Raw genomic sequence first — 144,179 nt, forward strand, 5'->3', positions numbered from 1 at the left:
AGCAGGGGCTTATGGTTTGTCATTTTTGATAAAGAATTTTCTGTCTGATATTCAAAATAATATTGAGAATGTTAGGCAATAAAACAGAAGCATTATCAAAGGAGAACTTAGGAGTCTGTCAAGTAGGTCTCAAGTCCCTTAAGAGAAATATCAAGAGTAATAGTCGATGTAGAATGAACTTTTGATCAGCAACAAAGCACAGCAGTAGTTATGGTTGACTTGCCTTTTCTAAGAACATACCTTGACAAATTTTATCATGCCTTTTTCTACCCACCTGCTCCATTTTCTTCATTCCAACCATTAATTAAATATTAGCTTAATATTGCCTCTGATATGTTTCAGTAACTGGAAGTGTCAAAGGAAGGTTTTAACACAGGTTTGTTACTTACCCCGTCCAGAAGCTGACAAAATCCTTCTCACTTCCATATGAAATCTAAGTAAATATACTATTTTCTAAATATATATTTTAATCTCTGTTATTTAGATCAAGTGCCTGTTTTAAAGTCTTAAATATCTAATATGAAGAAACATTATTTTTTCCTATTAATTGGGCAGTCTAAAACTCAGGTTCAAATTTTACTATGCCAAGCACCATAAGGATTCCAGAAATTCTAGAGAGGGGGGGAATTGAGAAATGATGATTTTGAGGGAGTATAAAGAAGAGGGAAATAAGGAAAAATTATATATAGGCTATTTTTTCCCATGTGTCCTTACCAAAAATTGAGAAATGAGGAATAAATTAGAATTAGAATTCTAAAAAATAAGAATGAGGAAGATTCAGGCAAATCACTAATTGAAGAAAAAGAGACTGCCCTTGTCATGTTTGTGTCAGTCTATGGTAAACACCCTCATAACCTCAGAATTTGCTCAGAAGATTCACTTTCCCTTCTAGCCTTCTCTACAAATGGCTCAAATCCAATGATACTATCTTCCAACATTTTTCTTAAAATGAGTTCTATTCATTTTTAAACATTCTGTATGAACTGTTGATTTCTTTTACAAGTTTTATAGTTGAGTTATACTCAGATTTATGATTTATTTTAAAGGAAGTTTTGTATATGGAGTGAGGTATTGATCAAAAGCCATATATTTCTTTTTGCAAATAAATGTCCAATTGTTCCAGAAAATTTGTTGAAACAATATTCCTGCTTCTCCCCATGGTCTGCATATTTGTAATAAATCCTCTTCCAATGTGTGTATCCTATTTTTGAACTCACACTCTTCAGCTTATGTGTTTGTCTATTTTCCAGCCAATCACATTATCATGATTACTGTAGCTATATATTGAATCTTAAAATATGGAAGAGACTATTTCTATCACTTTGTTGTCTTCAAAGTTTATTGGACTATTCTAGGTCTATTTTGCATTTTCAAATGAGTTTTGGAATCAGATTGTTAATTCAAACAAATACTCCTGGGATTCCACCAGGCACAGTGCCAATCTACAGGTGATTTGATTTTGAGGGAAACTAACAACTTACTTGAAAGTGTTCATGGGTTCATGAATACATTATACATATTTTGAATATTGATCTTATATCAGAACCCTTACTGATGTCACTTAGTAGTTCTATTGGTTTCTTTGTAGATTCATAAGATATTCTGTGAAGACCATGATGCAGGTTTTGAATGAACATATTCTTATTTCTTCCTTCCCCTTTTGGATTGCTCTTCTTTTTCTAGTCTTATTGTACTGACCAGAACTTCCATTATAAAATGGAATAGAGGTAGTGAGAGAGGCCATCCTTGTATTTTCTTAATATTCATTAAAATATATGTCTAAATAAACAAATAAATAAATAAATAGAGGCTGTCTTTATGGTGTAGCTACATACTCTAGTAACATATCACAATGATTGCTCCTCTGTCTTCGGATTCCCTTTTTTTAATTTGTGGCATTAGTTTTGATATTTTGAAGCAAATATACCTTTCCTTTCTCAGTATTTTTAGTATTTCCCCCATGTATGGTTTAAGCAATTTTATTACAAAAGGAGTCATTTCCATCATATTTGTTACATTTATGGAGTTCTTGAATGTGGAAATTAATGTCTTCTTGTGATTTAAAAACTTCCTAGCCACATATACTTCAAATCTCTATTTTCTCTCTCCTAGTCTTAATTAAGTATTCTGACTTTTTAAAATACCCATCTTTTCTTTAATGTATGTTTTGATCTTCCTTTGTTAAATCTGTTATTCCTTGTTTTTTTTTCTTCCATTTTAAAAAATTCTTGTTTGATACATACCCCAACTTTACTTTGGTGCTATGTTTTGAATGGAAATAAGTATAATGTCCCCTTTCTATATTACCATCTTAATGTGTTATTAGATGTTTACTCTAATTTTAAAGGGATTTTTATATTACCTTTGATTCTCTTCAAGTCTTTTTTTAAAGTAAATTTAATTAATAAGCAACTCAATGTTTCTGGTTTAATGTCATCCAGATGAGTTGAAAATTAGAGGGAAAATTTGCTTCAATACTTAAATAATCATAATGCTGAATATTTTCTTTCTCTAGTGAGCTTTTTCAAGTATAGTAGTAAAAAGAAAAAAATTGTTTTAGTCTTAGTAAGTCCTCTTTCATTATATTCATTTATTTAATCAATAATGATTCTGCAATCTGTATACGGGGTAAAAATGGGAGTTCATAACCCACTTGAATCAAATGTATGAAATATGATATTTCAAGAGCTTTGTAATGTTTTGAACAACCAATAATAAAATAAATAAATAAATAAATAAATAGATAAACAAACAATGATCTAATACCTAAAGTATATCAGTAACTATAATATAAATTCTCACTTCAAGGAGTACAAAGTCTATGAGATGATAGAGCTCTATTAATATAAAATTGTGAGATCTAAGGAAACATACCTACAGACTGAAATACGATTTAACTCATTAATTCTTACAAAAAGTTTGCTATAAGGATTATTGTTATCAATTTTTAAAAATTTTGAAGAAGAAAGTTTATGTAGGTTGATTTACCTATGAATATTTACTAGAGAAAAAAAAACTAACTCAGAAATTCTGATATCAGATCCAATTTTCTTTATCGCACTTGGAATGAAATAAAATAATTCATATTTATGGTATGCTACCTTCAAAAATTACCTACTTATTTTAATTTTTAGTAATTTTTAATAAATTAATTTTAATAATTATTTTTTAATAAAACATGGAAATTCAGTATTGGTACTAAAGCAATAGAGGCTTTACTCTCATAAAACTTGGAATGGTATTCACTTTTTCATTCATAGCCATATAAAATTTATTTAAGTATTGTTACTATGTGATAATGATTATAATCCAATTCTGCAAGATATTTGGCTATTTTAGTAGCTAAATTAGAAATTTAAAATTAATTTTAAATTTCAGATTACTAAGTGCATATGCTTTAATATACAGTTTACTTGAAAAATTTAAATACTTAAAATTCATCAGACTTTGAGGGGTATTAATTCATATTATATCTTAAAATTAAATTTGAAAATCTTAAATAAAAATTAAAATGGACTCTACCATCTAAGATAATGCAACTTTATGAATTTAAAATTAAGTTTGATAATTTGAGATTTTTATTCTGATGTAAAGTGATGGCAATGAAAAATTGAGAGGCTTATCCATATTTTCTCAAAAAATTTTTCTTCACCTAATACTAACCCAAATCCTAGATCTTTCTAAAGTGTTTCCAGAAGCTCACTCTCATCCCCCATGTTGTGCAGTCTGCTATGAAATAGGCTCATAAGCCCAATTTATAAAACTATTATTGTATCTTGGGTGTTCTTTGGTTTTACTAGTAAGGTCACAAATGGCTGAATGTGATTCAATATAGACCCCAGCATATATTTATTTGATGCTATCCTCTTCATGTCATTTCTCTTTCCTTCCCTCCCTGTTTTTCTCCCCTTTTCTCAATCTTCTTTACCACATACTCAAACAATACAACCAGCATAAAAATTCACATAAAACTAAACACTTTAAAATGCCCCAAACTCTTCCTCCCTCTGACACAGAGTTACTGCTTTTAAATATAATGGTATTTTCTAAGAGAACAGTGATAACTGTTCAAAAAAATAAATGTCTACTGTTTTATTGGCTATTGCCAACTGTCACACATTGTAATATATATATATATATATATATATATATATATATATATATATATATAACTTATGAATATATATATAACTTATGAATATATATATAACTTATGAATATATATATAACTTATGAATATATATATATATATATTATGAGTCATTTGGCTCCAAAGATAAATCACAGAGAGAGTTTACAAACAAGTACATTAAGTCAATCAGGAAGTATGCTTCACAGTATAAAATAAGCATGAAATTATTTGTTTAAAAGCCATAAATCCTAACAACAAGACAAAAAAAGAAGCTATATCACAATATATACTTCTTGAGGGAGAAAATGAGATCTATCAAGAAGAGGTGACACTTCCAAAAACATCTGACGTGAGGTAATGTCCCTAGGAATTATCATCATTTGCAAACAAGATTTGAAGAGCACCTCCCAAATTTCCTGAATAGCCCACTGTCATACAACATTTTTTGTTGTATGTTGTAAAATATGAGAGCAAAAGACTGTAGTATTTTCCCAAGGATGCTGATGATTTTGGGAAAACATGAATTATATCTCCAACTAAATTACTTCACAGTATAACCAACAATGATTAAATTTGTCACCCAAAAGCAATTCACAAAGAAGAAAACTATCTTAAATAGCACAATGAAAAAACTTCTCACTTCCAATGATAACACAATTTGATTAATGCTAATTTGAAAATGATAAACAGTATTTGGTGATAAATCACTTATTACATATGATGAATGTTGTAGTATGTGAAATCTTCCTTCTTATTCAGTTTAAATAATGAAAAGTCGTGTTAGTGTACATTTTTACCTAATGGATTGCTAATTCATTTATTTGCACAGGGGAGAAAATGACTTTGCATAAAGATCCAGGGTGAAATACAACACAATGGAAAATAATCTATTTTATATATGTATTTTTCTTAAAGGCCCATGTCTGTCTGGAAATTCTCTGTAAAAGAATGTGCTATTTCTTCCAGTGATTTCTATTTATCATTGCGCCGCGGGACACCATTGGCAATTTAGAGAAGACTAATGCCCTACAGGTTAGAGACCAACAGCGGGAGTTGTGCCCATAAAGACAAATGTTCTAAAGATTTATCTGTTTACCTACATAATTTTTTTCTCTTTAAGATACCTAGGGATTTCTGTGCATCATTTGGCACTGATTTGTAAGATACTGCTGTCAGAAGAGATAAAAAAGAATGTGAGATTTCACTCTTTGAAAATACCTCATTTTCTAGATATTTAGGGACTAGCAGAACCTATTTATTTCAGTTTGGAAATTCCAAAATAATATCACTAAAAGCTAATTACCTTTGAGAATCTAAGTACATTAATGACTTCATGCTGAATTTCCCATTGAGTTAACATCATACTTGATATTAAAATTTTTTAAGTGTTCTATTTTTAATATTTACAAAAATTCCAACAAATTTTCAGATACATTTTACGTAAAATTAATAATTTTTGAAAATCAGTTGCATAAATTGAGGTTTCAAATGCTAAATCTTTTAAGGAAGACCATATTATAAGTGATTGGCATTAAGTCATTAAATATTTCACACAATTGTTTTCCAAGAAACTACATAATTATCAAGAAAGTTTATTTTCTCCAAGATACATGCAATATGTTTCATATGGCAATTTTCATACTCAAGTTTTAATAAAGTCAGAAATAGTAATACTGGAATTAATATTAGTTGAGTTTAATACTGGTATATAACTATATGCCAGGAATAATGATTAGTAGCTTATTTATTACTGATAGAAGTGATGTAAAAAGGAGTCTTTTCTTACCTTAATGTTGCAGATGAGAAACTAAGACACAGAAAATTTGTGATTCTAGTGGATGCGTTCTTTAAAAATATTATAAAAACTCTATAATTCCTCCCTTCTTAAAAATATGAGGGAGAGTAAACCTTTATGTGGATTTAGAACAAAGACTTCCCTAGTTTATATGTTCTATTTTTAAGCCAATTAGCTATTATCTTCATAACCAAAAGCGATCTATTTGATAGTCTTTAGATAAAAGATTACAACAGAGAATAAAGAGAAAAATCCTCATAAAGAGATGAATTTTCTTTTTTCTCTCTACTCTCTTTAGTCTCATCCTTCAAGGATTTGACTATCGAAGAGATGCTCTTTCCACAGTAGAGTAGCATCCTTACTGAGTGGAAAGTTGTTTACACGTCCACATTCCTGGCTTTGATGGCATATGGAAGGCATTTTATGCTCCATGGAAGAAAGATCTGCAGTGCACTGAAGGTAACATTATTGTTATTATACCCAGGGCACTAGTTTAAAGATCTATCTTTAAACAACAGTTACAAGGCCCATTTAAAACTCACTTTAGCTATGAACATACTTGCAATTTAATTTGAGGCTACCAAAATCACCAGTGTACTATTTGTAGGATGTAGTACTGATTCAACCTACCCAGATCATTATTGACATAATAGTTCAAAGAGATGTAAAAATGGGTTGGTAGAAAATAAAATGAAACAAGAGAGACGATCTTCAAATAAGGAATTAAACACTGATTCAGTAGTCCTTAATAGGGATTTATTGCAGCCACAACAATTTACAAATTTATATGAAAATATTTCTATTTACTTTTAAGTAAGAGCATTAATTGGGAATCTAATACAAGACTCAGGAAGTTCATGAAGAAAAATATAAGAAATGTGCATTCATGCTTTTTTTGTATTTGCTTTGTTTTCTGTTGAGGAGGATCTATACAACATGAATCAAAAGGAACTATAAGCTCTGAGATGGTTATGTTCATAGGTATAAATGTAAAATTTCCTCATGATGATCATTACTATTGATAGAATAAGAGTGGAGAGTCAATGTACCTAGAAATATTTAATACAAAATATTTGGTGCAATATTTTTGCACCTTTAGATTATTAAAAAATTTCCACATTTCCCTAATCCAATCTTACATATGTTAAATCACAATTGGAAAGAGGAGCACAAATGAGTATTTAATAATTTCTTCAAGTGTTCTTTTACGACTTGGCTCACAAGATACTTGATTTTATCTTTTAATTTTTTTTTTTTTTGGTTACTTGAAACTCTATATATCTTTTGCTTGCTTAGAAAATTCTGACCAATAAATATGTATTACCTATTTTGTATCAGGTATGAGGGATGTAATTATGAACTTGAAACATACCTGGTTCATTTTGCACATGTTTGCTAGCAGGAAAAACAAATATTAAACACATGATTTCCACTTAATTCTAATTCAGTTGTAAATGTGATATAAAGAGAAACATGGGATATTTTTTTTTTTTTTGGTGAGTACATAGTATATTCTAACTACAGTAAGAGTGGAATGATTTTACCATACAGAAATCAGTTATGATGTGAAAAAATCTTGGCTTAACTTAGTCATGGTGTTCAACCTAAAGTAGCTTTCAAGTTATTACTCAAATTATTACTTCCTGATATAGCATGTATATTTTATTCAAATTGTCACTCAATTCAACCTTCCTGTTTGTTGGCCTTTCCATGATGTCTTCTGTAGAGAGGGCACTTTTTGTTTTTGATTTCTAGTAAATTAGAACCTATGATAACAATTTCTTCAAATGTTAGTCTGTGTTGATACTTATTCCTTTCATTTTTTCCTTTTCAATAAAATCAACACATTATGCTATTGCTAAGAGATGCTAATCTGAGCATATATAATACTTTTAATGTGATTTAAGTCTCAAACTCTTTGACCTTCTGTCCCAGAGTACAGTTAAGTAGTAATATTTAAAAATTTAATGTTTGTGATTCCATATTTTAAAATATCTAGAGTTATTATTTCTGTTACTTTTTAGTGTTGAGAATTGGGTGGAGGCTGCATTTTTTTTAATGGCATTTACCCCCAAAGCACCTTTGCCCTGGTCAGGTTTGAAGAAATATTTTGACACCAACAACTTCTCTAAAAAGTGTGGTTTGTGCATTTGTTGGCTTTGGTATTTCTGAATGATGTGGGTGCTGAGGGAGTTCATTTTCCAATACCCAATTTACTGACTAAGGAATTTAGTTTGAGAATTTACAAGGGACTATTTCATGCAAAAGAGCTAAAAAAGATCAAAAGTGTAATCTGGCAACATGTACCATTTGAAAAACTATTTTCAAATAATTAACAAAAAGTAATCCTGTTACAAAAGAGATATCATGTAACTTTTCTGAAGAGACAACCAACAAATACTGGAGGCTAAGCTGTGTGATCAAACAGTGCTTCATTAAATATTTCTAAGTATTTTATCTCATAGTTACTCAGAGTCCCACAAACATTTTCTGTAACAATAATTATGTTTATTTCATAGAAGAGACATCAGGATAAAATAACGTAATTATGTACAATGGTTAGCATAATGATCAACATACAAGTCTAATAAGTCAGCTTTTCTTTTACTTGTTATTATTGGCCACACTCCTGTTCTTTTGACATCTATCCTACCTTAAGATTTAACTTTGTATAAAACCAGCTAAATCTAATTTTCAGCTCTTAAACCACATATCTTAGGCATATTATGTAGCCATCAAAGAAATTGCATAAAATTGTAGAAAACTCATTTTGAACAAAAAAATAGTCTTGATTTACCAAATAATAAACTAAGCACCTGGTATGAAAACATACTAAGATTAGTGTTAAGAAAAACGGAGTGAAAAATTAGAGACTTTTTCAGACATAAATCCTCACACATTACATCACATTACCTTCTTTTTCAGAGGCTTAGAAATGTTGTTGGCTGATATTTTCAATTTATTTTCCTATAAATTTCCGGACCTTGTCTTATTTCAGTTTCTTGTTTAGATATAATGTAATAATTTGAAACACCTGAAATTAATTTCTCATTTATGTAAAGTATCAATCATAACAGAGTGATATTTTACTAGTAATGTAAATACCAATCTATATAAATATGTATGCATATATTTTATTATTAAAATCGTCACTTGTCAATTTTGCAGAATAATTGATAAATTTTATCATTAAAATCTGTTGATAAAATACTAGAAGATCAAACATAAACATGATAATCTTATATTTAAGATTTTTTGAAACAATTAACTTTTTTTTTTAGTCAAAGAACCATATTTCAGTCATCTTCTTTGGTCTCACAGAGTAAAGCCAGGGTATCATGTGTAAGTACTTGGCAAAAATTACTTGAATGAATCCTCACACCACACAAGTGCCTGCCTCCACCATAGTGTAAGTTCTAATAATCTTTCTGCCAACATAATACTTATGTTACTATTTAGATAACATTCTAAAACACTGCTCTAGTTATAGCACTCCAGTAATTAAAAGTTCTCCATGTTTACCAAATTTCTCAATATATTTTGATACATTATAAAATAGTTCTAATTCATATTTTTCTTTTTGTTACTGCCTCTTCATAATTTTGACTTTCTCTTTTTTCAGTGCAGCTTTGATTCAGTTACTCTCCAGGAAGTCCCCATTAGAGAAATGAAAAATATAAATTCCCGTTGCTTGCATCAAAAAAAGAATCAATTTTGATTTTTCCCCTTCCTTCATGCTTGAAAAATCAATTCTTTAATAATATGATATGGGCTTGATTTTCAATATGTATTCTGAATTTAAACACTCTGCCATCTTTACTGCCACCATTTATTTCCAAATCACATCACTATCACCTACAGTATGAACTGCTATGGTAGGCCCCTAAGCAATGACCATATTTTTATTCTTACTCTCTCAATGCAATTTTTTCAGAAAGAGTAATCCTTGCTAAGCACACATGTTAGATTTATGTCATTCCAGTATGCTTGCTCTTGTATTCAAGGCCTTAGTTTGGCTTCTGTATTATATCTATCTGACATTGGTTCTCCAATTTCATGACAGTCGAACAACATTGCTTTCTTTGCCTAAATACAGCAAGGATGATCTTGTCTCAAAACTACTACTCTTGTCTCTTTATATTATGGGAGAATAATCTCTCAGATGTAGGGTTTTTTCCCCTTGCTTTATGTTTCTGCTTAACAAATTCCTCTATAATGCTACATGTATGCAAAATACATACAGGTACATAAAATACACACACATATATATGTGCTGTACATAAATATGTAGTATATGCATGCTAGTATGTATACATGTTATCATGTATAATGCTTGAAAGCAGGGGTTTAGTTTTTGTCCAATGCTATTCCTCTAAACCTCAGGAAAATATATGTCAGATTAGACATGCCGTAACAAAAGGAGTGATGTAAATAAAAACAAAGAAGAATGTAGAAAAAATATATTTATATTACATATGTAGATGTATATTCACTCTCCTTTTTACAATTTTTATTCTAGTTTCAACCAGAAATTCCTTTGCTTACTTTTTCTCCCTCCTTAAGGGTTAACTCCCATGTACCTGTTTTGCCCCAAATTTAATGTTAGTTCCTTTGAGAAATTTTATATAATAATATATAATTTTCAAATTTCCCTGCAAAGCTCTAAAATAATAGTCAATCTAACTAACTCTCCCTGGATCTGTTTTTCCAGAGCCCCTGTGTATCTGTATATTGCCTTATCCTACATACATGTGTGGATTAGAGATTTTCCCCACTAGAATGCAAGCTTTTGAAGAATTAGGACCCTTCCTTCTCCTCATGTCTTTTCTACCTCATAGGAGTGTCTCTCACATTGATAACCATTGGTCAATTTTTGGTTGGGGAGAATGTGAGAAGTTAGGCTTTTGCTTATCTTTTTAAAAATAGAGATAAAATAAAAAGTTACTTACTAAGAGCATCCCTAGTGACCTTTTATTATTTAACTACTTGAGGATAGAGGAGAGTAGAAGAGCAAATTAAAAGGAAAATCAAATCAATTCATTATGTTTGTTGGAAGCTCAGTTGATCTGAAGAGAGCTGAGCTGCCAGGTGCTGGAGTAGTCCATTAAGATAACAAGCCAAAAGGAAACCGCAAGCACGGCTTTAATCACTTACTGTGATGGAGGCTAACCTGGGGAAATCATCAACCTCTGAAGCTCACTTTGTTTCTTTTTTTACTCCGGTGGACCAGTTAAGTCTTTTCTTTCTGGTGAATTTTCTGAAGCCACTTCATTTTAAAATATGGACATTTGTTTATTTACTTTTGGGTTTGTTTTTCATTGTATATATTCAAGACAAATGACATAATATATATGTATATATTGTGAAATAATTACTATCATCAAGCAAATTAATGTATCTGTCATCTCATATACTTTAGAGTAGAAGAACATTTCTTTTACTTTTTTTTTTCTTTTTTTGTGGGGAATTATTTTTTTGACAAATTAGATATATACAATAAATTACTTTGTAAGTCCTCATACTTTACATTATATATTCAGACCTACTCATCCTATATAACTTGAAGTTTTTAACCTTTGACTTACATCTTTCCAAACAACTCCATCCCTATTGCCACTATCATTTATTTTGTGTTTCTATGTAATTGATTTTTTTCTTGGACTCCACATGGAAATGAAATCATGAAGTATCGTTCTTTTTTTTATTTATTTTTTTATTGGTTGTTCAAAACATTACAAAGCTCATAATATATCATCTTTCATACATTTGACTCAATTGGGTTATGAACTCCCATTTTTACCCCAAATACAATTTGCAAAATCACATCGGTTACACACTCACATTTTTACATAATGGCATATTAGTGACTGTTGTATTCTGCTACTTTTCCTATCCCCTACTGAAGCCAGATTTAAAGTTAGGTAGTCAGTGTAGTTAGGTAAATCGGGTCTAATATCGAGTGAAATCTAAAATGGAGACCATGCAGAGCATGACTCAGGGAAAACACAGGACAACTCATGGAATGTTAATGAAGTCCCTAAAAGGCCCTAGGCCAAAGTCCACCTCAAAGAAATGTTAATGAACAGCCCCCAGCAAAAAGGTGCTGACTCAGAAGTCCTTCCTGACCAGATTACTTCTTTAGCCCACCTGTGTCCCACCCCTCGGGCCTTCCAACCTACATTCCATCACCAAAACTATAAAAAGGGGAAACAACCGCACTTCCACGGATTCCACCTTTTGGGTCCCCTTCTTCCTCCGGGAGAAGTCTTTTCTGCTGTCCTTTAATAAACTTCTAATTTCTACTCTGACCTTGCCTCAGCGTGTTTCTTTGGTGTTATTCTTCAACATTGGGGAAGCAAAGACTCGTCACCGGTCAACAGCGGTAACACTACTATCCACCCTTCCCTCCCCTCCCATTTTCGCTCTCTACCTCGTCTGCTGTTGTTCAATTCTCTCCCTTGTTCCCCCCCCCTTTCCCCTCACGACCTCTTATATGTAATTCTGTGTAACATTGAGGGTCTCCTACCATTTCCATATGCTTTCCTTTCTCTCTCCCCCCACTCGTCTTTGTTTAATGTTAATCTTTTCCTCATGCTCTTCCTCCCTGTTCTGTTCTTAGTTGCTCTCTTTATATCAAAGAAGACATTTGGCATTTGTTTTTTAAGGATTGGCTAGCTTTGCTTAGCATAATCTGCTCTAATGCCATCCATTTCCCCGCAAATTCTATGATTTTGTCATTTTTTAGTGCTGCGTAATACTCCCTTGTGTATAGATGCCACATTTTTTTTATCCATTCATCTATTGAAGGGCATCTAGGTTGGTTCCACAGTCTAGCTATTGTGAATTGTGCCGCTATGATCATTGATATGACAGTATCCCTATAGTGAGCTCTTTTAAGATCCTCTGGGAATAGTCCGAGAAGGGCGATAGCTGGGTCAAATGGTGGATCCATTCCCAGCTTTCCCAGGAATCTCCATACTGCTTTCCAAATTGGCCTCACCAATTTGCAGTCCCACCAGCAGTGTACAAGTGTACCCTTTTCCCCACATCCTCGCCAACACTTATTGTTGTTTGACTTCATAATGGCTGCCAATCTTACTGGAGTGAGATGGTATCTTAGGGTGGTTTTGATTTGCATTTCTCTGACTGCTAGAGATGGTGAGCATTTTTTCATGTATTTGTTGTTTGATTGTATGTCCTCCTCTGTGAAGTGTCTGTTCAGGTCCTTGGCCCATTTGTTGATTGGGTTATTTGTTATCTTATTGTTTAATTTTTTGAGTTCTTTGTATATTCTGGATATTAGGGCTCTATCTGAAGTGTGAGGGGTAAAAATTTGTTCCCAGGATGTAGGCTCTCTATTTACCTCTCTTATTGTTTCTCTTGCTGAGAAAAAACTTTTTAGTTTAAGTAAGTCCCATTTGTTTATTCTTGTTTTGACCTCTTGGGCTATGGGCGTCCTATTAAGGAATTTGGAGCCCGACCCCACAGTATGTAGATCGTAGCCAACTTTTTCTTCTATCAGACGCAGTGTCTCTGATTTGATATCTAGCTCCTTGATCCATTTTGAGTTAATTTTTGTGTATGGTGAGAGAAAGGGATTCAGTTTCATTTTGTTGCATATGGATTTCCAGTTTTCCCAGCCCCATTTGTTGAAGATGCTATCCTTCCTCCATTGCATGTTTTTGGCCCCTTTATCAAATATAAGAAAGTTGTAATTTTGTGGATTGGTTTCTGTGTCCTCTATTCTGTACCATTGGTCCACCCGCCTGTTTTGGTACCAGTACCATGCTGTTTTTGTTACTATTGCTTTGTAGTACAGTTTGAACTCTGGTATCGCTATACTTCCAGATTCACACTCCCTGCTTAGAATTGCTTTTGCTATTCTGGGTCTTTTGTTTTTCCAGATGAATTTCATAATTGCTTTATCTATTTCTACAAGAAATGCCGTTGGGATTTTGATTGGTGTCGCATTAAACCTGTAGAGAACTTTGGGTAATATCGCCATTTTGATGATGTTAGTTCTGCCTATCCATGAACAGGGTACATTTTTCCATCTTCTAAGATCTTCTTCTATTTCTCTCTTTAGGGTTCTATAGTTTTCATTATATAAATCTTTCACCTCTTTTGTTAGGTTGATTCCGAAGTATCTTATTTTCTTTGAGGATATTGTGAATGGAGTGGTTTTCCTCATTTCCATTTCAGAAGTTTTGTTGCTGATATACAGGAATGCCTTTGATTTATGCGTGTTGATTTTATATCCTGCCACTTTGCTGAATTCATTTATTAACTCTAGCAGTTTATTTGTAGACCCTTTTGGGTCTGTTAAATATATTATCATTTCTTCCGCAAATAGCGATAATTTAAGTTCTTCTTTTCCTATTTTTATGCCTTTAATTTCTTTTGTCTGTCTAATTGCTCTGGCTAGTATTTCAAGAACTTAATTGAATAGAAGTGGTGAGAGAGGGCATCCCTGTCTTGTTCCAGAATTTAGAGGGAATGCCTTCAGTTTTTCTCCATTTAGGATGATGCTAGCCTGAGGTTTAGCGTATATAGCTTTTACAATGTTGAGGTTAGTTCCTGTTATCCCTAATTTTTCTAGTGTTTTGAACATAAAGGGATGCTGTACTTTGTCGAATGCTTTTTTCTGCATCTATCAAGATGATCATATGGTTCTTGTCTTTAAGTCTATTGATGTGGTGAATAGCATTTATTGATTTCCGTATATTGAACCAGCCTTGCATCCCAGGGATGAATCCTACTTGATCATGGTGCACAATTTTTTTGATATGTTTTTGTATTTGATTCGCCAGGATTTTATTGAGAATTTTTGCATACAAGTTCATTAGAGATATTGGTCTGTAGTTTTCTTTCTTTGAAGTGTCTTTGTCTGGTTTTGGGTTCAGGGTGATGTTGGCCTCATAGAATGAATTTGGAAGAGCTCCTTCTTTTTCTATTTCTTGAAATAGCTTAAAAAGTATTGGTATTAATTCTTCTTTGAAGGTTTTGTAGAACTCCGCTGTATACCCATCCGGTCCAGAGCTTTTATTGGTTGGTAGTCTTTTGATGGCTTCTTCTATTTCTTCCTTTGTTATTGGTCTGTTTAAATTGTGTGTGTCTTCCTGACTCAATCTGGGCAGATCGTATGACTTAAGAAATTTATCAATTTTTTTGACTATCTTCTATTTTATTGGAATATAGGGTTTCAAAATACTTTCTAATTATCTTCTGTATTTCTGTAGTGTCTGTTGTGATATTTCCTTTTTCATCCCGTATGTTAGTAATTTGAGTTCTCTCTCTTCTTCTCTTCGTTAGCATGGCTAAGGGCCTGTCGATCTTATTTATTTTTTCAAAGAACCAACTTTTAGTTTTTTCAATGTTTTTTTTGTTTCAATTTCATTGATTTCTGCTCTAATTTTAATTATTTCTTGTCTTCTACTACATTTGCTGTTGTTTTGCTCTTCCTTTTCTAGGTTTTTGAGGTGTAGTGTGAGTTCATTTATTTGTTGTTTTTTTCTTTTTTTGAGGAAAGAACTCCAAGAAATGAATTTCCCTCTTAAAACTGCTTTCATTGTGTCCCATAGATTCCGGTATGTTGTGTCTGTATTGTCATTTGTCTCTAAGAATTTTTTTATCTCCTCCTTTATGTCTTCTGTAACCCATTGATCATTCAGTAGCATATTCATTTTCCATGTGATGTAGGATTTTTCCTTCCTTCTTTTATCATTGATTTCCAGTTTCATTCCATTATGATCAGATATGGTGCATGGTATTATCTCCACGCCTTTATATTTACTAAGAGTTGCCCTATGGCATAATATATGGTCTATCTTTGAGTAGGATCCATGTGCTGCTGAGAAGAACGTGTATCCACTTGATGATGGTTGATATATTCTATATATGTTGGTTAAGTCTAGGATATTGATTGTGCTGTTGAGTTCTATAATTTCTTTATTCAGTTTTTGTCTAGAGGATCTGTCTAATGGCGAGAGTGGTGTGTTGAAGTCACCCATAATTATTGTGTTGTGGTCTATTTGACTCTTGAACTTGAGGAGAGTTTGTTTTATGAACGTTGCAGCTCCATTGTTTGGTGCATATAAATTGATAATTGTTATGTCTTGTTGGTGGATGGTTCCTTTTAACAGTATATAGTGTCCTTCTTTATCCCTTTTGATTAACTTAGGTTTGAAGTTGATTTTATTCAATGTGAGTATGGCCACTCCTGCTTGCTTCCGAGGGCCATGAGAGTGGTATGATTTTTCCCAACCTTTTACCTTCAGCCTGTGTATGTCTTTTCCTATCATATGAGTCTCCTGAAGGCAGCATATTGTTGGATTTGTTTTTTTGATCCAGGTTACCAGCCTGTGTCTCTTGATTGGTGAGTTTAGGCCATTAACATTTAAGGTTACAATTGAAATATGATTTGTACTTCCAGTCATGTTTATTTATTCATTTATTTTAGTTTGGCTAGTTTTTACTTTTTGGTTATTATCCTCCCCCTTTACTGAGATACCTCCCGCTGTTAGTTTTGGGCACTATTTTTCAATTCCTCTTCTTGTAGTATTTTGCTCAAAATGCTTTGCAGTGCTGGTTTTCTGGCTGTGAATTCTTTTAGCTTTTGTTTATCGTGAAAGATTTTAACTTCATTGTCAAATCTGAAGCTTAATTTTGCTGGATACAGTATTCTTGGTTGGAATCCATTGTTTTTCAGCGTTTGAAATACATTGTTCCAGGATCTTCTAGCTTTCAAAGTCTGTGATGTAAAATCAGTCGTTAACCTAATTGGTTTACCCCTGAATGTAATCTGCCTCCTTTCTCTCGTAGCTTTTAATATTCTCTCCTTGTTCTGTATGTTAGCTATCTTCATAATTATATGTCTTGGAGTTGGTCTATTACGGTTTTGAATGTTTGGGGTCCTGTAGGCTTCCAGGATTTGGCAATCCATTCCATCTTTCATCTCTGGGAAGTTTTCTAGAATTATTTCATTTAATATGTTGTCCATTCCTTTGGTTTGAATCTCTATGCCTTCTTCTATCCCGATGACTCTCAGATTTGGTGTTTTTATGACATCCCATATCTCTTGAATAGATTGCTCTTGGGATTTAAGCATCTTTTCTGTGTTGACTATATTATTTTCAAGTTGATAAACTTTGTCTTCATTATCTGATGTTCTGACTTCTACTTGATCTAGTCTATTTGTAATATTCTCGTTTGAGTTTTTAATTTGGTTTATAGTTTCCTGCATTTCTAGGATTACTGTTTGATTTTTTTTTAAGATCTCTATCTCCTGGTAAAGCTCGTTCTTTGCCATTTGAATTTGTTTGTTTAATTCATTTTCAAAATATACTTTTATTGCTTGGACTTGCTGCCTCATGTCTTCTCTAATATTCCTTTCCATCTGAGTTAGGTATGCCTTGAGTTCTTTCCCTATCCCTGTTTCTGATGCTTCTAGGTCCTCCTGTAGAATTAAGTTGTCCTGCATTGTTTGTACTCCTTTTTTCCCTTGTTTTTTCATGATGTTCACGTTACTTTCCAGCTCTATTTGATTGCTGTGTTTCTGCTCTCTTCTATAGATTTGTTTTGGTTTTGTATATCTCTGTTGTCTCTCCTTTGTGTTGGTAGACTATGCCTGCTAAAGTGGAATCCGCTGGGAAGGAATTCCGACTGCCGAGCTCCAGTGACGTCACCTCTCTGCTATGGCTGGCCCCAGGCTCCTTGCCGGGGTGTCCGAATGGGGGGGTGGGACCGGACTGTCTCTGGTTGGTTTCAGCTCCCGGTCGCTGGCGGGCAGGCGGTCTCCAGCTGCCCAGTCGCGCGGGCAGCTGGTGGGCTGTCGCCCAGTCGCGATGGTCTGGCCTCTAGTCCCCTGGTTTCTCCTGCTAGTCCTGGTTTCTCCTCTTAGACCAGATTTCCCCTGAGTGATGCCTCTTGGCAGTTCAAACTGTACTCTGGGTCTGCTGTTTGTTGGGTGTGGAGGGTGTCTATTGGGAACCCCAGCACTCTATTGTTTTGATTTTTTCTGCTTGCCCCTCCCCCAGCGCTGGCTAGACAGGTTTTGTTTTCGCCGCTAATGGGAGGGGGAGTTGAAGGTCAGGTGTCTCTAGTTTTCCCCGGGTCTTTATGCAGGCTTGCTCTGATAATCCCACCCCCGGAAAGCCTAGGAAAGATTTTATGCAAATTCCCTGCTGTAGGGGAGCTGAGCTGAGTAACACACACCTGTTTTATTGTTGCAATCTGTCGGAGAGTGGTGGTGGTTACTTCAGCTCTCCAAGATGGTGGCCGCTGGTTTCTTTGGTGGAGTTTCCGTTTTGCGGGATAGAACTGTACCGCTTCCTTCCCCGTCTGAAATCCCAAACTCAGCCCGGGGCTCAGTGGGTGCTCAGCCGGCAGGATTCCACAGAATCTGCGGCAATGTTTCTTCCTGCTTGCTGGTTGCTTCTCGGTGGTGCCCCGCCGTCTGTAGCCGCCTGGCGGGCCGCGCGGATCAGTCAGCCCCATGAAGTATCGTTCTTTCTGGCTTATTTCCTTTAGTGTATTCTAGTTTTAATTATTTTTTCATAAATAGCAAGATTTCTTTCTCTTTTAAGACTAAGTGTATATATTACACAATTTCTTATCCATTCATCCACAGATAGAAACTGGTAGTTTACATATCTTGGCTCTTCTGAGTAATCTATCTGTGAACATGGAACTGAAAATATATCTTTATAAGGTGGCTATTTTATTTTTGGAAAGTATGTAGTTAGAAGAAGGATTGCTGAATCATATTATAGTTCCATTTTTAATTTCACTAGGATTCTTCATACTGTTACCTACAGAGGCTGCACCTATCTTCATTCCCACCGACAGTATACAGGGTTCCATTTCTCACACCCTCTCCAACACTTTAATGTTCGTAATTGTAGAAAGTATTTTTCCTGATAATCAATAAAATATGACAATATAAAATCTTGAGAAAACTCAGATGACTAACAAACATCTTTTCAATTCAATGACAAAGTGTTAAATCTTCTTTCCCAACTGCACGTATGTTGTGTGTGTTTGTATTTTGGAATCTATTTCTCTCAATTATTCCATAAAAAGGCTGTGTCAAAATACAGAACTAGATTCACCTTTTTTGATATTTGATTATTGATTTATGGACATGAGCAATTATTTCATATGTGATCAGCATTCATTTAGTTTACCTATAATCTTCTTGTTCTATAAATATATCTAGTTAAAATAGAATATTGGTTCCTATCAGTCATCATAATATCTATCATTTATGAGGTTTTATTATTTTTGAACCAAATGTTTGGCATTTTTACAAACATTAATGCACTGAATACTCTTTATAACTGTATCAGATAAGTGCTATGATTAATGACAGTTTTAGACAAGGAACAAAAGTTAATAGGTAAATGTTTTACACAAGGTTGTTGGCTAGTGTTAGTTTTAGTAAGTGCAAAAGCTAAGGTTTGTTTACCAAACTGCTGTGAACTAATAATTAAGGGCCTTATTTAGTAATGATAGGGATCACCTGAAAGGAGGAAAAAAAGGCTTAATAATATATAATTTTCAAATTTCATTGCAAAACTCTAAAATAACAGCATATTTGTTTCCTTACTCCATTTATCACGGTATGTGAGATGAACATAATTTAGAATTAAAAATTATATATATCCTTTATTCTCTGCAGTATTGAATTTTGCTGCTGCCATAGGAAAAAAAAAAGTACTTAAAGAGTGTGACATAAGTGACCTAGAGTTTTTACATTAAACATATCCAAGGAGGATGGGACACAAAAGCATTCTGTGCTGTAGTGGGGATCGTATCTGCCACAGTGTTTACAAAGACTAAGTTAGAAGTATACGTTTCCTATCAACATTAAAATGTAATGTCTACCACGCGTTTTTGAAGCTTGGAGGTTTATAAGGTAATTTTTTTTTGTATAATTTTGACACATGGTAACATTTCTAAATCTACTTAAAATCCTAGTACTGTGTTTTAGAAGCAATTGATAAGAATACATTTGCTTTTCAGACTGAGCACTGGATAGCATCTGATTTTCTGTCTACTTAGCTAATGGTAGAATGGAATAAACCATGAGGCAGATCACTTGACTCCTCTTTCTTGGGAAATGATAAATGTTTAGACTTGAATCGTTGCTAAGGTTCCTCTTACATTATTTTGAAATATATTATTAAATTGCATTGAGCATTTTGAAAAGTTTCCAGAAGACACTTAGTGATATTACAAACACATTGATAATATACACCATGATCTTAGAGGAAAAAAAAGAAAAAGTAAAAGGTGGGTAAAGTCATGGAACTGTAAATAATATGAGCTTACCATAAAAAACATTCTTCCAACCACTTTCTCATTTGTAAAGTGTTTGATGCCACTATATTATATTACTATAACAGGATGTCATGCTAGACTTCTTAAAGATTATGGTTACTAAAGTTTTCCAGAGAGTAATAATGCAAAACTGCTTTACATTTCAGAAAAGGGGTAGCAGTGTAATCAGCAGACATATAGTAAACATCAATAATTACTAGAGTATATAATTTGTATTTATACTATAAAGTTTTAAACTGAAACCAATCTTTAGAACTCACTGTCCAGAGACAAGAAGATTAAAAAAATAGCAAGTGTGTTTTGATGAAGTGTTTTGAACATTTCAAGGATAAGATATAAAATAAGTGCCTAAAGAAGGGATCCTTTCTTTTATCCAAAGTACTATTTAAGGAGACAAGATTCAATTACTTCACGTCACTTGGAATTCAACATATTGATAACTGAGATGATGTCAACTAAAGAAAATATGAAATTTAATTACTGTTTGTTTGACAACATTCCTATTTCAGGGTACACGAATCTCTGTCAACAGAATTTTAAAAAAATTACTTATGAAGGTTTTCTAAATACATATTCAATAGGTAGCATATATACACTATATATCCTACCACCCCATTCCGAACATGTTTGCCTTTTCAATTCACATCCACCAAGTCAAGGAAAGATAATAAATGGAATGAAATCACGTTTAATTGAATAAGAAGCAAGCAGACATAGAATGACAATGCATGTATGATTATCTCAGTCTATTAATGTTAGCTTCAATTTCTTTGAAGATAGTTACAAAAAATACATGCTTTCCATGATCAGATGAAGGAGAATGTACTATACCTTTTTCTTAAATGAGTTTTTATACAATAATACACACATAAGAAAAATCATAAAATCTTCTTTGATTTTAATCAAATATACATACACATGCATAACTAGCTAAAATCACATACCCTATCAGTCCCCGTCATTTAAACACTTTATGTCATTCACATTCAAGAGCAATCACTCTTTTACCTTCTGGGCTATTCTCAGAATCCTATAGCAAATACTCTATGCCTATCTTCTTTCATTTATCATTATGTTTATAAACTTCATTCAGACCAAGGACAGACATATTTTATTTCCTCCATTTTTATTGCTGTATAGTGTTCTATTAAACATACAAATTTTTTCTGAAACCCATACTTCCCCATTCTCAGATCATTATGTGAGTGGATGATATAGGGAGACTAGGCAGTGTGACATAGTAGTAGAAAATACTGATTCTGGAGAATGTATTGCCCTGTTACTTAATGTGTGTTCTTGGACAAGTAAATTAACTGGGGGAGTTCAATTTTTTTTTTAAAGAAATAGACATGTTACCATATTGGTTTGGGGAAACTAATTTATAAAATATCAAAACAAAAGTAAAGCAAGTTTTATTTTTCCTATGGAAGTCTAAAGCAGTCTGGAAAACATGAGTGGTGATATCAGAGCAAGAATAAACTCCATTAATAGCTCTCTGTGAAAATTAGGTGATATATTTTACTAACTGGTATTTTAGCAAAAACTTAGTGCATAGCTTCATTTCTTATTACTTTTAAACAGGGTCATAAAAAGCAAAATGTTTACTATTTAGAACTTAATTTCCTTCTTTTTAATTTCTTTAGTATTCTCCCAAATTAAAACAGATTAATAAATTTAATTCATTTTTTTTAAAAGAAGCATAGGGCAATAGAAAGATAAAAAGATATTTACAAACATGAACTTCTGTTACCTGAGACTTCATTTTCAATTTTAATGTATGAAGTAATATGGGATATTTTTCCATCAAAAATAATTCACACATGCTGGGCATGGTGGCACACGCCTATAATCCCAGCGGCTTGGGAGGCCAAGACAGGAGAATCCTGAGTTCAAAGCCAGCCTCAGCAACTGCGAGGCACTAAGAGCAACTCAGTGAGACCCTGACTCTAAATGAAATACAAAATAGGGCTGGGGATGTGGCTCAGTGGTTGAGAGCCCCTGAGTTCAATCCCTGATACCAAAAAAAAAAAAAAAAGAAGAAGAAGAATGAACAAAAGAAAGAAAGAAAGAAAGAAAGAAAGAAAAAAGAAAGAAAGAAAGAAAGAAGGAAGGAAGGAAAAAAAGAAAGAAAGAAAGAAAGAAAAGAAAAGAAAAGAAAGAAAGAAAGAGGATTCACATATAATACTTAGTCATGATCTCTTCTTTTCCCACTCTGGATCATCTCATTAAACACTTTTGTTTTTCCTTAAAGATCTTCAGTGTGTTAATATATATCTATACATATATTAGCATGCTTTAATATAAGTCTATACATATATTAATATGCAATATTTAACATTAAAAAATACATGTTTCTATCCCTTGAACTTTTTTCTCATTAGTAAATAATATAACATGAAAAGCCATCTTTGCACATCTTGTTATTAGAGAGAAAGAGAGAGAGGATGAAGGGAAGCAGATGGGTACACAAAAATCAAAATTTTGTGTTAAGAAAAATCCAAGATGGCTCTCAAGTTTCTTGGTCTCTAGAACATACACACCTCCCCGTAATTCAATCAAATATTAATTACATTGTTTTGTGTTATATGAAAAAATTTATAGATATAATTAAATTGGTGTTAATTTGTTATGTAGAAATAGAAAACATACATTTTTGTAGGTATTCCTTTTTACATCAAAAGTTAGAAAATTTAAAGAATATTTATGTGAAAATTAAATCTTTTCAAAATCCATTTCTCTCTTCTTACATAATGACAGTTTCTCAGTCAATATTCAGACCCCCCTCCCCCCAAAATGTGTCCACACTCTAGATTAAGGTTTAAACAAAAGATATATGTGGACAATATATTACTCCTTGCTTCTTAATCTATTATAATATATTGCAAATAACTGCATTGAGAAATATAAAGCAAACTCATTATTTTTAATGTATACCACATACGTATTTTTGTAATTTTTTTAAACCATTTCTCTATTGTATTTAATACATTAGCTTCCAAATTTTCACTACTGCAAAAATATGCAAAAATAAATATTTTATTACAAAAATTTAATTGTGAGTGAGATTAACTATTTTTTATAGCAAGTTGCTGGGAATTTGAAAAATGTTCTGTTATACATTTTTTATATCTTTTTCTATTTTCCTAGTTGATAATTGAATGTTTTAAATTCATTTTTATCAGTGAGATATTTTAAGACTAATTTATGTGAGAAAAATTAATTTGTCATCAGTATGCCCAATTTAGTTACTTTATAAATAGTGAAAATTTTTCTTCCATAAAATATTCACAATTTACCCTTCTTAAAAACTATATGCACTCACCTCGGGGGAGAGGAAGATGGCGGAGAGTGGAGTGCATTGCCCCCATGTGCCGCGTCACTGTGTGGGAGTATGACGTGTCAGGACGGCTAAAGGCTATCTTGTTAGGAATTTCCAGCAATAGGGGGTGCTCTGGAACCTGGAGGAAGGATTTCCATCACACGAGGATCGGCTACGGGGACTCAAATGTGAGAGATTTGTCGCACGGAGGGTAACACTGCTTATTCAGCAAATCGCCCCGCGGCTAGAGTCTGCAGCGTGCCCTGGGAAACGAGGAGATAGCAGCGCAGGGATACAGTGCTGCAGTTTCTGCCAACCGTGCAAGCACTGTACTCAGTGCTGAATTCTGGGTTCGAGACAGGGGAAGGAAGCGGTCCATTTCGGTTCTCCACACCGGTCAGACCACAGAGGAGGCCAGCGGCCACCATCTTGGAGAGCTGACGTCACCATCCCTGTTTTCGACTGACCGCAGCTCATTCAGCCATAGAACAGGTAATTTCAGGCTGCCATTCGCCTGCGGCTTGCAGACAGATTACTCAGGCTCAGTGCTAAATAACCCGTGGAAACTGCTTCTTGGAGCCTGCTCTTATCAGAGAATACACCGAGCACGGAGCGGCCGAGTTCCGGCTCCCGGAACTGCCCTGGCCCAGGGCTAAGGAGCCTGCGGAAACTGCTTCTTGGAGCCTGCTCTTATCAGAGAATACACCGAGCACGGAGCGGCCGAGTTCCGGCTCCCGGAACTGCTCTGGCCCAGGGCTAAGGAGCCCGCGGAAACTGCTTCTCGGTCCGGGTCCTGCTGAGGGCCGGTCAGGACTCACCCGTTGCTTTGGTTACCCAGCAAAGGGAATGAAATGCTGCCATTCGCATAGGATACCAACATGGCAGAGATCTGATGTTATCAGAAAGCGGCGGAGGAGAGAACTTCATCAATACCAGCGGCGACAGAAACAGTTAATCTCCTGGTAGGGAGGGTGAGGCACAGACACCCGAGTCTCTCTCGATTTGTCCTTGAGCCAGAGGGGAGGAGCTGGGCCGCCGCCCGCGCCTGGAGCAGGCCCAGCGGCTCGCCGGCATGGTGGTTGTGTGACCCCAATTGGAGAGGGGGCGGAGCGGAGCCGCCACCCGCGCCCGCAAGGTGGGCAGACCTGCGACAGACTGGTGGGTCAGGCCCAGCGGCCTGCCAGTGTGGTACACACGTAACCCCAACTGGAGTAGGGGCAGAGCAGAGCCTTCGCCCGCGCCCGGATCAGGCCCCGCCAGTGTGGTGGTCACGTGACCCCAATTGGAGTGGGGGCGGAGCGGAACCGCCACCCGTGCCCGCAGGGTGAGCAGACCTGTGACCAACCTGCAATTCAGGCCCAGCGGTCCGCAGGTGTGGTAGGAGGGGCAGGGCAGAGCCACCTCCCACGCCTGCAAGGTAGGCAGACCGGCGACAGACCGGCGGATCAGGCCCAGGAGCCTGCCGGCGTGGTACACACGTCACCCCAATTGGAGTAGGGGCAGAGCAGAGTCGCTGCCCGTGCCAGGAACAGGCCCAGCGACCTGCCGGCGTGGTAGTCATGACACCCCAATTGGAGTAGGGGCAGAGCAGAGCTGCCACCCCTGCCTGAAAGGTGGGGAGACCTGCGACCGACCAGCGGGACAGGCCCAGTGGCCTGCCGGTGTGACAGACACGTCACCTCATTTGGAGTAGGGGCAGAGCAGAGCCGCCACCCGTGCCCGCAAGGTAGGCAGACCTGCGACTGACCAGTGGAACAGGCCCAGCGGCCGGCCGGGGTGGTAGGCAAGTCACACCAATTGGAGGAGGGGCAGAGCAGAGCCACCGCCTGCGCCTGCAGACTAGGCAGACCTGCAACCGACCAGCGGATCAGGCCCGGTGGCCTGCCGGCGTGGTACACTCGTCACCCCAATTGGAGTAGGGGCAGAGCAGAGCCGCCGCCCGTGCCTGCAAGGTAGGCAGACTGCCGCCCGACCCTGCAAGGGAGACTTTTCAACTATACAAGAGCAATATAAATATATAGGGGAAAAAAACATTTCAAAAACACAACAGTTTCACCAAGCAGAAAGAAACGCAAGCAGTTTGAAAAGACAAGGAAAGAAAAGACCACAAGCAATGCAGGTCAACGCAACTTTAGAATAGGTAGCAGCTGCAACATATGGAATGTCAGATAAAGAATTCAGGATATACATGCTTCAGATGATCTGGAGTATCAAGGAAGACATTAGACAGCAAAATCAGACAATGAAAGATCACTTTGACAATGAATTACACAAACAAATCCAGGAAGCAAAGGATCAACTATACAGGGAGATAGAGGTTATAAAAAACAAACAGAAATCCTAGAAATGCAGGAAGCAATAAACCAACTTAAAAACTCAATTGAGAATACTACCAGCAGAGTAGAACACTTAGAAGATAGAACATCAGACAATGAAGACAAAGTATTTCAACTTGAAAAGAACATAGACAGCTCAGCAAGACTGTTAAGAAACCATGAGCAGAACATCCAAGAAATATGGGATAACATTAAGAGACCAAACTTAAGAGTCATTGGGATACAGGAAGGTACAGAACTCCAAACCAAAGGAATGAGCAATCTATTCAATGAAATAATATGAGAAAACTTCCCAGACTTGAAGAATGAGACAGAATCCTAAATCCTAGAAGCCTACAGGACACCGAATGTGCAAAATCATAAGAGATCCACACCTAGACACATTATAATGAAGATGCCCAACATACAGAATAAGGAGAGAATTTTAAAAGCTACAAGAGAAGGAAGCAGATTACATTTAGGGGTAAGCCAATCAGGATAACAGCTGATCTTTCAACACAGACTCTGAAAGCTAGAAGATCCTGGAATAACATATTTCAAACACTGAAAGAAAATGGGTTCCAACCAAGAATTGTGTATCCAGCGAAATTAAGCTTCAGGATGGAAGATGAAATTAAAACCTTCCACGATAAACAAAAGTTTAAAGAATTTGCAGCTAGAAAACCATCTCTTCAAAACATCCTCACCAAAACATTACAGGAAGAGGAAATGGAAAATAACAATGAAAACCAACAGTGGGAGGTAGGACAGTAAAGGGGGGGCGAATAATCAAAGAGGAAAACAAACCATGTTTAGTAACAGAAATAAACAAATATGGCTGGAAGAACAACCCATATCTCAATAATAACCCTAAATGTTAATGGCTTAAACTCACCAATTAAGAGACACTGGCTAGTAGAGTGGATCAAAAAAAAAAAAAAAAGATCCAACAATATGCTGCCTACAGGAGACCCATTTGATAGGAAAAGACATACATAGGCTGAAGGTCAAAGGTTGGGAAAAATCATATCACTCATACTCATATCAAATAAAATAGATTTCAAGCCAAAGTTAATCAAAAGGGATAAAGAGGGACACTACATACTGCTCAAGGGAACCATACACCAACATGACATAACAATCATAAATATATATGCCCCAAACAATGGTGCAGCTGTGTTCATCAAACAAACTCTTCTCAAGTTCAAGAGTCTAATAGACCACCATACAATAATCATGGGAGACTTCAACACACCTCTCTCGCCACTGGACAGATCTTCCAAACAAATGTTGAATAAGGAAACTATAGAACTCAATAACACAGTTAATAACCTAGACTTAATTGACATATATAGAATATACCACCCAACATCAAGCAGTTACACTTTTTTCTCAGCAGCACATGGATCCTTCTCAAAAATAGATCATATATTATATCACAGGGCAACTCTTAGACAATATAAAGGAGTAGAGATAATACCATGCATCTTATCTGATCATAATGGAATGAATCTGAAAATCAATGATAAAAGAAAGAAGGAAAAAGCATACATCACTTGGAGAATGAACAATAGGTTACTGAATGATCAATGGGTTATAGAAGACATCAATGAGGAAATTAAAAAATTCTTAGAGATAAATGAAAACACAGACACAACATATCAGAATCTATGGGACACATTGAAAGCAGTTCTAAGAGGAAAATTCATTGCTTGGAGTCCATTCCTTAAAAAAAGAAAAAAACCAACAAATAAATGATCTCATACTTCATCTCAAAATCCTAGAAAAAGGAGAGCAAAACAACAGCAAAAGAAGTAGAAGGCAAGAAATAATTAAAAATCAGAGCTGAAATTAATGAAATTGAAACAAAAGAAACAATTGAAAAAATTGACAAAACTAAAAGTTGGTTCTTTGAAAAAATAAACAAAATCGACAGACCCTTAGCCATGCTAGCGAAGAGAAGAAGAGAGAGAACTCAAATTACTAGCATACGGGATGAAAAAGGCAATATCACAACAGACACTTCAGAAATACAGAAGATAATCAAAAATTATTCTGAATCTTTTACTCCAATAAATTAGAAGATAGTGAAGGCATAGATAAATTTCTTAAGTCATATGATCTGCCCAGATTGAGTCAGGAGGATATAGAAAACCTAAACAGACCAATATCAATTGAGGAAATAGAAGAAACCATCAAAAGACTACCAACGAAGAAAAGCCCAGGACCGGATGGGTATACAGCAGAGTTTTACAAAACCTTTAAAGAGGAACTAATACCAATACTTTTCAAGCTACTTCAGGAAATAGAAAAAGAGGGAGAACTTACAAATTCATTCTACGAGGCCAACATCACCCTGATACCTAAACCAGACAAAGACACTTCAAAGAAAGAAAACTACAGACCAATATCTCTAATGAAACTAGATGCAAAAATCCTCAATAGAATTCTGGCGAATCGGATACAAAAACATATCAAAAAAATTGTGCACCATGATCAAGTAGGATTCATCCCTGGGATGCAAGGCTGGTTCAATATACGGAAATCAATAAATGTTATTCACCACATCAATAGACTTAAAAATAAGAACCATATGATCATCTCGATAGGTGCAGAAAAAGCATTCGACAAAGTACAGCATCCCTTTATGTTCAAAACTCTAGAAAAACTGGGGATAACAGGAACATACCTCAATATTGTAAAAGCAATTTATGCTAAGCCTCAGGCTAGCATCATTCTGAATGGAGAAAAATTGAAGGCATTCCCTCTAAAATCTGGAACAACACAGGGATGCCCTCTCTCACCACTTCTGTTCAACATAGTTCTCGAAACACTGGCCAGAGCAATTAGACAGACGAAAGAAATTAAAGGCATAAAAATAGGAAAAGAAGAACTTAAATTATCACTATTTGCAGGTGACATGATTCTATACCTAGCAGACCCAAAAGGGTCTACAAAGAAACTATTAGAGCTAATAAATGAATTCAGCAAAGTGGCAGGATATAAAATCAACACGCATAAATCAAAGGCATTCCTGTATATCAGCGACAAATCCTCTGAAATGGAAATGAGGACAACCACTCCATTCACAATATCTTCAAAAAAAATAAAATACTTGGGAATCAACCTAACAAAAGAGGTGAAAGACTTATACAATGAAAACTACAGAACCCTAAAGAGAGAAATAGAAGAAGATCTTAGAAGATGGAAAAATATACCCTGTTCATGGATAGGCAGAACTAACATCATCAAAATGGCGATATTACCAAAAGTTCTCTATAGGTTTAATGCAATGCCAATCAAAATCCCAATGGCATTTCTTGTAGAAATAGAGAAAGCAATCATGAAATTCATATGGAAAAATAAAAGACCCAGAATAGCAAAAACAATGCTAGGCAGGAAGTGTGAATCAGGCGGTATAGCGATACCAGACTTCAAACTATACTACAGAGCAATAGTAACAAAAACAGCATGGTACTGGTACCAAAACAGGCGGGTGGACCAATGGTACAGAAGAGAGGACACAGAAACCAATCTACAAAACTACAACTATCTTATATTTGATAAAGGGGCTAAAAGCATGCAATGGAGGAAGGATAGCATCTTCAACAAATGGTGCTGGGAAAACTGGAAATCCATACGCAACAAAATGAAACTGAATCCCTTTCTCTCGCCATGCACAAAAGTTAATTCAAAATGGATCAAGGAGCTTGATATCAAATCAGAGACATGCTGTCTGATAGAAGAAAAAGTTGGCTACGATCTAAATACTGTGGGGTCGGGCTCCAAATTCCTCAATAGGACACCCATAGCACAAAAGTTAATAACTAGAATCAACAAATGGGACTTACTCAAACTAAAAAGTTTTTTTCTCAGCAAAAGAAACAATAAGAGAGGTAAATAGGGAGCCTACATCCTGGGAACAAATCTTTACTCCTCACACTTCAGATAGAGCCCTAATATCCAGAGTATACAAAGAACTCAAAAAATTAGACAATAAGAGAACAAACAACCCAATCAACAAATGGGCCAAGGACCTGGACAGACACTTCTCAGAGGAGGACATACAATCAATCAACAATACATGAAAAAATGCTCACCATCTCTAGCAGTCAGAGAAATGCAAATCAAAACCACCCTAAGATACCATCTCACTCCAGTAAGATTGGCAGCCATTAGGAAGTCAAACAACAACAAGTGCTGGCGAGGATGTGGGGAAAAGGGTACACTTGTACATTGCTGGGACTGCAAATTGGTGCAGCCAATTTGGAAAGCAGTATGGAGATTTCTTGGAAAGCTGGGAATGGAGCCACCATTTGACCCAGCCATTCCCCTTCTCGGTCTATTCGCTAAAGACCTAAAAAGAGCATGCTACAGGGACACTGCTACATCGATGTTCATAGCAGCTCAATTCACAATAGCAAGACTGTGGAACCAACCTAGATGCCCTTCAATAGACGAATGGATAAAAAAAATGTGGCATTTATACACAATGGAGTATTACTCTGCATTAAAAAATGACAAAAATCATAGAATTTGCAGGGAAATGGATGGCATTAGAGCAGATTATGCTAAGTAAAGCTAGCCAATCCCTAAAAAACAAATGCCAAATGTCTTCTTTGATATAAGGAGAGTAACTAAGAACAGAGTAGGGTCGAAGAGCATGAGAAGAAGATTAACATTAAACAGGGATGAGAGGTGGGAGGGAAAGGGAGAGAGAAGGGAAATTGCATGGAAATGGAAGGAGACCCTCAGGGTTATACAAAAGTACATACAAGAGGAAGTGAGGGGAAAGGGAAAAATAATACAAGGGGGAGAAATGAATGACAGTAGAGGGGGTAGAGAGAGAAGAGGGGAGGGGAGGGGAGGGGAGGGGAGGGGAGGGGAGGGGAGGGGGGATAGTAGAGGATAGGAAAGGCAGCAGAACACAACAGATACTAGTATGGCAATATGTAAATCAATGGATGTGTAACTGATGTAATTCTGCAATCTGTATATGGGGTAAAAATAGGAGTTCATAACCCACTTGAATCAAAGTGTGAAATATGATATATAAAGAAATTTGTAATGTTTTGAACAACCAACAATAAAAAATTAAAAAAAAAAAACTATATGAACTATATGAAAACATTTTACCTCAACAAGATAAATGCTAGATGTATGAATGATGTGTTTATTGTTAGCTTTATACTCAGATATTACTTTGTTTTTGTTATCTCTCTGAATGGACTCATCTTCTTTTATTATTATTATTACTATTGTTATTATTATTATTTTTGGTACTGGGATTGAACTCAGAGGCACTCAACCACTGAGCTACATCCCCAGCCCTATTTTGTATTTTATTTAGAGTCAGAGTCTCATTGAGTTGCTTAGCGCCTCACCATCGCTGAGGCTGGCCTTGAACTCTCAATTCTCCTGTCTAAGCCTCCAGAGCCACTGGGATGACAGGCGTGCGCCATCATACCCAACCCTCATTTTCAATTAATTTTTAAAGATATTACCAAGTCTATGTATGAATTTCCTGACTTCATTGGCTGAATTTTTTACTATGGTAAAATATTAAATAGTATTTTGCATGTACTTTTTCAGCTGACTTTATTGAATTTTCTAATCATTTAGCATCTCATCTTAAATAATTACTTCATAATATTTACAATTTAAAAGAATTTCTTTTCTTATGAACACTATTAGGTATTATTATTACCAGTAACAAGAGATGTTTTTCTTCTAAATTTCTCAAGTTAGAAGAATTTATTGTTCTATCATAATAAAGATTCTAGAAGACTTTTGGTTATATAAACCTAAAAAAGTTGAAGAGTCTACTTACAATATTTATTTATTTATTTAATTGCAGAATCAGGAATGTGTACTGATTTTATGGGCTGGGGATAGAACCTGGGACTTTGATTGTATAAGTATTGAAAGTGTTCTGTTATTGAATTGTATCCCTAGTCCTTGATTGCTGTGTTTTTCCAAATCTCTGGACATATCCCCATCTTCTTAAAGTTTTCTGCACTTGATCAGTTAATAGAGTGGACAAAATGAAAAGATTTATTGATTCAAGTGGGTTTGAGTACATTCATATCCCATTGTTCATCATTTAAAAAAATATTTGTCTTTCTATATGCTAAAAAATGTATCTGAAAATGTTATCCAACATTCATGAAAAAAATGCCACTTTCAAATTGCCATTTTAATTTTTTACTATTACTGTTATCATTATTATTATTATTAACCGTGTGTTGGAGTAGTTTATTAATGAGTTTGGAAAATTTTTATATATCATCTCCATGATTTTAGGCATTTTTTAAACAATTTATCTCAAACAAAAGTAGCATGTGGTTAATTTTATAAAAAGTTGAAATTAAACCACATTTTTCAGTTATTCCATGTATATTCTACTGTTTTGTAGGTAAATTTTAAAAACTGATCATCTCAGACAACACTCAATGCCCTTGACTTTATATATTTGGCAATAAAAGTCTGAATGCATAGTGGTATATATGTTTAACAATCTCTTTTGTTTGCAGTTAACTTTAGTTTGCACTTAAGGTTACCTGAGCTAGAATTCTGAGTTGTAGTTATCAATTGGGTTATTGTTTCATTTTATAGAAGAATAAATCTAGGATAAAAAGTTGTCTTGTAAATTTTTAATATAGTTTTGTCCCTTTTATTTACAAAGTTATTTTTGTAGAACTATGAGAGTGGTTCTATTTTCAGTCTACATGAGGAAATCAAGGCCAGATATGTGACCTAGCAAATGCGCTTGTGATTGTGTCCTCTCACTTGTAATCTTGCAGGTTAGAAAATTATTAGTCACTGTGCTTGATAGTTTATAGTTTAAAGTATTTTATTTGGTTTTAATGAAAATACTTAAAATATAGTAGTTTTATGAAACAATTTGATTTAAATGTAAAATTCAAATTAAAATATAGTATGAAATATTTTCATCAGCAATAGTAACCTAATCTGTATTAATTTTAAAAAAAAAATCATTCTATTTGAAGATTTTTCAATAATTCTAATAAAATGAGATGTTTTTAAGAAGAATTTATTTAATTTGTAGCTGTGTGTGTGTTGGTGCATACCAGTAATCCCAGCGGCTTGGAAGGCTGGGGCAGGAGGATTGTGAGTTTAAAGCTAGCCTCAGCAACTTATTGGGGCTATAAGCAATTCAATAAGACCCTGTCTCTAAATAAAATTTTACAATGGTCTGGGAATGTGGCTCAATGGTTAAGTGTCCCTGGGTTCAATCCTCAGTTCAAGAAAAAAAAATGAATTTATTTAATTTACATATACTGTTCCATTATTATATAACAGGGCAATAAATGGTAAGAAAGTGATAGTTCAATATTTTCACAATTAGAGCTCAAACCCAATATCCCTATCCTGAGAGTTTTCCTTTACTATCTGCACAGAGAAACTATATAAAATATCATGGCAGAGATAACAATATCAATATATTGATAGTAGTCATATCGATGTTTATATATCTGACCCCCAAAAAATCTCAAAAAAGATTGACTGGTTGACATATTTGCTTTCTGTTACAACACACTGTGAAGACAAATAAGGATTTAAAAATGTTATCAATGTAATGTTAAAAAATCCCCCTGAGGTTTGAGAAAATGGCACAAAACTCAGTAGTTTGCTATTTGGGGATATTTTCTCCTTGTTTCCTGAGTCCAGTGGATGACATATCAGGAATAGCTCCAAGAAATTGTTCAGTTCTGCCATGATATGTAAGCATAGAACCACATGCCTTTCATCATTGGTATGTACATCATATTTCTTCTTGTAATGCTTCCTAATTTTCGGCAGTTTAAAATCACTGCCTCTTTCTTTGAAAAAGAGCTTCTATCACTATTCTTAGAAAAAAAAAAGTTATCCATTACTACTCTATGTTTTTCTTCAAGTGAATGCTTGATGTATGATTTCTCCTTGACTTCTTTTTGAGGCTTGAAGGAAAGGTTCAATATTTCTTCTATTGATTCCTTGGGGGTTCTGCTTGACAAAGTCGGATGAAGAATTTACCTCCTCCCTCAGGCATATAGGTTGTATGGTTCTCAAAGACTTCCAACTGAATAGCTTTCAACAATTTTTTTTTTTTTTAAACAAAAGTCAAAAGTAAGCAATCTGCAGTACTAACAATGAATCTGTCTCAATAAACATCATAATCTGTCCCAGGAAGTTGCATCCTGTTATATACTAACTTTTAACTGATGTTAGTCTCTACATGTCACAATGGCTCAGAATGTTTTGTGGATTCTTCACAAACAGGAACAAATAAAACACAATTTCTAGATCCTTTTTACATCCTGATTTGACTCATTCGTGCCTATAGATACTTAGCATGTTTTCCTTAGCTCACTTTTACATAAAACTGATAAATTTGAGTATTCACTTTATAAATGTTCTTATTTGAATGAGTATTCATTGTCTTGTAAAGAAGATTTTAAAATAATACAAATGATTTTATTTAAACTGTTTAATTTTAAATTAACTATCTATGTATCTTTTGATGATTATCATTTTTATGTATAAATTAGTATGCATGAGTTCTCTAAATACAACTGTACAACATCTATGAGTTCCCTACATTGAATCTAATGTTATTTATTAAATTAAATTTATTCTTTGATTGTTATCCCTCAATTTTAACTTCATTGGTTTTAATTGAATATGTCATTTCAATTTCTCTGGTGTCAGTGTTTAATTTCCACTTTTTAAAAAAGTAGCATTTTCAATGGTTGCCTTGGGTTTCTAAAATGTATTCTAAAATAGTATAAATCATGTCAAATGAAACTCTTGACTTTAATTGTGGTGAAGATGTTTTGTGAGACAGCAATCCAGTAATTTTCTCCCATCCCTTGTGATTGTCACTTATCCACCTGCAGTAATAACCTATAGGTCCCTTTGAGGTGGCTAACGCGACAAAGCACCAGGCAACCCGCCCAGGAAAGAACGACCAATCAGGCACCAGTAGAACCACCTGCCAATCAGCAGGGTCTCCTGACCAATCCTGCATCTCAGCAGGCTCCCCCATCAACCCCAGGAGGACAAGGGACTTTAAACGTCTCACTTTCCTGTCCAAGCCCTCTCTTCCTGCCCTAAGCCCAATAAAATTCCAATCTGGCTGCGGCTCCTTCAGACAGTTCTGTTGGACTGGAGGGTCTTACACGGGAGCAAATCTCAATAAAACCGTGTTCAGCAGCCTTTTGATCTGCCTCCTTTTGGTCACTGGTGCCTGACCTTAAAATAACCACCAATTATTACTATTATTCTTGTCAACTAAAATCTTAGATCAATTAAAATGAGAAAAAAAATAAAAATGTACATTTTTCCCTTATCTTTATGTAAACTCAAGCTTCATTTGTATACTATTTTCTTCTACCTGAAAAACTGTACAAAATATTTTTATGTGCAGAACAGCTCTTCTGGTAATAAACTCTTTCAGATTGTCTCCCTTTGAAAAGCTGTTTATTTCAGTTTCACTTTTACTGATCAATTCTGCTGGACAGGATTCTAGGTTGACAGATTTATTTATTTATTTATTTTTCCCTCCACACTTACAGATTATTCTTGCTGGAATAGCTTCTGTTGATAGATCCATTGTGATCCTTATTCTTGTTCTTCTCTAGTTAGCATGGTTTATCCCCTCCCTCTACCCGGCTTCATTCAAGATTTTATCTCTGCATTTGGTTAACTGTAGTTTAATGAGAATATTATTAAATGTGTGTGTGTGTGTGTGTGAGAAAGAGAGAAAGAGAGAGAGAGAGAGAGAGAGAGAGAGAGAGAGAGAGAGAGAATGTGTATATTTTGTATTTAACTCACTTGGCATTCTCAACAAGTTCTGAGTCATTATTGTTTCCAATATTTCCTTTGCCCTATTCTTTCTTCTCTTTATGGAATTCCATTTCTAGACATACTATAACTTTTGATATTTTCCCAGCATTCTTCCTTAACCTATCTGCATTTTTGTTCTTTATTTTTATTTTTGAGTTTCAGTTTGAAAGTTTATATTAACCTATGTTTTAGATCACTAATTCCTTACTATTTTTTTTTAAATTTACTAAAGAGCCCTGTCTGTTCCAGCTATTATTTAAAAAAAAAAAATACCTGTGATCAAGCCATTTATAAAGAACAGAAAGTTATTTAATTCCGTTCTGTAGACAAGAAAATCCACATCAAGGTGTCAGCAAGTTGAGTTTCTGTCAAGAGCCTTGTCTGTTCTTCCAAAGCTGCACTTTGTTGCTCTGTCTGCCAGAGAGGAAGAATATTGTGTTCTCATATCACAGAAATGTGGGAAAGTGACAGGGGCCTAGCAAGAATAGGGCAATGTTGACGTAAAAAGCAAAACAAAACAAAAAAAAAACATGCCAACCTAGAATTAGGTGTTCAATAGAATTGTCTTGCAAAACTGAATGAGAAATAAAGAACTTTTCAGATGGAGACAAGGAGTTCATTATTCAAAAGCTCTAATCACCCCCTAAAAGTCTCAACATGGAATACTATTTTGCACTGGGCAATAAATATGACCATGAATTTTGGAGGGGTCATACACATTCACACCACAGCAATCCCATCAAAGACATTCTTATCTCTCTTTGAGTGTTTTTGATTTCAGGATTTACTCTTGAATATTGGAAGTAGCTCCCTTTGCTAACATTATCCAACTGGTATTATATATAGTCAACTTTTTTCATTAGATCCCTTAATATATTAAGAATCATCATTTTAAATTTCTTATCTGCTAAATTCAACAGATGTGTTATTCCTGAGCCTAGTGTTGAGGATGGCTGTGTCTGTCTTTGTTGTTCCTTTAGCACTCGCTATATTTTTTTATTTAAAGCTGTAATTGTTTAAAGGAACTGAGGTAATATATCTAGCATGAGGATTTATGCTAATGTGACCAAGTGTGGACTGTGTTTTACATTTACTATAGCTGTAGGGAGCAAAGGATTTAAATTCTTCTAGTGTGCTTATTTTTGTCTCAGTCTTGGTTTTCAGCTTTCCCTTTGTAAACTACCCCTAAACAGGAGCTTTGTCTCATAGCAGTTTCCTGCACAATCCGCTGCAGTTGAACAGGCTTCCATTGAAGTATTCAGAGGACATGGGAGGAGCCCTGTTCTATAACCTTCTGATGAAATCAGATTTTCAGGGGAATTACGTCTGGGGGACATAGCCTTTTACAAGTATTTCTTGTCCTTTGCTTGGTGTTGAATTGCTTGCTTGCTTTCTGTCTTTCTTTACTGTCTATTTTTCTCTTGTCTCTACTCACTCTCTGGCCACAGCATTCCCTGTCAGTTGCTCTCTCCCATGTTGACTATGTTGTTTTGTTTTTTTTTTCTCCTTGTCAGAAAAGCTGAAGGTGTTGAAGTAAGAAGCAACTTCTTTTCACATTTGAGATACATTTTCAGTACTTTTTTTTTTTCCTGAAGAAGAAATGTTCCTCCTGAAGAGCAGGCTTCTGTTAATAAGAAGGATCTTACAGGTTTCCTGACGACCATTTTTCCTCACTCCCTGTCAGGACTGCTAGGGCATCATTCTTAGATCCTTGCCATGGGAACCTGGTGGGAGCTGGGACTAAAGTTTTGTCTCAATTCTTATCATTAAAACCAAAAATGACATGATTTTTTCCCTATGTATATGTTATATGATTTTGTTTCACAATTAGTTTTATACAAGTTTTCACAAACCAGCTTTATTTCCTGTAATGATGATATAATGATTTGATTATTTGGTTAGAATAAAATCACATGTAGGCTTTGCCCTAAACCTATTCATCCTTAATTTATATTATATGGTGTATCACGAAAAAAATTATCTGGAATAAAAAATTGGGGTTGTAAATTCAATCTTGCTCCAGGTTTTAACAATATTTGAATGAATATATTTCTTAAATTTAGTCATTTTGGCCGGGTGTGGTGGCACATGCGCCTGTAATCCCAAAGTGTCTTGGGAGGCTGAGGCAGAAGGATCAGGAGTTCAAAGCCAGCCTCAACAAAAGCAAGGCACCAAGCAACTCAGTAAGACCCTGTCTCTAAATACAAAATAGGGCTAGGGATATAGCTCAGTAGTTAAGTGCCCCTGAGTTGAATCCCCAGTACCCCCAAAAAAGTTATTTTGTTTTCATATTTATATTACTTAGATGTTAGAATTTGATTGCATAAAGGAAATAAAATACTTCCTGTGTATAAAATGTAAAGAAAATACACATACTAAAAAAAGAAATAAGCTACACAAAATAGTTGCATTGATAGCAATTAGGCAAGACAAAGAAAGAAAAAGCATCTGAGTGACTTAATTGTTCCTGTTGGTAGATGAAGTGATTTTATACATAAAAAAATTAAAAGTTTCATCAAAAATCTGCTACAAATAATAAACCAATTCAGTAAAATTGCAGAATATAGAGTCAACAAACATTGACAGTGTTTTTATATACTAGCAACAAACTACTTGAAAGAGAAATCAAGAAAACACTCCAATTTTTAATAGTTAAGAACATACTTATAAATAATAAACTGAACCAAGAAGATAGAAGAGGTACATACTAAAAAACTATGAAACGTTGATGAAAGAAACTGAAGAAGTTACAAATAAATGGAAGATGGCCCATGGTTATGAAGCAGAAGAATCAATTTGGTTAAAATTTCTATACTACCTAAAGCAATTATCCCACACAATATGCACATTCAATGCAATCCCCATCAAAACCTAAGTGACATTATTTAACAGAAATAGAAAAAAAAATATAAATTCTGTATAGTACCACAAAACAACCCAAATAGCCAAAGCAATTTGGAGCAAAAAGAACAAAGCTTGAGGCATCACACCATCTGTTTGCAAAATCTACCACAATGCTATAGAAATTAAAACAGCATGGTACTGGCATAACAAGAGACATGAACCGATGGAACAGAATAGAGGGTCCAGAAATAAATCCATTCATATGGTCAAGTTATTTTATTGACAAAGTTTCCAGGAACATAAAATTGGGGAAAGGACAATCTCTTCCATGGTAGTTTTGTAAAAACTAGATATCCAAATGTAGAAGAATAAAATCAGAGTACTGTTTCACATCACTTATGAAAACCATCTCAAAATAGATGAAAGATTTAGATATATGACCTTAAACTATGGAGCTACTAGAAGTAAACATAAGGTAAAATCCTCCATGAAATTGCTGTGAACAACGATGTTATTGGATATGATCCCCAATGCACAGAAAACAAAAACAAATGAGATTATATCAAAAGCTGTTGTATAGCATAGAAAACACTCAACATAGTGAAAAGACAATAGTAGATGCTTTTTTTAAAAATGGAAGAAAATATTTTCAAGCCATATAAGATAAGGGTCTTGTATTCAAAATGCATAAGGAATGCAAATAACTCAATAGCCAGAAAGGAAATAATCTAACTGAAAAATAGGAACAGCACCTAAAGAGGCACTTTTCCAAAGAAAATGTTCAAAGACCAACTGATATATAGAAATATGCTCCACATTACTGATCATCAGAGAAATACAAATTAAAATCACAATGACTTCACATCTGGAAGCATGGCTAAGTGTTGGGGGAGATCTGTGAAAAAGCATATTCTTGCATACTGTTGGCAGAAATGTACATTTATATAGCCCTTATGGAAAACAGAATGGAGGTTCATCAAAAAGTTAAAAAAAAAGCTACCATATTGTTTTAGATTCTTTTCTATTGCTATAACTGAACACCACAGACTGGGTACTTATAAATAACAAAGATTTATTTACCTCCTGATTATGGAGTATTAGAAGTTATAAATGCCATGGGATCAGCATCTCATTGGCATCTGGTGATGGCCTCCTTACAGCATAATAACAGGGCAAAAGTCATCAGTGGTGAGACAGAGCAAGGCTGCTGTTTTGGGTCATTCTCTTCCTGTAAAACTACTAGTACCATTATGGAAGTCTCATCCTAATGACCTCATCTAATGCTAATTACAGCCCAAAGGTTATGCCTCCAAATACCATTAATAGATGAATCTGGAGATTGAGTTTCTAACATATGAACTTTCAGGGGACACATTAAAACCACTGTCCATATGAATCAACTATCTTATTTCTGGGAATACATCCAAAGGAAATTAGATAGTGATATTGAAGAAATATCTGTACTTTCTTGTCCATTGCAGTATTATTCAAAATATCCAAGACGTATTGTACAGCCTGGTGACTATAGAGTCAAGCTGATTGTCCATCAGTGGATGAGGGGATAAAGTAAAGGTGTTCTTTATATGCAATGGAATACTATTGAGCCATTAAAAATTATTTCTTTTGTGACAGTATAGGTGAACCTGGGGTGTTAGGTGACAGTATTTTTCAGGCAATGTAAAACAAATACCATATAATCTTAAAATATGAGGAATCTGGGCTGGGGATGTGGCTCAAGCATTAGCAAGCTCGCCTGGCATGTGTGCGACCCCGGTTCGATCCTCAGCACCACATACAAACAATGATGTTGTGTCCGCCGAGAACTAAAAAAAATAAATATTAAAAAATTCTCTCTCTCTCTCTCTCTATCTTTAAAAAAATTTAAAAAATATGAGGAACCTACAAATGTCAAATTCAGAAGCAGAGTAGAGTGACAGATACAATAGTCTGAAGGCTAGAAAGTTTGGGTAGAAATGTTCTAAGAACACAAAGTTTCAGTTAGATTATAGGAAAAATTACAATATATCTATTGTACAGCCTGGTGACTATAGCTAATAGCAATGAATTGCATACTTGAAATCACTTAGATTATACTTTAAGTGTTCTTACTACAATAAAAATCAAGTTATGTGAGGTAATTTCTTTGTTAATCAACTCAATTTAACCATGTTATACTTCATATATGTATATCTGTGTGTGTATATACATATATATTTCAAAACATCAAGTTAAATACTAAAGATATCAAAACTTTTTATCAACTACAATTGAATTTAAAAAGTTTTATAAAATAGTAGAAAAATAATGTATAAGGAATTATTGGGTTCTATTGCAAATATTAAACATATTAAATTAAAAATTAATCAATTCTCTTTACCATAATAACAGACTTCATAAGGAAAACTACCATTTTAATGCATTGCACAAAGTTCAACTTACATTCAATAAAAATGTCAAAATCAAAAGCAACCCTCTGTAAAATCTAAAATGAAGAAAATATTCTTAGACTAATAAAAGGCAGCTAACATAATGCCTACTGATTAAAGCCTGAATGTTTATGATCATGAGTAAGGTACATCTTTTTATAACACTTCTATTCAACATTGGTAGAGATCACCTATCCAGTGCAATATTGCAATAAAAAGAATTAAAACTCATACTTTTTTGCAAGAAGAATTTTTGCAAGAAAAATATTTATTTTAAGGAGAAGAATTAAAAACCATATCTGTTCAAAGGACAAAATTTCAGAACAGAAAAAAATGATAATACCAAATGATGTGTGTGTAGAGCATCAGGAATTCTTATTCATTGTTGGTGGAAATGCACTACTTTTAAGAGATTTTGCCATTTTCTTACAAAAATAAACCTTATAATCTTATAAAACTTTTAGCACATAATCCAGAAACCATGCTTCTTAGTATTTACCCAAATGCAAAGAAAATTTATTTCTACAAACACACTAAATCTTATACATGAATAAACTATGGCAGCTTTATTAATACTTATCAATACCTGAAAAAATATACCCTCCAATACATGACTCTAGCATGTTCCTAAATTTATGTAGGAACTATTATTTAGGGATAAAAATAAATAAACTGCAAACTACAACAGACATTAAAAAAACCCTTCAAATACATAGTGCTAAGTGAAAGAAGCTAATCTAAAAGGCTGTATAACTGCATGATTCCAACTATATTCAAAAAAAAAGAAAGAAAGAAAAGAAAGTTAAACTGTAGGCACAGAAAAATATCAGTGTTTGCTAGTAATGCAAAGGAAGAATGAGTAGGTATAGCAGAGGGCATTTTTTTAGGGTACGTGTGAAAGTATTTTGTAAGAATCTGTATGGCAAACACATGTCACTAAACATTTATAAAAACCTGTAGAATGTACAATATGTAGTGAATCCTAACTTAATTTATGAACTTAATTAATAATATGCCTATCAAGGATGGCTCATCAATTTTAATAAAAGTTGAACCCTAATGCAGATGTTAATAGTAAGAGAAACTGGAAGGAAAATGTGTGTGGAGTTACATAGGCACTTTCTGTACTTTCCACTCATTTTTCCTATAAAGTCAAGACTCTCAAAAATACCCTATTAATTACACACAAAATGGCTTTAAGTGAAAAAAATGAATATATTTATGTTAATCAAAACCGAATTATAGTGTTCACTTTAGCTTCATATAGTCTACATAGGAAGCCTAAAAATAATGTAGAGTTATCCTTAGTTACAGAGATCACATGATGCAAGGTTAATAATAGTCAATTAAAGACTTATTTAAAGCAATGAACCATTTGGATTTGAAACTTGGAAAGAATATACCATTTACAAGACGGTATCACCAGAAAAAGATTAATTTTGGTATATCTCACAAAATATATAAAGGAACTGTGCAGGGGAAATTAAAACACTGGTGAAGAAATAAAAGTGATGTCAATATCTGGAGCAATTTATGTCATGGCTTGAAAGTCTAAATTCTCTCCAAAGTGATCTATGGATGTAAAATAGTTTCATTCAAAATCAGAGCAATCATTTTGTATATAATGAGAAGGTAACTCTAAAATTTATAAAAAACTAGAAAGGACAAAAAGTTCTAGAAAATAATTTTGATAAAACAACAAAATAAGATGAGTCAATCTACATGATTCTGTCTTCCTCTGAAACCAAAGCCCACACAACAATGTGATTTTAATGAAAGACAGTGATGTGGAGATATCTATATTTACACACTCACACACATACACACACACACACTCACAAAAAGACTCATAGAAGATTGATTACAGCAGTTTTATGGATAATTGCCCCAAACAGAAATTTCAAAAAGCAATCATCAATAGTTAAAAGGAAATGTCAACTTTAGTCCATATATGAAAGAGAACACTATTGAACAATAAAAATAAACAAACCTTAGAATCATACAATAAAATGCATTTTGTTAAGTGAAATAGGTCAGAATCAGAAATCTACAGTTTTTTATTAGTTCATTTATATGATGTTCTTGAAATGGCAAAAGTTTAGGGAAAGAAAGTAGGTCAGTGGTTGCCAATAGCTGTGGGAAGGATGAGGGATTAATGATGAAAGAGCCCGCACAAGGGAATTGAAGAGTGATAGGTTCATTCTATGTGGTACTGTGATGGTTAATACCTGATGGCTTTTATCACATCTAAACCCTAGTACACCACAAAGAGGAAACCAGAGTGTGCACAAATTTAAAGAAATATGGGAAGGTGGACAGCTTAAGCTGGATTTTTGTCAGAAATCAGTGTGGAATGCAGATTGTTACAAATGAATCAAACTCTATTACAAATATGTGACTTCAGCCACATTGAAGCGGATACAAAAAAAAAGGAGCTCACCGAAGTATGATTTTAAACAGTGTTTCAACTGTGTATTTAAGGTTAAAAACTAGAGAAGTAAGCACATGCCCAATAGACTAATAGATACTTTTTTCCTACAATGAGAGAAAAACAAATTTTCAAAGAGGAGAATACAATAACTAAGGAGAAGTTAGAAGCCTGTACTTCTGTTTTAGATATCACAATAAGCTTATATTTATCATAATCTTTTTGGGTCCAGAGGGTGCCATGCACCCTTTTATTTCATTTGTATGCATGTATGAGATCATGCTTCCAATACTTTTGAGTCTGCACAACAACAGATTTATGATGAACAGGTTCATTGTAGTCTTAAAGTATAGAGAAAATCTAAAACAATGCAAATATCCAACAGGAGAGAAATGACTAAACAATATAGGCACACACATGCGGTTGAACATTATACAGTTATTAAATTAATGCTCTATATTATCTGACTTGATGCATTATTACCAAGATATATTACTAAGTTAAAAAGCAAAGTACAGTAAAGTTTCCTTCAATGTTTATATTTAAAAATAGATAAATAGGGCACAAAGCGACTCTGTAAATCCTTTTAGAAGACATTACTTTCTTAAGTAAAACTTGATCAAAGTGATTAAGTCATTATTTTAGCTATAATCTGTCCTTCATTATTTGTGCTTAAGTAGATTTTCATATCCTTTTGGTCTAATATGTAGGGTAGAGATCTTACAATTTACAAGAACATAGAAGTTAGCCAATTTTTCTCTGAAAGTTCAAAATTCAGAGACAACAGAGTATAGAGAATATAGAAATAGGAAAACAAAAGCAATGGATTTCTCCTATCTCTATATTATCACATAAATTTAATATTATTTTCTATATGTATCTCATTCTTAACCCATCAAATTACCTTGCTCAATTTTAGCTAATTGCCATCTTCAGTTTCCTTAATAAAAGTTTTCATCATTTTGATGACCATGAGAGGAATGTTTATAATCATCAAACTTCTCAGGTGTCAGTGGCTTGAAATTGCAGTTGAATTTGTAATAACTCCCTCTGGTAATATTTTCAAATTTCATTGATGGAAGAATATGGATTTGGAATATAGGTATGAATGCATCAGTCCCCATGTTCCTATAAACATTCCTACATTTCTCTTTTTCCCCTCTCAGACCCTCATATTTTCTTTTGTTTTTATGAAAACAGTTTTAATATAGAGGCTTATGAGTTGGAATCAAATTTATTTGCTATAGAAGGAAGAGAAGTATGAGAAAAATATACAACTGTTATTTGTCGTGATAATTTACGATCTATCAATTCAATTCCAGTTCAGACCTGCAGGCACATACTTTTGTCAGCATCATAGTTTACCTTTCTTTCACCCATTTGTAATTTATTTCTCGCATAGCCCAGAAGCCACTTGTAATTTACAGTCACTAGTCCACTAAACAGACTGGAATCACTATTCTAGCTTTTTCAACACCAAAATGTTTATGTTTATATTTATACTCTAATAATTTCTAACTAATTAAAATGTGTTCTTTCATTTGTTAATCTTATCTGAAAATTCAACATATTTTCTATACATTGCTAGGTGCTGGAATAGCAGGGGGGAGAGGGGAATGGCAAAGCAGAATAAAAAAAGCGAGATACCATGATACCATGTCATTGTCTCTGTCTTTGTTAATATTCCAGTCTGAACCACAGGTGACAAATTGGAATCTGAGGATGAGAATTCTTCTTTAAGATACATTCAGTTGGACTTTCAATCGGTCCTCATGATGCCCTTGAAGGAAGGCTTTGAGTTCATTTTGAGAGAATGCCATGCATTCATCATTTAGATGCTATTGTGTCTACTATTCCTGTTTCAGTTCCACCACCTGTCCAATTCAGTGATTATATGCATAAAATCTGTGGGGCCTTAGTTATTTGAGTTTATGATAGTGCTCACCTGGAAGATAAAAAAAATCCAAATGAATAATAAATTAATGAAAAATACCAGCTATTATGAATATCTCAGAGGAAAAGTCACTGATTCTATGAAGATGTTAACAGATATGTCAGTGATGATCTCTCTCAGTTTGAGATAGTCTATCCCTATATTTGAAAATAACATCTGAGATTTCCTGGGAAGATTGGGACATTGAAATAGAGCAATGGAAACTGAGTAACATGTGAAAATTCTTCTTATTCAAAGATTCCAAAAGTGTGATCTATGAACCTATCAAAGGTCCCTGAGATACTTTCAAGGTATCTGTAATGTCAAAATCATTGTTTTGCTATGCTAATAATTGCACTGATTTGGTAAAAATAAATAGTGAAAAAGATTGCTGGTACCTTAGCATAAATCAAGACAGGGTACTTAGTTGTACTTGTAGGAATTTTATTCTTCACCATCATTCACTTGTTGAAAATTAAAATGCCTGTTTCACTTATGAATGTCCTTAGTAAAGAAGTAAATATTAAAATTTTTATTATACATGATGCTTCAGTGCTTTTTTTATTATTTAGGGTGAGAAACCAGAACTACTTTGAAGTAGGTCTATGGAAAGTACAAAGTTTTTGGGAAGGAGTGTATATGCTTGATCATTTCTGTTTGGAGTGAAAATTGCTACACTTTTCATGGAATAACATTTGGAGTCAACAAATATGGCAAAAATAGTATGGAGAGGGCTGGTGAATGAGGGATCATAGATGACATTTGTGCTAAAGATTGTGCTTCTTAACATGGGAATAAATATAAGCTACTTAAGGAGGTAAAGATATAGAAGAAATTTGTGATATTATATTAAATAATTTTACTTTAAATGAGTTATTTCAAGTTTAAATTGTATTTTAGTAATGTCGCTGAATCCCACTGTGATTCTTTTCCAAATTTTCTTCCTCATTTCATTAGCTAAAGGTAGCTGTGACATTTGATGACCACATGTTCCCCACATGACTTCCTCTATTCAAATACTGATAATCATCTCCTCTGTATCCCACTCAGTAAAAATGAATGCATCAGTTGTATGAAGGCAATCCTTCATAATATGGAGAATAAAATACTGAGTCAAAGAGATTATCTCTATCATCCTTTAGAGGTGAATGTGCAGACCTAATTGCATGTTTTAGTTTCAGATTTAAAACCTAGATATACTGTCTGCTACTTTAGCAATATTGATACCTAAGATATTTATTAAAATATTGTTTTTCATTCCAATGATTTTAAATTCAAATTAACACCACTATTTATGACCCAGCACTGAGAGCTCATTTTAAACTATAGTTTTAAAATTAATTCTAAGACTAAAATATCTTTTCCTTTGGAACAAGTTTACTTTAGATGCCATTTATAGCCTTGGGCTCTCAGAACACTGGGAGATAGATGATGCCTGACCAGGCTACCTAAATAGAGAGAATTCCCTATCAAAGACATTTACCCACATCAAAATTCTAGAAGGTCACTTTATTTTTTTTTTCTTAGGCAATTTCAGTCAACAACTGGAGGAAACCATCTTCAGTCCTCCAGGCAAGTTGAGATAAAATTCTTCTTCGTCGCCATCAATTATTATTATTGACTGCTATTCTTAACTTTCTGTTGAAATTTCTTGAAGGTTTTATTTTGCTCATCTAATGACATTTCTTACTAAAATGGGTTGCCTGACCCTGAAAGCATTCCTCTAATGTTTTGCTCAAAGAAGTCATGTGCAATCTTCAAATAAGTGTCCATTTTATGTCTAGATAAAAGATTAAAAGAACAACACATTTGGACATATATAGTGTCTACCACTTTGAGGCTGAGAGTAACATTTATAAGGGACAGCAAGTTCAGATTTTGATTACATCTTCCCATTATGCTTTTCATCCACTCAAAGACAAACACAGATTTTAATTTCTTAATCATGCAGCTTTCCACATAAGTCCTAAATGATCACACTTTCTGTGCTCTATGAGTTCATAATACGATACATCATAAAATTATAGCCAATAAAATATTCTGTTTTGTAGTTTTATAATAGAGATATTTTTTGCTCTACATAAACCTTTAAGGTACCCTATCTTTGGTGTAGCCAGGTTTTCAATTTTTCAGTTTCTAGTACATTTGGAATCTCTGAAAACAGAGGCAGCCAAGAATTTTTCAATCCTTAGAATCATAGATTGATGAAAATTGCTAGAGGGGAAAAAAAAAAACAGTACCATCTATACAACCAATAATGTATCAGGTCGATCAGACAAAAAAAAAAAAAAAAACAATGTATTGAGGGAATGTATAGCAGCATAAAATTAGTAAGCATATTTTGGGTTTTAAAAATATGGCTTTAATATCACATTATAATATTTAATACACTTTTCCTTAATTTAAAGATATGTATTTAGGAATAATTGACAGTTGTAAAATATCTGGCTAAAATTCTCTTCTATAGCAAATTTCCACTCTGGGAGACAAAAGTAAAGGAAAATAAAAGATTATATGTATTTAATCAGATTCACTGTATCTGAAAAATGAAAACAGCAAAGTACAATTAGAATAACAATGCTAAAACTTAAGTTGAATCCATAAAATGCTCACACAATCAGTCAAACTTGCCTGTGATTTGTAAGACATGTGTTTTGTAAGACTACAGAGACTGGGACAGTCTTTAACTCATAGCTGCATTGGTTGTTTGATTAATTGTAGTGAAAATTAAGTACAAAATGATCTTCGGCTTAAACTTATTGTCATTTTGGAAATATAGAGTCCTTCTGAAATTTGTATTATATCATATATTGTGTTTCTCAGACCTAATATTTTTTTCTAATAGAAGAATCTTTTTTCCATCCATAAAAAGCTGAAAAATTGGAAAATTTCTCACTTTTTTTTTGTTTGTTTCTTTGACACTGTGGCTCTGCAGCTCTAACCATAGAGGTGGCATTTCTTTTTCCTCCCCCTAAATCTGGTATGTCCCTTTGACTTTTTCTTTTTTTCCTGATAGAAGATCTCAGAAGTAACTGATTATGTTCCATTTCTAAGCCTGTATTCTTCTGCTCTGTCTCTTTGGATTCTGGAACTATCCTGACGAAGAATGAGAGATTATAAGGACCAGAACCACCTTATCTAGCCACTGAAGACAGATGAATCAAAACTGGTCAAGCCAACACTCAGCTGATGGGCATTTGACAATAGATGAATAAGAAAATCCAGGTACAACTAATATATATATATATATATATATATATATATATATATATATATATATATATATATATTACTCAACCCAGCATAAATTGGCAAATCATAGAATCAAAAGCTAAATAAATCATTAGCCACTATTCTTTGGGGTGCTGTATTATGCAACATCAACCAGCTTATTCAACAGCCCTTTGTCATGTAAACATAAGTACCACAATGCTCTGCAAATCACTTTTTAATCACTAACACTGATTATCTCTTCATTTCACCTTGAGGCAAATATGTAAGAAGTTATATGCTGTTAGAAAGTTTGCAAGTTATTATCACATTCTTTTTGGATTTTTATAACACTTTTATTTTTACAAGAAGCTTATATTTACAGAACAATGTTCAAATTATATTGTTCAGCATGAAATGGAAGATTATTCCACTACCTTAGAAATAAATAAACCATTACTCATTTTATACAAATTATTAAGTGAACAATATATTTCCCTATGAATATTCAAGAGTTTGTATTTCTTGCATATTTATCATAAATTATTATCAGTTATATAATTTAACTTTGCTTACTTATAAATATAATATGCAAACAAATGATATAAATTTAACAAAGCTATTAAAAATTTAACTATTGCAATTGATGTACACTTTGCTCAAGTATTAAATAACTAAGTTCTAAATGCTATATTGTCTAAGAATAAAATGGAGTAGGAGAGAGTTCATCAAAATATAACTTTAGATATTGGCTATTATTTTACTAATTCATAGAACCTTGGAAAATTTTTATCAAAAAAAATTTTATCAAAAAAAATTTTATCCAAAAAACCTTGATAAAATAAACTTTAATAACTGAAAGAAATGACTCTTGTTCTGAAAACTTGGATTTGTCCACTATAACTTATTTTAATTACATGGATCTTATATAGAACTCACATTTATTTTTCTATGTAATATAAACTATATTTGTTATTTTTACCAATAAAAGCTTCTTATTGTTGAATATAGATACATAAGTACTGAATTGTAGGCATACTTGTGTATAGTTATTGAGTTTCTCTGCACAAGTTTGAAAGAATGTGATATATTATACTTACAAAAGTTCTCTCTAAAATTGCATAAAAACACTGAACCTCATACAATTCCTATAAAAATAACTTAATATGGCATTATGCTCACAAATTCTTTCTGTTGTATAGCATGGAAAAATTTAATGGACTTAAATAATATAGAGAGACATTTCCTTGTTTATTTCTGTTTCAACTATCATAAAATTCCTTTCCTAGATTCTCTTTGAGCAGAGAAGTTTCATGGTGTATGCTTGTTGTATTGTTTACCTTTCAAACATTTTCCTGATTTATAATGTGTATTTCAGTTTGTGGAATATTTATTGTCACAATATGGTGCTTGGTTTAGCATGACAAGGGAAATTAGAGCATAGAATTTTTGTTCTGCTATGAAACATGAAATTTATACATTTATCTTGTTTTGCAAGAAACTTAAACTCATTTATAATCTTGTGTTGAAAATCATTCCATCTAACTGTTGCATATAATGTATAATATATGAGTAGAGTGGTAAGAGGCATTAATTGAGAAATATCAAAATATTTATTTTAATATGAATAATTCTAGAAATTTTATATCAGACATATCATTGATAAAAGTTTGTATTCTATTATTTAGAATTATTACTGATTTTTATTTTATAATATATATTTAAGAATAATGATTAGGGCTGGGGATGTGGCTCAAGTGGTAGCGCACTCTCCTGGCATGTGTGTGGCCCGGGTTCCATCCTCAGCACCACATACAAACAAAGATGTTGTGTCTGCTGAAAACTAAAAAATAAATTTTAAAAAAATTCTCTCTCTCTCAAAAAAACAAAAAGAATAATGATTAATGTAGGGATTTATATATAAAATATGTGACCAGTAGTACTCTCCCCTGTATATACTAAATAAGTTTCTGAGATTATTGATCGTAATAATTAAATAAAATTAAATACTTATAACTAAGTAGAAAAGACTTGGAAATTGCAATTGTAAAGAATATTATGTGGTATATCAATAACATTTTCTATTCCTAGACTTGATTACTAATTATTATTTTATATTTTTTGGTACTGCAAACTGAATCAGGACCTCAAGCATGGTAAGCAATACTCTTCTACTGAGTTAAATTCCAGCCTATTATAACTAATTAATTTTTATTGTAAACTATATTTTAACTATATATTAAAAATATCTGCATGCCTATGTTTGAATATATATGGTTAAATTTATGTATAATTTAAATTATTAAATGTGGTCACAATAAATTGTTAAAATATTACATAGTTATGCAATTTTGTTGGAAACTAATTCTAACTAAAGATCACATTTAAATTGACACCTGAATGGTACCATAATGAGGATTTTGTTATATAATATATATATATATATATATATATATATATATATATGTGTCAAATAATTTACTGGAATTATAGAATCATTTTTAAATGTTCTGTGTTGAACTCCACATATATATGTACAAGAGTTATTTGGGGGGAGTCTGGTAATTATTTTATTTAAAATACTTTTTTTTTTGGTGCTGGTGCTGGGAATTGAACCCAGGGCCTTATGCATGCAAGGCAGCAACTCTAACAACTGAGCTATATCCCCACCCCTAAAATACATTCTTAATTAACTACTTGGTCATTTACACATTTAAGATTTTAATTTAATGATATGTTTAAGTGTATATATTTTGCTAATTCTTAATGTTTAGCAACCAATGTAGTTAATATATTTAATCTAATTACTAAGCATTGAACTCCATCTAACCAACCTCCTGGCAGATACAGTGGGAAGGAAATAAATTGGATGCTATAGAAAAGAAGCTATGATTGGAAATCTAAGTGTCATAACTATTTTGTAACTATTACTATAGCAGCTATGTTTTATATAAATTAATTGTTCTTTTATAATCTCTATATCACCATATATGCTATTTGAAACTTATTTATTTTCATGTGGGACTATAACTGAATGAAATCCACTCTTAGCAATGAAATGGCTAATGCAAATTTGTGGTTGTTCTGGGTTGGGGATGAGTTTTTCATGCAGATGAATGAGAAAAGGAACAGAAGTAGACTGTGCTGAATTTGTTCAGGCTCAACACTCTCTACCCCTTCCCGCCTTCTGTTCCATGAAGCATTAATAAACCGTGCTTTCCAGACTGCCTTACCTGCCTTATCTGTTCAAATTTGGTTAGGAAATAGGGGAATGACGGAATAAAACATTTGGCAATGGATGGTTATATCCTCTGCATAGGCTCATCTTGGGCACTTTTCCCCTGTAGTTTCAACTCTCTCCAGCTTCTAGCATTTACTCCTTGTTTATGGGCTGAATGGTTTCTCCTTCAAAACTTACCTGTTAATGTTCTAACTTGCAGTACATCAGACATCAAAATAGAACTGAGCAGGGTGTGGTGGTGCTCGCCTATAAACTCAGAGGCTCTGGAGGCTTGAGACAGGGAGGATCGCAAGTTCAAAGCCAGCTTCAGCAAAGGTGAGGCACTAAGCAACTCAGTGAGACTCTGTCTCTAAATAAAATACAACATAGGGCTGGGGATGTGGCTCAGTTGGTTGAGTGCCCCTGATTGAATCCTCCTCCCAACCAAAAAAGAAAAGAATACGACTCTCTTTGGATATAGGGTCTTTCATAAGATGAAATAAAGTCATTGATTTTATTTTATTTTTTTTAGTCTTTTTCCAGTGTGACTGCTGTCATTATAAAAGAGGAGATTCAAACATAGACACAGAGGAAGGACCACATGAAGATCCTGGCAGAAATGACCACCAAGAAGAAGCTCAAAACGAAACAAAATCTATTGACACCTTGATTAACTGCCTTTTTTTAGTTGTTTGTTTTTGATACTGGGAATTGAAACCAGAGGTACTTTTTCCCACTGAGCTGCAATCCCAGTTCTTCTTATTTTATCTATCTATCTATCTATCTATCTATCTATCTAGACAGGAGTCTCCTTAAATTGCTTAGGTTGATCTAGGATACCTGTTTCTCCTGTCACTGGGATTACAGGCATGTGCCTTCGCTTCCCTCTCTTTACACCTTGACATTGCATTTACTTCTGTCTTCCAGAAGCAGGAGAAAAAAATCCTATTTTCCAGTCATTCAACAGAATGTAGTAATTTCATAGGGCAACCCAAGGAAATTTATGCATCCCAGGCTTCTCTCCTTTAGACATAGCATCCTCTCACTTTCTAGTGCTGCGATGCTTCATCACGTCTTGTCAGTTCCCATTATCTGTGAAAAATTTTATAAACTACTTTTAATCACTTGCTTTTAGTATATTATGTGTTTTCTGTCAGGACACTCTTGTTTATATTACTCTGTTACAAAGTGAAGAGTGACAATCCTTTCTCTAGATAATCTAACTAAAATATCTGTCAGTTTCCCCTGATGTTACACACTGAATTTTAAAGCAATGTCCTCAATACGAAATTCACTGGAATTTGGTAGTAAGTGTTTCACTAACAATCATTGCTACATAATTGATCATCTTTGTGAAATTTGAATTTATATTGAATAGATTGCTAGAAGCATACAAAAATGTCTATATTTAAGTAGCTGTCCCCTTTAAATTATGCCTCTTGAAAGAATCAGACAAATGTGTCACCTTCATTCTGAAATTCATTTGGAATCATCATTTTGACACACAAGATAATAAATCCTATTACTTTATATTACATCGTGCTTTGATAAAATTGGTATTATTCGTCTAGATTATCTTATTTAAAACAATAAATCTTACTATCTTCCAATGATGATGAAGATTCATTCTCACAGGATACAGGTTTAAAAAATCTTCCAAGGGTATCTAGAAATAAAAGTGGGTCAAAACTGGCTACATTTATAAAAATAATTTTGAATTAAGTACATTATCTAACCTAGTAACCATTTTGCAATACTGCTTATTTAAGTAGGTAGACTACAAGTTAATTTATACTGCTTTTCATAGTCTTTTCAAAATTTCTTTTACTCAATAGTGACTTCAAGAAAGCATAGATACAAGTACTGATGCAGCCTGTTGCAAATAAAGATTTTTATATTAAAGAAGAGAAAGAAAGCTAGTTAATTTTTAATAAATTTCACATGTTGAGACTTATATTTAGGATACTATATTTCTTATATTTAGGATATTATTCAATTTTAAAGAAATCACAAAATGTTTTCATACTGTCTTGCTAAATATAATAGTTGTATGTATAAAGCTTTGTAAAATGAAATGATTTAAGTTGATTTATATGCATAGAATATATATTTTCCCATTCTTCCAAATTTAGGTAAGAATTCAAAATCCCTTGAATCTTATATAAATGTTCACTACCCATTGCTGCTTTCAATTTTAGAAAGAGGAAGATAAAAATCTGTTCCAGTCTTTCATAAAGGCATTGTCCATCAGCCTTGCATTTAGAGTGGTACAGAAAAAATTCACCAAAGAAAAATTCATGCCTGTCAGTCAGACTAAAATGGATATATTGGATTTCATAGAAAATCAAAATGAAACAATTGCCCAGCTGATTGTAGGACAAATCAGTGAAGCCTTTTACAACATCTGCTGGAAGATGGTAAGTGTTTGCTGATATGAATCCCGCCTGCTATTCCAAGCCATCATTCAGAAGTTCTGGCTAGTATAAAAAACAGAAATCAGTGTACATAGATGCTCACACATCACTAGGGACTAAGGTTATATTTTTAAAGAGCTGATTTTTTTTCCTGTGCACCTGTTAAACTTTAGCAATTTCACTTTTTTAGATTCAAAGATGCTCAACCTAAAATTTCAATGAGTATTATATTAAAAATGAGAGATTGATATTTGCATAGCAATCAATAGATTGTTGATTTTAACTTTAAGTTGTAGATTGAAAATCGAAAGAAAAATAAGGAGAAAAGAGTTAAAGCAAGGACAAAAAATATTTTTAAATAATTTATTAAGATATAATTTATATCCATGTGGTTCATCCATTTAAATAGTATAATTCTGTTTTTTAATATATTCAGAGTTGTGCAATCATCATCTTAATTAGTCACATCTTCATTGCTTCCAAAAGCTGTCACTCCTTATTTTTCCAGACACCTCTAGCTCTTGCCACCACCTGTTTGCATTCTGTTAGTGAAGATTTGCCTGTTTTTAATGGAAGATTGTTGTTTGGCAAAAGGCTAAAGAATGTCCAGTTAGATTTTCACCTGTTTTAAGTCCTCTTTCAATCCTCTTTGATCTTTAAATTTAACTGTACTTTATTTCTATAGAAGTGCTTAATCTGTCATGTAACAGAAAAGAGACGTGTTGTAAATAGGTTATTATAATCATTTTAAAGATTTACATGTCCTAATAATACATTATGTTAATATCTACTGTAGAATGTAAGATTAAGTTATTTAGGAAATGTACTTGGGACATTGTCTGACACCTTTAATGTGTCAATGTTATCTATTAGCATTACTCTCATATCATTAGGAGTTAATTTGGTTAAGAAAAGTGAATTATAGACATCTAATTTGCTTTTAAACACACAAACAATGTGTGCGCACACACACATACACATACATACACACACACACACACACACACACACCACTCTGAAACATATTCATATTCAGAACATTATTTCCCTATAGCATAACCTAAATTTTGATTCCTCAATGATCTGAATCCTTGACACTTTTACTCTATCAGTGTAATCATTAGAGGGTGCCCTGGAGAATTCACTTTACACTTCAAGATAACTGTTAGTATTGCTTACAAGTTCAATGAAACCTTTATTTTTTATTAAAGAAGTACAAATGTATATACCATAGAAGTTTTTCTTACTTAGATATAAAAATGAAAACTCTAAGTCAAATATTCCCAGTGGTATAAAAAGAAACAGAATTTTTTTTTTCCAAGTGAATTATCAACTGTAGTAGTGAAATAGTTTGTTCTTTCGTCAATCTCTAGTTGTTATGGTTTAAGTATGAAGTCTCCCTAAAAAATTCATGTTTGAGATAATGCAAGAATTTTCAGAGGGGGGAATGATTAAATTGTGAGAGGTTTAAACTAATCAGTGAATTAATCCACTGATATGGAACAGTGTCCTTGGAAGATAGGGTGTGGCTAGAGAAGGTAGGTCACTGCAGGCATGCCTTTAGAGGATATATTTTGTCCCTAGCAAGTAGAACTCTCTCTGCTTCCTGATTTCCATGTCCTGAGTACTTTCTTTCTCCACATTCTTCTGCCATGATGCATCACCACAGGTCCAAAGCAATGGAGTTGGCCTTCTGTGGTTTGAGACCTTTGAATCTGTGAATGCCAAATAAATTTTTCCTCTTCTAAAATTGTTCTTGTCATGTCTTTTGCTCAGAGCAGAAAGGCAAAAACAAAAACTAACAAACAACAACAACAAAAACCTGACAAAAACACTGGTTTTGTTTGTTTAAAAAAGTCTACCCTCTGACTGAAGGAGAGGAAACACCATGTTAGTACATGTCTACAGAGTCTAAAAACTAATCTCTAAATATACTAATATTAAATATGAAATTAATTTTAATATGTCACCCAATATTATAAGAACTGTTGTTTCAATGTGATGGGGAATAAGCCCAGGGGAGAAGATGCAACTTGTAAAAATTTATTTATTATAGGAACAAACCTTTGGAGAATTCTGAGAGAGAAATAAGGATAACATTAGTAAACATACTGTTGTAGGGACAAACGAGGCAAGGCACCGAAGATAGCAGGAAACAGTTTTATTTGGCTGCAGCCATATTCAGAGGGCACAGCCTTTGCTGTAATCAATCAATCCCCTGAACCCTGAGTTCAGGGAGTTTCAGAGTTTTATACCCGGCATGTAAGGGGAGGGGCTCAGAAGTTCACAGTCTGCAGAAGTTCACATAAAAGCAGCTTTTTCTTTCACTGTTTTGGGCAAGTTAATTCTTCAAGGACAACACCTGAGAAGGGGGGAATCTTCTTTCTATCCTCCCCCTGCCAGCTGTTACCATGGAGCCCATTTGTAACTTATCTTAAAAATGTAGACATTTCTGTGAAGCCCCAGCTCAAGGCCAGAGGCCTTGTTTGCACATTTCTTCAAAGTACTATATGGGATACGTTTGTGAAAAACTAGTAAGGGGGTGTCCAGCACCTGGAGTGCTGGTACCTTCTCCGCCAGTGGCCAAGTAAGCAGGGTGACACGAAAATAGGAAGTTTATCTACATTGGACTCTTTTTCTGACAGTCCTAAAATCAGCAATGGTGAAGAGGGCTTTTCTGTGGAGAAAGGGGGTGCCACTTCAATACCACACAAAATCATCCTACTCAGGACTGTCCCAGCTAAGTGTGAATTTTGCCATGCCACCAATGAATGGCATGAATCTCAACCTATTACATTGGTTATAGGGTAAGTTATTTGTATATAGTGTTTCTCATAATACTACATGAGATATTTTTAAAAGTCCTAGCATATCAGGACTGGCAGTAACTAGGAAAAAGGAGCTCAAATTCCAAGCAACTGTCTGTTCAAATGAGAATGCATTATGCCTAGGCCAAACACAGTCAACCTGCTGTTGTGTGTCTGGTTTTCTATGAGAGGATATGGCAAGTTCTTCTGGAGAATGAAGCTGTTCAGTCGCCTGGCAGGTTGTTCATTCAACAGCATATGCTCATCACTGTTGAGGGTAGGTCCTTGTCAGTGAGTCCTTGCTTTGTTCTATCCTGGCAAAGTTATTACTTTTCAATGAAGTTATTTAATAAGAATGGAAGAAGGTGAGGTAGGGAAGGAACTGTAGAAAGAAACTTTGATATTCCCAGGGGGGGAACTTTCTCTGTATCTTATTAGTAGGAGACTCTACTACCACTAAGTCTTTTTAATGAGGATTTAAATACTACACAGATTATCTCTGACTTTTAGTAAATTCTGGGCAATCTGTCTCTACAATCTTGCTCAAAACTTCCTTGCCAAACATCCTCCAAATGTTCTTCCATTGAGACTCTGAACATTGAGTTACAACTTTAGATCTTGCCATGAATTAAAGCATATTTTTATTTTAAACTTACAATAATTTCTGAGAAAGTGAATAACATGTGCTATTCAAAATTTAGTTCTGAAATGACTTCCCTGATTTGTTTTCCTTCTGGACCATTTCCAAGAGGGTTATGTTGCCATGGCTATCACTTTGGTAAAATGACATCTTATGTATTTAGAGCTCTCTGTTTAGCATCTTGATTGTATTTTTTAGTTCTCAGTCAACTTCGTAGGGAAATTGCCAAAAGGCCATGGTGTGGATTGAGGCAAGAGTGGTGGTATAACTAATGTAAGAATATCAGAAGAGCAAGTAAACTTCAGTGAAATCTTGTGTGCCTTTAGGGTATATTAAGAACCAATATCATATATATCACTTCCAACTGAAATCTTGGCTAAGGGCTAACACTCTTTACTTCACTAAGGCTAGCATAAATAACATTATCCCTTCTGATTTGTTTTCAATTGTCATGGGGAACAGCTGCCTGCTTCCAGCTACACTGTGAACATCTGCACACTCTTCCTTCTTTGTCTCTGATCCCTGGAAAATGTTTAGATGATCACACCAACTGTGGTTTTTGTGATTTCAAAGATTACTACCAAAAAAATCACATCTTTTTATTTAGTTTGGAAATATTTATTCCTTGAATACTGTGGGTTATTGGAAAATCAAGACCTTTCTATTCTAGATTGTATCATGGAGCCAAGGGATGGATAAAACCCAGTGTGACAGAATGAGCACACACCTTTACCTCCAGTTTTGCTTCTAATCCTCTCTAAGTATTGGAGTAAGTTGCAGGGGGCATATTTGATAGCTTAATATAAGTTATCAATGTCTTAGGCTATATTAATTTTCTCAAGAAAAAAATCATTCAATTTGGAATTGTTAGTTAATAAATTTATTTCTCATAAAATCACCTTCTTCAGACAATAAACAGAGAATACTATATTTTATGTTGTTGATCGTGACACTGGTCTCTACAATTTCCTCTACCCTGGTCTCTACATGTGCAGAATTTTTATTTTGTTATATTTTTTTGAGTCAGGTTTGTTTCTTTGGCCCCTCATGCTCTAATGATCATATGAAGATTAAAATTGGTATGATAATACTGCCAAGTACTATTATAAATGTACATTTAAAGACCAGGAAAATGATGCAGAAAGCCGAGGCAGGAGGACTGCAAGTTTGAGGTTAGCCTCAGCAACTTAGCAAGGCACTAAGCAACATGGTGAGACCCTGCCTCAAAATAAAAAATTTAAAGGGCTAGGGATTTATTTAGCTCAGGGGTAATGTGCCCTGGATTCTATCTGCTCAGTCCAAAAAAAAAAAAAGAAAACAAACCTAGGAAAACAATTGAAGGTGAGATTAAAATATTCACTGGGAAAATGCATATCGTCAGAAAAATTACACTGCAGTCTGAGCAGATCACAGAAGTATTCAGTTGCTGGGTTTTGTGATGCACTCAATCCCATTTTCTAATAGCCCCCTTGACCATAGTATCTGTGCATTTTGATTTTCTAGTACATGATTATTCTGGAAAAAAATATGTATATATATATCAATACAATTCCACTTGAGGAACTCTAGGAGTGAGATTCACAGAATATGCCTGTGATGCTTTATGAAATACTTTCACAAATTTGTTATTTTGGAAATATTGGACTCCAATTGAAATCCAAAAGACCATTTAAGTGAAAGATCTCCCTACAGAGAACAATTAATCTACAACATGTTTTAAAAGATAATGATGGCCCTTTTTCAACAGATTTCTTAATCGCTTGGTGAATGAATTGACCTCTGGGTCCTTCAGAGAACACAGTTTGGAGTAAGTGAGATTCTTAAATCTGATAAATCTACTCTAAATTTTTATTTCTCTATATTCCTGAGGGTTTTTTCATTACAATCTAATCAGAAATTTCTGGCATCTCAAATTTAGGCTTCATGGCCCACTACTGAATCCAAATGTGTCAACTAATCAAGAAGAGTGATTATAAACACTCCCATCTGCTTGACCTAGCACATCGAGTACAAAATATCTGGCGAATATACTTTTAACTTCAAGCCAAAATAAAAATTATGTTCAACCCTAATTTTATACTGTTTTCAGAAATCATTCACAGATATATTTCTCCTGATATTTCTTCTATATTACAAATGTTAGAGCAAGTTTACAGTCCTTACATGAAAGTCTTCTCCTTCTAGACTTGACTTTATAGTTGATCCACAGAGCGTACTCAACTCTGACTCAGTCTGGAGAAATCATAAAAAGTGAATGTGGGGCTTGAGAAAGACTGCTCTCTTCTTACAAAGATTTGTTTGTTTTTGGAATGGTCATGAAGGGATCTTCTGAACAAGTATTCAATAAATATTTGTTGAATGATTGAATGATTATATACTTTCAATTTCCACCTCACTCTTTCAATCAATTCCCAAATGTTCACATAAGACGGTTGTGAAGATTCTACATTAGAAATATGTGAACAAGTGATGTTGAAGTTTGACAACAGGGAATTGGAGATTTGAGTTTTTTGTCAGTTATCTCAGCTGTGTTGTTGAAAGAGTTAAGACATTCTTTCAGCATTATCATAGAAGTAGCCTGAATTCAGTATAATCAAATAACTTAGAAATATAAAGCTTACATTTTCTTTATTTAATCAGAGCTTTTGAGAGAATCATTCTTTCCCCCACGGTCTTTTAATACTCATTCCCTAAATTTTCTACTGTAAAGTTATTTTCCATTACATTTATTTACCCATTCCATAAAAAAGTAGTTAAACATCCATTGTATTTCATACATTGTTCTAGAATAATGGAACATGGTAATGAGCAAAAAGGATAATATCTATTTCATAATGTTCACATTTTAATAAAGTAGTGATGGTTGCTATAAGAAGAAAGAAAGCAATACAAAGAGAGTTATCATAGAGCAATCATTGGACTTCATATCACTTGACCTTTTTTTACAAAAGAAAAGTGATATGCTCATCACTGGTGAGGGCAGGTCCTCTTCAGTGAGTCCTTCTTTTGTTCTCTCCTGGCAAAGTTATTGCTTTTCAGTGAAGTGCGTGAATAAGAATGGAAGAAGCTGAGGTGGGGAAGGATAGGTGTCTATTTCTCGATGTGATGACAGAGGATCATTTGATCAAGGATACTCTTCACCTTACCACAGGACCACCATTTATTCTGAGTATTGTTTTCCCTGTTCTTAGTCTTACAAGTCCATATACCTTCTCCTAAATGTGTTGATAATCTTCTCTTTTTCTTTAATCACATTATTTCCTTACCATGTAGGTTTAATGTTTAAGTGTGTAAGGAATAAAGAGTCTGCCAATTTCAGGCATAAAACAATAAAAGTATCAGGAAATATTAGTTTAACTAATAAACATCCCAAGATTTCTAGAACCTGAAGAACATGGTTACTTTGTAAAGGATGCTATCAAAATAAAGGCATAGAATTAGTAAAATGTCATTCATTTTAGGGCAAAGATATACTATAATGTCTACCTAAAGCTCACATTGCTGGATAATGGATGTACTACCAAACTGTTACAAATGTTACCTCTAAAATTATTACCAATAGCACAGCTCCTGTCAAAATTTGGGTTACTAGATTCGGATTCAATTTCTGGGATCTTTGCATCTCATTTATCAATGAAAAAAAAATATGTCATTGTACCCTTGCTTTGATAAAGCTAAAAGCTGATTATTTTGCCTGGTCAGGGGAATTGAATCTAACTTAGATATTCCAATCATAAAAATATAAATACATCAAATTGGAGGATTAACAATGTTCATGTAGTAGTAATTAGAAGCCAAGAAAGCTACATTGGAATGAAGAAATTATAAGGAACCAACACTAATGATCTCAGCTACATGATTCAATAAAATATCTCATTCAAGGGAGAAAGCCATATGCTTCTGGAAAAATCTTCCATTGGATATCTGCCAATAGCCATGAGTTTTTTCTCATTGCCAAAGTAATAATGGCTTCTACTTCTGTTTTGGCTTCCAATTTTCAAGTGCCTGATTCTCATTGGTAAAATATGACTGAGAGGCTTGATTGAAATGAAGTTAGAGAATATTGTTATCAAGCTTCCCAGTGTTTTGATAAGGAGGGAAGATACAAGCAGGTGTGACCAGCAGAGAGATTGCAAGAGACAATCCAGTGTATTTCCTCCACCAATCTTCCCTGAAGCAAGTCATAGACTTGTGAACTCTGTTTTAAATGAAAAAGTGTACTTACAGATTAGGCTCCAAATTCCTTAATAAGACTCCTATAGCTCAAAAATTAAAACCAAGGATCAATAAATGAGAGGGAATCAAACTAAAAAGTTTCTTCTCAGCAAAAGAAACAATCTGTGAGGTGAACAGACAGCCTACATCCTGAGAGAAAATTTTTACCCCTCACACATCAGATAGAGCACTAATCTCTAGGGTATATAAAGAACTCAAAAAGTTAAACACCAAAAAAACAAATAACCCAATCAACAAATGGGCCAAGGATCTGAATAGACACTTCTCGGAAAAGGATATACAATCAATAAACAAATACATGAAAAAAATGCTCAGCATCTCTAGTAATCAGAGAAATGCAAATTAAAACTATTCTAAGATATCATCTCACTCCAGTCAGAATGGCAGCTATTATGAAGACAAACAACAATAAGTGTTGGCGAGGATGTGGGGAAAAAGGTACACTCATACATTGCTGGTGGGACTGCAAATTGGTGCAGCCAATATGGAAAGCAGTATGGAGATTCCTTGGAAATCTGGGAATGGAACCACCATTTGACCCAGCTATCCCTCTCCTCCCTCTATACCCAAAGGACTTAAAAACAGCATACTACAGGGACAGAGCCACATCAATGTTTACAGCAGCACAATTCACAACAGTTAAACTGTGGAGCCAACCTACATGTCCTTCAGTGGATGAATGGATAAAAAAAAAAATGTGGCATATGTACACAATGGAATTTTACTCAGCATTAAAAAAGAACAGAATCATGGCATTTGCAGGTAAATGGATGAAGTTGGAGAAGATAATGCTAAGTGAAGTTAGCCAATCTCAAAAAACCAAATGTTGAATGTTTTCTCTGATATAAGGAGGCTGACTCATAGTGTGGTAGGGAGGGAGAGCATGGGAGGATTAGATGAATTCTAGATAGGGAATAGGGGTGAGAGAAAAAGGGAGGGGATTAGCAAGAATGGTAGAATGTGATGAACATCATTATACAAAGTCCATGTATGAGGATTCAAATTGGGTGCCAACATATTTTATATACAACCAGAGATATGAAAAATTGTGGTATAAATGTGTATTAAGAATGTAATGCAAAAAGAAAAAAATCAAAGTACATGTATAAAGGCATGAATTGGCATGAACATACTTTATATAAATATATGAAAAATTGTGCACTATATGTGTAATAAGAATTGTAATGTGTCCCACCACTGTCATGTATTTAAAAAAAATAAAATCAATAGATAAAAAAAGAAGCGTACTTACATAATGACTTCTAAAAAACAAAACCACAAAGAGAAACTCTATAAATTTAGAGAAATATCAGAAAATAAATGGACAATAAACTGTTAACTCTCAAGAAAGAAATGAACCAAAGGTTAAAAAAGAACTTTATAGAAATAGGTAAATATGAAAGAAGGACAAAATGATATAACACTGTTAATGTAATAAGGAACAAAAATAAAGGCACAATTGAGAATAGTAAGAGGAAGGAAAAGTAATACAGTCTTAAATTCTGAGTGAAATAGTAAATAGAATTCAGGAATGGAGACCCAATTTCAGCCTTTGCTTTACTTTAGAAAATAATTAAAACAAAAAACAACAATAACAAAAAAAGAATATTGGTTATTTAATGTAATTCCAGAAAAAAGTATTTATACATGCTGATTGAAAAATAGTACCTTCTACTAGGAGATAAGGGAGATTTTGATATAGAAAAATCAACATATGAATACATCTTGCTAAAAGTACTGAAAATCTAATATTAGAGACAAATAGTTACAATCATATATAACAGGAAATGGCAGGCTTATATCTTTCTTCCACATTACTACATTCAATAACAAAAATGATATATTTGTTTAAAAAATTCTGAAGGCAAAAAAGGATTGCTCAAGAAGCAAAGTAGCAAAAGGCTTATTGCTGCTTATAAGAATTAGTTACCATAGCCCTTCTTTTAGAAAATACTAAATATTGATCTTCCACCAGGCAGGAAATTAATCAAGGAATTTGCCAAACAAGCACAGGGATAATCATCAGATCTATTGCTATAGATATAATGACAAAATAAATGTGGCCACAAACAAGAGCATTAATGATATAAAACCTACATATGTAAAAAATAAAAGAATTATATTTAGAAAACTACAAAATAATGCAGAAAAAATCTGAGAAGGTCTAAGTGAAGAAATCCAGAATATGAATCAATAGCTTAAATATTAGGATATTAATTCTTCCCAATTTATCAATGGATCAAACAAAATCAAATTCAAAATCTCAAAATCTGCATTTTGGATATCAACAATGTATTCTAAATTTTATGTAAGTATTTATGTAACCGAGATTATCTAACACAACACTGAAGAATAAAGGACTCATACTATCTCATTTCAAGCATTACTATAGAGCTATAATGATTAAGGTGATGTAGCACTGACCAAAATAATAATGATAATAATAATAATAATAATAATAATAATAATAATAATAATAATGCAAAGATTAATGGAAACTGCATGGAGAACACAGAAATAGTCATTTAAAAAGCATAGTCAAATGAAAGCTGGTCTGGTGGTATTCACAGTAACACCAGTGATTTGTGGGGCTGAAGGAGGAGGGTTGTAAGCTGAGGCCAGCCTCAGTAATTTAGTGAGTTCCTAAGCAAATTAGCTAGACTCTGTTCCAAAAAGGATTAGGGATGTGGCTTAGTAGAAACCCTGGGTTCAATTCTCAGAACTCCCTACCACAAACAAGATGTAAAATTATATTTGACAGAGAACAAATTAAGCAATTTCATTTAAAATAAGTCAAAAGTATTTAATTGGCCTACAGAAATCAGTAAGCATATAAATCTAAAATCATGGGATATATATTATATATATAATATATATATATATATAATTTTAAACCCCTTTTAAAATGTCTAAAAGTGATAAAAATCTCTGTAAAATTATAATACAGTGTGATAGATGTGAAAAAAAATATATAAAGTATTACTAAAATACATGAAGGTGACATAAATGAATACAAGGTGTATCATATTCTGCATAGTAAGATTCAAAATATTAAAAGTTCCATTTAGCCCTAGGTTAATCCATAAATGTAATATAATATAAATATATATAAATTCATAAATATGACCTAATAATAATATAATCCTAATATAAATTTTAAAAAGCATTTGGTAGAAAACAGAAGAAACAGAGAAATTGGGTTTTAGGGATTCTACTGAAAATAAATCAGAGTGATTGACCAAAAAAATTCTTAGAAAGTCGAAAATCAGTAGATGGACAGGGGAGATTAAGCCTCCCCAATATTAAAGAAAACATAAAGATGTATATTATCAGCTGAACAAAGTCAACATTCAAAAAATACATGATTCTAAGGTGTAATATAGGAATAATGGTACATTTACTTCAGTGTGAAGAGAAGACAGATTGCTTCACAATTTATCATGGGAAAAAAAAAAAACTGAAATGTTGTGTGGGTAGAGGCATTTAGTATGCACAATTTTTAACTTTTTGAAAAAATATTCATTGTGCATATTTTATATAAGTTTAAAGGGTGATTGGACAGAAACTACAATATTGTCGCCCCATAAACTAGAAATAACTTAAAGTTTGCCCAGAACTCTATCTAGCCCAATATTACAACACTGAAAATTGGGAAAGTTCTTCCATATTATCAATTTCAAATTATTTTTCTCAATTTCCACTTAATGAATTTCTTCAACAGTTTGCATAATTCCCATTTTATTTGGAAATGATTCAGTAAAGGAAGGGTGATAAATTATCTTTGCAAGATCTTCTTAAGAACAAGAATTTGATGAAGTAGAAAAGCTTTTTCTGTGGTATTATTAAATTGAATGTTTCACAAACTATAATTCCCCTGTTTTATTTTTATTTTCAAAATTTTTGACATTTCTCATGTGCTAAATAAATATATTGATCAGTCAAATGGAAATTCTGTACATTAAAATGCCAAGACAATCTATGGAATAAATGTTAAGAGTGATTTTTTCTCATTAACATCAATTTCAACATTAGTGTCACTTTTGATTTATTTTGGTTTTATCTATACAAAAATTTTAGATACAGCAAATAAGTAATTAAAACACATTGTAGCAATTTTATAATTAAATTTTCAATGATAAAATTAAGAGGAAATAAATGTTTAATACACTGAGAGAATTCAATAAGTGGCTGAGTGAAAAAAAAATACATAGAAATCAATGATCATGACATTCCTAAACAGAGATAATTCGATGTCTTCCTTTCTGATTTGTAGGCCTTTTCTTTCTTTTTCTTCTTTATTTGTTGTTGCTCGGATTTCCAGTACTATGTTGAATAGAAATACCAAGGGTAGGCATACTAGTCTTATTCCTGATCTTACAGAAAAAGGTTTAAGTCTCTCACCATTAAGTATGATATTAGTTGTGTGCTTGTCATATATGACCTTTACTATTTTGACATACTTTTATTCTATCCTTAGTTTAATTGTTGTTATAGTAATTGTTGTTTAGTCATGAAAAAGTGTGAAATTTGTCAAGTAATTTTTGTACATCTACTTACTGATAGGATCATGCAGTTTTTATCTTGTGCTCAGTTAATGTAGTACATCACATTAATTTATTTTTGTGTTGATTTATCCTTGCTTCTCAGGGATAAGTTCCACTTGGTCATGGGCATGATTCTTTTAATGTGCAAGTGAATTTTATTTGCTAGTGTTATATTGAAGATGTTTGCATCTATGTTTTCCAGGATATTGACCTAGATATTTCTTATGTCCTTTTCTGGATTTAGGGTTAGAGTAATATTGGTCTCAAAAAAATAACTTAGGGAATTTTCTCCTCTCTTTAATTTTTTCTGGACGAGTTTGGGAAGTGTTAGCGTTAATTCTTCATTAAATGCCCAGTAGAATTCATCAGCCAACCAGCAGGTTCATGGCTTTTCTCGGTTGACATATTTTTTATGACTGATTCTATTGTCTTGCTAGTTATAGTAAGAGTAAGACTTTCTGATTCTTTATAATTCAGTCTTGATAGTTGGATGTTTATAGAATTGTAACCATACCCTCTGGGTCACTTAATTTTTTGGCATATAGTTATACATAGTAGCCTCATTTCAACCTTTCTAAATCAGAGGTATCAGTTGTAATGTCTTCTTTTTATTTTTGATTTTACTAGTGTCTTTTCTCTTTTTTTCTTAGTTTAGCTAATGATTTGTAAATATATTTGTCTACAAATAGCATGCTCTTCTATTAAAACCCCAAAGATACAAATAAAGCTATAAGAACTAATAAAAAAATTCAGTAAAGTTGTAGGATGTAAAATATCATTCACAATTTTATATACTGATAATAACCTGTTCCAAAAAGAATTTCAGAAAATAATTTCAATTGCAATAGCATCAATATAATAAAATGCTTAGTAGTAATTTTAACTACAGAGGTGAAATTTGTATATACTGATAACCCTCAAAAGCCAAAGAAATCTTGAGAGAGAAAAAAAATGAAGGTACGGGCATCACACTATTGTTTTCAACATATATAATAAAGCTATGGTTATTAAGATATCATGATACTGGCATAAAAACAGATACAGATCTATGTACCCATGAAACAAGAATAGAAGGCCCTGAAATAAGCCTTTGGAGATGTGGTCAACTGATCTGTGACAAGGGTGTCAAGATTACACTGTGGTGTAGGAAAAACTGGATATTTACATGTGAAAGAAGGAAATCAGGCACCTATGTTAACCATACACAAAATCAATACAAAATAGACTACAAACTTAAATGTAAGAATTGGAACTGTAAAACACATGGAATAAAAGGTAGGGGGAATGATTATTGGATTTTATCTTGGCAATTTCTTGGGTTTCTTTTTTGTTTGTTTGTTTTTGTTTTTGCTGGTGGCTTTTGGCCAAGCTTATTGTTATAATCAGGACCAGAAAGCAAAGCAGAAAGATTTTAAAAGCTTTCAGTTCGTCAGAAAACTGCAAGAAAAACTGGGGCTAAGGAAGGGCAATGATTCCCTGAACATGGCACTAAAAGCACAATTGACAAAAGCAAAAGTGAATAAATGGGACAACATTAAACTAAAATGCTTCTACACCTCAGAAAAACATTAACAGAGTGAAAAGGCATCTATGTAAAGGAGGGAAATATTTTCAAACCATGTATCCAATAAGAGGTTAATGTCTAAATATATAAGGAATTCCTATAACTGAATAGCAAAAAAAAAAAAATGAAACTAAAACAACTCAAATGGGGAAAAAAAGGCATTTGTCCTCAAAAGAGATAAAAATAACCTAAATTAGATGTTCAATATTACTAATGATTAAGAAGATGCAAATCAAATTCACAATGAGCTACAATCTCATGGTCATTATTCAATAATAAACAAATAACATTGATCAGGATAATGAAATATTACAGAGCCTTAAAAAAAGAGGAAAATCCTCAAACAACATAGATGAAACTAAGGACACTAAGTGAAAAAAGCCAGTCACATGGGCTGGGGATGTGGCTCAAGAGGTGGTAACACCCTGGCCTGGCATGCACGGGGCGCTGGGTTCGATGCTCAGCACCACATAAAAATAAAAATAAAGATGTTGTGAACACTGAAAACTGAAAAATAAATATTAAAAAATTCTCTCTCTCTCTCTCTCAAAAAAAAAAAAAGCCAGTCACAGAAAGGACTTCATGGTTACATTCATACGAACTATCTAAGAGACAAACCTATAGGAGCAAAGGATAGGATAATGGCTGTTAAGGGCTGGATGAGAGAGGAAGACAGCAAGTTACTAATTAACATGTACAATATTTCAATTGTGTGAAATGAGTTAGTTCCAGATATCTGCTGGGCAATATCATGTTATAGTTACTGTATTGTACACTTAAAATTTAAGAGGGTAGTTCTCATATTACCTGCACCTATCACAATTAAAAAAAAAAAGAAACGAAAATCACTGATCTTGCATAGAAGTAAATTCTTCTTAGTCATTAAGACCTGTATAAATCAAAGCATTGATTCATGAAGCTCATCTGATCCTGACTTGCTATTATATTGACTTACTATGTACATGCTTAGAGGGTCTCAACTGTCTTCATTTTGAAGGACATTTGTAAATTAATTAGCCTATCACCAAAAGAATATAAATTTTAAATCTAGGCCACTTTTGGCCTTTAACAAAAGAATTCCTTGAAGCACATTAAATCTTAAAGGAGTCGCAAGCCAAAGGTCAGCAAAGTGCTATGCTATAAACAACTATAAGAGCTGTGTTCACCATGTGTTTCTGGAGCTTAGCATAGAGCCTGGCACAAGGATGACACTGAATACATGCAGGAAATACGTGAATTAGGAGGGAGTAAAGAAATGAAGTCTCAGTAGTGCAGCTTGACACACAATAAGCTCCAATTGTTTACATTTTAATGCCCTAATAAATGGTAAGCAGTCCTAAGTAGAATTTCATCAAATTCCTAAAGATGACTAAATGTTCTCTTCAGCAGTTCTAGTTTCTCAGTGTAGTAATAAGGCATATAGTGTTCTGAGCTTTTAGGAAATTTTGTGAATGGCATAGAGCTTATGGGTGACATCAGAACTGGAGCCCAAACTTTTACATTTCTAAACTTAAAACTCTCTGTATATTTAAAGACAATTAATAAACATGTATTTTGAAAAGAAATATGTTTTATGTAGACATTATTTAGTAAATTTAAGCTCATATTTATATTATTGTCCCTTTCATTATCTATTTTTCTGGCTTCCTTTTGTTTTACTGTATAACAAAATAAAGTTAAAATGCAGACAAATGCAGCAAAACATGTTTCTGAACATTGATTCATAATATTGATTATATTTCAGTCTTATACATTAAGGAATTAAAAAGTAGAAGTTTTGTATTTTTTCTCATATTCCCAGTTTTCTTCCATGATGGATACAATGTCATCCTTTATTGATTAATAAAAGTCTTAACAAGAATTTGTATTATTCTTTGTTAATATGTATTTTAAATACTCAACCTGAGAATTATGTGTTATTTATTTTATGTACTGAATATTGTTTATATTATCATAGTGAAATGTGCTTTCTTTACATATCTAGACTAAAAGAAAGAATTATAAGTATTTTGGACATGTCTATCAAAAAGCAAGTTTCGCCAGGCAAGGTGCACATGGCTGTAATCTCATTGGCTAAGGAGGCTGAGGCAGAAGGGTCCTGAGTTCAAAGCTAGCCTCAGCAAAAGCAAGGCACTAAGCAACTCTTGAGACCCTGTTTCTAAATCAAATACAAAATAGGGCTGGGGATGTGGCTCAGTGATTGAGTGCCCCTGAGTTCAATCCCCAGAAAAAAATAAAATAAAACAAAAAATGTGCCATGAGTTAATTGGCTAGATATTGTAGGAGAGAACTCTGTATTTTTCTACTGTAATAAATTTCAAACATGTGGAATGATTTTTTATAATAATTATAATAATAATGTCCAAAGGAATCTTCAGAACTTGGGAATGAGAGAAGAATCATTATAACAGAAAAAAAATAGATATAATGAAACATAAAGTCACATCTAAAATGTTCATTGGATTCCTTGATTTTTCCTTTCTTATAATTAGAACACTTGATTTTATTTGTAATAGTCCAAAATCAATAGAAAGCCTTTGCCATGAATAACTCAACAGAAATAGAAAATTCAGCTGTAAGTCTTATTATGGTCCTTAATTTTTCATATATGTATATTTACTTAAATACATATACATTTATTTCTATTGAATCTTTACATTACATTTGTTGTTTTTTTGTTGTTGTTGTTGTTTTTGTTTATTCTAAGTATTGATCCAAGGGTGTTAACATTGAGCCACATCTTGAGTCCTTTTTAAATTCATTTTATTTAGAGACAGGGTCTTGGCACTCTGATTGTTTCTCAAAAAAGAAGTATAATTTGCATATTTTTTCATAAACAGTTTTTTTATATATCTTTTTAGAAAATTCTTACTAAAATTCCAATAATGTTCTTCACAGAAAAAGCAGTCATGAAATTCATTTGGGAAAATAAAAGATCAGAATAGCCAAAGTAATCTTTAGCAAGAGAGGAGAAGCAGGAGACATCACAATACCAAACTTATATTATACAGCTATGGTAACAAAAACAGCATGGTATTGGCATAAAAACAGGCATGCAGAACAATGAAATACAATAGAAGACAGAGACAAACTCATATTAATATAGTTACCTCATACTAGGCAAAGACACCAAAAACATACATTGGAGAAAATACAGCCTCTTCAACAAATGGTGCTGGGAAAACTGAAAATTCATACACAGTAGAATGAAATTTAATCCCTATATCACACCCTGCACAGAATTCAACTCAAAGTGCATGAAAGACCTTGGCATTAGAACAGAAACCCTGGACTTACTAGAAGAAAACATGGGCCCAACACTCAAACATGTCAATTTAGGAACTGACATCCTCAACAAGACTCCTAAAGAGCAAAAAGTAAAATCAAGAATCAATGAATGAGATGGTATCAAACTAAGAAGATTACTCACCGAAAAAAAATATCAAGAGAGAACTTAAAGAATGGAGAAAATCTTTGCCATCTGTACCTCAGATAAGACATTAATCTCTAGGACATATGAAGAAACCAAAAAGCTTAACACTAAAAAACTCAATTAGTAAATGGACAAAGGATCTAAACAGACACTTCTCAAAAGAAAATACATGGACAGTCAACAAATATACGAAGTGTTCAACATCTCTAGCAATTGGAGAAATGCAAAGTAAAACTACACTGAGATTTCACCTCACTCCAGAATGATAGTTATCAAGAATACAAGAAACAATAAACGTTGGCAAGGATGAGGGGAAAAGAGCACACTCATACATTGCTGGGGGGACTGAAAATTGGTGCAACCGCTCTGGAAAGCAATAGGTGATTCCTCCAAAAACTAGGAATTAAACCACCCTTAGACTCAGTTGTACTACTCCTCATACATATCCAAAGAAGTTAAAATTAACATACTAGAATGATGCAGCCTCATCAATATGTATAGCAGCACAATTCATAATAGCTATGCTATGGAACTAACCTAGGTGCCCTTCAACAGATGAAAAGATAAGGAAAATGCAGTTTCTATACACAATGGAATATAACTCAGCCTTAAAGAAGAACCACTTTAAGAATCTGCTGGTAATGGAGATTATCATACTAAATGATATAAGCTAACCCCCCCCACCAAAAAAAAAAAAAAAAAAAAACAAAGGTCTAATGTTCTTTCTGATATGTGGAAGCTAACACAAAACAAGGGTGGGGAAGGAAGAATAGAAGTTCAGTGGACTAGAAAAGGGGGAATGAAAGAAAGAGGGAATATGAAAAAAAGACAGTAGAATAAATCTGACATAACTTTCCTATATATATATATATATATATATATATATATATATATATATATATATGAATATACCACATGAATCTCAACATTGTGAACATCCACAAACTTGGGATCCTGATTAGATTAAGATATAGTTCATGATTGTTTAGCTACATCAAAATAGATTCTACTGTCATTTACAACTAAAAGAACAAATAAAAATTTATAAAATAAATTTTAAAACTGTGGCAACCAGATTTCATCTGGTGAAACTATTTTTTTCCTATATTTGAATAAAATTGACTCAAAATTTCAAGTCCCATTTCATGTGGCAGCCCATAGCCACCCTCTTGATTTCTGCAGATACGCTGGGATATTTTTCTCTTCCTTCTGTTTGACTCTGGATTTTTTCTGTGAATGCTATGTGTGTTTTGCACAATGATAATATGATCTGTAAATTCAGTTTCTTCATTAATTTTCTCCTAGTACCAGCATGTACAATTATGCTATGTCAGCATAGCCTAACACAGACAGCTGGAGGTTTCCAAATATCAGTAAGGGTGTACAGATTTCAGAAAACTTTAGATACCCCAGGCAGAATGGTAGACTAGTCGAGCAATTTTGTGTAGCCCTAATGAATTTCCATTTGCCAATGAGAAAGAAAAGTAGTTGAATTATAGAGACATAGAACAAAATGAAAAGTGAGAGAAAGGCAGAGAAAGTGGAAGAGAAACTGTATTTCATTTTTCCAAAACAGGTTCCTGCTTTATCAAAGATCAATTTACTTCCACCCCCCATGGCCATGACTCCTGGTATCATATTTGTTCTACCCCCCACCATCTTCTGTACTTCCATGCATTTGTGTGCTCTCCCTTGCCCTAGAGCTCATTGATATTTCTCAAAATTTTCTATTACAAGTTGCTTGTCTTCCTTTTTATTTATTTATTTATTTTTGGTGCTGGGGATTGAACCCAGGGCCTTGTGCATGTGAGGCAAGCACTCTACCAACTGAGCTATATCCCCAGCCCTTTGGGCTCATCTTTGAACAGAGTTTATTGAGCCTTTTGCTACAGGAAAGGAATTGCTTCTTAACAGATGATATCTTAGCTGTCAAGGAAATGAAAAAAGTTCACTTTTTAGAAGCTATTTTATGGAAATCGTTTATCCGTATTCTATTTAAAAAGTTATTTTCCAATGAATTAAATATACCATTAGTGAAACTACAAAATAAAGTTATAAATAATTATATCATGTAGTTAATATAACAGAGAAACTATGATTCAAATTGCCATAAAACCTTGAGATTGATTGCAATAGAAATATTACAATCATTTGATATTTAAGTCCGAAAAGTAGATTAGGAAAGCAAATCATGGATTTTATGAGTAAATCAGAGCTAAATATAATCTGTTCTCAACAAAATCCTTGGTTCTTTCATAAGTCATAGCCCATCTTGTTCTCCCACACTTAATATAAAGAACTACAGAAAGCTACTAAATTAATAAGAAGGAACAGAAAGGTTACTCTCCTCATGGACAGGAAAGCAAGTAGGTAAACATAAATCCTTCACGTCTAATCATAGGTAACAAAGATTAAATCACTCAGATTTAGCCAGCTGGGCTTCTGGGTTTATCTAGTATTCTTTGGAAAATAAGAGGGAACTTAATTGATTGAACAAGTGTTTTTCAAAATTCAGTAAGACTTGGAGTATGCTTTAAAAATGTGCCCTGTCCTTCTCATAGATCTGAGATACTCAACTTTAATGTGCTTTCAAATCTTTGGGGAACTTGTCTACATGTGCATTCTGATACAGTGGATATTGGATGTGATCTCATGTCCTGCATTTCTAACAAGCTTCCAAGGTAATGTTGACACATCAGTCTGTAGACAACATTTCTATAGAAAATTTTCAACAATAATTTGATGGAAACAAACAGTAAGTGAATTACAGAGCTTCCTAGGTAAGCTTAAAGCTTACTATGTTTTAAAATTTGGCTTTTATTCAATTTATTTCTTGGATGATCATTTTTAAGCTTCATTTTTTTTGTGATAATTTTGTGATACAAAGGGAATTGCAAAGGCAGTACAGAGGACCCCTGTACCCTCCACCCAGTTTCTCCCAGTGGTTAGTCTTACATAATTATAGTTCAACATCAAATCAGCAATAGTACATATGCGTGCAGAGGTATATGTCCTTTTATCAAATGCAGACTCATGTAATGACTAATGACCACTGCAATCATGATACACAACGAACCCTTCACACCTCCATCCCTCCTGTGCTACACTGTTAGGGTAGCATGCACCCAGTCCCTCCAACACCTCTAACCCCTCACAACCACTAACCCATTACCTGTATAATTTTAATTATATGGTAATAATCTATAATTTTGTCATATAAATAATATTATAAAGATAGGGACTGGAGATGCAGCTCAGTGTAGTGCTTGCCTATCATGCACAAAGCCCTGGGTTTCATCCCCAGTACTGGAAAAAATAAAAGAAAAAGAGGAGTTTAATGATGTTATGAAGATAACCTATTTTTTATATACTCTTTTGAGATTGGCTCTTTTTCCACTCAAAATAATTATCTATAAATTCATGGCACAGATGTAACATAATTTGTTTCTTTTTGTGAACTATTCATCGGTTAAGGGGCATTTTGGTTATTTCCAGCTTAGGGTTATTTTAAATAAAGCTGGTATTAATAATCACATACTGGTTTTTATCTGGACGTAAGTTTTCATTTCTCTGAGGCAGATACGTAAGAGTGCAATTGTAGAATTATATGGTAAATATTTACTTAGTTTATTTTACCAACTGCCATGTTATTTTTCAAAGTGGCTCTATCAGCAATATACATGTGATCTATATTCTACACTACCCTTGTCCTTGTTAGAAACTGGGTTTCTAAAACATTTTTAATTTCCAGTGTGTAATTTGTCTTTGCATCAGCTTGGGCTATTTCACAATGCAAATGTATATTTTTTTAAATTAGTCTTATTTCTGATCTTTCTTTTATGGTTTGGTGTGTGTGTGTGTGTGTGTGTGTGTGAGAGAGAGAGAGAGAGAGAGAGAGAGAGAGAGAGAGAGAGAGAGAGACAAAGAGAGAGAAAGAGGGGGGGATGTCTAAGAATTCTTTGCCTGGCACTAGTTTATAATCATTTTATCCTGTGTTATCATTTAGATTTGTAGTTTTATATTTAAATATTTGTTAAAAGACTATCATTTCACCACTAACTCTGAATTGTCTTAAATAGTCCATGGGGCTTTTTATGGATCCTCCACCTACATCAATTGATCTGTGTGTCTACTTTCATCTAATATCACACATCTTGATTACTGTAGCTACACAAAAAAGTGTGAATTGAAAAATATTCTTCCTCTATTTTTCTTTTCAAAATTGTGTTAGCAAATCTAGTTTATGTGCCTTTCTTTATAAATCCTGAAATGACAATTTCCACATATACACAAAAACTTGCTGGGGTTTTAATAGAAATTTCATTAAATCTGTATCCATTTTGGAATATTTCACATATATGCAATGTTGAAGTTTTCAATAATGAACACACTATGAAACTTCATTTTTGCAGCTTTCATTATCATTTTGCTATTTTCAACATACAGACCTTCTACATAAGTATATTTTATGTGATCATTTTCATTTTTCAGGTTTATTGAGGTATAATTATTAAGTAAAAATCAGATATCTTCTTTGCATAACTGAGATGTTTGACACATCAATTTATGGGTATGTCTGATTGTTCATCATTTTCTCTTATGAAACTTTATCTTCATTTTCTCTTATGAAACTTTATTTTTATTATGAAACTTTAGTTGTTTCCTATTACATTTATAATTTTGTCTATTTGAGTTCTGTTTTTTTCTAAATATGGCTAACATTTTGTCAATGTTGTTTATCTTTTTATAAAATTAACTCAGTGTCATTGATGGTTTCCATTGTTTTTCCAGTGTCCATTTCTCTTATTTCTGCCCTAAAGTGTATTATTTTATTACTTCCGTTTGACTGGGTTGTTTCTTCTATTTAAGTTCTTTGAGGTGTAAAGTTAGGATCTGAGATTTTGGTTTTGTATGATAATTTGATTATCATAACCTTTGCTCTTCAAACCATTTTCAGTACATTAATAAGTTTTTTATTATTAAGGAAATTATAAATGATATTGTATTTTGAACTTCAGTTTCTATATGTTCATAGAATATAAAACTATATTAACTTTTATCATGATATTGTATCCCATTACTTTGCCAAACACACTTTTAGTCCTGAGTGTTTTAAAAATAGATCCTTAACATATTTCTGTGTAGGAAATACAGTTATATGAAAATGAGAAAAATTTCATTTTTTTCTTCCACTCCACCAGCATTCCAGATTCCAGGCTACAAAAATTTTAATGATGATGATGATGATTATTTTTATTAGTTGTTGTTGTTGTTCTTTATTGCCTTTCTAGAACTTTTAGTTGTGTGTTGAATAGCAGAAGTGAGAGTAGAAAATTTTGTAAGTTCTAGATTTGGCAAATGATGCAGTCAGTCTTTTCAATGTTGGTCTAAATATTTGTAAATTTTATAAAGTTATGCAAGTTGTCCCTGCCACTCCTAGTTTCTAAAAGTTATTGTCATACATACAGGTGTTAAATCTTGTCAAACATTTTCCCTGCATAAATATAAACATACAATGTGTCTTTTTTATTCTCTTATTATGGTGGATAATATTAACTGATTTTCAAATATTGAAATAACCTTCCATTACCTTGATCATATGTGTAATTCTTTGCAAATATGTCTGAATTCTATTTGCTAGAATTGTGCTTTAATAATTTTTATGTACAGTAAGGAAGGATATAAGACTTTAGTTTTTTTAAAATTCTTCTTGTATTTTGTCTTTGGTGGTGGTGTTAATCCCTTTATCTGGCTTTTCCATCAGGTTAATCCTGGTGTCATAGATAGACTATGTTGGGTACTACCCCCTTCACTTTTTTTTTTTTTTTCTGTTCCTGGAAAATCTGTAGAATTTATGTTAATTCTTCTTTAAACATTTAGTAGAATTTTGCCAAATAAAACATTAAGACTTGAAGATTTCTTTTGTTGGTTGTATTGAAGTGCGAATTTAATTTATTTGATAGTTACAGGATTAGTCAAATTATTTTTTGTTTGGTACATATTGAAGTCCTTTGTGTTTTTTGAGTAACTAGTCCATGAAGTGCCTGTGTTCAGTCTTGTTTGCACGATCCCCCTATTGCCCTTTTGTGTGCAGTTTCTGTAATGATATTTATTCCATTTTATTTCAACTTGAGAGCTTGTCCTCCGCCAGAACAAAACCTGTGTCAACCATGTACCATTTTGGTATTTCCTGCATTTTGACTCCTCAGCTACAATAAAAATAAAAAAAAAAAGAAGAAGAAAATTCAATTTAATTTTATTATTTCCTTCCTATAATGCTTTGTCTAGTCCCAGAGTTTGAAGGGCTGACACGTGAAAACAAATGGAACTGGCACTTCTCAAGAGCCTTTATACTTCCAAGGAACAGATCTGTCTTCCTGCCACTCAATTTCAGCTCTTCCCTTCCTAATTTTCATTTGCAGATTTAACTTCCTTCTTTTTCTGTTCCTTAAAGCTTTTCTTCCATTTTAACCCAATATAAAATTCATATTGCAGCATTCATCCATTTATTCGTTTTAAATGTAATTCCTTCAGTAAGAGCAATCCATACTGTTGAGAATACGGAATCTGAGAACTGGTTTCAAGATGCTTTTCCATTAATAATAAAAAAGAAGAAGGTAATTTGCACAATTGTAGGCACTTGAAATATCAGACCATTTTGATTGGAATAATACATTCTAAAGCAGTGCTCTTCAAACTTTAATGTGGGAATATTAAATCTAGAATCTGATTCATCAAGTAGGGCATGGACACTGAGACTGTCCATTTCTGGTAAGCAGTTAAAGTGCCACAATTTGAGTAGGAAGGGCCTAGATGATTTCAACTGAATATATATCATGCTTGGCCAATCTGTGTGAATGGTCTTTTTATTGCATGACTACTTAAATAAAAATCCTTAAAATTCTTGTGAAAGACAAACTGGGAAGATGAGTACATATGTTTAAAAATTGGTAAAAATCTGTATGTAATTTTACCACCACTATTATATCTTTTCTTTTAGTTTTCAACTTGTTCCATGAAATTTTAATTGAAAAATGCATGATATCACCTACCCAAGTATGTCAGAGTATGATTAACCAGATACAGTTTGATTGTGTGAGCAGTACTATTTCTGCTAAAATTTACCACTTGTTTATAATTTAAATAAGATACATATAGTGATTTATTATGATACATATTTAAAAAGAACTCAGATAATTACATGTAATGATAAATTATTGAAATTTAATTTTCTTTAGGCCATTTAAGTACTCATGCTCTTATTTAATAACCTATTACTTCTTAGATCATTTCATTATTTTAATCATTCCTATAATTCTCTTCATAGTATTTAATTGCCTTACAAAACTAGAATTCACTATCTATGTAATGTTAAAAAAATAGCAGCAAATGGTACATTTCCTGATGCACTGCTGCCTTAATTATACTACAAAAATGATTGGGCCACTTAGAAATACTATAAAACATATTGAAAGTACCTTTGTAAGACTATTGATTTAAAAGAGAAAATTGTTCTTCATATAAAATAGCTCTATATTTTGCAGAAAAAATGAAAATATATTAGATCCATTTTGTAGAAAACAAAAATATTTGGCGTTATTTGTAAAATTCCAATGGTATGAGAATTTAACTTGTATGAAAAAACTGAGATTACCCTCCCTACCCTAAAATCTCACATGGCATCCGATTGTCAGTAACATTTGCCCTTAATAAATTTAATTTGCAATGTTTTCAACATCAAGTAGGTAGAAAACAATTATTCATCTTTTATCTGTAGTATTCTACACATAATGCCTCTCCTAGGTGGTAGATTTATGAAAGGCAGTTAGACAGTATTAATTTTTTTAATATAGATACTTACTTAAATGGTTCACTTAGGAAGTTACCCATTAATTTCAGAGAACGATTTATAATTCACAGTCTTTTATTTTCCTTTGGTTGTCACAGGTTCAGAGCTGTGTCTTTAGTGCAAATATAATTGTCTTGGTTCATTCAGATATTAAACTATAGCCAGCTTCTTAAAATTAGGGAAGGATAATATAAATCATTAAGTATAACCCCTCAATTTTCTAGCACATATTATATAATGGTTCTTTGCTGCTCTTTAGAATTCTGCTGCAGTTTCAAATAATAGAGAAAACAACTGTTTCTTATTAAAGAGTATATTTCATTCAAAATAATTTTGAAGCTTTTCCTTAAGAAGTAATCTCAAGATCATTAAGAAATCACATAATAAAACCATTCTCATTAATTTATAGTTTCATCTAATTCTTAACCTTAGGTATTTCATTCAATCTATGCATCATACAAATCCCCCCCACACATTTTTTTAAAGAAGTTACATTAATGAATATCAAGTTTCCTATATCCATATACAGACATTAAGCTAATGGCCCTAAGTTAGGCGTTCACCATGTTAATTGTGGCTTAATATTCACAGGCACATTTCAAAAGTTCATGTAAATGAGAATTCTAGAAGATTTTATGAATAAGACACAGGAATCTAAGGAGAACTTTCCAGTGGAGATAACAAAGATAGCCAGTTCGAGTGAAATGATTGACAAGTCTAATGTATTCTATACTTATCATTTTTTATGCCTTATTTTGCTTTACTTTTTATGTTTTCTATATGGCGAAATCCATTGTCCTTGAACTGCCATTTATTGTTGATTATGCAAGTGATTTATTTTATTTACATTTAGGAGGGATATCAATACTTCCTTCAAGAAGCCTGATTGATTCTCCCTTATATATAAAGTTATAATCACTATGCCATTATCTAATAATTATCACTTAAATATATCAAATATTAACTTTCTTTTCCCAGCTAGATTTTGTGTTGATCTATTTCCAAATCCTCAACAGAAGAGCTCAAAAGTAGGACATCATCGATAAAGTCATTAAAGTAGTTACATGGGAGATAAAACATGGAGAGAAACAACAAAGTCATGACTGCAGACAGGTTGCCTGGGCTTACCAGCCAATTTTATCTTTTCAGGTGTTACTTCACTTCTCCAGGCTTAGTTCCTTTTTCAATAAAAACATTATCATTTGGTTTGCTGTTACCATTTTGATTCGCTGTGATGAATGGTGCAATAATATAGCCAAGAATTTTTGCTAGCTCCAGGAGATAATAAGTACTCAGTTAATGTCAGCTATTGTTTTCAATAACAGTATTTAGGTTGATGATATTTTCATGATGAAAAAACTAATTGCTTACTTCATGTGTGAAAACAATCAGTTACATGATGATATATCTGCAGGATTTCTAGATATTAATTGGAATTTTATGAATAACAATTTTGTGATAAATTATAAATGATAATCAAATTATACCCTGACATTTTGGCTCAGATTCGCTTCAATTCAAATTAACCTGCATGGATTTTTCTCAAGTCTTCCTTATTTAAACAAAACTAGTTTTGTTTGAGTTCTGCAAACATCTTTGTCATTTTACACAATGGTTAGGACTAGTTTCTTGCCCTTTGGTATCAGTGGTCTATTGCCAGATTGCCTTTCTGAAACAGGTACAACAAACGGTCATATTTAATGAGTCAGTGAATCAGCCAGCACTCTTGGGAAGAAGGCAATTATGGAAATATACTTTCATCATTCATGAGATAATTAGAGGAAAGTTGATTGTGGTCTCAGACAGGAGTAACCAAGGTACTCACATCTGATCCCACACTTAGGTAAGCTCTTGTGCCTTTGACTTCAGATTTGCATAATGTCCACAGAGCAACCAAGGTAGGACATAAAAATAGATGCTGTGGAAATATGCAAGTTCTTTGTGCCATGGTAAATACATGCATAAAATAAGCAGATTGGAAACTTAAAAGTAAGTAATTAGAAGGGAACTATGCCATTGGTAGATTATTTCAGGTAGAATTTCAGGAATCTGTGTCTACTTTAATCCAACATATCAGGATTTTTTGTTTACTTCTTGTTTATTTTCCAAATTCATATTCCCTTAACTGAAATGGAGAAGGACAATATCTGAAAAAAAAAAACAATAACCCTACCTATAAATTATCTATTAATAATCAGAAAAACAAACAAAGATGAAAAATTGAGAAGTGCTAATCAATACATATGGGGGATATTGTGCAGTATGATTCCTTGAATAACTCAAATAATTGACAGAAGTGCACAAAACGCGATTGTTATGGTTTGGATATGAGGTGTCCTCCCAAAAGGTCTTGTGTGAGACAATGAAAGAAGGTTCAGAGGAAACTGACTGGGCTGAGAGTGTTAACCTAAGCAGTATATTAATCCCTGATGGAATTAACTGTGCTGTAACTGGGGCAGGTGGGGTGTGGCTGGAGGAAGTGGTTAATTGAGGGCATGGCTGTGGGTTATATATTTTGCATCTGGAGAGTGGAGTCTCTCTGTCTACTTCCTTATTATTGTGAGCTGGTTCCCTGTGCCACACTCCTCTGCCTTGATTCTCTGCCTCACCTCCAGCCCCGAGGAACAGAACCAGCTTTCTATGGAGTAAGACTTCTGAAACTGTGAGCCCTAAATAAACCTTTCCTCTTCTACAATTGTTCTAGTTCGGACCTTTAGTAACAGCTGCAAAAAAAAAGTGACTAAAACAACTACTTTGTGTTTTTCTTTTTACAAAGTTGATTAAGAAGATGTCAGAAACAACAACAAAAAAATTTTAAAAAAACAGGATATGTTATTGGTGGGTAGTTTTATATAGAAAAATTATAAAATTTTACGTTACATAATGGCCTTTGTCTAAATTTAGAATATACAGTAAACATTATTTTGATGAAATTGGAATGTGTAGCTGTTACTCATACTGCAGGAGCTCAATTATTCCTCATTTATAGTGTTCATTGCAATTAAAAACCACAGAAGTTCAATTGTTTTTCTTTCCCCCATGTTCTCCTCCCTTTACTCAGTCTTTTGTCTCTAATTGCACTGACAATTATATAATTTTTCCTATTAACACCTTTTCATAGTTTAGATTTTCCTTTAATCTCATAAGAGAAATACTGCAAATTAATGTATTTTCTCTTTTACCTCTTGATCTTTTCTGTATTCACAACATTTGACACCTTTTGTAATATCAGCATAGCTATCTCATACATAGCTCAAGTGAACATCTTGGTGAACCGGAGTATATAAGTGTGTAGACTTGGTGTGTATGAATGTGAATGAGTATGCAAAAGGAGGTCACAATTCTACTTATATAGTCATGTAGCTTAATGGTTAGAAACCTAGGGCACTGAACATGGAATACCTGTGATCTTCAAACAGAATTGCCTCTTCATCCTTCTATAACAATAAACAGATTATTTAACCACTAATTTTATTCAAACTTTGTGAAATAATTTATTATTATCATTGCTGTTATTGTGAGAAAAGGCATATTTAACATTTTGAGAACATATGAACATTATAAATGGATTTAAAGAACCATGGGGATAGAATAATATTTTATAATTACTATTATATTTTTATGTATTGGCAGTTAAAAATAAATATTAACGCAGAGTTCAGTATTTTCCAATGTCATGTAGCAAGAAAAGAATATAAAGCAAAACAAAAGAAAAAGCAATACAAATGATATAGGATATGATTCTAACATGGAAAAAAAGCTAAATAACATTTTAGCTGCTAAGGTGCTTTGTATTGCCTGCAAGTGAGGATTCCCTTGCTAAAATTTTCTTCTCCTAATACTTAACAATGATACCAGTCAGTCTATATAAATTACAAAATCTCTAAAATTTCCAAGCTTTGCCCTGATTTATTGACTCATCATTTTCTTACTGCTAATATATTTATGCTTTTATCTGGTTACACTGCAAGATTTCCAAATATTGCCAATAAATATTTAACTTTGCTTTCTTTTCTTTCCAGATAATTTTCATTTATAAGTGAACTAGGAAGTAAACTATTATGCATATGTTTGTATATGTATATGTAATTTTCACTATTTTAAATAAAACATACATATCTTAAGGAATATAATTTAAGAAATTTTATTTTACACACTGTGTATTTCTCATGATAAAAACAGAGCTTTTCTACAAAGAGAGGTTTATATTAAATAGTATTAAAACAGTGAATTTATAGTATTTACAAAATTACTGAGATATTTAAAATTTCTTTAATAATTGTGGCTTATAATTAATTACTATTTTACAGGAAGGGTATTGAAATTAATTTCATTTTGATTTTCTTCCTAATATTTAAGAAAATAATTACTACATTTTTGGATTGGAATAAAATGTTAAATAACTATTAATTTTTACATCTAATTTGCACATATTTACAAAGGATCAATTGTTTTTTCCTTTTAATCAGAGTTCAAAAATGAATTTATAATAGAATTCACATAATTGTAAGTACAAACACTCAATGATCAAAATCTTACAGTTTATATTACCATGTAAATGAGGAACAACCAATGATTACTAACTTCTTTCTGAATTCAAAAAACTTTTTTGATCAAATCAATTTAATTTTAATTGTCATAAACATATAAAATGCCTATTTATATCAAAGTATTTTCTGAAGTGAGTTTAAGTTTAATGCACTATATTCTTTACTAACCTAACATTTTAAAATTTCATATTGACTTTCTAACATAAATTCAAACAGGACATATATTTTATTAGGTTAAGATGGTTGACTTGAAATTCTTAATAAAAGGGGAATTTATCACTGAAAACTAATGTCAAAATAATCAATTTATTAAAATATCAATGCTTCATAATTAAAGAATAAATGAAGAGAATATTCTTATCAGACATATAAGGAATTGTAAACAAGATCATTTCAAGGATAGAAAAGATACATTTACATGTTAGTTTTCCGAAGAATACAGCAGAACTTAAACAGAACTCCATGAATGGATCATCATATTCCATGATACAAAAGAAATGGTAGCAGTCCAGATTCCTCATCCATATTTAGCCCATTCAGATTGCTTCAAATTCTTGCTTTTGTACTTTTCCCCTGTTACACCAACACCACCCTTCACAAGAGACAAACCCTCATTGAGAGTGTCTCAACAATGTTTAATTAAGTGTCCACTCTGAGAGCTCTCAAACCACACTCATACATGTAGGTCCTCATTAAGGACCAGCCTACACATTCTTGCTTTTGGCTCAGGTGTCACTCCATAGGACATTAAATTGTGATCATTGTAGGAGGATCATATTACATCACCCATCAAAACTTACACAGGATTCATTTATGAATATTTTGCCAGAGTGGTACTGTAAACATAGAAAAGCTTTAAAGATTCGGTGAATGTTAATTATTTATACAAACATCAAATTTATCTCATATAATCTATGTTAATTTTCCCAAATGCCAAATGGCTATATCATGTGACCTTTCAAAACAGTGATGAACTATTGGTTAATGAGGAGATATTAAAGTTTAAAAGACATGTCATAATATGATTTATATTTTGTAAATGAATGTTGGGCATTTTCTTAAAGAATATAATTTGAAGGGAAAAGAATGGAATTGAGAGAACTGATAATGAAGTTTTTCCCCAGAGACAAACAATTGAAAGGAGACAGGTCTAAATTCCAGGTTGTTAGCTAGCTGACTAGATTTTTATTTGTTTTCAAAACTGAGATTCAGAATATATAAGTAGGAGTAATTTTGATAGAGTTTGTAAAATAAATTTTGATGACACTGAGGTTTCTTGTCTTCAGAACATCTAAGTTGTATTACCGTAATAGCATTTTAATATCCTAAAGGAGAACCCAAATAAAGAAATAAATTTAAATATGATTGCAGTTAAAAGAATATTCATAAACATTGTTTTAAAAATGTTTACATTGAAATAACATTAAACCTTAAATCATTAGTTTAAATAATAATTTTAATACCAATAGAAGGACTCTTCTACTTTATTCTCTAATTCAAATCTAAACACTGACCAGATTATGCATTCACAATTTTAAGAACAGTTCAGTAGTCCTACTGATGAATGGCTAGAAGCTGAGTGTTTATTTACACAAGAGTGATAAGCTGGGGGGTCAGAGTCACAAAGAAGAGTTGTACATTTTCATTGGCATTACTTCTAGTTTTCCCACCAAATTCTCATAGCAAAGATTCAAGAAAGTTCCTTTGTAGATCTATCAGGGAACAGCAAAAGCAATCATTATGCAATGCATTTAGAATGTTCCCCATACTAAATTGCTAATTTCCAGAAGAGAGAATTTTCTACAACACAGGTTGGGAGAAAAGTATTCTTTGCACTCAAACTTCTCTAGTATTTATTTATTTATTTATTTATTTATTTATTTATTTATTTGTGTGTGTGTGTGTGTGTGTGTGTGTGTGTGTGTGTGTGTTCTGTAGAATGATATCACTCGAGTCCACAGAGAGGAGAGGTCAGGACTTCAAAGAAGTAAGTTGGGAATGTAAAGTCAAGAATGATGCAGAGGGTGGGGAAGCCTCTACCACTGGAAGAACACAGCCAAGACACAAGGGCTCATGAAAAAAACTGAAATCTAATCATAAAACTATACAGTGCTCCTTTTCCAGCACAGTCTATCACCACACCTCTGGGGATCCATGATACTGAAAATGAATTATAGCAAAAGGAGCTGAATCATGAAGTCTCTATCTGAGGAGATGGTTAAAGACAATATGGAGGACCAAAACAAGGACACTGGAGCATTTTTAGCTTCTATCTCCTCAAGGTAGAGCAAACATTAAACAGATTAACATAAAAACTTACAACCTCACATTAAAAGCCTATTTAGTTTCTTTCATCAAGTATGTTAGGTCTGACTTTCACCAACATTAACAAAATTATAAGACATGCTAAATATGATGAGGAGAAATGTAGTCTGAAGTGTGAAAAAAATCAATGAAATTCAGATATGATGCAGATTTTGGAATCTGAGGCAGGGATTTAAAATAACTGTGGTTAATATGTTACTAGAACTAATGAAAAAAGAAGACAACATAAAAACACTGGTTAGCAATGCTAATAGAAGGGAACTAAGAATGAACTAAGTATTAGAAATAAAAATACTATATAAGACACGAGGAATGACCACCCTGATGAGCTTATAATGGATAGGATACAGAAAGAATCAGTGAGTTTTACACACATCAATAGAAACTTCCTAAACTGAAATGCAAAGAGAACAAGGAATGGAAGCAAATATAACAGAACATCTAAAATCTGCAACACAAGATTGAAATTATTAATGTACATGTAATTCAGATAAGGAAAGTTAGAAAATGGAATAGAAGAAATCACTGAAGTAACAATAGCACAGAGTTTCCAAAATTATGAATGATGGTATATCGCAAATTTAAATTTAGCGAACACAAATCACTATAAACACAAAACTATAAACAAATGAACACAAACAAATATCATACTGAAGCATATCATATTCTAATAAATAGAAAACCAAACACTAAGAGAAATTCTTTAAAGGAGTCAGGGAGAACCTGAGTAAAATAAGGATTCAAAATTATGGCCAATATCTTATCATAAATTATGCGAAGGGAGTAAAATAAAGTGTTGATTAAAAAAAGAAAGAAAAAAAATCAACCACACATACTTGGAATTCTAAATCCAGGAAAACAACCAACAAATAATAAAAGAAAAAATAATATTTCCTGTTTTGAACAAAAACCGAGGAAATTCATTGAGAGTTGACTTTTCCCCAAAGAAATATTAAAACTTCTGGCTTACAAAAAAAAAATGACACATCTGAAATTTCAGTCTATATAAAGAATAGTGTTAGGGAAGGAAAACATTGAAAGGAAAATAAAATCTTATATTTGTCTTAATCATACTTAATACAGAATATAACGGTTTAAAATAAATGAAAACATAATATTAAACAAATGCAACATGCTCATAAATGAAATGAATGACAGCAATGTCACAAAGTACAGTAAAGAGGATTCAGGAAAATAGTATTCAGATATGAGGTATCTACAATACACATAAAGTTTAATGGTGCTTCAAAATAAGCTTAGATTTGTTAAAATACATATTTAAATTATACATCAATAGATATTGACAAAGCAGTTGAAAAAAATTCTTTAAAATGCTGAAAATTTTTAAGTATATGGAATATTGACAACCAAATAAAGGAAATACACAAACAAAAGCAAATATCATGCTTTTTGTTAAAAAACTGAATACTTTCCTTGATTTCAGGAATAAGACAAACATGTTTTCTCACATCAATTTAATTTACCATTGAGCTAAGAATTCTAGCCAGTGCAGTTAGATAAGAAAAAAATAAACAAATAAAATAAACAAATTGGAAAGGAAGAAATAAAACTGGTTCTACTTATAAGTGACATGATCTTACGTATAAAAATCTTTAAAAAAAAAGATACAAAGTCCGTATACAATAATCATCAGTGTTTTTATATAATAGTGTTTAACATTCTCCAATGAAATTACTATATTTCACTGGATAATGATTGCAGATTTTATGCCAATATTTTTTTTCCAAAAAGCATGTGTGAATAGTGAACATTTTTTTTAATTGTGCCAGTATTACTAAATAAATCATTTATTACTAAATTGTCATTGGTGCAGGATTAGGATGCATGGAATACTTGTGAATATACATTAATGAGGTGGTGACAATTATGCAGTGAAATACAGAAAATAAATTATTTATTTTCTCAGGAAAACATACTTAAATACAAGTTTAACAATTTTAAGACTTGTAGGCTAATACTAACAAAAACATTGTTAAAAATTAAAATAAGAAAAAAAAGATCTAACTAATTGGAAAAATAAGCTATGTTCGTGGATACAAGACTTACTATTATTAAAATGGCAGTGCTCTCAAGTGGACATAAAAATTGAGCAGAATATTCATCAGAAACTTGGATTTATTTCTGTACAAATATACAATATCGTTCTTAAATTCTTATGGAAATTCAAGGGACACTGAGGAGTCAAAAAATACCAGGCAAAAAGCAAGTTGTAAAGCTCTCATATTTCAATTTCAAAACTTACTCTCAGACAGGTTAATCAAAACACTATGGTAATAACATAAAGTTAGATCTGTAGATCAATGTGATAGAATTAAGAGTCTTGAAAAACTTTTACATTTGTGATTTATTGATTTTCAAGGCAGCCAAGATAATCCAGTAGGGTAATATGTCTCTCCAACAAATTGTGCGGCGACAAGTGGATATAAAGAGAAAAAGAATGGAGTCCCACAAAACAAGAAAAATAGAAGATTAATTGGGGTGCATGGAATTTGAAATATTTTGTGCTGCAAACAATGTCATAAAAAAAGACCACTTACAGAACAGGAAAAGCAAAAACAAAAACAAACAAAAAAAAAAAAACAACCCAACACTACAAATTGTGTATTTGATAAGGGGATTGTATCTAGAATAAAAAATAATTTTAAATGCTATATTGAGACAAAAAAATTGCAGGCGTCAAAGAATTTGAACAGACTTTTCGTAAGTTAGTCAAATGACCATTAAGCACATGAAAAGATACTCAATATTATGTATTAGTCCTTAGCATAATGTGAATCAAAACTACCTTGATCTTCCATTTCACACCAAGTAGAGTGACTACTACCAAATATACAGTGCCAATACTGGAGTAGATATGGAGAAATTGGAACATTCATGGTAGGAATTTAAAAGTGTAAAACTACTTTGAAATACAGTTTGACAATTCCACAAATAGTAAATACAGAACTACCATATGACAAGTCAATCCCTCTTCTAGGTTGTGGTAGTATCTTACCGTGAATGTTTCAATTTCTTCACATCTACTCCAGCATTGGCACTATATATTTAGTAGTAATCACAATACTTGATGTAAAAAAATGGGAAAAAAAAAAAAAAACTAGGTGGCTTACAGAAAAAATATATTAGTTCATGGTTCTGGAATCCAGAAGTCTGAAATCAAAGTTGTGGGAATGCGACCTTTCCCCTGAAATTCTAGGGCAGAATGTTTCTTTGCTTTATGCAGTATTACTTGGCCCAGGTTGCTCATCACAAATCTCTGCCTCAGTCTTCATTTGGCCTCCTTTGCAACTCAAATCTCCCTTCAGCTTTCTTTTATGTAGACATCTTATCTCAAGATTTGTAACCAATTACACTTGCAAATACTCTTTCTCTAAATAAAATCTTTTCCACAGTTTCCTGGGAGTACAAATTGGACACATTAAAGTCAACTATAAGAACAGCTATCATGGGATGCAGAGCCCACTTGCATATCATAGGGATTTTATCTCAAGATTCTTGACCCAGTTACATTGGCAAACAACATTTTCCAAATACAATTCTATTAATATGTTCCAAGTTTAGGTCATGAACAAATCATTTTGGGTGCCACTATTCAAGCTAGTACATGTATGTATATATATATATATATATATATATATATATATATATATATATATATGTATATATATATACATATATATATATATATATATATATATATATATATACAGGAAGTTAAAACATGTTCACAAAAAAAACTTACAGATGATTTATATCAGCATTGCTCATATATCAACAAAGTGGAGAGAATCCAAATGTCCATCAATTGATAATTAGGCAACTATAATATAATATATCCATACAATGAAATATTATTCAATAATTAAAGTAAGAGTATTGATACATGCTATTACATGGATGATATTTTAAAGTATTATGCTAAGTAAAATAGTCACATAATTTTTCATATTATGATTGTATATATATTTTGGAGTGTTCAAAATAGACACATATCCAGAGACAGAAAGCAGATTAATGGCTACCTCGGGACTGGGCCTAATGGATGGGTATGGAATGACTGCTAATGAATATGTGGCTTTCTTTAGGGATTATCTAGACTTAGATTTTGTAGTGAGTATAATACAACCCTGTGAATAAACTAATACACATTGAGTTATATAATTTAAATGGGAAAACTATATGCTATGTGAATTATATCTCAATGAAAGTGTTAAAATAGAACAGACACTCTAGAGTAAGACCTCCAGGTCTAATTATTATACATCTCTAGAAATCTTTAGCTTTGGCTCTAAAATTGGAACAATACTCTCCATTAAGTTTAAGTACAAATAAATAATGACACTTATGAAGCACTAATACTTCTCAATCATTATTAATCATAAATGTCTATGGAGTGAGGTCCTGTATAAGAAAATTTTTATGAAGGGATAAAAAACAAAACTGTCAGGGAAATATGTTTGAATAACCAAATGCTTACTTAAAAGTGGTAAAATTGAGGATGATGTAGTCTCTACTTACAATTTCATTGTGCTGTGCATAATTTTATGAATAATTTTTAATTCAAATTTAAAAGATTAAAATCAAACATTAAAGAGATCAGTATTTGTGAAATGCAATACGAAAAAAACAAACAAAAATTTGTAGGAAAGTGCCATGATATGAAACCAGGTAAAAGAGCTGAGTACAAGTAATATTCATGTGCAAAAATTCTTCAACAAGTAAAGTCATTTTTCTGTATCTAAAATCTTCTATAAATACTATTAACTCATGAAATAATGTGGAAAAATAGGTGGATATATGGAGTAAGTAACCCAAATGATGTAATTCAATCTAACTTAATATGAAAACATGTTTTATAAAAACAGAAGGCATGTTCAGAGGTTTAAAAATGTATTAATCCAATGAATGCAGGAATGTTGTATGTATATTGTTAAAAAGATGTATGTTTATGCACATACACATATAAACACATTTCTATATATATCTAAATTGATTTATGTTCATTACATTTTATTAAATATCTAAAAATAGGGCTAAGAATTCACTATAACTAGAAGAGACTATAGATGACACTTTAATTGGAGATGATGATTTAAATCAATGGTTTATAATACTGGCTAAATAGTAAATCATTTGTAACACATCCAAAAGCAAATGACCATAATAACTCAATTAAACCAGAATATTGGAGGATTAAGCATGGATATAGTTACTGTATTTTTAATTTTTTAAAGTATATTAAAGACTCTATGTCTAAATAAGAAAAAGTAGGCCCTAATCTTCAACATGTGGGATTAGACCCCAACATCCTTAATAAGACTCCTATAGCACAAGAATTAAAACCAAGAATCAATAAATGGGATGATTCAAACTAAAAAGTTTTTTTTTTTTCAGCAAAAGAAACAATTTGTGAGGTGAACAGAGAGCCTACATCCTAGAAGCAAATTTTTACCCCTCACACATCAGATAGAGCACTAATCTCTAGAGTATATAAAGAACTCAAAAAGCTAAACACCAAAAAAACAAATAACCCAATCAACAAATGGGCCAATGACTTGAACAGAAACTTCTCAGAAGAGGATATACAATAAACAAATATATGAAAAAAAATGCTCGTCATCTCTAGCAATCAGAGAAATGCAAATCAAAACTACTCTAAGATATCATCTCACTCCAGTCAGAATGGCAGCTATTATGAAGACAAACATTAATAAGTGTTGGCGAGAAAGTGAGGAAAAAGTTACACTCATACACTGCTGGTGGGACTGCAAATTGGTGCAGCCAATATGGAAAGCAGTATGGAGATTCCTTGGAAATCTGGGAATGGAACCACTATTTGACCCAGTTATCCCTCTCCTCGAACTATACCCAGAGGACTTAAAAACAGCATACTACAGGGACACAGCCACATCAGTGTTTATAGCAGCACAATTCACAATAGCTAAACTTGGAGCCAAATTAGATGCCCTTCAGTAGATGAATAGATACAAAAAAGTGGCATACATACACAATGGAATTTTACTCAGCAATAAAAGAGAATAAAATCATGGCATTTGCAGGTAAATGATTAGCATTGGAGAAAATAATGCTACATGAAGTTAGCCAATCCCAAAAAACCAAATGCAGAATGTTTTCTCTGCTATGAGGAGGCTGACTCATAATGGGGTAGGGAGGGGAAGCATGAGAGGAATTGATGAATTCTAGATAGGGAAGAGGGGTGGGAGGGAAAGGGAGGGGGCAGGGGATTAGCAAGAATGTTGGAATGTGACAGGCATCATTAACCAAAGTACATGTATGAAGACACAATTAATGCCAACATACTTTATATACAACCAGAGATATAAAAAATTATGCTGTATATATGTAATAAGAATTAGAATGCATTCTGCTGTCATTTTTTAATCAATTTAAAATTAATTAACTAATTAACTTTTACATTTTCCAAATGATTTTTACATAAGGTAGGTTTGATAACCAATAATTTAAGCAATCCATATGGAAAAGAGATTACACATAAAAATAAATTAATAAAATTGGTTAAAATTGAAGCTACAATAGCTTACTATTAAATATGCTTTTTGTATTTTAAGATAATATTCTCATCAATTAGAAATAATATCCTCTCAATAGAATAAGTGTAAATAAATCAATATTCAGTGTAGCTTTTTTGTTTTATGCCAATTAATTTTAAAATTCAGATTAATTTAAATACATCCTAAATGCTATGAATAAAAAAATTGGGATATTTGAGAACATTTTATCAAGACACAAATGGCCAAATTTGGTAGTGTTAGTGATTAAGAAGAAAAATTCAGAATTTTAAAAAATGCATTGGTCTAAATGTTGAATATAGTATACTTATCTCTGTTTTACCCTGTTAAATATATGCATATTTAGTAGCTTCTGTTTTGTGCATAGAATTAAAGATCATTTTACTGCAAATGTCAGATTCCCAATGACTAAAAGTACTGTTTAAAAACATGGGTAGAAAGAAAAAAAGATTCGTGTCTCCCAAAGTTTATGTAGTATTTTTGCTTAAAAAAACAAACAAACAAACAAACAAAAAATATATATATATGTCTATATATGTGTATATACACACAGGACACATATTTAATCCTGTATGCTGAATTATAGTTTTGTGTTATTTGAATAAAGAAGGTGGAAAATTTTATACTCAAACAACAACAAAAATGCGCCATGTTTCACCCTACTATGATTGAGAAATTTGTCCAAGTATCAAGGTAACCGTTTCTCTATTTCATCAATAACCCATTTTGGAAAAATCAATGTCCATCTCTTACTTTTTGAATCATGCTACTATAAACAATAAGTCTGTATTTCCCCTAAGGCTCATCAATATTGTGCCACACAATTTAAATGTATTTCATATTGTTAGGTACCAAACAGAAACTACTGACAACTTAGTTATGTGATAGTAATTCTTTTGTCCTCTGAAATCAGTGGTTTCAAACTTGTTTCTAAAAAGGCCCCAGGTGTTAAAGAGGATGCTATGCAATCTATAAATTAGATCAACATATGAGAAAATTTTCCATTTATGAATTGCATTTCAACCTATATACCTTATAGTTATCAGTAAATATATAAAACAATTTATGAAAAACAAATAGTGATGAAAGTTCTATAGAATATCATATAATATCAAAATATCTCAAGAATTAAATGTCTAATAAATTAAAAAAAAACAACTCAAACTAGCCTCAACAAAAATGGTTTTTATTGATCTCTATATAAAAACAATCCAAGGATAGTTTTGACTTCTGTCAAGACTAAACCAAAGGACTCAAGTAATGTCAGTAAGGTTCCAATTCTTATTCTACATTTTTACTTTTCACACTTCATCTTGGGTTCTGAGTGCCTTTCTGATCCCCAACCAACATTTATAGCTGGTAGTACTCCTCTTGTGGTAGGTAACAGTGGTGAGAGAGAGAGAGAGCTTTTCTTTTTAGAAAAAAAAAATGTGAAAAAATAGAGCATTTAATTTATTTTCTCCTTTAATAAAACAATCTCAAACTATGCCTTATTGACTGTGCTTGGGTAACATGCACATCCCCTGAGGCTAAAGGCATTGATATACAATTCCACTTAAAGGCCACCAGAAGCCATTTCTGTTACCAAAGGTGGTGGTAAATCTTCCCCAAAAAAATTTATGCAGAGTTTCAGTGGTATTTCCTCTAGAAGAAAATTGAAATACTAGTTTTCAAAAGAAGAGTGACAGTGTGAAGGAAGAAATGTATACATTGCCAATTAACTATTATCAGATACATGATTTTTCTGATTAGATTTATATATCCCTATACATAGATGGATGCATCCTAATGTGTTATTATACATAAAGAAGAGAAAAAAAAAACATCAACTTACTGAAGTAAATGCAATCTCCAAGCATATTTTATTATAATTGATTATCAATAGAAGGATATTTTCAAACTTGAGTTTCATGGATAACCATGAATGTTGGGTTTCTGTATCCAAAGATTCTATTCACAAAATAGAGTTATTAATTTCTTTAGTTTTAACAACTTTTTATATTTTTAATAACCCCTGATTCAGTCAATACTATCAACATATTTTGTTATTGTGTTTTTTAATTTGATATTCATACCAAGTTTTGACTTACACACGTAAACCTCAGGTAGAATAAATTCTAGTATGCATATTTAACTGGTTTTATTGCAAGAGAGAAAGCAAACATACATGCATGTGAACAACAGCAAAAAAAATTGCACACTTAAAAGAAGAGAATTAATAAATAACTCAGAAGGATTTATGTCTTCTCAAGCCGTTTGTGGTCTCCCACTGCTTCAGACTCTGCACACAGAGCCACAGATGGCTATGATCAAGGAATTCTCAATCTCAATCTACCAAAGTCCATTGAGGAGAGATAATGGTAACTTAACAATTATCTGATATCTTCTTCATTCTTATTATGTAAAACTTTTATCCCTCAAATAAAAATATTTGATAGGAGAAAAAAATGATTGGTCAATCAAGGCTAAAGATGTTATCAATTTACTCAAACCACACAAGATAGAATGAAGATGTTATTTTCTGAATGAAAATAAGAAGACTGCTATTGAAAGAAAGAGGAAATGGAGGTTGTGGATTAAATTAAACTGAAAGAGTATCAAAAATAACATGCTATATTCATTTCCTAATGTTGTTATTAAAAATATTCGTAACTTAGTGGCTTAACACAATATAGGTTTATATCTCACCATCCCATAGGTCAGGGGCTGACATGGGTTTTGCTGAACTCAACTCAGGGTGCTGACAGGATCGTGTTCCTTTATGAAGACTCTGAGGATGGGGACTATTTTTCTATGGTCCTTCAGTTGTTAACAGAATTCGGTTCCTTGCTGGTGTAGGACTGAGGTCTTCATTCCTTGCTGATTGTCAGCTAAGGGCAGATCTGAGTGACTAGATGTTGCCCTCCTTCCTTGGCTCATTGCTCCTTTCCCATCTTCAAGGTTAACAACACAGCAGTAAGTCTGTCTTACACTGTATTTCTCCTACATGGTCTTCTGTTTCTAAAATCTCTCTCTGACTTCAGCTGTGAAAGGTTTTCTGCTTAATTTTGTGGGTTCATGAGATAAACCAGGAATATGTCCCCAGATTACAATTATCTAATGTGATCATAAATGCAAAGCACATTTTGCTGTGCAGTGTATTTACAGGTTGTAGAAATGAGGGTATAGATATGGGAGAAGAGGGTCATTATTTATCGACTACACATGGAATATTTTTATAACCTATGTGCTTCATTTATCTGTCTTGTTTTTGTTAACTCTAATATGTAAATTTAAGGATTACTGTTATGTCAAAAACTGTGAGGATTTTATTCTACTTGCAAGTGCCCTTTTACTTATTACATATAGATGTGTATGCATATGCAAATGCATATACATTCACAGTAAATAGACACACATACTTATATTTACTTGCATATATCTGGTGTGCGTTTGTGTGTGTGCAAGTGCGCCCGCATGTATGCACCTATAATTACAGAAGGAAAAAAAAAAAAGATCTTAGGACAAAAAAGAAAAAAAAAAAAACTTTAATATCTTTCTATGCATACAGTAAGTTGAAGTTACCTGTGCACACAGGGAAGTGTCCCACAAGAAAGAAACTACAAAATTAGGATATACTGAACTTTATATAGTTGTGCACATATTTTCCTATCTCTTCCTCCAAAGAGATGGATGGCTCAATACTCTTATACGTGAATAAATTGTCTCTGGGCCAGAGAGGCAGGAGTCTTGGGTTTATCACTATGGTATGTAAGCAAATATCTCTAGAGAGAAGAAAGACACAGCTTGATCTTTAACAGGATAGGATGCCTCTGGGGAGTCCATTGCTAAATCGCTCTGAGGGCATACACCAATACTAGCTCTCAAGCATATCTTTTATTTAAACCTGAATTTCACTGAGAAGGCCCAGAACAGGTAACACACTGTTATCCTCCAGGGAGGATCTGCTTCTTAGCAACAGTATTTTCATCTTAATAATTTCCTATATGAGTCAAAATAAAATAAATCAAAACTTTACATATAAGTAAAACATTAAGCAGTAGAACTACTGTATCTTTGACATACGTATATAGATTTAGAGGTATGTATTTATATGTATTATATACAGAGACTTATATATTTAAGAATGGACAATGGTCATTTCTTTGACCATCATTATTAGTAGTTGAGCACATATATAGTATAAATTGAACTATCTCTAGCTACATTCTATTAAAATAATTGAGAATGGCGCATTGCATATAGTACTTTTCACTACAGGACAATGAAAGAAAGGATGTTTTAAGTTAAAGATTATTTCAATAAAATCCAGAATATTTGAATTTTTCAAGAATTATTTGAACTAGATAATTATTAAAATTTTCTTCAGTTAACTTTTCTGGAAGACTACTTTCTATTATATGAAGGAACATCCATTTCTGTGGTTTCATTATAAAGCATTAAGTAAAATATATACATATATATATATATACACATACATATAAGTGTATATGTATATATATTTAAAGATTCATACTTTATAATACATGCATAACAAAATTATTATTTAAAATTATTTTTAAAGATATTCATGTCAACTTTTAGTGTCCTATTGCTCATGAGATGTGAAATAAAAAGTAACTTCTAGTCTTAGCAAGCTAAAATTAAAAATAATTTTGAATCACTGAAATGTGTTATCTTACTTATTTTTATTATCAAAAATGAAGTATAAAGATATTAATGTTGAATTTGTCCTCAATAACATCTCAATGTTTAGCCTCTTTCATAATTATGCTATTATTTTCTCTCGGGATTTCATCATTATCTTTAAAAATTTTTATTTCTTTATAATATATACAAATATTTTCTTTAATTTTAATTGAGCAGATTTAAATTATTAATTTTGATGCATGGTTTTCACTCCTTTTACAAAGCAGATATAGTGGCTGTCACTGCAAAAACTTTGGCCACATGAACAAAAACTACAGCAAAATAAAAGAACAAACCCGTGGCTTTTCACATTTTAATATACTCTTTATTGTACACATTGAAATGGCATCTCATTTTTCAATGAGTCCCAGAACAGCAGGCATACACAACTCCATCAAAGCCCATGAATCAATAGACTAAACAAGTTACACTGTAGCAGTTTATACATCAAAAGCACTTGTCTATTTCTGTGAGCAATATCATCAAAATCAATATATCCCCCAATCTACAGCTATTCCCCAAACTACTCTTTCATATTACATATTTAAACAGCTGTAAACAAATTAATAAATTGCTCTGGACTTTTGTTTTCTCTCCTCCTGAATTTTAATTGATTCATATCACTGGAAAATCCATGTAGGTTTGTTATTTTGGCTTTTTTCCCTTTCCTGGCATGAAGACGAACACAGTGAATAAGAGATCCAACCTCACACTTCACTAACCACTTATACTTTTGATATTAAACTCACAGAGAGTTCTTCTGTTAAACATTTAGTATGTAATTTTCTCCTATCATTGAAACACAAAGCAACAGAGTTTTCTTATCTAGACCATAGTGATGAGTCCTATAACATCAGTGAAGCACAAAATGTACAGATGCCATTAGAAGGCATCCAATCTATGCAAGCTAATAAAGTAGTGATTAGATAACTTACATCTGCATAAGCTAGAATCTGCAAGAACAGTTAATTACTAAGTCTCTTCCTTGCATGTTATATTAAGGAAATGGCCCTGTTGAATTCATTCTTCTTCTTTTATATTGTTATTTTTCCTTTAATTGGTATTGTTTTGTGTTCTTACATTGAATGGTATTATTGAAATTTGGAATATTATACTGTAAAACAACCAAGAAGTTTCAACCAACTCTAGAGTTTAACCATAATTAATCTCTTTTCATTGTTAAATAAAATTGATTTGATTTCAGATGTGTCTTATATTAGGTATAATTCCAGATGTAAGATTATGGATATGTTGTTGTTGCATACAAGAGAGTATAAAAGGCACATACTTTGGACTTTTGGTGCAGCATAGCTATTAACCTGGCCATAGGATAATGATTCATACTAGCCACAGATTACTCAACTGTTAATTGATGATAATGACACTTACTTCCATGGTGATTTTCAAGGTTGAATATGAAATGTGTTAACAATTTAGCATAATATTCAATAAAATACTCTTCTATATCCCTCACTCCACCATTTTTATTTGCTCAATTATTTGAAATAGTTGTAGCTCTTTTATGACAAGCATTGACTGGAGAGAATCCCAGGAACTTTTTCAAACAGGGTCACACAATGTCTTAGCAAAACAGCTTTAGTCATTTCTCTGTTTAGGACAGGTCAGACATATAATACAACAGTTATGTGTCATAACAAAAGCCCAAATAAAAATATTATTTTGCTTATGACTTGGTAATTTGTGTCTTTAGAATTTTTATTGGAGAAGGAATTCCAGGGTTGTGAACAGGTAATCCATATATGCAAAAAAATATTCGTAAATGATTACAACTTTATATTTCAAATCATTAACATAATCTAAAAGAAGCTCCTGTAGACTGCCAGAATTGAGTCCCATGCTTTCCATTAGCTCCCAATGACTTCTCTCCAGACCTTGCATGTGGACCCACAGACCAAAAAGCCAACAAAGATGCATTAAGTCTCTCATCCTTTTAATCTCTATAACATGTAATGCTTCATGTCTGTCACTCAAATTGGAGACATGTCTGTATTTTCAAGAGCTCGGTAAATCAGATTGGACAGACCCAGATACAGTAGGTTACTGTCTTTAAAGTTGGCCTCTTAATTATATCTATAGTATAACATGTTCACAGATTTGGGGGATTAGGCATTGTCTTTCACAGACTTTTCCAACCTGCTAATTACCACATTTCAAAATGGCTTTTAATCCTTCATAATGTCATAATAATAATATTTTCTGTTATATTAAATATTGTTCAATTTTAGTCCCCACCTTTGCCAGATGGGCTCACCTCTCTGAACCTCCACTTATTGAGTTGGGCACAGGAAGTGAACATACATAGTAATCGATTGGATTAAATGGGGAAGCATATTTGTCCTTGCACTCAGCATACAGCAGCTGCCATGAAATTGTTCTCTTTGCCTTTATCTGGGGCAATTGTTCTCTCTGTGTTTTTTCTTTGGGGTATTGAAGTCCTATTCATTTCACTAATCTGCAAAATAGCTACTATTTCTGCCCATTTTTTGAGTCATCCTGCTAATAAAATCTAAAGCAGAGGTCACTGACTCTAAAATCCATGCTAAAACCACTCTAAAACCACAAGGCATTTCACAATGTTGAATGGAGATCAGCTGAATGCTTTATCTGATATTATAACTTTTTTTTTTATTTCAACAAGTATATTCCTAGTGCTCCTCAAATGTATGGATAAATGGATTATTTCAAAGCCTAGTGCTGTCTGGAAGCTGACCAATAATTTTGCCAGTGACCACTATCTTCCCCTGTTCTCTGGAACACTACATATTTATCTACATCACAATATAAATTACCTCACTCTTCTTCCCCAGTCCTGAATTCTAAAACCACAGGGTTAATTTTATACTACATATTGGTATTCATTTATTTATTCAATAGATATTACTCAGTATCTGTTATGTGCCAAGTCTTGCACTGAGCACTGGTGATACATCCATATGCCTTCATCTGGCCCATTTTGTTCTGCTAATGATTGAACCAAATAAGCTAACCTACATGTTCTCATTCAGCTAGTTTTCTGCTGGGGTTTAGCAAGCAGAAGACAGTGGAAATGAGGAAAGTGAGGTTAGGGTATTTCTTCCCTGTTTCCCACTTTGATACCATTTTAGCCATATCTGTTTGTCACTACAGTTCCAACTGGTGGCTCTGTTCTTTTTCTTCATCTCTTAATAGAGTAGGGCTAGCATTAATAAGTTCGCCTACTGTTTGTCATGGGGAAGAGATTTCTTCCTCCTTTAGCATTACTCTTTTAAATCCCAAGTCTGAGAAATTGCCTGGATGAAAATAGCCAGGTCCTTGTACTCTTGGGGTATCCAATAAGACAAACAGCAACATAAGAAAACCAGAGATGAATGATTCTTGAATGGCCCTTGCTTCTTAACTCCAGAATATTCATCTTTGAATCTTCATTCTCCTTTTCTTAGTATAATAATATTGGCACAGGATAACAATTCCTCCTCTCAATTCATCAGAAACCCAGATGGGGAAGGAGGTTTTAACGCTTCTCCTTGTGAAGAACAACACTGATTTATAAGAAATCTTCCCATAGGGGCAGAGGAGCTCATCAATAATTTTAACTTTTTTTTTTTTTTTTTACTATGAAGGTTTACAAAAGGAGCATAGTTTGTCTTCAAATTTCACTTCTTAAATTGCAGTGTCTTCATGTGCATCTTCTATCTTTCTCTACACTACATGTGTAAGGAAATATATAATACCCCTTGTGTTAATCTAAGAGTGTCACTCTCAGCAAGTTCTGCATCTGGTAGTTTATATAAGCTATTTAATTACTTTGTTCTCTCCACAGAATATGTTAACCAATCCTTGCAAAAATATATAGATGCCACTAAGAAACTTACCCTATCTTTCTACAAGTCCCATATTCATGGAAGTCCCATAGTAGTTTGTGGCACATACCCTGGTACCTTGTCCTTTGGTAATAATTTCTATACTCTTACATTTTTCTATATTACTTTCAAAATCCTTTTGGACTAGAACTATAACTTAACTTTTTCATTAATGTGCCTTTATCATGTAGCATATTACCTTGCAAATGGTAGGTACTTTTCTATAATCTATTATATTTGTTAAGTAATAAAAAAAATGAACTTGATTGTCTTATTTGAAAAGTTTCTCTCCATGACTAGCTTTTCAGACTAGCTTGCAATGTTTAAAACTATCTTCAGGCCAAAGTCATATTTCAATTAAAATTAGTCTTTGCAACGGAGATTTAAACATAAAGAAGTGGAATTTCATGCATATTAGGGTGAAAAGAGAAGTTAGTGGCATTGACTATTTTCCTATATTTTCCCTTCACCCATCATTTCATTCCAATAGGTTTTATAGCCTAGCAATTCTCTTCTTCAGGATGAATTTGACTTTTACTGATGCGGAAGTACTTATGCTACAAAATACCCAAATGCTCATTTTTATTTTTTCCTCCAAGAAGCCTCAAAGGAAATGCATTTGATTTCTATAGAGACTTGCTATTCAATACATCATTGATAACAGTTAAGACCTTTTATAATGTTTGCCCCAGCCTACTTTGTAAATTCATCTGAGCTTCTCTAACAGAGTTAAGAAAAGTTCTGTTAACTGATTTCTTTTCCCATCAGCTCATTACATCACAAAAGGCTTATCTCTAATTGGCTATTTTCCTCTAAACTCCATCCTAGGCTTGAAGATTAAAATTACTTTATATTCAAACATTTTATCTTACTTAGGGAGACAGGTATAATAAATCACACATTCTTCTCACTAAGTTATAATAATCAGTGTAAAATTACCTAAGCCTCATAACCTGTTTTATGATGAAATTCACTCCCTATCTCAACTGTAAATATGCCAAGTATTTTCTGTTTTGCTTTTCAAATCAGAGAATTTAAAATACTATATGGCTAACATCATTTTCATAGGAGATTGACATTTTTTTATTCCATTTTGCCTGTTGAGTTCATCACAACATCTTTAAAAATGGAAAAAAAAAATGTATTGAGAAATTCAGTCTGGACACTGGAAAATGTGAAGGAATGATCAGTTGATGAATAGTCATGTTGATCAGATGCTTCTTAATTTAAATCTTAAGGAAGTTCCTGGGGAAGGTAGAATGATTTCTTTTATTTACAGGTGGGAAAATTATAGAACACAATGATTGAATTGCTCATTCAATATCATACATCTTTTGATTGGTGGGACAAAAATTCTAATCCAATTCTCTTACTCTCCAAAGCCCATGCTTTTAAACCTACAAAATGCTGATGTTTTAGAACATCTCTTACCACTTATATGAGCTTTTAGTTAGTGTATAATAATTTATTTAACCTTAGCATTTTTATCTTCACTATGACAGAAAAATATTTCCATTTCTTCTGTTTCTTTTTAATAACTCACACTTATTGGATCATGGTGTACCTTTTTAAGGGATAAAAATTGGCTTCCTCATCTGGAGATGCATTGAAATGGTCCTGTATGAAATTGATATGCTTTGTATGCATAGAAATACATTGGTAGATGCATTTTATGTTATAATTGAATTTTTACAGTCTTTTTGAAATTGACAATTTAGGTTTCAAGCCAATTTTTAGTGAAGACAATAAAATCAGAGTCACATTTAAATACAGATAAATACTAGCACTCTTGTCAATTATATTTCTATATATCTTAAGTGACTGAACATATTCTCCATAATTATGCTCAACTCCAAATTTCCCCAATTAATATTTTGACTAGTAGAAAACCATTCAGAAGAGTCACTTCTCTAAAATTGTGTAAAGCTTTTTTTTTTTTTTTTCTGTGACTCCAGAGACATGTCAAAATAAACTCTCAGGTATGCTGTCATGCCTCTTGTAACTTTCATTTTGTAACACTTTACTAATCTGACCACTACTCAATTTTTACTTCAATACTCGTCAGATTCAAAATTCCGTTTCATGCATCCTTCTCCTGCCTAGTCTGAGAATACTCAAAGTGCATGACATATTTCCCCTCAAGTTACTTTTTGTCAGAATTTCTTCCAGATAATATCCCCTTTATTGATATTAACCCTAACTTCTAACTTCTCCATTCTGTTCTTCATTTGGATAATCTGAACACTTTTTCACATAGCTGTTCTCCTGTCCTTACATTGTTCCATCACAAGAACTTCTATAATACAGTCTCAAGAAATTAGACCCAGACCAACTGGACAGAATATACAGAAAAAAATTTCTATGGTGATAAATATGAACAGAGAGATGAGACAATCCATTATAGTAGCAAAGATCCCTAATTGTGGGGTCAGAATATAAACCATGCAGACTCAATTTGTGACAGTTTCCACGACAAAATGTCTTTTGTAATGGAAGGTAGGAAGAGGAAATACCAATGTTTTGATATTCAACTGATTTTATAACATGCAATACTTGAATATTAGAAATCTGATTTAAAGTCACTCAGAAGAGTGACTTTATCTGAAAGGCTCCACACTCTGCCTTAAGTGTCTTTTGCCCCTTCTTTTTTCCTTTCTACTAAACTTTGTTATATTTTTTGTTATACTTTTACTAAGTCTCATGTCATAAGAGAGAGACACAGAGAGAGAAGAAATTTGATTTAAGATTTCAGGCTATTCCAGACTAATCTTATTTTCTAAAAAACATAGAAATGAAAGGAAATAAATTTGAGGAAGTCTTACTAACAATCTCAGATTAAATTCTAATTTATTTTGTTTTACTTCATCAAAAAATGGCATTGGCATTACCTGGTTTCTATGGAAGAAAGATGAGAATCTTGATTATTTTTTTAAATTTTTCATTTCTCACATTCAATCTATCAGCATATAGATTGAATATATCACTGTTTCTGCCTTCAAAATAATTATCAGAACTATACAATATTTTTTAGGAAGGGTACTAGGGATTGAACTCAGGGGAACTAAACCACTGAGCCACATCCCAGACTTATTTTGTACTTTATTTAGAGACAGAGTCTTACTGAGTTGCTTAGTGCCTAGCTCTTGCTGAGATCGGCTTTGAACTTGTGATCCTCCTGTCTCAACCTCCAAGCTGCTGGGATTTCAGGAGTGTGCCTCCATGCCCATCTAGAACTACACAATTTTTTCCCCACATCTATTGCTAACACATTAGAGAGAATTATTGGTACTGATTAATTAAACAATAAAAAAGCTTTTTAAGCCTGAGTGGGTGTGTACTCCCATGATCCTAGTGACTTGGGAGGCTGAAGCAGAAGAATCCTAAATTCAAGGCCAGCAATGGAAATTCAGCTAGGCCCTATCTCAAACTAAAAATTAAAAAGTGCTGTGATAGAGGTATAGCTTAGAGGTTGAGTGTCACTGGGTTCAATCCCCAGCACCTAAATAAATAAATAAATAAATAAATAAATAATTTAATTAACAAAAGGCTTATAATCATTCTTTCCACTAGGTGGATTCCTCCTCCTCTGTATTTTCCCAACAGTATCCAGAATACCATTCAAGCACATCAATCTGATCATGTCACAAGAATTTTCAATATTATTCAATATATTTACATGGCATCAAACAGCCATTATAATTTTTATCATGAAACACGAGGTACAAAACTGTGTTTCTCACAGTCCCACATGTGCCCCACCCTGTCTCTGTCTTTTCTTCTCTTGCAACACAAATCTAATAACTTGTTCATGTAAACCATATAAACCGCTGTATCTAAGTATGTAGTGACAAAGTTAATCTCCTATGTTCTAATCAACCCATTCTGTGCATCTGGTCAGGGGCTATTTGACTCAACAAATCTTAATGAGAATATTTAAGAAAATTTTATTATTGGTTGGATAAATATGTGGTAAAATAAGAGGCCTTGCAAATCAGTTTGGGATGCAAAGGTTAAATGAACTATAAACACTTTCTAAATCAAGATTTCTCAGAATATTTGAAAGGTAATATAAGTTGTGAATTTACAAGTTGGGATTGATATACAAAATCAATCAAAATATTTGAACTTAGGACTTTTTTCCAGGAATAATTATTAATGCCACTATGTGCACTAATTTCTTATGGAATACAACCTGGGCAACTTTGTTTTAGAATAATTTTTTCCTAAAAAATTTCTTTGCATTTTTATCGTATTATTAGAAAATTTGCAAAGGATCACAAAAGGGAAAACAATAGGGAAATTGTTTCTTATGCCTCCTAAACACTGTGGCTCCCTTATGTCTAGGATGCACAGTATGGAGATGTATTTTCCAAAAGTCTCATGATAAACTGATTGACCATATTTAAATACTGTAAATCCTACACAAAAAAATGTAATGTAACTTTAGATATTCACAACTTTTGTCATCTGATCAAACTAGACAGATGACTTGATCCAAAAGCATTTTTAAATATCTCTGCAACTTAGTTTGCTGAATGGATTAAAATATAATATAATGATATTTACAGGATATGTGAGACCCCAAAAATGAAAAATGAACATGGAACAAATATTTTCAAACCTTCATATTTTATCATTGTAAATGACAAGTATGATTGGAATAATTAATATAATTTAAATACAACTCCAAATTCCTTCCTTCCTTATCTCCATCTTCACAATAGAATAACCCTATGATCTCATTCTGAAAGTGACCATTTGGATTTGACAAGTCAGCTGATTCATAACATATTTTGAATTTCTGGGAAGCTTAGTTAATCAGTGGCATGATTTTCAAATTGCTCTTATAAACTGACTCGTCGAACCCCTTGAGGACAGAAAGACATTTTGGCAACAGTTTACTTTTAGGTAAATGAAATTGTTGTACTATTAAAATCTCTGTACAGAATATGAAAGATTGAAATGATTTAAATATCATGCTTTATACAAATATTCTAATAATTAAACTAAGGATTTAACTTGGTCGGCCTTAATATCAATATCTGTAGAAGTACATCACAATTTTCTTTCTATTCAGGAAGCATTTGTTAGAAAACCTTGTCCCCTCAGACATTTGTTTCTTCTGTTGCCCTTAGAACATGTCGCTATATCAAACTGATAGTTATCTTTTTATAGAATGATACATTCATCAATTAGATTAGTATATAAAGGAATCATGTAGTATATATGTCAGAGTATATCGGAATAAATCTTTATGACTGAATAACACTAACACTTATTGTCATAAAAAATGAGTTTTCTGACCTACCATGCAATATAAAAGCTGAGAATCTTTTAAACTTATTTTTAGTATACTAGGACAAAGACTGAGGAACAGTATTTTAAGCAGTACAAATCATCCACTTGTCATATGGCAGATTGGCCACATAAAAGGAATTTCTAACTCAGAAAGAGAATTGGGTGTGTTTTGGTGTTCAGGTATGTTTTGACTGAAATTATAACAGTAAACACATACACGTACTATGTGAATGGTCAACATAAAGTGGTTAAGAGCATAGAATATGGAGCCAAACTTTTTTGGAACTCCTTTATGCCTGAACTTCCCACTCTGAAAAATAGAAATAACCACTTGTTTACTCATAGGACGATTATAAGAAATGACAAATATTTTAAATACTCAGAAAAATTCCTTCTAAAAGTTCCTCTTCCTTTCACAGGCAACAATAACAGCTTTAATTTTTAGATTTCAAGAGGTACTTTCAAAAATGGAGGGTGGGACAGCAGGCATATTCATAATCTCTCAAATATAGTTGCAGACTGATGAGCAGATATGAGGTAATCAACATTTTCTCAGTGATCCTTCGAGGATTATCACTTTTTCTTGCAATTTAAAGTAGCTGGAGGATGTGCCCTTCACTGAGGTTCAGTGTCTTTGCTGAGAGATTCTGACGATGGACTTCTCAAGAAATGCAGACTGACATACTTGGATACTGTCCCTCCAAACTTCACTCCTATACAATTCCAATAGGTAGGCAAGCCTTTTGTTCTCTGGATTAAATCCCTCATATTATGAATATGTGACTGATGCCCCAGATTAGGTTAATAATTTATAAAGTGTTTTCCATTGCTTCATCTACATAATGTAGAGAGATTTAACACTCATTTGCTTGATATTAAATAAATATTTCTACAATAGCTGAGATAATAGATATACAGATGTGTTAAGTAGAGATGCAAGCCAGGTGCTGTGGCACATGTCTGTAATTCCAGAAGCTCGGGAGGCTGAGGCAAGGCGATCATGAGTTCAAAGCCAGCCTTAGCAACTTGGCAAGGCCCTTAGCAACTCAGGGAGACCCTGTCTATCAATAAAATATAAAAAGGGCTGGGGATGTGGCTCAGTGGTTAAACATCTCTAGGTTCAATCTTCATTACCAACAGGGAAAAAAAAAAGGAGAAGAGATACAAATAATATGGATTAAGAATGAAGGATGCCATAGATCTTTTTATGGTAACTCCTGTCCCAAGAGAATAGCCAACTCTATTTTACTTGAAATATGAAAGTTATTCTAGCAACTCAACTGAGAATCCTGGTGCAGACAGGCCTAAAGAAAGGCAATGAAATATCATACAATTTTACAACTCCCTTTTGGAAGGGTAAGTTCATATAATTAGAACATAATGAAGAAAATCAATAGGCAAATGTATTTTAAAAATCAGAAACTGGGATCAAGTAACTCAGAAAGGTATCTAGTATAAAATAAATAATTCAATGATTGATACCCTAAATAATTATTATGAATTAGAAATTAAAATTAAATGATTTTAATTTAATGTATTCATTAAATTAAATACATTCTTAGATACTGGGTTCCTATATCACTAAATATATGAAGAATATTTAAATATATGAACATGTTTGTGAATTTGCATTTACATGTTTTTATATATGTACATATCTATACCTATATAATTTAAGTATTCTTCCATTAAAATGTAAAACTAATGTTTTGTATTTACATGTTTTTATATATGTACATATCTATACCTATATATATTTAAGTATCCTTCCATTAAAATGTAAAACTAATGTTTTATTGTAGAGATGTGCAAATAAGTACATTATAATAAAACAAGAAAAATGGCATTATTATCTTTTGTATCCAATTATGAATACAATCCTGTAAACACTCAGGTTAATAGACTGAAAGTTACTAAATTGAAATTAAATTAGGTAATATATTAGGTAAAGGGATTGTGAAATTCATTATTTGTTCAGAGATTTTTTTAATTAGTTATTATATTTATTATGTTTGCATATTACCAAAAGGCTCCCTGTCATTTGTTGAGTCAACTTTGGAACAACATATTTGTTTATAAATTAATTTTACACAATCAGCATGTCAGTGATGTTGTTTGGAAACATTTCCTTCCTCCTACTGGGTATGTTATTCATCAGGAAGCGTTTACTAAATACCATCGGTAGAAAGGTTGGTTTAAGATATGAAATCATCCAACTTGCTCACCCTTCAAACATATTGGATAGCAACTGATTCCATACTTTGTACCATTTGTGTAATAAAAATCTAATCTAAATGTTATTAGTAAGTTGTAAATATGGATAGTGAACATGCAGAAATGTTGTGTACTTTGAAAACCTATTTGACCAGATCAAATCAACACGAGAAATATATTCAGTAAAAAGTTTAGCCTTCCGTAAATTGTCATATCAGCTGGCTATTGATATACAGTACATCATTCAACTCTATGCAAACAGGGACTACAAAATCTCCATGTCACTTTTTGTATTTACAGCAATGATTATTTTAGATGCTGCTTTAAAGAAATTATCTGTAGTAATTTTCAAATGAGTAAGCATAGATGGAAATCATTTTAAGAGTAGGATTTTTTAAAACAATGCTGAATGCTAAATCATGATTACTTGGTTCAGATTCAAACATAACTGTGAAAGATTCATGACTTGTCAGAATTTTAAAATATCTCTTTTAAAAGTAAAGTAGCAATCACTTATTTTTTTCCTCCTTATTGAGTTCTCATTCTAACAATGACCTCTTCACTCCGGGTGGTGGAATGGACTCCTAAATGAGAGTCTCCATCTAAAACAGTTTTGAAGCTACTTTTGCCTTGCCTCATTTTCCCTTACTTGTTTTAATAGCCTTATTATCTGTACATAGAAAGAAGGATAAATCATAATAATTTTCTAGCTGTGTCTCTTAATTTTAGTTAAAACAGCCTTGAAATATTCTGAGAAACATCATTTAGTATTCAATTTGCTCAGCATTCTGGAAGTATCATGTAACATGCAATAACATTTTCTTTATATTTGATATAAAAACTACAAACTTAATCACTTTTTTCATAGATATAGTAAACTCTCCAGAAAGAATGGGTATGGAGTTATCTTGATTTAAGTGATCTAAGTTGATTGAAGATTCCCTGATGCATCTTGGGGGAAATCTTGGTAATATTAAAGAAATCAGATGGTCCCAAATTTCATCTGTATAACTTTTTACATGCTGGATCTTTTCCCTTCATATATTGAGTGAATATCTCTCATTCCCTGGTAGCCATCACTTTGGTGAATAGAAGTCACCATATCAAGTAGTATTATAAATAGGGTTTCCATACAATAGATCTTGGAGACCAGTAGAAACTAATGCCAATACATTCAACTGATGAAGAAATGACAAACTCTTTCTTTCTTTTTTTTTTAAATAATTATTTTTTAATTATAGGGTTAGGGTTAGTATTTGGATAGGAGACAAACTTTCTAAGTGCAGACACTTTATTGTGCACATAGACAGCGAAAGCAGCTCTTACAAAGTGGTCAACTCCTATGTTCCTTGCCCCACAAGATGACATTGAAACAAGAAGGTGACCGAGACAAAATGGTGAGTGCCAATTCTGAAGAGCTATTTTGTCCTGCCTTGTGCAGATCTGCCTTAGGATATGAAAGGTAGAAAGCTCTAGAACTCATCAGAAGTCCAACCCTGACAAGAAGCTACCTCATGGCAGCTTCCATGATAAATTTGAAGGTGAATGAGGAATGGTCTCCTAGCACCTCCTCTCAAGTGTTCTCAGCCTCAGAGATCACAGGACACTTTCAGACAGCTCCACTGCCATTAAGCCTCACTTCCTGGGAGTCCTTTGAGGTCACTGCAAGGCTGTTAATACTTAAGAATACACTATTAAGTTTTCTGTGACTAAGTGATTCATGTGTACACAATCTTCCGTGAGAACAACATGACAAACATCAATATTGAAAATAAATATGTATTAGGTAGCTTTGTGATTATACCTCTTTCTGGAAAATGAAGGAAATGAACACTGTTGATACATTTCTTAATATGAAAATGAGATAGTAATTTAGAATTTCTGTCATTGTATGACTTTAGACTCTCTAGAAATCATAAAGAAATAGCTTGTATACTCTAAAAGCCATATACTCCCCTTTCAGAAATTACAAGTGACCTGTTCTGAGTTCTAACTTAGAGATTTAAGAGAGGATTAAATTATGTATAAGTTTCCTTTAGATTATATTTTGAGGTTAAAATAAAACTAAGGCTCACCTAAAAAAATACTTTGGTTTGAGGGTTATAAAGTCATTTGTAATTCAGTGAGAATTCATTCCAGAAATCAAGCTATATCAGACTTTACGCACAAAGATCTTTCTTGCCTTTTCATGTAAATTGTTAATAAATCATGCATGCAATATTATTGATTGATATTTTTCGTCTTTTTATGCCTATTTACTGACTTGTTTGATTTTTTCCTGTTTTTTTTCTAATTTCCTACACTCACATTTGCCAACTTTTTCTACTTTTTAAGCCTTATTTTTAATATCTTATGCAATGTGGTATATGATTACTTGGTTAAAATGAAAATGCTGCCATCATTCCTCCTCTTGAAAATGTATTCAATCTTACAGTTATTTAATATTTGAATGTATGTGTATGTATTTTCCCAACCAATCTCTCTTCATGGGTCAAGGTAATGTTTCTCTTTTTCTCAAAACCCAATCTATTCAGAATTTTGCTGATTCTGATAATGTCTGTTTTAATTCTTGCTTATGATTGTTTTGAATATAGTTAGCTGATTGCTTGAGATTTTTTTCATAAAAAAATAAAATTGAAAATTTTGTTCCCAGTATACTTCAACTTACTGATAAACTTATACTGTAAGTTTTGTGGTAAATTGAAACTTCAGTAAAAACTTAGAGCAGTTTTTATAATAAACGGAACAATTTTCCAGCCAACAATATAGTCTGTAACAGTAGGGGTGTTGTTGGAATTGAATGTGTTTAATGGTTGGTTGAGATAAGATTGGACACTAATAGAAAATTCTTACTTGTGGAAGGCATGTGATTAGAGTGTCAACATTTGTCTTTCACGTCCTCTGTGTTTCTTGTAATAGAGGTAGTGCATTCCAATGGAAAGCACTTTAGACAGAGAATACATGAGACATATTCTTTATCAGTTGTACAACTGACTGAATGAGTTTAAATGTGCTGGATATTTTAGCAATTTAAATCTTTGCAGTTCACTTGAAAGTGGAAAAGCAAACAAAATATATTGTACACTAAAATACTAAAAAGAACAGAGAATTTTGAGATGATTTGGAGGGAGAAATAAAAACAATTATTTTTCTTTATTTTATTTGAGAGGCAACTATGAAACGCTTTTCATCACTATGGTATAGGATTTATTTATAAGTGATTATTTTATCTCTCTTCACAACAATTGTAAGCCAAAATTAAATTGTTTATTTTAAACATAAGTATTTGTCTTCTATGTCATACCATTATAATAGCATAATATAAATTTTTATATCTTTATATCACTAAGCAATTAATGAAATACTGGAAGAATAAAATATGATTTAGAAGTTTACAGAATAAAAATTTACTTTTGCAGGGGCATGTACCATGGCTTGAACTCTGTGGCACTCTACCACTGAGCCACATCCCCAGCCCTATTTTGTATTTTATTTAGAGACAGGGTCACACTGAGTTGCTTAGTGCCTCACTGTTGCTGAGGCTGGCTTTGAACTCGAGATCCTCCTGCCTCAGCCTCCGTAGTTGCTGGGATTACAGGCTTGTGCCATCAGGCCCAGATAAACTGAATTTTAATTATTTTGGCTTATAACTATGCTTTCAATGATTAAAAATGAAATTAAAACAGTATAATTTAAGGTATAATCACCCTATTTATTTAATTTTTATTAACATGTATTAATTACAGCTATCAAAGGAGTGTGGTGTGATGTTTGGACACATGCATACAGTCGACATTGATCAAAATAGAGTGAGTAGACTTTTCCTGTCTTTTTCTTGTCCTCGTGTTTGAATTCTTCTCTCTCTTCATTTCTACATCTTCACAAATGCATCATAGTTTATTCATAACAATAGTCATCCTCCCGCCTATCATTTACTGCAAAATGGATGGAACTGGAGGATTTTCTGTTGAGTAAAATAAGCCAGACAAATATTACATGTTCCCTCTCATATATGGATGCTAAAAATGTTGACCTGAATGTAGAATAGTGCTCACTAGAATTTGGGAAGAGGGTGATGGGCAAGAGTCAATCAAAGGAGTTTGGATTACAGGAACTGCTAGAACCCTATTTACCTTTTTAATGAGACAAAGTGGTAGAGTGATAATCAATGACTACAATATCTTACTGATTTTTTAAAAATAACTACTTTTATATTTATATGTAGAAATACGTAACTAAATGTTGATTCTTACATTTTCATTCATGTTTGTCTTAAAGAGGAAAAAGTTAAGAGGATTTTCAAATCTTTTAAAGTAAGAATTTTTCCTCAAATTATAATGAGCTATGCAGTACCATTATACCTTGAATATTTTAACTATTCTAGCATTAATCAATATATATATATTTTATGATTAGAGCAATCTACCCAAAATATGTATAATAACTGTGCTTAAATGCAGCAAGTTCATACTAGCCATTATGGAAAGCAGCACATAAAATTTTGGGGTAACTACACACTCGGGTCCTTGAAGGCACAAAGTTGCACCTGGCACATATTCTTTTTATGAAAGACGTTGTTATATCATGATCATTATCATGATTTAATGGCTCTCAAACTCCATCATTCTAAATCTACTGCTCAAAAGTCTTTATTATCACAAGCTATAACATCACTGTCTTAATGACATATTTTTTCTTGTTTAATCACATTAAATGACACCTAAAGCTGGTTAAGGAAAGTTTGGGAGTAACCAGTAAAAGTGAATCATTTTGAAATTGTAAATTTTAAAGTATTGATTTCTATTATGATAGTAAGTGTTCTTAAGATAATCAGTAAAAATCTACAGTGAATTTACTGAAAAAAATAAGCTTTCATAATTTGATTGTAGTATGAAGTGCATAAGTAAAAGTACACTCATAAATAGGCATTTAGCTTAATGATGATTTTCTTGACTTGAATCATATCCATGCAATATGATACTGATCAAGAAACAGAATGCCACTAGAGCCCTTCAAATCCTTATATACTCCCTGCTAGTAACAGTTCACAAATTGTAACCACTATTTTGACTTCTAGGAGGTTGACAAGTTTGAAGTCAGTCTCTGCAACTTAGCAAGACCCTCAGATAATTAGTGAGACCCTCCCTCTCTCAAAATATAAGAAAAAAATTTAAAAAAGAACTGAGGGTATAGCAAATTGGTAAAGTGCCCTTGAGTATTCTTAATCCCCCCCCCACAAAAAAACTGGCTAAAACCAATGAGCTAATATAAATAAAATAAATATAATAAAGTTAGAGAATTTCCCTAGGAAATTAGTTTTTTATAAAATCAAAAGGCTCAAAATTTCAAACAATAATGAAATATACCAGGAAAAGAATAACAAAAGAATATCGATTGAAAAACACACTAAGAATTATCTATCATGGATTTCAGAATATACTTATTCATTAATATGATAGGCAAGCCAATTTAAATAGAATTAAATTATTCTAATTCACTGGCATCATTAGAGATTTTGGTTTATATATAAATATATGGAGCCAGCAAATGAATAAAAGGAAAAAATATTCAATTCAGTAAATAAGACAAGACAGTTCTTTTGAAGAAACATAAAAATGTAACACTGTATAAGTATGATATAGATGTAACCTCAACTATTTTAGAATGCATTTAATTCATATGCAATAGAATGAATAAATGATTAAAATTGTAAAAAAAATAATTTATGCTATGGAAGAACCAAGTCACAAATATGTAAAGATACAGAATGTAAAAATAGGAAAGATGCATCATGTAAACACTAATAACAAATGTGTATAAATATATTAATATAAGACTGCAGCTTCCAAGTCAAAACTATTACTAGAGTAATAGAGCCATACCAGAGGTTGAAAAGAATGCCTCTAGAAACTTATTAAAATTTTAAATTCACATGTACCTGATTATACATGCCAAAATGTATGAAACATACCAAAATGTATGAAACAATAAATTCAAATACATAAAGAATAAAACAGAAATCTGTAATTTCTCTTGGAAGTGTTAATGAACATTTCTTCCAATAGTTAGAAAGAAATAGTAAAGGTAGAGAATTTTTAAATATTAAAATAATTTACCTATAAAACTAAGAAATTCTATACCACACAATGAAAGTGTTTGTTACTTTCAAATACATGTGAAATACTTAGCAAATTAGATTATTTCCTGAATCATAAATAAGCCTCATTTAAATTTCACAGATAAATTCATTAAAAATTTATTATCTCAACATGGTGGGATTAAACCAAAAATCAATAACACAAATAAATTAATGTTTACGTATTTTAAAATTTTAATTGAAATGTATTTTTGCACATAATTATTGAGTATGAGTTCTTGTATAATATAACAATATATGCTTACAATGAGTAATGATCAAACCAGGGTTTTTTTTTTTTTTTTTTTTTAAAGAGAGAGTGAGATACAGTGTCCGGCAGCCGCACCTAGAGGTTGGAGCTGGGCTGCGTGCCGAGCCCTGTCCTCCGAAGGCTGGACTGCAGCCTCAAGCGCCTCGGTGGCCTGTTCACCGCTGGACCTTCGGGCAGAGCCTGCTCTGGGGTTGTTCTGCACCCCCTGCCAGGGGACCCGTGCTCCAGAGGAGGGGGACGGAGAGCCGTGGCGGCAGCCGCTTGGGCCCCAGGGGCCAGGCACCAGGCTGAAGAGCTGCGGAGGCCAGGGCGGCTCTGCTACGGTCCCAGACGAGCGCAGCGCCCGTGAGCGCGGCCCAGAGACGGAGGCGACGGCGGCAGGGTTTCATTTCTAGAAATCTGGACTGGAAACAGAAGCAGCAGTTTGTATAATCCCAAGAACTTGCTTATGCCAGGAAGCTGTAAGGGCAACATGAATATCACTGAGGAGATCTAACATGGTGGCAGGCGCAGAGAGATCAAGTCTCTGACATCTTCAACTGCGCAGGCATAGGGAGCCGTAAACTGTCTAAATGCTGTTTGCTCAGGATCACTAGGCAATGCTGAGCTGATGTGGATCTGGGGTGTACAGGCTGGGCCCCTCAGAACACACACACAGAGCCCGAATCAGAGGCAATTAAGCTCCGATTCGCCTGCTTCGTGTGACTCAGCACTAACGATCCCACTGAAATAATTGGTCGGCCCTTAGGAACTTACAGAGGTAAAAGCCAACCGAGCCTTCATAGGCAGTGGCCACAGGACTGAAACGGGGATTGGGAGAGACAGTCAGGACCCACCCGTTGCATTGGTCACCCGGCAAAGGGAACGAACGGTCACCATTTGCATGGGAAACCACCATGGCAGAGAAATGGCGTCACGGGCGGAGGAGATGACTGCATTGAAACCAGCACGACAGGTGTGTAATCCCCTAGTCATCTCTCTCCACACAGCGGGGAAACCTTAAGGGCCACTCCCAGCTCTCCTGTGAACGCAATAACCAGACCGAGGGAATCAGGAGTGGCTCGGGACTCGCGGCGCGGAACTCCCAGCTACCGCTCCCACCAGTGCTGACAACTGAGAGCTCTTGCACCAGCTACCGGGGGCGTGGCTACAGGAGGGCAAGCAAATTCGCTGGGGGATCTCAGCCCCAAGCTCTACAAACTTAGGGTCTGAGGGAGGCAAACAGGGAGAGTGAGCCCAGGTGTTCATGAAAACAGGGCTCCCAGGAGCAGCAGACCTGGCGTGTAGCCAGTATTGTGGTGAGCGCCACAGGTGAGCACGGCCTGGCTTGAGGAAACACAAGACAAGGCCCTAGACACTCAGGATTGGAGACCCGCCCAGTCTAGGAGAAAGAGCTGCTGCACAGTGAATGGTTCCCACCTATTGAGCGGAGAAGCTTGGCCCAGTGGGCACAGCTCCACCTACTGGAAGAGAAGTTAATAGAACTCTAGGACTGCATTTATTATTATTATTATTATTATCATTTTTTTTCTTTTTCTTTTTTTTCTTTCATTTTCAATTTTTATTTGTTGTTGTTCTTTAACTTTTTTTCAATGTTTCTAATTTTTTTAAAATTTTTTTATTTTATTATTATTATTTTTTTTAAATTTTAATTTTCATTTTTTTATTATCATTATTATTTTTGTTAAAATTTTTTTTTTCTCGTCTTTTCTTTCTTTCTTTATTATCTAATCTTTGTTATTTTTGTTTCTTTTGTCTTTTCATTTCTTTTCAATTTTCTTATTCCCCCTTCCTTGAATTCTACCTGCCTACTCTCATTCTCTTTAGTGACTTCTTCCCTTCCCTTCTAATATCTTTCCTCCCAAGCATCAAATAAATCTATAAGAGTAAACAGAAACTCAGCAGTCAAACAGAACAAGAAGTAACATGAGCAGCATAAAAAAGCAAGGAAGAACAGGAGTACAAACAATGAAGGACAGCCTAAATATTCAGGAGGACCTAGAGTCAGCAGAAAAATGGTCATATAAAGAACTCAAGGAATACCTTAGACAAATGGAATGGAACCTTAAAGAAGATACGAGACAGCAAATCCAAACAGTGAAAGAACACTTTGAAAATGAATTACATAAACAGATAAAAGAAGAAGTTAAGCATCTTTATCAGGAGATAGAGATTATAAAAAAAAAAACCCAAACAATAATTCTAGAAATGAAGGAAACGATAAACCAAATTAAAAACTCAATTGAGAGTATCACCAACAGAGTGGAGCAAGTAGAAGCCAGAACATCAGATAATGAAGACAAAATATATCATCTTGAAAAGAGCCTAGCCAACTCAGAAAGGCTGGTTAAAAACCACGAGAAAAACATCCAAGAGATATGGGATAACATAAAAAAACCAAACCTACAAGTCATCGGGATAGAAGAAGGTACAGAGATTCAAACCAAGGGAATGAGTAGCCTGCTGAATGAAATAATTACAGAAAACTTTCCAGAAATAAAAAAGGAAACGGATATACAAATTGTAGATGCATACAGGACACCGAGCACACAAAATCACAGTAGACCAACGCCAAGACACATTGTTATGAAGATATCCAATATACAGAACAAAGAGAAAATATTAAAAGCTACAAGAGAAAGGAGGCAGATTACATTCAGGGGTAAACCAATAAGGTTAACAACGGATTTTTCATCACAGACGCTGAAAGCGAGAAGATCCTGGAACAACGTATTTCAAACACTGAAAGACAATGGATGCCAACCAAGAATTCTGTATCCAGCAAAATTAAGCTTCAGGTACGAAAACGAAATAAAAATCTTTCATGATAAACAAAAGCTAAAAGAATTTGCAGCCAGAAAACCAGCATTGCAAAGCATCTTGAGCAAAACACTACACGAGGAAGAAATGAAAAACAATAACCAAAACCATCAGTGGGAAGTGCCTCTATAAAGACAGAGGGTGGGGGGAAAGCTAACCATGGAGAAACAAACTAAATTAAAAAAAAAAAAAGAAGATAAATAATCAAACATGGCTGGAAGTACAAACCATATATCAATAGTAACTCTAAACGTTAATGGCTTAAACTCTCCAATAAAGCGACATAGGCTGGTAACATGGATTAAAAAAACAAATCCAACAATATGCTGCCTCCAGGAGACACATCTGATTGGAAAAGACATACACAGGCTGAAGGTGACAGGTTGGGAAAAAATATACCACGCACACGGTCCTCGTAAGCAAGCAGGGGTGGCCATCCTCATATCGAATAAAATTGACTTCAAGACTAAATTAATCAAAAGGGATAAGGAAGGACATTATATACTGTTAAAAGACACCAACAAGACATAACAATTATCAATATTTATGCACCAAATAATGGTGCTGCGACGTTCATAAAACAAATCCTTCTCAAGTTCAAGAATCAAATAGACCACAACACAATAATTATGGGTGACTTCAACACACCTCTCTCACAATTGGACAGATCCTCTAAACAAAAGCTGAATAAAGAAACTATAGAACTCAATATCACAATCAACAACCTAGACTTAACTGACATATATAGAATATATCAACCATCATCAAGTGGATATACTTTTTTTCTCAGCAGCACATGGATCCTTCTCAAAAATAGACCATATATTATGCCATAGGGCAACCCTCAGTAAATATACAGGGGTGGAGATAATACCATGCATTTTATCTGATCATAATGGAATGAAACTGGAAATCAATGATAAAAGAAGGAAGGAAAAATCCTACATCACATGGAAAATGAACAATATGTTACTGAATGATCAATGGGTTACAGAAGACATAAAGGAGGCAATCAAAAAATTCTTAGAGATAAATGAAAATACAGACACAACATATCGGAATCTATGGGACACAATGAAAGCAGTTTTAAGAGGGAAATTCATCGCTTGGAGGTCATTCCTCAAAAAAAGGAAAAACCAACAAATAAATGAGCTCACACTTCATCTCAAAGCCCTAGAAAAGGAAGAGCAAAACAACAGCAAATGTAGCAGAAGGCAAGAAATAATTAAAATCAGAGCGGAAATCAACGAAATTGAAACAAAAGAAACCATTGAAAAAATTAACAAAACTAAAAGTTGGTTCTTTGAAAAAATAAATAAGATTGACAGACCCTTAGCCATGCTAACGAAGAGAAGAAGAGAGAGAACTCAAATTACTAACATACGGAATGAAAAAGGCAATATCACAACAGACGCTACAAAAATACAGAAGACAATTAGAAATTATTTTGAAAACCTATATTCCAATAAAATAGAAGATAGTGAAGACATCGATAAATTCCTTAAGTCATATGATTTGCCCAGACTGAGTCAGGAGGATACTCACAACTTAAACAGACCAATAACAATAGATGAAATAGAAGAAGCAATCAAAAGACTTCCAACCCAGAAAAGCCCAGGACTGGATGGGTATACAGCGGAGTTTTACAAAACCTTTAAGGAAGAATTAATACCAATACTTTTCAAGTTATTTCAAGAAATAGAAAAAGAAGGAGCTCTGCCAAATTCATTCTATGAGGCTAACATCACCCTGATTCCGAAACCAGACAAAGACACCTCAAAGAAAGAAAACTACAGACCAATATCTCTGATGAACCTAGATGCAAAAATCCTCAATAAAATTCTGGCGAATCGGATCCAAAGGCACATCAAAAAACTTGTGCACCATGATCAAGTAGGATTCATCCCTGGGATGCAAGGATGGTTCAATATACGGAAATCAATAAATGTTATTCACCACATCAATAGACTTAAAAATAAGAACCATATGATCATCTCAATAGAGGCAGAAAAAGCATTCGACAAAGTACAGCATCCCTTTATGTTCAAAACATTAGAAAAACTAGGGATAACAGGAACTTACCTCGACATTGTAAAAGCTATCTATGCTAAGCCTCAGGCTAGCATCATTCTCAATGGAGAAAAATTGAAGGCATCCCCCCTAAAATCTGGAACAAGACAGGGATGCCCTCTATCACCACTTCTATTCAATATAGTTCTCGAAACACTGGCCAGAGCAATTAGACAGACGAAAGAAATTAAAGGCATAAAAATAGGAAAGGAAGAACTTAAATTATCACTATTTGCAGATGACATGATCCTATACCTAGAAGACCCAAAAGGGTCTACAAAAAAACTACTAGAACTAATAAATGAATTCAGCAAAGTGGCAGGATATAAAATCAACACGCATAAATCAAAGGCATTTCTGTATATCAGTGACAAAACCTCTGAAACGGAAATGAGGAAAAACACTCCATTCACAATATCCTCAAAAAAAAAAAAATACTTGGGAATCAACCTAACAAAAGAAGTGAAAGATTTATACAATGAAAACTACAGAACCCTAAAAAGAGAAGTAGAAGAAGATCTTAGAAGATGGAAAAATATACCCTGTTCATGGATAGGCAGAACTAACATCATCAAAATGGCGATATTACCAAAAGTTCTCTATAGGTTTAATGCAATGCCAATCAAAATCTCAAGGGCATTTCTTGTAGAAATGGAAAAAGCAATCATGAAATTCATATGGAAAAATAAAAGACCCAGAATAGCAAAAGCAATTCTAAGCAGGAAGTACGAATCAGGCGGTATAGCGATACCAGACTTCAAACTATATTACAGAGCAATAGTAACAAAAACAGCATGGTACTGGTACCAAAACAGGAGGGTGGACCAATGGTACAGAATAGAGGACACAGAGACTAATCCACAAAGCTACAACTATCTTATATTTGATAAAGGAGCTAAAAGCATGCAATGGAGGGAGGATAGCATCTTCAACAAATGGTGCTGGGAAAACTGGAAATCCATATGCAACAAAATGAAACTGAATCCCCTCCTCTCGCCATGCACAAAAGTTAACTCAAAATGGATCAAGGACCTATCAAATCAGAGACTCTGCACCTGATAGAAGAAAAAGTTGGCGCCGATCTACATATTGTAGGGTCGGGCTCCAAATTCCTTAATAGGACACCCATAGCACAAAAGTTGATAACAAGAATCAACAAATGGCACTTACTTAAACTGAAAAGTTTTCTCTCAGCAAGAGAAACAATAAAAGAGGTAAATAGGGAGCCTACATCATGGGAACAAATTTTTACTCCTCACACTTCAGATAGAGCCCTAATATCCAGAGTATACAAAGAACTCAAAAAATTAAACAATAAGAAAACAAATAACCCAATCAACAAATGGGCCAAAGACCTGAACAGACACTTCTCAGAGGAGGACATACAATCAATCAACAAGTACATGAAAAAATGCTCACCATCTCTAGCAGTCAGAGAAATGCAAATCAAAACCACCCTAAGATACCATCTCACTCCAGTAAGATTGGCAGCCATTATGAAGTCAAACAACAACAAGTGCTGGAGAGGATGTGGGGAAAAGGGTACTCTTGTACATTGCTGGTGAGACTGCAAACTGGTGCGGCCAATCTGGAAAGCAGTATGGAGATTCCTGGGAAAGCTGGGAATGAAACCACCATTTGACCCAGCTATTGCCCTTCTTGGACTATTCCCTGAAGACCTTAAAAGAGCGTACTACAGGGATACTGCTACATCGATGTTCATAGCAGCACAATTCACAATTGCTAGACTGTGGAACCAACCCAGAGGCCCTTCAATGGATGAATGGATAAAAATAATGTGGCATTTATACACCATGGAGTACTACGCAGCACTAAAAAAATGACAAAATCATAGAATTTGCAGGGAAATGGATGGCACTAGAGCAGATTATGCTTAGTGAAGCTAGCCAATCCCTAAAAAACAAATACCAAATGTCTTCTTTGATATAATGAGAGCAACTACGAACAGAGCAGGGAGGAAGAGCAGGAAGAAAAGATTAACATTAAACAGATACATGAGGTGGGATGGAAAGGGAGAGAAAGGGAAATTGCATGGTAATGGAGGGAGACCCTCATTGTTATACAAAATTACATATAAGAGGTTGTGAGGGGAATGGGAAAATAAACAAGGAGAGAAATGAATTACAGTGGATGGGGTAGTGAGAGAAGATGGGAGGGGAGGGAGGGGGGATAGTAGAGGATAGGAAAGGTAGCAGAATACAACAGTTACTAATAGGGCATTATGTAAAAATGTGGATGTGTGACCGATGTGATTCTGCAATCTGTATTTGGGGTAAAATTGGGAGTTCATAATCAACTTGAATCTATTGTATGAAATATGGTATGTCAATAGCTTTATAATGTTTTGAGCAACCAATAAAAAAATAAATTAAAAAAAAATTAAAAAAAAGAAATATTAAAAAAAATAAAAATAAAGAGAGAGTGAGAGACAAAGAGAGAGAGTTAGAGAGAAATTTTTTTTTAATAATTATTTTTTAGTTTTCGGAGGGCACATCATCTTTGTATGTGGTGCTGAGGATCGAACCCGGGCTGCACGCATGCCAGGCGAGCGCGCTACCACTTGAGCATCCCCAGCCCAAACCAGGATGTTTTCATCTCCTCAAACATTTACCATTTCTATGTGTTGGGAAACATAGGAATCTTTTTCTTATTATTTTAATGTATACCATTAAATTGTTATAGCCTACAGTTACTCTAACATGTTAATAATTCCTACAGTCTCTATCTTGATACCCGTTATCTAACTTCTCTGTCTCTTTTCCCTATTATCCTTTTGAGTCTCTAGTCACCACTAGATAACTCTCTCATAGTATTCAACTTTTTCAGTTTTCACGAATGAGTGAGAATATATGGCACTTTTCTTTCTGAGCCTAACTTCTTTCAGTAAGATGATGTACTTCAATTCTATCCATCATGTCACAAAAGACAAGATTTAATGCATTTTTGTGATAATAATAATTATCATATATATGTATTATATATATATATTCAACATTTCTTTATCCATTCATCCATGGATGAACATCTTGATGGATTCCATATCTTGGCCACTGTGAATACTGCTGCAATAAACAGGAGTGTTGATGTCTTTTCAGTAAACTGATTCATTTTTTTTTCTTAATTGCCTAGTAGTGGAGTTGCTGTATCATTTGGTAGTTCCATTGTTTTTTAATTTTTTTCAGGAATGTTCATAGTATTTCCTATAATGGCTAAACTAATTCATATACCTATGGACGGTATATAATAGTTTCACTTAATAGTAATGATAACAATATATAAAAATAACATTGAGAGAAAATCACAAATAAATTTTTCTCATGAATACACAAGTATCTTAAGAAAAAAACACTATCTAATCTAACATGTAATAATGCACATATATATATATATATATATATATATATATATATATAAATATAATCACATATATATTATGTTAAAGGTAAATGAGGTTTGAGATTCTTCCCCTATTAATGCAAGGTCTTATCATTATATTTAGAAGCGCTAGAGGAGGTTTTCACTTTTAGGAAGGTAGTGTAAACATGTTCATCTATAACCACTTTCTAAGTACAGCTATAGTTAAAAGTTTACATAGAAACAAAACAAAATTCTACCAAATGAAGAGAAGACCAACTCACAACAACCTCAACAAGAATGATAATAGCCAAAGCCTGATATCTCTGGCCAAAGGAATGGGAAAGATCTTTCAATTCCTAGTTTTATACCCAGCAGAATATGTATAATATGTATTTAATTTAACCCAAAGTCTTATAAAAATAATTTTTGGAAGCATTATCAGTAACAGCTGAATACTGAAAAGGAGATCATAAGCAGTGAGAAGGATATTTAAACTAAACCACACTCATAAAATAAAACGCCATAAAATTAAAATAGAGCACTGCAATGACATGGGTCAGTCGCAATTTTAAGTTGAACAAAAGGAGCTAAAAAAGAAGATTACAATCATATAATTTCTATTTCAAGTTCAAAACAAACTAAATATATCCACTGTATTCCATTCATAATAGTGTTTGTTCTTGTGGTAAGACCACTGATTGAAACATGGCCCAATGAGGGCTCTTCATTTATATGTTGGCTAATGAGGTATGTTCATTTTGTGGAATTTAAAATTTTTTTCTTGTGATTTCTTTTTTCTAATGAATGACAGTGTTGACAAAGATGATGGTAACCCTAGAAGTCTGTATCCAGTTTCTTCTATTGAAACTTGGCAGGTTTGCCATACAATACACTTAACATCCATGCGTATTTCAAGCAAAATTGTTTCTGCTGTGTCATGAGAACTAATTGGTGAAGTGACTTGAGCCACATCCTAAACTGCACTGTTCTTTTCCTCCCAAGTCTCTCTAAAACAAGTAGCCTTATGTGATCCTATAGATAAGACACAAAATAGCACACAAAGTATGACAGAAGGTATTCCATAAAACTTCATGGCTTCTCTTGGTGTTGGTGAGCAAGGCTACATGGAGTAACTTGTTTCTAACATTACAGGGGATATCCTGAAAAGCTGATGGACATCTAGAAATATTAACTGATGTAGCATTTCCTCAGAATTTTGTCCTTTAAAATGCAATCTAACCTAGAAATAAATACCTATGACCACGTAGGTTTTCTATGTATCATGGTTCCTATGTTTCAGAATCATATGGGATATCTTATAATGACAGCTATCAGGATAATTTACTAAGATAAATTAATAAGTAAGATTAATATATACTATTATGCCTCTTACATAAAAAATGAAAAAAAAAGAACCAGGTATTTTAGATTATATCTGCTTTAAATTAAATACCTTTTGATACATACAAAATAGATCCATTTTGATTTAACTCATTATTATATATTGTCAAAATTTGTTCAATTTTGCTCTCAAATTTGCCATTCTTTTGGTAGTCATTTATTTTAACATCTCAAATCTTTCTGGGATAATTTTTCTTCTCCCTTAACTTTGTTTATATAAAACTATTTTGTCCTAATTATTGAGATATATTTACAGAGTATAGAAATTTTGATTTGTCAGTATTTTATTTCACATCATTCTACTTCTCAATAATATTTTTAAAGTATACTGTTTTGGGACTGGGGATATACTTCAGTGGTAGGGTGCTTGCTTGGCATCAGTGAGGCCCTGGGTTTGATCCCTAGTTAAAAAAAAAAAAAAAGAAAAGAAAAAAAAGTGTATATACAATCTCCTAGTTTCTAGTATTAGTATTAAGAATGTAGTTTTTATCTACCTGTCATATATTTTTTATTCCCTGTTTGCTTTTAATATATTCTCTTTTATAAAATTATTTTGAAATTGTACAACAATCTACTTTTACCTTTTGTCTACTACTTATTTATCTTCTTATATATCTTTGTACTGCACATTTACCAAATGGTTGAATTCCTACACTTGATATTTATCAATTTTATAAAATGTGTAAAACTTTCTGGATTTTTAAATTTATTTGTTGGTTCTGGGAATTGAACCCAGGGGAACTACCACAGCATGGCATTCACAGGTCTGTTTTATTTTTTTATTTGGAGACTTGGTCTTACTAAGTTGCTGAGACTGACCTCAAACTTGCAATACTCCTGCCTGCCTCAAACTCCCAAGTCAGTGAAATTACAGCCATGCTCCACCATGCCTGGTTGGTTGGCATTATATTCTTAAATGCAAACATGACCCAATTCTCAGTATTCTGCAATTTTGAGTAGATGTATGATAGTATACCTCCTCATTCTATCCTAATGTGTGTCTATCTTTCTCTCTCTTTCTTGTCTTAGTTGTGCATCTCTATCTCTGGTATTTGGTACAATTTCTTCAGAACTATGTTGAGGTTTACCAATTTCCTATTCTAATAAAATCTCTATTTTATGGCCTGTTACTTTTTTTTAAAAAAAGCACCTTAATAAGCGATTAAAGTTTGTATTTTAAATAGAAAGGCTGCTTTAAAGATAAAGTTTAGAAACTCTTACTAGAACATAAAACAAGGTAACTGAAATATGTAAGCGAATATGACACTATTACCTAAGTGTGTATTTAAGGATTCCTTAACTATGTATACCAGCATACTCTAGTTAGGCTAACTAATAGCAATTCTTTTTATTTTAATTATTAACACATTAATTATACAAATTTGTGGGATTTAGTGTGGCATTTTCTTACATTCATTTATCATGCATTGATTTTGTCTATCTCCTTTGGTTTTATCTTTTCCCATCCTCTCTTATTCCTCCTTTTACCCAAATGTCTTCCCAGTTTCTAAAAAAAAATCCCTCTTCTAATTTTAGGTTTTTTTTTTTTTTTTTTTTTTTTTTTTAGATTTCTACATATGAAAGAATATGTGTAAGAATTGTCTTTTTGTGTCTGGCTTATTTCACTTAACATGAAGCTTTCCACTTCTATTCATTTTCTTGCATATAACAGAATTTAATTATTTTTATGTGGGAATAATATTCCAGTGTTTATACACATTATATTTTTAATCCATTCATCTACAGACAGACACCTTGTCTGATGACATACATTGGCTATTTTGAATAGTATTGCAAAAAACATGGGTGTATTTGTATGTTGACTTAATTCCATTTGGATGTTCATACAGGAGATATATAGTCAAATTTTTAGTTTTATGGCTGGGGATGTGGCTCAGGCGGTAGCGCACTTGCCTGGCATGCATGCGGCCCGGGTTCAATCCTCAGCACCACATAAAGACAAAGATGTTGTGTCCGCCAAATACTAAAAATAAATATTAAAAAAAAATTATCTCTCTCTCTCCCTCCCTCTCACTCTTTCTTTTTAAAAAATTAGTTTTTTTTGAGGTACCTCCATATTGTTGTTATTGTGGTTTGTATGTGAGGTGTCCCCAAAAAGCTCATGTGTGAAACAGTGCAAGAAGATTCAGAGAATATATGATTGAGTTAGGATAGCCTTAACCTAATCAGTGAATTAATTCCTGATGGGACGAAGTGAGTGGTAATTATAGAGGCAGGTGGGGATATGGCTGGAGGAAGTGATTTATTGGGGCCATAGCTGTGGGGTATATATTTTGTATCTGGAAAGTGGAGTCTATCTCTCTGCTTTCTGACCATTATGTGAGCTGCTTCCCTCTCCCATACTAGTCTGCCAAGTTGTCCTGCCTCACTTGAGTGGACTGAATGGACTGAAACCTCTGAAACTATGAACCTTCAATAAACTTTTCCTCCTCTACAGTTGTTCTGGCCAAGTCTTTTAGTCACAGTATCAAAAAGGCTGACAAAAAGAGTTGTCCATTGTGGCTAAACTAATTTAAATTGTATAAGTGTATAAGGGTTGTTTTATCCACATCTTCACCAGCATTTGTTATTTTTTAGTTTTATTTTTTTCATAATAGCCATTCAATGTGGGATGAGACAGAATTTCCTTGTAGTTTGATTTTCATCTCCCTGATGATAATGATACTGAGCATTGTTTCATATCATTATCAGTTGGTCATTTGTATTTCCTTTTTGAGATGTGTCTATACAGATCATCTGACCTTTGTAAATTCAATTGCATATTTTTTGTTAATTTTTTTTTTACATATTCTGGATATTCATCTTCAGTCAGATGGATATCTAGCAAAGATTTTCTCCCATTCTATAGGTTGATTCTTCACTTAGTTGACTGCTTCCTCCACTGTGAAGAAGTTTTTTAATTTGATGTAATCCATTTGTCAACTCTTGATGTTGTTTCCTCTGTTTGAGAGACCTGTAAAGGAAATGACTACCTGTGCCAGTATCTTGAAGTGCTTCCCCTGTGTTTTCCTTTAGTAGTTACTGAGATTAAGGTATTACATTAAGGTCTTTGATCCATTTGGAGTTGATTTTTATACACTGTGAGTCATGGAGTCTACTTTCAGTCTTCTACATGGATATTCAGTTTTCCAAGCATTGATTGTTGAAGATGCTGTCCTTTCTCCTGCATGCTTTAGATATCTTTGTGGAGAATCAATTAGTTGAAGTTTATAGATTTATTTCTGGTTCCTTAATTTTGTTCTGTTGGTTTACATATCTGTCTTTATGCCAATACCATTTAATTTTTGTTTCTGTGGAATGTGTTGAAATTGTGAGGCCTCAAATTTTGTTCTTGGGCTCAGGATTGCTTTAACAATTTTGGGTCTTCTGTGCTTCCATATGAATTTTAGATTTGTTCTTTCTTGTTCTGTGAAGAATTTCATTATATTTTGATGGGGGAATTGTAATGAACCTTGTTATGGTTTAGATATGTAGTGTTTTATGAAAGCTCATGTGTGAGACAAAGCAAGAACATTTAGAGGAGAAAGGATTAGACCCTGAGAGCTTTAACCAAATCAGTGCATCAATCCTCTGATATGGATTAACTGGGTGGTAACTAAAGGCAGGTAGGGTGTGGCCCAAAGAATTAGTTCACTGGGGATGTGCCTTTAGGGTTTGTATTTTGTCCCTGGTGAGTGGAACTCTCTCTGCTTGCTGATTGCCATGTACTGAATTGCTTTCCTTTATCACTCTTCTGCCCATGATGTTCTGCTTCCCTCTGGGTCCAGAGGTCATCTATGGATTGAGACCTCTGAAATCATGAGCCCTAAATAAACATTTGCTCTACTACATTGTTCTTATCAGGTGTTTTGACCACATTTACGAAAAGCTGACTAAAATGTGTAGATCACTTTGGATAGTATAACATTAATTCTTATTTATCCAAGTATTTTGTCTTTTTTGCTTAGACCTTCCTATTCACTATTCAGCTATTCAAATAATCTATATTTGCTGAACTGCTGTAAAACAACTTTTCAGAATGTAGACTGATGACTTCTAGCTCCCTCTTACAGCAATTTTTACGACATCTTTGTAAGAACAAGATAGCTGTTTTGTGATTCTGATGCAGTGTTTCCCAAACTTGTTTATCATGGGCATTTTTTGTTTCATAGAGAAACTTGTAGTTATTGATATACACTTTGGTAAATTTGCCTTTAAAGAGGCTACACATTGGAGGGACAAGAGAGTAAACAAGTAAATAAAGAAGTATATGGAATCCCTGTTGTTTTAGGGTAATGAAGATGATAAAATGATTTAGTCAGGTTTGTGTCACTGTGACCAAAAGACCTAACAAGAACAATCTAGAACAGAAAAAGCCTGTTTGTTTCAGAGATTTCCATCCATAGTCTGGCAACTTTGTAGCTCTGGGCCAGATATGAGGTAGAACATAATGGTGGCAGGCATGGGAGAGAAATGTAGCTCAGGATGTAGCCACCAAGAAGCAGAGAGGAAAAAACTCTGCTTGCTAGGGGCAAAATATAAACCACAGGGACCTAATTCTTCTAGCCACACCTTACTTTTATGCAGTTATCACCCAGTTAATCCATATCAGTGGACTGATATACTGATTAGGCTATAGTTCTCAATCTAACCACACCTTACTTTTATGCAGTTATCTTCTAGCCACACCTTACTTTTATGCAGTTATCACCCAGTTAATCCATATCAGTGGACTGATTTACTGATTAGGCTATAGTTCTCAATCTAACCATTTCACCTCTGATAATTTTTGCATTTCTCACACATGTGATTGGGGGCCACCTCATATGTAACCCATAACACAGGGTAAGGGGTTGCAAAAGGAAACTTAAGGCGGTATACTATTACATGGAAATGTTGCATAAGAGAGCAAAAGTAAGGTACAAATTAAATTCAAAAGTAAAGAAAGGATGATTACTACATGTTCATAGTTTGAAACACCCTCTTGATATCAATGACTTAGCAATATTAATCATCTAATAATTTCTAAAAAGGTCTTGTTTATATTTCTAAGTATGATTTATTTTCTAAAGTGTTTGTATCTTTCTATAACTCCTAATATCAACAGATTAAGACTATGGACTTTATGATATTCAGTCACTTTTAGCATCAGCTTATGACAAACAGTAAAACAAAGTGAAGAGAGTACAAGTTCAGGAATTCAAGTTTATTTGTTCATATCCTGGATATTTAGCTATGTGACTTAGAATAATTAGCTCATAGCCTTTATTTTCTATTTTCTTTTCAGTTAGAAGGGGATCATAATAGCTTATAAATTATTGGAATTTTATAATGTCTAGAATAAATTGATACTGGCCATGAACATAATTAATAGGTACATATTCATATGTATAGTTCACTGAATTGTTTATTTTATTTCAATTCAGTACATTTGTGGATTATCCTTCTTCATCATTTTTTATGCTGCTACCCTAAATTATAGACCTGTTAAATTCTACTAGAAAATTTTGGGAAGTGGACTGTTACTATTTTAGTGAGAAATAGAGAAGTTAATTGAAACACAGTTCCTCAAATCCAATTTCCTTCCTAATACAAATACCAATTTTCAAAGTAATTTTGACAAGGAAAAGAAACTGTTTCTGTTCTGTAAAGAAGAACAAAAAAAGAAGAGAAAAAAGGAAAGAAAGAAACAAGGAAAAATGAGAAAATCTGCATATATTTTATACATAGGTATAAGAAAGGAAAAATGATACTAAAAATGTTGAAAATATTTTTAGCAGGACAGAATAAGCATGTGGGCTAAATTCAGGAGAGAATGCTGTCAGAGGAATGTAAAAAAGTTTTGCATTTTTAATAATACAGTGGGAATTTGCTCTTTCATCTATTATGATGACAAGAAAAGGTTCTACTAAAGTGCTTGTTCTATTAAAATTCATAGCATCTCTTAGAATACAACCCACCAGAGTCATAGCACGTGTGCTGTAGATGTAATAACACAGTTTGATTTATTAGCTATAAAATAATATTTTGTTGCAGAAAGAATGAAAAGTTATTTTTCTGAGCCATGAGACATTTTTCAAGAATATTTGATGTTCTCAACAAATCTGATTGTTCTGCTCCTTGTTCTTATTAATAATTCTCTTCAATCCTCCTAAATCCTATTTTGAATAGCCCAGTAATTTTTAAAGAATATTTTAAAATTTATCTCAATCTTTGTCTTCTGATCAAAAAAAATTAGCAAAGATAAATTATTTTAATGGTCTATTTAAAAATATGTCCTAAAACACTGGAAATACTATTAAAAATTTCAAATATTTTAATGTTAGTATTAATTCTGTATTTAGAAAACCTCCCCAATGTTATATGAGGAAATGATTTGTATCTATAGAGAATAAAACTAATTTAATATTTTAAGATTTTTTAATGAAAATGTAAATGTCTGTCAGTATCTTTTAAAATTCTTTCTCTTAATCATTTGTCATATAATCAAGATTTTTTAAGTCTAAAATAGTATGTAAATTGACATGTAAAGAAATATCGTTAAATTTCTGAGTATTTTATGTTAGTACCAAGAAAGAGAAGAAAACTAAATTAATATATATATATATATATATATATATATATATAGTTTTTTTTAAGAAATATAGCTAGAGAAAAATTATGTCCTTAGTTTGAGAGGACTTGGGATCAGATATGTGGCAAATTAGGATTCAACATAAGCATAGCCTAGTTTAGCAGGATAGAACTAGATTATCACACTTGAATACTTTAGGAAAACATTTTTTAAAATATTCCATAAACTTCTAACTAGTGGACAGTGTTCTAATATAACACTTTTTGTACAATATAAATAAATCCAGATTAGCTTCCTCATATTTTTGGCAATTTTATATTTAAATATTTAAAACAACATACAGATTATTTTTTAAATATAATAAGAGCAAAAGTTATTTAATAGTATTATGTTAACATAAGTGATTCTATTTGGTTTTCAAAGGAAATTATCCACATTGTGTTCAATAGTAGAATTGTGTATTTTTTTATCCTTTGCTTTACTCAACAGCAAAAGACTTTTGTGTTTGAATTGGAAGAATCAACAACGTATTCATTATCATTGGCTAACAATTCAATAATTATCATGTCCATATTTTTCCTTTTAAATATACAACTCATTTCTAAGCAGTAGAAATAGTGAAATAGTCAATATAGTGGAATATCCCCAAATGGAAAACTAGAGACAAAATTTGTTGATTTAAAAATTCTTATCTAAATTTATGTCTAATGAAACCTTACTAATGACAATGCAAACATAAGATTTGTTCAAGAAATGAGTATGGTATTGAAAATTACTCTTAGGATAGTGCAACTATTGCCAAATCCTTTTTTAAATAGTGTTTGATGGTATTAGCTCTTTGCATTTGATTAAAATATTATTTACATATCAATTCTTTCTATTTTCCCTACAGTCATTAATATTGATAGGATAAATTACTAGATTATAATCTTATCTTCCTAATATTAAATATAATTGTCAGCAAACTTAGTCCTTCAAGAAATTCATCTTAATCTATTTAAAAAAAACTTTTTTAGCTAGAAGTTACTATTAAAAATAAGAAATTTCAAAAAAAGAAAATAGATTTTTACAGAACAGAGTGATAGATGCAAATGTAGGCTCTCAAAATCATGTTGCAATATACAGTTTTAATGTAGCCATCTAGATTATTTCAATGTTTTCACTATTTTAAACTATAAAAGCTGAAATAAAAATAATAAGCTTCATGGATAGCAAATACCATTGACTTCCACTTGAGAATCATAAAATCTGATAAACATTTGCATGTGAGCCAGAAATATGACTAGATATTAATCATCATATTGGCTGAGAAACTTTAGAATGATAAATGACAGTGAGGGGACCAAACCCTGTAGACACACAGCTAATCTAGAAACTACAAACCATGAAAATCCTCATATATTTCAAGGATAAATGTAACATAAATTCCATGCAACAGAACAGGGCCCATAAAAAGTAGCAGTAAAGGAGGAAACAACTGGTCTTAAAATGTTGTGGATAAGAGGCCACTGGTGAAAAGCATTTACAGTAGGAAATGCTAAAACATTTTTGTTAATTAAAAGCAAAGTTTCAACATATTAATTTTAAACGTTTATTTATATTTTCTCCAATGAGTTAATCCATCTAAAGACAATTGTCATATGTGATTAAGAAGTTAACAAGTTTTTTTTTCAGTTTTTATGAACGCTTTTAATATAATCCATCACTTTTTAATTTATTTTACAGTATCTAATTTATCAACATGAGATATGATAGACAATAAATTTTGTTAGATATTTAAAAAAATTTTCTTCTAAACATTCATATCAAGTATGTTTTTTATATGACACTAGTAGTTGTAAAATTTTAAAGGATATGGAAATTTAAACAAAAACGAATCATTACTGGATGAATATTTTAAGAAATTTCACCAATATTCCCTTCAATTGATTGATATTTTATTTTTAAGCTAAAATAGTTTGCTTAGGTAAAATAAAACTAGAACATTTAGTAAAGTTTAAATATGGTTCCAGTGATTCCAGGAGTGGGGAAATTTCACACACTAATAGTTGTATTTTACATTGTTTGGAAAATTATGATCTATTTAAAATATTAAGACTCATAACTTGGATACTTTCATTCTACGACAAGAAACAGATCATATAAAAGTAGCCAATGTTGTGGATTAAGATTTATTTTTTTAGAGACAAATAAATACATCAGCTTGATCAGGAGAGCATGGCCTAAGTAATATGGTATCGAGGATTGTTTATAAGGATTTAATTATGGGAGCTGGGCAGGAAAGTATGAGTGTCTGTTACCTCTGCCTTTTTCAGTGAGTCTAAATGAGCCATTACTATGTGTCATCAGAATTCATGGTGAGAAAAAAATAATAATGACCTGGACATGAGATGATGGGCATCTCAGAACACACAGGAATCCCTAAGGAGAACTGAAAGCTTATGAAGATATTTTGGAGGTGACACCGTCACATTCAATTCAAATCTACAGAGGCACTGACTTGACCACTTAACCATGAGGTAATAAATGTGTCTGGTCCAGAATGCAGACAGGCTAAGGGAGAACATTCAGCCGGAAAGAAAGTGGTTTTGGATGTGGAGGTCCTTTTACCCTGTTCCACCCCACCTTCCATTTCAACACACCCCAAGAGGGTAAGAAAACAGATCATTTAACACCTATGCAAACTTCAAGAGCACTGAACCCCTTTCTCCAATCTTCAGAACTTAACTACTACTGTACTATCTCACATTTTTCTTGTGTCTGGTTCAATCCCAGAATTCTACAGACCCAGATCAGAACCACCACAATGAACGTTAACAATTATTATTTTTTTTTGAAATAAAAAATGTATGTTAAGTATATTGAGCCATGCACAGACTACAGAATATTGTAAAACAATTTAGCATATTTATCCATAGGAGAAAAAAGATTATATAACTAAAGATGCAATATAATGACAAGAAATAATTGAATAAAATACAAAAGTACTCTCATAGTAAAGATCAGTTAAGCTATAATAGAATGGGAATGATTTTTGAAAAATATTCTTTTTTCAATTTTAATATTCTTAAAAAAGCATATTAAAAATGTGTTATGCTAGGGCTGGGGTTGTGGCTCAGAGGCACAGCACTAATCCATCATGAGTGAGGCACTGGGTTTGATCCTCAGCACCACATAAAAATAAAAATAAAGATATTGTGGATATACCTATAACTAAAAAATAAATATAAAATAATTTTTAAAAATGCAGTATTTAGAAAAATAAAAAAAATGGTTTTTTACTCTTTAGAAAGTCACTTCAGATCTCCAGTTCATATATTAAAAATAATTAATTTGGTATAAGGAGACTTCTTTACTGGAATAAATAATGTCATATATGAGGTAGGAGAGATTAAAGACCTTTTTCCCAAACCCCACCTCAACTCAATCAGCAGAACTGGTGTGAGCCTAAGGATTTCCCTTTCATTCTTCCCTGTTGTTGTTATCTGTTATCACAGAATCTAACTTCCCCAAAGTGTTAACAACAAGGGTCTGTTTTTCAGAATACTGCTCAACTAGTTCCAGGAGCATACGCAGAGACCAAAAGTTTGACCTAGAGCAACTTAAGAAGGTAAAATCCCCACTTAAGATCCCATACATATTATTTGCATTTCAAGCATCTGATTTAAAACCCAGGAACAAGAATATGGTACATGCATAATAAGCATTATGGGCAATCACAGGAATCTGTCAATCACCCCTCACTTAGCATAAACCACTTCTAGTAAAAAACCTGCAGAATGTAGAAGCACACATAAATAAGCCCAGATTCCCTCTAATTCCTCGTACAGATGTCTTTTTCATGTTCCCACTGCACCCTTACAGCCTATCTTCCGCCAATAAACTCTCTTAACTGTTCCCTTGTCTTGGTAAATTCTTCTCACCACCTGTGCACCTGTCATCACCCAGGTCCCATGACAATATATATGTCCTAGTCATTTTTCCTAAATTTTTAAGTTTTTACTTCAGCTACATTCCTATTTTTACTTTTATCATCAGTTTGTACATTTATCCAAATATCTCTTTTCAGGAAATGTGTCTAGGCTGTGTTTTAGTCAGGTTTTGTGTCACTGTGGAAAAAATACCTGGCAAGAAGCACTTAGAGGAGGAAAAGTTTCTTTGGTGATCATGGTTTCAGAGGTCTTAGTCCAGAGACTGACTCTGAGCTCTGGGTCCAAGGTTAGGTAGCACATTATAGGGGAAGGGCTGAATATAGTGATGCTCTCAGCTCATGGCAACAGGGAAGCAGAGAGTGTGGGGCAGGGTGAGACACCATAGGAAAGATGCACCCTTCCAAAGCACACCCTAGTGACCCACCTCCTCCAGCCATGAGCACTTACCACTCAGTCAGTCCATTCCAACTAGGATAGACTGATTCAGGATAACTCTCATAATCCAATCATTTCACATCTGAATATTCCTGCATTAATAGGAGCTTTTCAGGTACACCTTACATCCAAACCATAACAGGTTTCATTAAAACGCCTTCCCTTTTTATTCTCTAATTTGAAGTTATTGCACTGAAACTCCTGGAAATATGGGAGTATTTATCAATGCAAGGATTTTCATTGACAAACTCAGTTTGACTTCATTTCAACTTCAGAGTTATCATTTGCTGATTGGAAGAAGTCTATTCTATTTCTGGTCTTGTGTTATAAATTTTCATAACATTTGCTAATTTCAAAATGTAAGTGCTTCTTACTCACTGTTATAACTAATACAATTGATATGACAGAGTTATTTTTCAGTCACTCATTAGTAAACATATTAGGCCAACACATAGAACATAAATATAAATTGAGCCAAAATTTTACCTTTCATAAAATTCATGATTACTTTATAAATATAGTATTTTCAACTAAACATCTAATCCTGATTTTTGTTTCCTTACTTTATAGTAAGTGAAAAAAATACCAAAAGAAAGAAGGAATATCAATTGTCTTTCTCAAATTCGGTTAACTTAACATTCTTTCTTTGCTTGTAGAATCATAACCATGATGGCAATACATATATAATTTTAAATAATACATAAGTAAATTTTATCATGCAATCATTACTTCCAAACCTTCCTTTTGTTCCATTTAATTTTGGCACACATTGATCAAATTTGAAATCTTCATTGTAATATCAACAATAATAATGAAAGTAGCCATTACCTACATATTGCTTACAATGGATTGTACATTGTTCTTAAAATTTTACAAGTGTTAATTTATTCAAAATTTTTAATAATCATATTTATTTAGTTCAGCTGCATTCATATTTTTACTTTTATCATCAATTTGTATATTTATCCAAATATCGCTTTTCAGGAAATGTGTTTAGGTTGTGTTAGTTTAGTGTGAAGTTAATGTGTTAATGCTCTATGAGAAGACACAACCCCAGGAAAGCAATAGGGGAAAGGGAAAATGATTCAGGGGAGAAAGGAAATTAAGTAAAAGTTTATGTATCCTAGAGTCACAGTGTCAAAAGGAAATTAAAAAAATTTGTTTAGTAAAAGGTAATTGCTCCAGATCAGACCTATGGAATAAATGGGCCTCAGATCTGTCTGTTTAATCTGCTGACTTCTCAAATGGGTCTGATATTAAAGTGGGAATCAGAGGGTGTTACCTCCTTAGAGTTCCTGATTGTGTGATGTAGGCCTCCCAGACATGTGCTCAGACATGCTTTTGGCATGATTGTACCAAAGTCCTGGAGCTATAGCAAATTCTACTAGAATGAGGATAATGGAGTCATGCCAAACCTAAGCTACTCCCAGAGTGGCTCAGTTTCAGGAGATGGGACTAGGCAGTGGTGATCAAGATCCTAGTTAGCATGTAAGACTAGGCCCAACTGAGATCAAGGTTTTTGGAGAAGTGTGAAATGTCTCTGTGGCAAACTTTGCTTTGTGCCTTATCTTTCTAGATATGCATGTCAACTCTAATGGTGTCTTGATCTTTTCACTTATTTCTAATGAGGGACGGCCCATGTCTAACATTTAAGATAACAGCCATTTCAGTCTCCTAGATGATTAAAAAATTATTATTGAACCAAGCTGTGGCTTCTGTTCTTGTACTCAATGACAGAGTAGCTAATCTGAATCATGTTCCACCACCACCACCACCTGCAGTAGATTTCCCTCACCTGACAGCATTTTTCCTTGTCCCAGATTTTCTGAGAGTATCTGAGCACCTATGCTGGGCCATACTTATTGCCATTTCATAGTCCTCTTAGAATCCTCTAGGTTTTAGGTGTTTTCCTACGTAGGCTTCATTGTACAGTTCCTTAGTGTGAGTTAAATTAGCCTAACAGTGCAATAAAACCTAGCTCAAAATGATGTTCTGGTTTGCTGGTATTATCAAATACTATCAGATTCTGTATCAAATATATTTGAAATGGTCCAGTTATTCCTCTTTTCCTAAGAGCTGTTAAGTGACCACAGGTTCTTTAGATAAGAAATGGAATAATATTAACCGCATATATTGAGATGACAATTGAGGAATTTTTATTTATTTTTTTTAATTTTAGGATATACATGACAGTAGACTATATTTTGATGTACTATTCATACATGGAATATAATTCACTCTAATGAAGATCCAATTCTTATGGTTGTGAAGTTACTCAAATATGAACATAGGAAAGTTATGTTCTATTCATTCTACTATCTTTCCTATTCCCATCTCCCCTTTCTTCCCTTCCCACTTCCCTTATGATATGTTAGCAACCACATATCAGAAAGAATATTTAGCTTTTGGATTTGGGGGATTGGTTTATTTCAATTAGCATGATAATCTCCAGTTCTATCCATTTACTGGCAAATGCCATAATTTAATTTCTCCTTATGGCTGAGTCATATGCCATCGTGTACATACACCACATTTCCTTTATCATTCATTTGTTGTAGGGCACCTAGGTTGGTTCCATATCTTGGCTAATGTGAGTTGAGCTGCTATAAACATTGATGTGACTGCATCACTGTAGTATGCTGATTTTAAGTCCTTTGGGTATATATCAAGACATGGGGTAATTGTGTCAAATGGTGGTTCCATTCCAAGTTTTTTGAGAAATCTACATATTGCTTTCAGGAGTCCTTTTACCAATTTGCAGTCCCACCAGCAATGTGTGAGTGTATGTTTTCCCCTACATCCTCGTCAACATTTATTGTTACTTGTATTCTTAATAATTGCTATTCTGACTGGAGTGAGATGAAATCTCAGTATAGTTTTAATTTGTATTTCTCTAATTACTATAGATGGTGAATATTTTTTCATTTATTTTTGACCATTCATATTTCTTCTTCTTTGATGTATCTGTTCAGTTCCTTTGCCCATTTATTGACTGGCTTATTTGTTTTTGGTGTTAACTATTCTGAGTTCCTTTTATGTCCTGGAGATTAATGCTCTATATGTGGTGCAGATGGCAAAGAGTTTTTCCCATCCTGGAGACTTTCTCTTCATTCTTTTGGTTGTTTCTTTTGATGTGAAGAAACTTATTAGTTTGATACCATCCCATTTATTGTTTCTTGATTTATATCTTGGGTTTTAGGAGTCCTGTTGAGGAATTTCCTAAGCCAACATGATGGAGAGTTGGGCCTACAATTTCTTCTAGCAGACAAAGGGTGTTTGGTATAATGCATAGGTCCTTGATCCACTTTGAGTTGAGTTCTGTGCAGGGTGAGAGATAGGGTTTCAATTTCATTCCGCTACATATGAATTTCCAGTTCTTCCAGCACCATTTGTTGAGAGGCTATCTTTTTTCCAATATATGTTTATGGTGTGTTTGTTTAGTATGAGATAAGTATGTTTATGTGGGTTTGTCTCTGTGTTTTATTTTGTGTTCCATTGGTCTTCATGTCTGTTTTTTTGTGCCAATACCATTCTGCTTTTGTTACTAACTCTTTAATATAATTTAAGGTCTGGTATTTTGATGCCTCTTATTTCACTTTCATCACTAAAAATTGTTTTAGTTATTCTGGGCCTCTTATTTTTCCAAAAGAATTCCATGACTGCTTTTAGTATTTCTATGAAGAATGTCATTGGCATTTTAATAGGAATTATTAAATTAAATCTGCATAGTACTTTTGGTAGTATAGACCTTTTGATAATATTAATTCTAAATAATCCAAGAACATGGGAGACTAGTATCCTCTGTGGTTTTGGTACCACAGATTAGACTTAGGGGCACTCTACCCCTGAGCCACACCTTTAGCCCTATTTTGTATTTTATTTAGAGACAGGGTCTCACTGAGTTGTTTGTATCTTGCCATTGCTGAGGCTGAATTTGAACTCGCAATCCTCCTGCCTTAGATTCTTGAGCCTCTGGGATTACAAGTGTGCACCAACATACCCAGCAACTAGTGTCTTTTCAATCAGTGGGCTCTTTGATTGCTACCGTACATCTGGTAAATTTATGAGTAACCATAAGCACTTAAAATGGAAATGAAGTTTAATCTTCTTGAAGTTATCTTTTATTTTTCCATCATGAAAATCGGTTATCTTTCATGTCTTGAAGAACACCATGATCATCATCAATTTATTAGCCACTGTCATGTACTTCTGGGCACCAATGAACTCTAAATATAAACTTCAACTTTACTTCCTATTTAGATGATAGCATCTGCTTCAACAATACAAATCCAATATCCAATGCTAGCACCTGACATCTGCCAGTTGAAAGCACTATGAAGAACCTCAATCTTCTGCATCATCTCCAACTTCAATTCTTTTTTTTTTTTTTTGGTGGGGTACTGGGTATTGGAGATTAAACCCAGGGCAATAAATGACTGAGCCACATCAACCCAACTGCTCTTTTTTATATTTTATTTAGAGACAGGATCTCACTGAGTTGCTTAGGACCTTGCTAAGTTGCTGAGGCTAGCTTTGAACTCCCATCCTCCTGACTCAGCCTCCTAGATTTTGGGATTACAGGTATGCACCACCATGCCTGGGTTCAACCTCAATTTTAACCTACAAAGCGAAGGCACCAAAAAACTTACAGATAATATTCTTCTTGCTTCCAGTGCAGATCCTGATGCTTTACTAAAGATAGTGTTCAAATATTCAGTGTGACCATAATCAGATGGTAAATTCTCAGACTTTTATTCTAGGGTTGTAACCACTCTGAGACTTTGGATCCCTTCTTCAATCTCATGTCTCATATTCACAGAGTCCTAGCATCCCTAAAACACATAGTGCAGGTTATTTCTTTCTGTTCATGGTTTCAAGAAGGCACTTCAACAAAAGATGATCAACTGCTCAGCTCCAGTTTCCTAACAGAATACTGAATCCTACATTATAAATTTGCCCACAATTATCAATGAATTTTTCCCTAAACTTCCTTACCTTTTGTCCTTATCACCTGAAAGTATTAAGGTGATGTTTCCCCATTTTTCACTTACTTTGGTGCTTGGATTTTTTATTCTAAGTAATTCATACTTTCAAGTTTTGAATGTGCTGAAAACTGACCCTATAATTTTTTAAGACATGGAGGAGAATGGATACTGAGTTGAAATATATCTTCTTGTGAAGCAAATGTTCCAAGTGTGATGACCACAGGGTCTTCAGACAAGGAAAGCTTGTGCCTTTTCCCAATGAAATAGTGAGGTTTCTGCCAGTCAGGTAGTTACAAGGAATTTGGGGAGTTAAAGATTCCTGAGCTCATTGACTCACATCCCAAGTCATAGGTTCTCAATTTTTTCTACTATGATCTTAAATTTGGCATAAGACATTTACACTTTATTTAAGTTGCTCTGCTACATCCTAGGCTTGATTTTAGCACAGAATAGCCTGCAGTTGTGGGATATGATAGTCTCCTTTGAAAGTGCTTTAAAAACCTTTGACTTTTAAAACATGTCTTAAATTAGAGATTAAATGCCCTGAGCATATCATTTTCCTTGTGTTTTTGCAAGATCTTTAATGTCATAAAAAAATAGTCACACCACAATCCTCACAGGTTTCATAACCCTTAAATCCACAAATGCAACATCCACTTGATCCTCTAATGCCTGACATCTAATAACAATTCAGAAAGTTGAACTCTTTAATAATGGGTTATGTTATGGCATGCCATACCTATACTTCCCATCTAAGAAAGACAAAGGGATTCTTGTTACTACTCGATGGGTGAAATACCTAACCCCAAATCCAATTACATAAACCTTACTTTCAGGGTCATTCCTGGTACTGTCTTACTTTGAGTTTCTTAGAAAAAGATGAATATGAAAAAAATCCATATTTTATGTCTTTGAATATAAAACCCTGGTCAATAAATGAGGAAGAAAGGAGACTGTGTCAGAGAAAAAGAGAAGGCAAATTACAGGTGTTGCCTTAGAGAACCACATCAGCCTTTCAAAATGTTGCTAGCTATTTGAATCTATACAAAGGCCTTATGGAGTTGCACACCATAATTAGCTGTTTGGGGAAAGAAATATACGAACTTTGCTTCTATACCTTCCTTATCCCCTTTGTTTCGCTAACAAAATATAATCCATCATGCATTAATTTCTCTTCTCTTCTGCATTGAGTTATGAGGCCCTTCTTGGCAGAATCTGTGGCAATGAGAGGCTCTGTGTTCTGATAATGTTGAAACTGCTGGGCCTGATATTGTCATTCAGGAGTCCTGCCAAAGTGCCATGAAAGAATTTGGGCTAAAGCCCAGCCTGTATCCCACAAGTGAAGCTAAAACAGCCAACAATGTTAAATAGGGTACCATCTAATCAAGCTTCAAATGCAAGCTCCTTGGGGATTCAAGAGGGATATTATTAATTATATAAATATAATTGTTATATTAGGGATATAGACCTAAACTGGGACCATCCTGGTCAAATTCAAGCTTGTGTCATCCTTGGAGGATTAAGATTCACCTTATGGGTAACCAGGTTTCTTTTTAAAGAAGAGGTTAAAGTCCAGAGGTAGCTGAAACTAACTGAAACTCTCAAGTATATGATGCAGGTTTAGTCCATACTACAAGGTAGGTCCTATGATTATCTATTCCATAAGTAAGGAAATTGACTTACAATATTCTATTACATGTTATGGAATGTACTGGATTCTTGATAAATATTACTATTCTTTGTGATTATATTTCAAATCCAACTAACTGATAAAAATAAAAATGTAAGTAGATAAAGAATTGAAAGATAATTAAAATTGATGGCATGTTGTGCTTGAGAATTTGGCTTAAATGTGGAACATTTTTCAGTTTAAATACGTAAGTATTAGAATTAGATTCAGCTAAGTAAGTACAATCCCTTTGGGGCAAAGCCTTTATCACTAAACTGACAGAATATTTGGGAGTAGAGAATAGTTGAAAGTGTGTGTGTGTGTGTGTGTATGTGTGTGTGTGGTGATACCAAAGAGGAATGGTTGATCAATAAATCTTGTCAGGTTCTTAATCCCAAAGCCACCAATCAGATTAACTGCTCTGTTAGCTAGAGAGAAGTACATGAGCAGACTGATGAGTGCAAGAATGCTATCCAGTGAAACTTGTCAATATGGGGAGAAACACCAAGAATGAGATCCTCCAACAATAGACGTTCAACCTGTTTAACAAAGTTCTCCTGTCAGAAAAGCACTGTAAGTTTCAAGGTATAAATAATTTTTTGTATATTATAGGGAGTGAAAAAAATTCCCATCAATGGAATTATTGGATTAGCATGCACACATATGTTTAATCAGGATATATTATGCTAAGGTGCTATAAGAGGTAGTGCCAGTTTATGCTCCTACTCATACAAGGGAGTTATTAATTTTTTTCAAGTACATAGAGCACAGATACTGCCCAATCAGAACAGATTCTAGAACATGTGTCCACAATGGTATGTTTTAACTGAATATTGGCCCTGCACAAACAGTAGATGAAAACATGGATTTCTCTGCTCATGTTGTCAATATGGGGTATTAACTAGCCTTTTGATTTATTGTCAACCAAATATAGAAAAAAGTTTTGTGTTGTTGTTAGGTGGTTTATATATCTTTAGTTAGGTGTAAGTGTGAGCATATTTTTCAATTTTACTTGCTATTTAATTCTTCCAGAATTGTATTTGTCCAATTTTCATTCTGTTTGTTTCATATATTTAAGTTAGTTTATGATGTGGATCGATCTATTGATTAGCTTGCAGAGGTGGTACAGAGAGATGGCACATTAATTCAACTTAGACTATGTTAATTAAAATAAATAAATAAATAAATTGGTTTATGAGTTTCCATCAAATTCAGGAATTTAGACAGTCTTCACAAATTCATGATTAAAAATAAACTCAAGTATATTTGAGTAAATGAATACATATGTACTGATCTATATGAATTATATATGCATGTAGTCGTATGAAATTTCATTGCTAATTCAAATTATTGTTTTTATCACTTACCCAATATTCATAAATAGCTCTCTTTATGGACTCATAATTTAATTTTGCTATATTTACCAATTTCCTACAGTGATAATCATGACTCCCAACATATCAATACATGTACTCTTTTGATCTATCCCACAACAAAAATAAAAATTAATAAATTGCAATACCAATTCCACCATTTACAACAAATACACTAAATAACTTTCACAACTTCTTTTTAGTTATTTTTGTCCTCATAATAAATAACCCACTGAGAGTGAGCAATCATCTGCTGTGTTTTAAAATTACCTAAATTAATTCCTGGCATGTGTGATTATGTTACCAATTCAGTATAAAGTTAGATTCAT

This window comes from Marmota flaviventris, chromosome 3 (genome assembly GCF_047511675.1).
Source record: "Marmota flaviventris isolate mMarFla1 chromosome 3, mMarFla1.hap1, whole genome shotgun sequence".
NCBI classification, from domain to species: domain Eukaryota; kingdom Metazoa; phylum Chordata; class Mammalia; order Rodentia; family Sciuridae; genus Marmota; species Marmota flaviventris.